Source organism: Notolabrus celidotus, chromosome 14 (genome assembly GCF_009762535.1).
Source record: "Notolabrus celidotus isolate fNotCel1 chromosome 14, fNotCel1.pri, whole genome shotgun sequence".
Classification (NCBI taxonomy): domain Eukaryota; kingdom Metazoa; phylum Chordata; class Actinopteri; order Labriformes; family Labridae; genus Notolabrus; species Notolabrus celidotus.
Window position 1 is genome coordinate 14904615 of NC_048285.1, and position 144179 is coordinate 15048793.

The 144179-nt window shown below is 40.0% G+C and overlaps 2 protein-coding genes across 2 annotated transcripts; both read left to right on the forward strand.

The window, feature by feature from the left end:
• Positions 1 to 5871: 5871 nt before the first annotated feature.
• Positions 5872 to 11595, forward strand: slitrk3a (SLIT and NTRK-like family, member 3a). The gene is made up of 2 exons (XM_034700504.1): positions 5872 to 5962; positions 7777 to 11595. Exon 2 carries the CDS (start codon positions 7835 to 7837, stop codon positions 10547 to 10549), a length of 2715 nt encoding a protein of 904 aa, XP_034556395.1. The 5' UTR covers positions 5872 to 5962; positions 7777 to 7834; the 3' UTR covers positions 10550 to 11595.
• A 29226-nt stretch (positions 11596 to 40821) lies between these two features.
• On the forward strand, positions 40822 to 114330 carry si (sucrase-isomaltase (alpha-glucosidase)). Its single transcript, XM_034700287.1, has 47 exons — positions 40822 to 40945; positions 41904 to 41986; positions 42102 to 42222; positions 44171 to 44280; positions 44589 to 44740; positions 47314 to 47485; positions 47828 to 47927; positions 48350 to 48462; positions 48599 to 48724; positions 50815 to 50946; positions 51104 to 51223; positions 55156 to 55269; positions 55770 to 55854; positions 56394 to 56511; positions 58712 to 58883; positions 60912 to 61028; positions 63994 to 64148; positions 67507 to 67591; positions 72122 to 72178; positions 75476 to 75600; positions 75758 to 75846; positions 76009 to 76058; positions 76561 to 76752; positions 79775 to 79921; positions 80038 to 80244; positions 80332 to 80486; positions 81883 to 82051; positions 85849 to 85945; positions 86455 to 86567; positions 86894 to 87019; positions 88584 to 88712; positions 88875 to 88988; positions 89090 to 89152; positions 89344 to 89460; positions 89556 to 89646; positions 89776 to 89914; positions 90646 to 90779; positions 90986 to 91020; positions 91604 to 91720; positions 99710 to 99858; positions 100644 to 100728; positions 101010 to 101066; positions 102299 to 102423; positions 102761 to 102849; positions 106763 to 106812; positions 109765 to 109935; positions 113887 to 114330. The coding sequence occupies exons 1-47, from the start codon at positions 40822 to 40824 to the stop codon at positions 113962 to 113964; spliced, it is 5469 nt and encodes a 1822-aa protein (XP_034556178.1). The 3' UTR covers positions 113965 to 114330.
• The last annotated feature ends 29849 nt before the right edge of the window (positions 114331 to 144179 follow it).

A 144179-nucleotide genomic window follows, 5' to 3' on the forward strand; every position in this document is an offset into this window, starting at 1 on the left:
AGCAGCCAAAAAGAAGCACTTCAGACTGAGGCTGAATAGTGTCGTTGTGGCTGCTGATACCCAAACAATGAAGGTAGGTGTTCAACATTTACAGATAAATATCATATTTTCAAATTCAAGAACAACTTGATTACAGTTTGTTTATAGACTCTCTGATGTGGCCTGAAGGGATGAGATTGTGTTCAAACTCTGAGGCCTTTCTCAATATGTTTTTGTCTTGTTCTCGTGTTGTCACAATACAAAAAACAAATTATAATTTTAGCAGTTATAATTGCAAGTATTCAATTTTGCAGCCCCCAATGTAATTGTAATTCAGCTTTAGTCATGCTCCACCAGACAAGCAGGAAGGTCTCAAGGGGGCAGACGCCTGATCACCAAGTCTGGGACAGATCTTGTCCCCTCAGAGCTCCCCGTCCCCCTGCTCATATTCATCCTCCTTGAGAGGTTCCTGCTGTATCTCCTCCATGCTATCCCTGGTCAACAGACAGAGGTTGTGAAGGATGCATCACACTGCTATAAGTCTTGGGGGGAGATAGAGGCAGAATCTCAAAAGCCCTGAGGAAAATTGCTCGCCAGCAGATCTTGAGCAGGCGGAAGACATGTTCAGCAGTGTTTCTTGCCTTTTCATGGTATTTGTTGAGGTGTGCTTCAGCTTGGCCAGACTAATAAAATATAGATAACATTAAATATTTGCAATCTTTTTAGTGCAAAGTAATAAACGTTTCCGAAATATGACCTCTTTAATATTCCCCCTCTACTAGCTGGCAGTACAGTTGATGATACTCCCTGTCCTCAATGAAAAGTAGACAGGTGGTGGGAATAAGAACTCCTTGTACGTTGGAGAGTACAAAGGCGTTGTGGACTGACCCTGCATTACCAATGAAAGTGTCCAGATTTTTACCCTACCTTCATACGTATTTCCACATATAAGTAATCTTCAAAAAGAACTAGAGAAGAATGCAAGCACAATGACGAATTTTCAAAGATTGTTGTGTACTCCACAGAGAGCAGCTAGCTGAGGCCATTCAGGTTTAGCAGCTGGGATTCATACATGGCATCAAATGTGCCACATTGGAATACCTCATTGCTGTCTCCTCTATACATGGACATTTGCTGTGACTCTTCAAGACATGCCACATGCCAGCTAGTAGAAAGCAATAGCTACCTCTATGTTGTTGCTTTCATTCACACACCTTTTCTCTTGGTAACATCTGAAAAAAAAAGCTGGCTCATCAGAAAAAAGTGGGCTTGTCAGGTGGGGCCCTGATAGGGGCAACGTCTGACATGAATGGTTGGATTGAGGGTTTTCACAGACACCAGTGTTAGTGTTTCTGAGCTTTCAATCATGTAAGGCTACTCCAGAAGTTATCAGAGTACAAATAAAAAGCTTGAATTAAGCACTATATTGCCACTTTAACATTTTAAAGGATCACTAGCTGGTAACTGTACAACATATTGTAAATTTAAGAGACAATGTCCACCCCCCTTCTTCAGCAGGGGTGCTGCGTATGTTTCTTTTCATCTCAGGGTGTTACTCTGGTTGAGCAGTATTCACAGCCACCTCTTTTGTTATGGCTCACAGTGCTGCCTGCTGTCCACTATGACAGAGTGTCACTGATGTCCGTCCATCAAGGAGCGATGACTTTCAAAGGTCAGCAATGTCTGCATTGACTCTAATGCCTGTTACAATGTCTAGACATATCAGTCAAACATTATGACTGTGCTTTTATTTTCCTCTTTGTTGTCCACATGACTGTTTTGTTTTCTTTAGGCTCTTGTTTATTTTGATGACCAGTTATTTCGTCATTCTTTGCTGCCTTTACTCAGTTTTAACTCCTTATCTCTCTTGAATCGTTACTATTGGATTTCTCATTAGACAGATGATGACGTTATTTCACCTGAATGACCAAAAAGATGGTTTGAATAGTTGCCCTCCAAGTATACTCATTAGACTTATCTGATCAGTATCTGTTATAACTTTGTGTTCAATAACAAATTGACAAAACTGATCCATAAATTGTGTTTCTGATAAGCCATTAGGATAATCTGGTTATGCAAAAACAGTTGGTTAAGGTTATAAAAAAACAAGAGTTTATTGGTAAGGACATCCTTATTTTAAAGTCACCTCAACTTGAAAATTAAAAGAGGTGCTGTAAATCTCTGGAAAAACGTCTTTCAGCTATGTAAATAAACTGCTCATGACTTTATCTATTTGTACACCAACGCTGTCATTGTCACTCACTGCCAAGATTTTCATTTTAGAGCTTTGGCTTTTGTTTTGGCATGGAACTTGTCAAACCCCAAACCCAAACAGATCAATGTCCAATTTTTGCTGTGTCACTCAAAGTGTAAAAGTCTAACTGATGATCTCATTAGCCCCGGTCTGTAATCTTAAGGTTTAGCACTGCTTCGTAGTGACAAACTGGCCTGTCCATGTCATGTGAGCCCTATGAAGGGTTTGTAGTGGCCTTATGTCATTCTGTCTGACATCAGCTGACAGGCTGAAGGAGTGAATGATGGCTTTTTATGAAGAAGAATGGCAGCTTTACAGACCACCAGCTGCTCCCAAACACTCATCTCTAATCTCACATGAACTGCTCGAGTATGTGAGGGTGTCCACTGAATGCTGGAGGAGATTGGTGTATATCCACTCAAATGCATGAGTTATGTCTCTTTCTTTCATTTGCTTTAAGACCATGGCTTGGTCAAACAAACTGCCAAAGGACATAATCATTATTGGAATGTAGTAAGCATTTTTACATTTCTTTAACTACTCATATTTCATATATTAAAAATATCAAAAATAAGGTTGTGGGACATCTGTGACAGGAAATGGAATGACAGCAACATGATGACAAACTGATGACAGTTTCCCAAAGGCCCACTCATGTTTGTTTTAATCCACCCTGACCATGTAATCTCCACAAGGGTTTCAAATGGGATAAAGGTTTACTCATCTAATCCTAATTTCAGGTATAATCCTACAGGTCAGTAGATTTTGTGGCTCATTGTTGAGCTGGGATGAACCGCTTCTGCTACTTGTTTTCAGGTAGCATCGATTTTACACCCACAGACAACTAAACAGAGTATCACTGATTTATCTGTCATAGCATGACGATAGATTTGACAAGTAAAACTTACACAAATGGTAGATTTGCAAACCCACCAGTTTATTCCTAGTTCCTCAGGAAAAGTTAGTAAAGTTTAAAGTGGACAGAACAATGCTTACACTGATTTACCAGACCTTCAGTCAGAGTTTATCGACTTTTCTACTCACATGGGGGAGAAATGTCTGTACAAACAAGGAAAAAAATGCACAGGGTTTCGTAAAATGGCCAGATTGCCAGGGAACCTGGTCATTACAGAGATAACACACCGTACCGAGTTTATCTGCCATGACACAGATGTAAGATGAAGATGCTCAGATTCTGCTCTCTTGCACTTGATGCTCTTTATTCCCAGTATTTTCAAAAGTCATGATATAGGATATCAGCGATGCTTACGTTTCATGTTACATATATGCTGTCATTTCTGGTTGTTTGTGTTTTATATGCTCTATGCACAAAGTGAACGCTCCAGGGAAGGTTTGTTCATTCATTTCATTACATGTATGGGGGTTTTTTTAGACCCTGGGGGACTTGAGCTGCCTCCATGTTTACCCCTATGGATGATTTATTTATTATATAAGGCCGCAAAAAGAAATACAAGGAATACCCTTTTATTTTTTTTTAAACCTTTTTGTGGATCAAAAACATTTGTATCAACATTGAGGTTTAGATAATTGCCATCTTTAGTTGTTATTTGTAACAGTTTAAAGCCCTTCTGGTATGGGAAGCAAGCTGTGATAGTTCAGCGGGTTGTTTTCACAAATACAGTGAACCCCAGTGCAAACATACACAGTACCTGCACTTGGACAGGTTGCATTTGGTGTTTTAGTTTGACTGTGCAACAAATGTGTGATTATTTTTCATAACAATAACTCTCAACGACGATCACCCCCCTCCTTGCAGAGCTGCGAGACCCGCAAATCGTGATGGAGTCTCAGTCGTGCTTGTGAGCTCTGGCTCTGCTCGATGCTCACTACACGGGCTTGTGTTGCCCGCTGGAGGCGAGGCGGGGGAAAGCACGCAAACGGTGGGGAAAGATGAAGCGCTCCGTATTTCCCTGCCTCTCCCCCCTTCTTGCTGTGGAAACCCATGGCCACCCTATCCGTCTCCACAGCAGACAGGAGAGGCACTGGTAGGGTGACGGCTGCCAAAACTACGTTTTGCCTAGAAAACTCCATTCAATAGAAAAATTGGGTGTTATTGTGATGATTTCAAGATTTATCTCAATTCTGGAAAATGAAGAGGGAGAGAGCCGTCTTGCTGTCATCCACAGGTCTAACAGTCTCACCCACCCCGCACCACGCGCTCCATGACTCGTATTTATTTATATATTTGTCTTGATGCGCGTCGCCGCTAAGAAAGCCAGAGCTCTCCTCACCCTCTCCTCTCTTCACTTCGCTTCCTCTCCTCCACTCGACAGCATCCAGAACTATAGCGCAACCGTCCCCATCACTCTTTCCCTCCTCTCCTCCTCTTTCTCTCACCGCCAGATCTCTCCACTGCGTCTCTCACCCCTTTACTCCCCTCCACCACCACCACCACCACCACCTCTCCGGCTCAGTCCCTCACTCCTCTCTGACGCACGACAGAGAGACGGACCCGCGGATTTAAAGAAAAAATAAAAAGCAGCAGCTGACCCACGCGTCAGTATGATCAACAGACTCCTGCTATCGCCGCGCCGGACAGAGGCACGGTCCTGAAACCGAGAGGAGAGCACTCTCACCCGGCTGCACAGTTGTTGAACGCTCGCCCGAGAGGGGGGTGCGGAGGCGACGGCGGCGGAGGAGAAAGAGGAGGAGGGGGATAGGGGAGGAAGAGGAAGCGGACTGGCACAAGTCGAGGGCTTGCATTTTAAGCAAACTGCTTAGGAAAAAAAGAGAAGACGAGAAATAAGGGGAGAGAGTCAGAGTCACCGGAGAGCAAGAGTGGGGCAGATTGCATTCCTATCACGTCTTCATTCCTCCTCTCTTTTGCCTCAGCTACTGAGTGAGAGAGGGTGAGAGAGAGAGAGAGAGAGAGAGAGAGAGAGAGAGAGAGAGAGAGACGAGCAGGAGAGATAGATCTAACAAGATTCAGTGCTCCTTTTTTTCCCCCGATGCTTTCCAATCGCCGTACCAAACTAAGGTGAGTGCTTTGCTATGTTTGTTCTGGAGTGTATCATAAGGGAAGTGTCTTATGCAGATGTGTGCATTGTATGTGTGTTTGTGTGTGCGTGCGTGCGTGTGTGTGTGTTTGTATGCTTATGTGTCTGCGTAGCCACGGACTTAAAAGGGAACATCAAGCACTCTCCGTAAGCAGGATAACGGATCGCAGGGATCCAGTCGACTGATCAATAGCCGTTTGTTCTTTATTCAACGTTTCCCTGCCAATGTCACGACAGAAGGCTACTGCATTATGCTTGGCATGTATTTCAATAAGCTATCTGCTCTCTCTGCTCTATTGACAGCAAGGTTGTTTTGTGTTAAATTCCATTAAACGTGAGCAGGATTTCTTTTTTAGCAGGACTACATGCGATTTTAGATTACACCGGTTCTTAATAACTTAGTTTCATCTGGATTTTTGTTTGGGATGTATTACTATAGGTCATATTGAATTTGCCACTTTTAATTCATGTAAGTGCTGTGGAGAATCTCTACAGATTGACTTTGAATCTGTGGTTTATTCACATGCGCATCTCTCCCCTCTCCCTGCTCTCTCCCCCATCTCTGTCCTTTCCATTCCTCTCTTTCTCTCCCGCTCCCCCATTTCTTGTCCTCTTCCTCGCAGCCCGGCTTCGGACGGTGAGCGGGACGCATCGGGCAACAGAAGAACACGCCGCAGGAGGATATGTGAAGTTGGAATCCCTCTGAAACTAAGTACGTAAATCGTCTGACTTGAGACACCTCAGGGGAATGCAGTGTGGCACGTATTATTCTTAATTGCTGTAAATCTCGTTATTACTTTTTTTCGACGTCGCATCTGCGCTTTTTGATCTCAACCGTGGAGGCGGAATCGATCAATCCTGGAGGATTACGCACGGAGAGGGGAATGAAAACAGTGAATTCTGCTTTCTGGAGATCATACAAGGATTGTTTCTCCTTTTTACATCTTTTTGGGGGGAATAACTCTCTATTTTGCTTTCTTCCCGTCCTATGTACCTTTTTTTTTTTTGCTGGGCTTTGGTTTCAGCCCCATGGAGAGCGGCTCTATAACAGACGGTCCCAGCGCTTGGAATTTCAGCATTGTCGTCTGAACGGGCAGCGCGCGTGCATGCTTGGATGTGTGTGTGTGTGTGTGTGTGTGTGTGTGTGTGTGTGTGTGTGTGTGTGTGTGTGTGTGTGTGTGTGTGTGTGCGAGTATGTGCGCGTGTGTGAAAAGTAACAGTCTACGGAGAAGATATTTGCTGTGTAAGTGTGTGTGTACATGTGTTTGCGTGTGAATGACTTTCTCATCTCAGAGATATTCGATAACCTCCTCATTGTCAATCAAAAGGGTCGTTTATATTAATATTATTATTTTATGATCATTATTATTTATATTATTAGTCCAAATCGCCTGTCGGATCTACTCAAATACAACCTCCTGACTGAGCGTCCTGAGCAGCAGCTTCGCCCACTGCGCTTTTCACTTGTGTCGTTACTCCTAAACCTCAAATGGAATCACCATTTGTGAATACGAGGAAAAGTTGTTCTGATTGTGTTTTTGACAAACGATCGACTCAATTCCAAAGCAAAAGTTCACAGGGTTTATATTTAAGGGTTTACACAGAAGAAAGGGCCAAGGGGGAATAGCACAGATTTTGCTGTTTTCTGCACAACAGGATCACTGGACCTACTGGACTATTTTTCCTTTCCCTCCTTCCTTCTTTGACATGATTGTGACGTCTTTTCATCGGTAAATAGAGCCGCTGTAGTGTTACAGCCCATAGGCATTTTCCCTATTTTTTAAAGCTTGTTTTTTTCGGATTTTTACAAGCTGAAGTGAGCGCATATTAATATGTTGAGGTTTCATCTAACGGGATGAATGTTTAGCAAGTCCTCCAACAGTCCTCATCTCGTCCGATAATGGTCGCCTGGCTGACACCTTTTCCAGTCCATCCTCTCCCTGCATAAGACCTCCGGTGCATCTTCTATATTTTCCACCGCGCTTTTCTGGACTCTCATTTATCGAAAGAGGGATTGAGGTCCCTATTATGTAATAAACACAGCCCGGGGACGGTGTCTCCTCACCACTAACCTCGCCCACTTGCTACTGCCTTCGTTTATTCACGGTGATAAGCATCTCTGAGCTGATTTATTATGACCTTACCAGCACATCTGCTGTATAATGAATGGCTTTTTCCCTAATACACTGACGTTAACTGTCTGAATGCAGAGATTTGTTTGCGTTGCTGAGTATCACATCACCCATCCAAGAGTGCTGGCTTATATTTTGTGTGATAGCCAGAAACATTGCAACATCTAAAGTAGTCTTCAATGTCATTCTATCATCCATTGATATTCATTTCAAAGCCCTCTTTTATTCCTCTGAAATGAATAACCCCCCTTCCTCTCCTTTCCACCTCTGTATCTCTCATTGTAAACTTCACTTTATGAATGTGTGAGTGTGTTCTTGTTTGTTCATTCGCATGCCACAATCCCGACCTTTTTTTTTTTCATTTGATTCATTGTACCTCTGTTTTGTGTTGCAGTGGTGTGAAGTGGCTCTGTCCCTGGAGCCGAGACTTCATCCCCTTGGTGTCAGCAAGGATGCTGTGGGTTACCTTGCTGAGCACCATAGCCTTAGGATGGACCACCCCAATCCCACTACTAGAGGACTCCGAAGAGATCGACGAGCCCTGCTTCGAGCCCTGCTACTGCGAGGTCAAAGAGGGCATTTTTCACGTCCACTGTGACAGTAAAGGATTTACAAATGTCAGCCAGATCTCTCAGATGTGGAGTCGGCCCTTCAAGCTCAACCTGCAGAGAAACTCAATGAGGAAGCTTTACTTTAATAGCTTCCTCCATCTAAACAATGCCATATCCATTAACCTGGGTAATAATGCCTTGCAAGATATCTATGCTGGAGCGTTCAACGGATTAGGAATACTCAAACGGCTGTTCCTACATGAAAACAAACTTGAGGTTTTCCGGAATGACACTTTTCTGGGGTTGGAGAGTTTAGAGTATCTCCAGGCGGACTACAATGTTATCAAACGGATTGAAAGTGGTGCATTCAGGCATCTGCACAAATTAAGAGTGCTCATATTGAATGACAATCTCATCCCTGTGCTCCCAAATTATCTTTTCAGGTCTGTGTCACTCACACATCTGGACCTAAGAGGAAACAGACTAAAGACATTGCCATACAAAGGCACACTGGAGTACATTGGGAGGAGCTTAATGGAAATCCAGCTGGAGGAGAACCCCTGGAACTGTGTGTGTGAGATTGTTCAGTTAAAAACATGGCTGGAGAGGATCCCTTATACAGCATTGGTTGGGGAGATCACATGTGAGTACCCGTTCCACTTGCATGGAAAAGACTTGAGGGAAATCAAGCGCAGCGAGCTTTGTCCGCTACTCTCTGATGCAGAGATTGAGGCCAAGCTGGGAATTCCCAGGGTCCCTTTCAGCAATGAGAACACATGGCCCACTAAACCTTCCTCCATGCTCTCCTCCTTCCATAACACAGCCTCTTCTGTGGAATACAAGGAAAGAGTTGTCAAGCCTACCAAACGACCTCGGCCCACGAAGAACCCACCAACCCCTCGTAGCATCTACCCAGGCATCAACCAGCCCCCCATTGCTGGCTACCAAACAAGGCCCCCCATCCCTATAATTTGTCCTACTGGATGCACTTGCAACCTTCACATCAATGATCTAGGACTAACAGTTAACTGTAAAGAGAAAGGCTTTCATAACATCTCTGAGCTCCTGCCTCGGCCTCTCAATGCCAAGAAATTATATCTCAGTGGGAACCTAATACAGAAAATCTACCGTTCTGATTTCTGGAACTTCTCAAGTTTGGATTTACTGCATTTAGGGAATAATCGGATATCATATGTCCAGGAGGGAGCTTTTATCAACCTGCCAAACCTAAAAAGTTTATATCTGAATGGGAATGACATTGAAAGACTAACTCCTGGGATGTTTCGGGGGCTGCAGATGTTGAGCTACCTTTACTTTGAGTATAACGTCATTCGTGAGATACAACCTAACTCCTTCTCCCTGATGCCAAACCTCCAGCTGGTTTTCCTCAATGACAACCTGCTTCGCTCCCTCCCCACCGATGCCTTTTCCGGCACTAACCTTGCACGCCTCAACCTCCGCAACAATTACTTCCTTTCCCTGCCTGTTCGAGGTGTTCTTGAGCATCTGACCTCCATCGTCCAGATCGATCTACACCAGAACCCTTGGGACTGCTCCTGTGACATCATACCCCTTAAACAGTGGTTAGAAAAGCTCTCCTCTGTCATCGTGGTTGGAGATGTCTTCTGCAAGACTCCTGACTTTGCTATCGGGAAGGACCTGCGTTCGCTGGAGGTTGAAGTCATCTGTCCTGAGCTGAAGTACTCTTCAGGCCCCTCACCGGCCCTACCTGGTGGGGATGACCTCACCACTGGGAGCTCTAACATGGGAGAGGCAGGTGGGAGGGGAGCTGTACCGCTGTCTGTACTCATCCTAAGCCTCCTCATCCTCTTCATTTCTGCCGTGTTTGTGGCTGCTGGTTTTTTTGCCTTTGTTCTGCGTCGCAGGAAGAAGCTGCCTTTCCGGAAACGTTCTGAGGTCGATCTGACAGGGATCCAAATGCAATGCAGGATTTTTGAGGACCCACCGAGACAGAGTAGTGCCGGTAACACTGGCACACCAGAAAAACCAACACCCAATATGCACACACACACTCATACTAGTCACACACATGCCCACGGTCACGTTTATGATTACATCCCTCACCCCGTGACTCAAATGTGTAACAACCCCATATATAAGCCGAGAGAGGGAGAGATAGCTGAGGAAGAAAGAGCGCAGTTTTCAGAGAAGAAAGACAATGGCACCAGTAGCAACAGCAACTACAGAACCTTATTAGAGAAAGAGAGAGAGTGGACCCTGGCAGTCTCCAACTCTCAACTCAACACCATTGTCACAGTCAACCATACAACGGCTGACATGGCAGGATTTCATGAAAATGGAGGGCTCTGCCCTACAGTCATTGACAGTCAGAGGCCCACGCCAACAGTGGGCTTTGTAGACTGTTTGTATGGGACAGTACCCAAACTAAAGGACATGCATGTGGCGCATGCGCACCCACCAGGCATGCAGTACCCAGATTTGCAGCAGGATGCACGGCTAAAGGAGACATTGCTTTTTACGGCAGGGAAAGGCTGCTACCCTGACCCGTCCCAAAGCGATTACCTCGAGTTAAGGGCCAAACTTCAAACCAAGCCGGATTACCTCGAAGTCTTGGAAAAATCTTACCGGTTTTAACATCTCTAGCCCTTGGGGAAAAAAAGCAAAACACAAAACCAACACTCACTTTTCCACCCTCAAAACAAAATCACCCAAAACCAATATCAAAAAAACAATAACTTGAAAAAGCAGCATGATAAAAAAGAAATATTACAATACAGTTACAACACAGATCCCCCCAAAATCACTTTGGAGGAGAGGCCATTCTCAGATATTACAATGAAGTGCCTTTTTTTCAGAGTAGCCAGCAATGTCAACAGCCGTTATTTTTATAATATATAAATATCTCTATATGCCCGAGAGAGCAAAAGGGGAATAAGAGGGGCACTGGGGAATAAAAACATACAAAACATCCTAACATGCATCTCTCACAAAAACCCCTTTGATGGAGTTACCATGGTGCGAAAGACACACGGGAGCTGGACGTCTCCCTGACTTGGGGTTTTCTTTCTGTCTCTTTTACCCCTGACTAGGATGTACAAACACCCGGAGACCGTGCACATAAAGTTTGTAGGCAATGACGGAGAGAGAGAGAAAAAAACTATATATTAAAATGAACTGCAGTTTGCTGCATGCACTCGCTTCAGTGCAGGAAGCGAGGGGATTTACTCATAACTACCACACCACATTATGAACAGAGATACTGCAACGCATTTACAGTTCAGTGTTCTATTTAATTTTTATATCTTATTAATATGGTTATTACTATTAATGAGGACTTCTGTCTATATCAGGGTGCTTCTCGTAAAAAGGACGCGCCAACGTACGGATGGTTAAACATTTGTGAATATTATTATAAGACAACGCTCAAGGTTTTCTGGATATTTCCATGCACTTTGTTGATCCCTCTTCCATTGCTTCTGGATTCCCCATTGTCACCCACTAACGGCTTTGTAGGAAGCACTTTTAATGTTTTCTCTCTCACAAAGATTTGAAGAAAAATGTGCATATATTTATTCTGTAATTTCAGTGAAGAATTTAATTGTAAAGGTAATGTTAAATCAATGTATAGTGATTATGCGTCTGGTATAGCCTTCTTAATAAAAACAAACTCTTCAATCAAATGATGAAAGGGTTGATGCCACGGGAACCTGTGTGTCCGGCGCTGTTGACAGGCTGTGTATTTGGTGTCTTGTTTCAATGGCATGTTGGAGCTGTGGCCAACCATCATGAGATAAAGCTGCTGGAAACGGGGGAATAGCTAGTGAACCAATAGAGTGCTAGACAGAAATGTAGTGGAGGGCAATAACATTTAATCTCAGTTCAGCTCATTATTTTTGGATTAGTATGAAAATAATTTATGTTTTAGGGCAAGGTAATTTTTTTTTTCTTCTGAGAAATAATCAATTTTTGTGTCTATTTGTAATCTACCCTATGATTTCCCCCTGCTGGTTATCATAGCACACAGTTTTTATTTGCCACTACATTACTGCTCCTAGTTGGATGTAAACTAAGGGTTAAAAGACATGTACAACTCAATGCCAGAACAAGTTAAGTTCCTGCTGCTGGTTTGAAAGTGGGTGATATCACAGGATATACCAAATCAGTGGGGCATGCTGCAATTTTAATTATCTTAACGGGTACTGCTGATGTAGGCTAATTAACAGTAATTGGGAGGCCGTGAAAAAGTGACTGGAAGTCACTCTTTGAATTTGCGCATCTAATTTTTCTGACTCCCTCTGAAGTAGCAATTTGGACTTAGTCCACCGGGGGGCGATAATAAGGTGTTCAGGTTCACTGGGTATTGAGTAGATTGGTTGCAGTTACAGTACAATGTAATGCACAACATGCTTATCCTAAGAGATCATCAAGTCTTGTATTTTTATGAAATGTTTTCAAAATATCTATATAAAACCTTAAAGTTGCAATAGTCACTTTTATTCATTTCAGCGCATTTTCATCTGTTTAATGCTTTTTCCCTTTTCACCTGATTTATTTCAACCAATTGTCTTGAAAATGGCAGAATAAAGCAGCTCTATCAACAGAATAAAACTTTATTTTTAAAGAAAGAACACTTTGACAGAGCTTTATAATACTTTTGCATACTGATATATTAAGTTTTGGATTGCTGATTGTCAACATTTCCAGTAGTTTTCATCTTGAGAGGTCTGTATTCCCCAGAAAACCTTAACCGCTCAACTCTTTTGGTGTCACATTTGTGGATATTTTGTGTTTCACTGACTCATATTTTGGGACCAAATAGTACAAGCAGACTCAAACCAAGTTAGGAGCAGCTGTGAAGTAATTACTGTATTAACTGTACACATAGTGCTATTCTTCTCTTTCATGGAGGGGACTTTTAACTTAGGGAAGATGTGATGCAAACTTGGTGCCTATAATTCGGGACAATGTCTGGAAAGGAGAGCAATTCTTTTTATTTTTGCTTCAAAATGGGCTGTTTGCTGTGACATTAATAGGTTTTCTTGAAGCAGTGTTCCTCAGTTAAAATTGGATGATATGGTTTCTCAAATGTGTCAGCTTACACTAAGTGGAAGATATGTAGCAAACCACATACTTCCAAGTTAAAAAAGTGGGGTCCTTAGCTAGACTAGTTGAATCCTCTTGAGTATTGATTATCAGTGACCCAGTCTTGACTAATAGGGAACATTTTACCTTGTGTTGTATTCAATGTTTGATTTCTACTGTTGCTCAAATGAGTGAAGGTCACCTTCATAACAGCCTTTGTAAGCATGGTAGCATTATGCCAAGGCTCTTTTTACTTTCACAATGCTGTACCCCCATATTCTGCTACCCTACCCAAGTTTCTGCTCCCCTTTTTTTTTTAAACTTAAACACTTAAATACGTACACAAACACACGCAGACACACATAAAGCCTTCCTTTCCCTGACCAAGAGGTTAGACTATATGGTCAGCATTTTCAGTGTGCACTCAGTTTGATTAAAAGTATAATGCATTACTCTGTTAACCCTGACCTTCCACATCAACCCCACCCCCAAATGAATAAATAAATAAAGTTTTTGGATCATTGATGGTTTTGCTATAGTCCCATATCTTGGTAACCTCCTATCCTCTCTGCCTGGCACCCACCCTCCATAATATTTCACAAATGAGTGCTGGGCTTTTGTCCCATTATACCATGCTGAGTGGTTTTATCCCAATAAATCCTCTTGTTATCCTGCACTAATATCTCCAAGTGATTTCATCCTTTGGTGGAGTATTAGATAGGGGCAACCAATGCGCTCTCAGGTTGACTAAATGTTTCTTTTATGTGTGAAATGTAAACATGCGCTGCTGGTTCGAATCGTCCTCTATTATCTCAGTGATATTTGAATTTCGCAGTGGAGTTAACCTTTCCTTCAACATTTCTCTTGAGGTTTGCACGTTGGCAAGACTTCGGCATGGTAAATGCAGTGTGTGCCTTTTCTTCTGTCCTTGTCTTTCACTGTGTCTCTGTCCCTGCAACTTTTTATCCCCATCTTTCTCTCTCTCTCCCTGTCATCCTTTGTGTCTCCTTTCCTCCTCTAATGTTGAATAAGTATCTGTTTTGTCTCTCCTATGGGGCGTTTGCAATCGCTGTGTCTTAACTGGTTTTGACCAGTTTAAGCAACTCTGAAAGCAAGTATGGTGAAGGATAAACTTTCTTTAAATATTTATTTTCTGTGTTTTTCATCCTTATTTGAAATGCTTTAGACTGCCATCTAATATCTGTGCAACTGAAATATCTGCTTTGACTCTCTTGCGCACTCTTGCCCTGATAAATTGCATCTCCTGCAACCTGGCTGAGTTTTAAGCCCTGCTTCTTTTATTCAGATAGACTTTTTCCTGGGAAAGTGGCTGAATTATTTCCTATGGACACAGTTAAGGGGATCAGGAGACATAAAATACAATAAAACACTGGCACTAATTTGCTGTGCAGTTAGTTTTTCTTTTCTTTTGTTTAGCTTTCCTCTTGAGTTGGTTTTGCTTTTCTTGTACTTGAGTTAAATTGTAAGAGTGCCTGGCACACTTCCCTTTCGGGGTGTATCTTAAAGTTTAATTAGAACATAATGCAGGATATAATGCAGCAGCACATTCTTCTAAACCAACACTGTGAGACAGTTGTTTCCTCCTCCTTTAAGAGATGTGAGGTATTATAAGCCTTTCGAGAGAAAGAGCTCCTGTAGGCCCTCACGCCATTTCGCTGAAGCCATTTGTTGTCTGTAAAAATAAGTGGATGTTTTTTTGTGTTGAGTGGGGGCAGAGACCTGGATGTGACTATGTGGATTACTGGTACACTCTTAAGGTGGTCTCCAGGGATGTAGTTTCATGTGTGGTGTGATGTAATTTGTCCTCCCTCTCATTTCCTCTGGCATTTTTACACTGGGTATTTTTGGGCCGTTATTGTTTGGTAGCAGAAAGGCGCTGTCAGTCCTCAGTCCCTCACAATACTTGTTTGCCTATGCACATGTTTGTATGAGAAAGATAACACATTCTTATGCGTTTCCGTGTTCTTGTTTTCCTGTACCCTAACAGTGTGTGAGTACTTGAGAGTCTTGATTAGCCCCGGCATGGTTTGGAAAGGCTGCACTGAATGAACAGTTCGAAGGGGAAAAAAGAGTGATGAGGGGATCAGTTTGAGAGCACGATAGAGGGGAGGGGGAGCACAGACAAGAGGCTTAGGGAAGGGTGAGAGAACATGGAGTTGTCAGGAGAGGATTGTGAAGGATGTGCCACTTAGAGAAAGTAGGAATTCTTTCTTTTTTTTTTGTTCTTTTGTCGCTGAAAGAAGCTGTAATTGTCCAATTAACCAAAAGAAGCAAGTCCAAAGAAGAGGGAAAGCACATTATACAGGAACTGATGGAAGGTTGCAAGCACTTAAATTTGGCATTAGTTGTGTGTGCATGTGTTTTGATATGCTTTCACCATTTGGGAAATGGGGAATTATCTCCAGTGTGCTGAAAAAGCCAATCTGTCTCTGACCGTGGTGCTGAAGTTGCAGTAAACTGCAGGTGCTGCACACAGAAACTCACGTTCCACTTTTTGTGCATGGGTGTTTGTTTGTGTGGTGGGAAATGTGGCTCCTGCCTGTGTGTACTTTAGTTCTATGTGATTATGCTGATAGCACAACTTATATTTTGTTTTTTAAAGTGCTGTGTATATCATTAGAGCTTTATTTACTTCAGCAAAGAGTGCATTTTTTCCCTGTTTTCTACATGTATTGCACAGTAATGCTCTATTATAATGCTCAACCAATATCATGTGGACGAAGACAGCTCCTCAATTTGAAAACAAGAAAAGAAAGCCAAATAAAACCTTCATTTTTCTATGACTATGTTAAAATGATTTGTAACGGAAACAAATGATTGAAGAAAACAGAGAAGAAGGAATAAGGAAAAAAAGAGAGAGAGCCACTCGCTTGGAAACTGTTTCCTTGGTCCTGAAATCATGAGAAAGCGTTAAACACATCACTTGACTCTGCTGCAGTGCAGGAGCTCGACTGACCCACTATGTTAAAAGGGGGGAGGAAAGAGAGAGGAGAAATGGGGCTGCAGAAAGAGAGGTAGAGTGTGAGTGTGCGTACGTGCGTGCGTGCGTGTGTGATAAAGAGAAAAAAAGAGGGTAATTCTCAACCCTCTGCTACTTCTGCTGCTGTGTGCACCATAAAAGTCATGAGTTGGTATTGTTTGCCTTGTGAATTTTGGGTCCTTTGGGATTGTGGCCCTCTCTCCTGTCTAAAAAAAAATCTGCAAGTTTGGGAAAGTTGCAGTCATTTGTGCTGCTCAGCACTGTGCTACAGTCTTAGCCTCAGTATGTAAGAGAGATTAGCAATCTGTGTTGTTATCACTCACTTCAGGGAAAGGGATGGGGGAGAGTGGGGGGAGGGAGGAGGGTGTGGAGGCATAATTTCATAAAGTAAAATGGAGCATGGTGTCCCTGGCTGGTGTTCTGAATAGCCCATCTCTGTCTTTGTTCCGCAGTGTGGGGCCTACTTTTTGCTGTAGACTGGCCTGTAGTTAAACTGACAGCACTTTTTCTGGATCTTGATTTATGCGTTGAGCTTTGGCAACTTTTTTCTCACATCACTGTTGCTAACGACCTGACAAAGTCTATCAACTGTATCCTCTCCTGTTTCCTGGTTTCATGAGAATTTTATACTTTCCTCTTAGTCCCCCCCCCCCCCCCCTTTCTTTATATAACTATCCCTCCTTTCACACTCATCTTTTTAATGTATTATTATTCCTTTACCTTTGTGCATACATCTATCCATAATTTAATTCTGAAGCACACAGATAAATCCAACAGCCAGCTGTTGAACTGTCGACCTTTTTGCTTGTCTGTGTTTTTAGGCTTTGTTCTATTCCACTGACACTACTTTAGTTCACTCATGTATCCTGTGCTTTGCTACAGCTGACTCATTGCAAATGCTTTTGTCTATGTGTGCGTGTGTGTGTGTGTGTGCATGTGTGTGTGTGCGTGCGTGTGTGTGTGTGTGTGATTATGTTAGTGTGTCTCCACTCTCTGGGTAATGGCCAGGTGTATATCTCTTTAGATGCTGCTCTTTCAAATCTACAAGTGACCTGTGAGAATGGGCCAAAGTGGTTGAAATAAATGTCTTCTTACTGTACAGCAGAATAAGCCAACTCTGTCTCTTTCTACTTAAGGGATATCAAGTCTCTGCTGTTTCAAGGCTGTCACATGCTGCTTTGCTTGCAAAGTGAAGCACGTTTTAAAAGGTTAGTTAGAATACCCATAGACAGTCTTATTGCTGATGTTCTGGTTTGTTTTGTAGGTCATATAGAGGCAATTTAAATTGGGACTGCATCATAAACCATTAGAGACTCTTCACAATAGTTTTTCATTTAAACACTTTAATAAGATCATTTATTTAGCCATGTAAAACTCTATTCACTGAGCTTTAATTAAGAGAGAATGTAGTAAAAGATAAAGAGGACTGCTGTCTTTTTTTGTGCCTGCATTAAAACGTCGACATTCAGCTGCTCCGCTCAGGTTGTGAATCATTCGGTTGGCCAAGGCCACCTGCTGGTGGCTGGTGTAGCTGATGCTTCTGGTTATTTAAAGTGCATAATGCCTCTGACGTAAAAGCAGGGGGTTTAGTTCTGTTGCAGATTTAGAAATTTGTGGTTTTCAGAGATTTAGCGAAAATCCAACCCGTTTTAAAAATAAAACTATCAGAGGTTGAGTTAAATTTAGGCCAGTTGTACAAGCCCTGAATATTGCAATACAGCCCTCTGTGCCAGAGCACACACTTCAAGTGACATCGAAGTTGTGAATGAAGAGGGAAGTGGAGGCAGAGGAAATGGAGAGAGAAAAAGAAGGGAAGTAGTGCAGGACGGTGAGGACCGAGTCTCTCACATTCTGCTCTTTGCTAGAACAGACTTGCAATTCCTTTTGCTGAACTCATCGGCTGTTTGTGTGATTGTGGATGGAATAACCTCACACTAGTGCTTCAAAAATGCTGCCAGGAGAGAGGGTACAGAGATGTACATTAGAATGTGGGATAAATGATTCATGTTTTTAGCAGGGTCAATGTGATGCAATGCTGGATTTATAAGGTCAAGTGGGATGTAATGTCGTATGGCACCTTGAACTAGATATGGCTGGTATTCATGGTTATGCATATATATATATATATATATATATAAAATATATGGGTATTAGCCTGCACACAAAAACATCTCTCTCCTCCACAGGAAAAACTGCTGGTTTGCTACAACGAGTAGAGCTGACTTACTCTTTCTTGTGGAAGTGTGGTTGTGTTGCGATGCAATCAGCCCACCTCTGTTAAGGTATGTGTGTATGTGTGTATGTTAGTGTGTGTGTGTGTGTGTGTGTGTGTGTGTGTGTGTGTGTGTGTGTGTGTCTGTGTGTGTGTGTGTGTGTGTGTGTGTGTGTGTGTGGGTGGGTGTGTGTGTGTGTGTGTGTGTATCTCTGTGTGTGTTACTGGCTCTGGCTTTACGATCAGCTTGCTGACATCCATTAGCCCCAGGCTATGGTAGAAGCAGGAGGAGAGGGGAAGTGGAGCAGGAGAAAGCAACAGAGGAGAAGAAGCAGGAGGGCGTAATTTAGGACATGAGGTGCACTTAACTCGGCTGCATTAGGAATAATAGATTTTGTGCTTTGTAATGATGGAATGATCGATTGCAAAATTATGGGACGGACTGTTGCTTAGGATTTAATTTGATATTCTTCAGGTTCCTCATTATTATTATTTTGCTTGGAGGCTACATTTGAACCTCTTTAAAGTCCATCTTTATAACATACAGTCAGGCTGGAGATTGAAATCAGCATTCTTAAGCATTAATCAATGAAAAACTGTGACATGTTTTGAGTTGTGCATACCTGACTGTTGTGAACAAGCCTATAAAAACATCAGGAAATATATATACAGACACTGCTGCTTGGTTTCAGCTGTCTATTAAAAAGACAGCACACTACATGGTTGTGTTTTAAATTTAAGCTTCAGCTAACATACCTTACTGTTGTGCTGTGTGTCACTATCTGTATGCATCTCTATGTATGTGTGTGTGACTTTGGGCCTACCGAGACAGACCCCTTGCATGTCCTTGCCCACTGACCTGATGTTAGCCAAACATTTCTGCTCTGTTAGTGAGCGTAATGATGCATAATGTTTCTCTACACTGTCTGTGTGTATGGTCGTTACTGGGATTTTTGTGTGTGAGAGCTCTGTAACTGCAACTACAGCAGAGTGTTGGAGAGATTTGTGGATATTTTTTTCCTAATGAGCAGGGATCACTTGCATTGTTAGCGTTAGCTCGACGGTACAGGAGTTGGCTTAATTAAGGCCTGAGCGCTTTGAGGGGATCAGCACTATCCCCCATAAACACACTCAAGCTTATACATTTCTATAGGTAATGAGGATCTTAATAGTCACAAATCCAAAGCTGCTCGAGGATTTCTGAGACAGTTTCGCTGAGCACTTATGAGATAAGTACATAGGGTACTCTTCTTTTTCTTTCATTTAATCATTTGTTATTGGGGGGGTGGGGGGGGTGTAGGGAAAAACTGTTCTGATGGGGATGTGTTGGAAGGTCCTTAAAGCAGTGTTTTAATTTCATTTGGAAGGAAGAAACCTTCAGTGTTGGAAAACGAAGCCCAAGTGGAAGTGCCAAAAACTGCAGTTCTTCAAGTGTCCACTTGAGGCTGGCTTCAAAGGCCCATGACGCCCAAGCGGCAAGAATTTAAGCCAATGCGGAATTGTTAAAAACTGCATTTTCTTGAGGGTGACTGCTTGAGGCTGGCTCCGGAAGTACAGAAAACCACATACAAACACATTTTAAAAAGACGATCATTACTGCAGAAATAAACATGTTTACAGTCTGGTATAAAAAACAAGTGTGGTTTGAATAGCTAATTTCTCGATGGGCACACACTGTATGGGGGGGGTTCATAACATGGCAATTTCAAAGACGAAGATTACAAGTTTTCCATTATGAGAGTCACAGCCGACTTGATTGCCGGCAGGAACACTGTAGCTGTTGGCTAGGAGGCTCAAAGCCTATGATAACGCCCCCTTGACACCCATAGTAAAATTCCCCTTTTTACAGCAAAATAAAAAATGATTACAGCCCTGGTACAAGTAAAAACAATTATATCCCTAATTTGATTTGAAGATATTAAGGCTACAAGTCTTCCATAGTTGGGCATAATTAGAGGCGTGATCTATGCTGAGATGTTGGTCATCACCATTATAACACAAGGGTTTTGGATTACATGCATAGCAAAAACCTACTTTTTGGTGTACTGCTAAGCACAAAACAATAGATGAGACTACAACTGTTGCCGGAATATACAGTATGTAATCACATTTCAAAACATGAATTCCCAAAGAGCAAAGACTGAGACTTAGAGAGTCTCTATAGAGTTTGTCCTTAAAGTGTGAACGTAGGAGGAGTATGTATAATTTCTGTGTTGGTGTTAAAACTGTCAAAAATGTGACAATAAGCTCTTGTTTTTGTTATTGACACATTCCACTGATGTCTCGGTCTACCAGCTGCTGCCGTATGTGTTTGTGTGCATGTGTTTGTTTCTCTGAACAATGTCTAGAGAGTATGTGGGTTGTGCAGAGAATCCATAATGCAGCCCTATAATTCAGCCAGAATGCTGATTCATGCTCACAGGCAGGACAAAAGCAGTGTCTTTGCTTTAGCACACTGCATAGCTGTACGGGTGCTGGTTTAGCAAATCAGCATGCGTGTCTAACATGCCTGCTTTGCTTGCAAGTGTGGAGTGTATTTTTGAAGATATTTCCTGTCAGTGTGTATTCCTGTGTCTCCCTGCAGGCTTATGTGAGTGTTTGTGTGCAGACAGGCAGGCATGCAAGGTGTGCGTATAGTTGTCAGGTGGTGAGGGCAGCACCAGGCAGATCTCAGCTGTGTGAGTGAAGCTGAGAACCCTTAAGGAAACACAACCAGACATAGAAGACCAGAGACCCCTGCTATGTGTGTATGCATGAGAGAGGAAGAGAAAGCACAAGGGAGAGAGAGAGTTGGAAAGCAAGATAGAAAAACAGGGGGGTAGCCCCCCCCTCCTTTCTTCCCCATAAGCTGCTGTCACTCTTCTCTGCACTATCTCCCCTTCCACCCTGCTCTTTTTTTCCGCTTCTTCTCTCCATCTCGCCTGGAGAGGAGAGGGCAGGGTGTGATAAGAAACCAGGGGGGAGAGGAGGTGGGAGGCCTCAGATGGAAAGGTGAGGAGGAGGAGAAGAGAGGTTGAGCAGATAAACAGTGTAGACACCGCAGACAAGTGAAATTATGGACACCTTTAGAGAGGACTAAGAATGAATCTGAGAAGAGACGGTGAAGTAAAGGGTAGGAACTATTTTTAAATGTCTGATGTATGAGCATGCTTAACTGCTTCAACTGAGTAATTTTCTGGGCCCCATGAATAATTTGCTCTGGTGAATGATTGAGCGTTGAAGAGAAAAGTGAGAGCAGGTGATGGACAGGTGGGCGAGGACGATGGAATGTAAAATGTAATGCTCAAATGTTGTACCTTTTATTCTTGAACAGAACGAGCACTTTAAAAAAAGCACAGGGAGATTTATCATAATGTTCTCTGGTCATTATATACCATTACTTTGTACTAAAAATAAAGAAAGGCATCACAGAGGATTTGCCCAGAGAGAGCTTCTTCATTTAATTGGGGCAGTTAGCATTTTTTGCTAGCGTCAGTTCTAAGTGTAAAACGCAATGCAATTGCAGATGCAATTAAAGGGGAGAAGAAGAAGTGGTTATAGTTAGGATGATGGGAAAGGAAAACCACCCCCTCTCCCTCAGCCAATCCATTGTGTAGTTGTATCTTGGAAGCTGCATAAAATCCCTGTTCATACTTTCTGACCAGTCTCTCTTTCACTCTAGTCTTTCTCTCCTTCACCTCACATTCTTATCCCTCCGTCCGACTCTTGCAGCTGCAGCCGCAGCAGTGGTTGATGGATCGTTCAGGTCGCAAAGGTTGGCAGGCAGGTTGATGTAAGAGACAGGGAGAAGGCAAGACACGGGGTGTATGTTTGCGTGTGTGTGTGTGAAAGACAGAAAAAAAGAGAGAGGTGGCTATCCTCGTTCTCTCTTTCACGCTCTTGTTTTTCTGTCTCTCTTTTCTCGGTGCCCTCATCCTTTGCACTTGTAAAATAATCTGGTGCTACCTTGACCCCGTCTATTTTCCCCCATCCCTCCCTCTCTTTCTGTATCGTGTGTCATGATTTCACAGAGGTGTTTGGAAGCAGCAGTAGCCTTGAGGCTGGAGAACCAGGTCAGTTATCAGGGTACTGCTTAGCCTACAAATCTGGGCTAACAGGAAGGGTTGTTGGGAAATGCAAATGACAGACATTTTACTTACTAATAAGATTAAGTAAGTACTAAGTTTGACATTGTGATTGGAGTCATATTGTAAAACTGATATCAATCCAGTGTCTGTATGCTAAATACAAAGCTTCAGCAAGAGACAGTTAGCCTAGCAAAACACCCTTAAACCAAGTGGCAACCTCCATTCCCAAAATATGAAGCCCATGGAGAAGTGTTATAAACTGCAGTTTATTGAGTGTCCACTTGAGACTGACTGCAGAAACAACGGAAACTACATACACACCAATTCAAAAAAGATGATCTTAGCAGCAATAATAAACATGTTTACAGCCTGGTTCAAAAGTAGTAGTACTTTACAAGTAGTTATGATGCAAGGCTACTTCTTTGTTATATGTAGTGATAGCTACCTTCCCTGGTTTGTAGCTTTCATGCCAAATTGAGCTAACTGCTGCTGGTGGTAGATTAACAGAAATATGATTTTTACAAAACTCTTGGGAAGGCAGTGAATCGGTGTACTTTCCCAAATGTTATTTGTGACTTAAGTTCTGGGAGGTAGGAGGTTTACTTGAAGGAAAGCATGAATATGGTATTGTATTTAAATGTGGTGAATTCTCTTTTTTCACAACAGATTGAATATCATGTTCTTTTATATTTTGTCTGACTGGGAGCTTTTGTACCACCACATGTGGGCATTTATGTTTACGGAGATTTGGTGAGTCAAACTGGGAGCCGAAAATTATTGATTTTCTCTGGGGTTATTTGAACTCATACAGTATTTCTTCCCGAAAGATGAAACTGATCTTTATCTGTATTAAATATTCCTCAACATCTTTATCAAAGCTTTCACCTTCCCTTTCCCTTGTCGTCTTCGGGGCCATGTTAACACACATGAGTGAAACCGCCCAGAGTGTTTACACAGTGTTCATCGTTGTGGAATGGGGTGGGCAGAAGTCGCAGGACCAACAAACATCCCCGGTTTTTACGGCATTTGGACTCTGAACTGAACGTATTAGCATGCAAGCATGGCTGAGTAAACAAAGCAAGGGTTATTGAGAGGTTGGAGAGCACTGACACTGAGGCTGTGGCCAAAAGCTACGGGCTATCTGAAGCAGGCAGAGGGAACTAGTGCAAAACATGCAACAGTGGGTAACAGGATGGGATCAAGGGCCTTGAGAGAGATACCCAGTAATGAAACCACTTTTGTTATTCTGAATATAACGGAAAAGGAAAGAAAAATGCTGCATCACAGAGTTCAAAGAGCAGCATATGCCTCTTTACATTTCTCATTTAAATCAACATGGAAACAACATGGAAATGCACACATTATGTTCTACATGGTTATCACACATTTTGCATTCTCTTCAGCATGTCTACATGACTGATTGCTTACATGTGCACAAATGTGGTCATGATTTCATTCTCAGTCATCTCTGAAAGGAGGCTATTTGAGCTTTGCAGTCCAGGACCTGCCTGCGAGTCACTTAGTCATGATGGTGCATGCTTCAGTGATTGGATGTGGCTGTTTTTGTTTATTTATTTTCTTCAGCTCTTTGTTCGTGATTTCTGTCTTAACTTGTCTGAATAACAGCACACATCCAGTCAGCTAAATTTGTGCCTGTACTTTCAAAGCTAGTATCAAATGTGAGAAGGCTGGGATTTCTCTCCTAATTCTAGACTTTCTCATCATCTTAATTGAAAGAACATCAAAGTCAAAGTCAGCACCTTTCATATTCTGGGTTTATCGTCCTGCAGGTTTTTCCAATTTTATTCACTTCTGATACTGCTCCAATACTTTTATGACATTGCATTTTTTGGAGCTTTGCTTTCATATTGAACTTTCATCTGCGGCTACCTGCATTAGTATTTGGCAAAATCAGATGAAATCTGAAAAACGACGCATCTCTTTTTGAGTCATTCGGTGGTGGATTAAACTTTAATTTGATTTGGATGATTCAGTGAGGTCAATTTGAACTTATCTTTTGAAATTTTGCCCAACAAGATAATTTGTTTGATAATTTCAAACAGATAATTTCATGTTTGTAAGAGAAGCTATATGTATTGGGTTTCTTTCTTTCATGTGTGTGTGTAACATGTTGTGTACAGCAGAATAGATTGGTGTTATGGGACCAGATTGAACCACTCCCCTGGAGTGAACTAGACATCAGTAAAGCCTGACATGGTAAAGGCTACTGCTGAGTTCGCATTGCTATATTTATCACCCCAAAGAGAGCATGTTCAATGAGTGTAGAGTGTGTGTGTGTGTGTGTGTGTGTGTGTGTGTGTGTGTGTGCGTGCATGTGAGTGTGTGTGTGTGTGCGTGCGTGCGTGCGTGCGTGCGTGTGTGTGTGTGTGTGTGTGTGTGTGTGTGTGTGTGTGTGTGTGTGTGTGTGTGTGTGTGTGTGTGTGTGTGCGCTCGCGTGCATGTTTATGTGTGTGGTTAAAGTAGCACATTTGCGTGGGTGTGTTATGACGTGTGTTCAAGAGAGGGAATCAAAAAGGGGCGAACACTTGTGCATACTTGTGTTTGGCACTCTGGACATGGTCCAAGAGCTGTGTTTTCTCCTTCTTTTTTTAATGTGTTATATTTATACCACAAGGACATCCGTGATGAAGTCAGGGACAAATTTGAGATGAGGTGTGCACGTTTATTTTCGTTTGTGTGTGTGAGTGTGTGTGTGGGTGTGGGTGTGTCTAAGTATTTATAACACAAGGACAGTGATGCAGAGAGGAGCTGCATACTGATCAAGTGAAGTCGAAGAGAGGGCTCTGTGTTGGCAGGCAGAGTCACACAGCAACAACAAGTCATTCACCTAATTTAGGACACACAAATACACACACGCACATGTTTCAATTCCTTTTTGATTAGTCTTCATGCAGTAGCAGCGCCACAAAATGTGGTAGAAGCATATTTTTTGTCTCCAGCTGCAGCGCTCTTTGCTGTGAAACTTTCACTTGAGAGTTCTTAATAATCGTCGTGACAGTCATGTTGAAATAAATATATGCAGCAACTCTTCATGGCATCTGAATCAGCAAAGAGGTCATTAGTGATGCATGCAGGAAGAGGAGAAAAGAGCAGAATGTAAGGAGGTTAATGGATAGAGAGAGCAGAGAAAGACACAAGCGTCTGAGAGAGGATGGGAGAGATCAATGCAGCGTGTTCTTTGAGAGCCAAGACTCAGCATATCATGGAACAAGGCGAGGGAGGAGAGTAGGTGTACAAAAACAGACAAAGTACACACAATAAGTTATCATGTTTGTGTTCAGCGCGGAAAGAGAGAGAAAAAAAGACATGGGAGCAGATCAGCACAGCAAGGGGTGTAGAGAGATGAGGAGTCCCTTTGAGTCATTTTCAGTGATAGGGAGAAATGTGCAACAGTGGAGTTTCTGAATGGACGATAATGGGAGATACAAAGAGAGAAGCTGGGGAAGACAAGGAACGGGAGAATCACGCTGCCTGAGAAGTGAGAGTGACAGACCTAAGGGGGATTTGCAGTCTTTCTCAAAGATAAGCTCCCTGTTTTCTTTCTATCCCACTAACCCTCACACCCGCAGAGGCACTGTGTGCAAGTTTCAACATACTCACACACACACACACACACACACACACACACACACACACACACACACACACACACACACACACACACACACACACACACACACACACACACACACACACACACACACAGGCAGACACACACACTACATAACTAACACCATTCTGTTGCAGCAAGCTCTTGGCACCTGACAAAAGTTCACCCAGCTCAGAGTTGCCATGGCAACGAGGAAATTCGTTGTTGCCATCCGAACAGCCCGACACCCATGAAGCTGTACGAGAGAGAGAGAGGGGGAGGAGAGAGGAGAGGAGAGAAGGGGAAAAATAGATAAAACAGCAAATTAAACTTTAAATGAGGATGTTAATTTGATTACAAAGTGCAGCTAATTGGAATCTCATGATACACAACTCGCTACTTTTGTTAAGTTGTTTTGAATTAAAGTTTGATCATCATTTTATTTCCCGACATTTACACTGCAGATTTTTATATTATTTGTTTGTTTAATGTCAGAAAAATGTATAATTTATCAGAGTCTGTTGTTGTGCTCTGTTTAGGAGATGAAAAACACTTGAAAACGACCATCTGTTTGATCAAAATAACACTTCAAATACAATTAGGGGTTTATTTAAGAATCCAATCCTCTCCCACTGTCCCCTTCAGTGTTTAACCTTGAATAAGTGGTACTGTCCTTTTGCATATTTTAAAAACAAACATTCATTTTAAATATTGGATGTCAATACTAAGCGTCAGCAAACTTTCAGATTGTGAGGTAAACTTGTGTCCGAGTTATGCCAGGAGGGGTCTGCAGGCTGCTCTGAACGGCTTGTCCAAAAAGTCACACAAGATTTGAGCAAGATCAACACGAGACTTGCTCAAACCGTGACTACACCAGTTGGGATAGCTCCTTACAAGGGCAAATGTGTCATTTTAAGAATATAAACATAACATTGTTGTATGGCTACAGTGGAAGAGGCTTCAAGAATGCTTGGCTCTGAAAGACAGGCAGAGACTTTCATGGTAAAGGTCAAGATTTTAGCAAGATCAACACAAGATTTGCTCAAACAGTAACAACAGCAGTTGGGGAAGTTCCTTACAAGGGCAAATTGGTAATTTTCAAAAAGAGAAACATTTAACTTTTATGTTTGGCAACAGTTAAGGAGGCTTCCAGAATACTGGGTTCTGGAAGGCTGGGAAGGCCTTAAACAGACAGTAGCTTTCAGACAGAGGAGGGCATTCAAAGACAGCAGCGTGAGACAAGCAAATAATGTTTTAAGTTGTAAATCATGTTAACAGCTTCAAAGCTAACACAGGAACAATATAAAGCCTGAAAAAATGAGCGTAACAGTCTTTTTGAAATAATTAATAATACTGCTTTAATTTGGACAAAAAATATACACATAATTCAATGAGCAAGATTTATTATGGTTTAGCATGCATTTCAAACTGTGCTCCACTATCAATGAACTGCATTACACCTACATGTATTTTATAACATGTGCTCTGTTTTTTGTTGCATAAAGATTCAGCAGGCAGTAACTAGGGTCATTTGGTAGGTTTAATATTTGGCAAAAGTTGGATCCATAATGGGTACGGTTACATGATGTTTTTTAATTCTGAATTAATAATTCCGAATTAAATAATTCGGAATTAAAGTATTCTCCTTCGTGTTTACATGGAAATAGTAATTCCGAATTGAGGTTTACATGGAAAACACGTGTAATTGTTTTTATTCAATTCCTCTTAACGTCTGGGGGTTAGGAAGGGTTCTGATTGAACAGGGGCGGGCGTGACGTATTTACGTTTACCGGAAGAAAACAGACTCCAGTTCCTGCTTCTTTCATTTTCGGTTACAACATGGAAGACCACACAATAAGTTCAAATGTCGCTTTGATTTTGACTATAGTTGTTAAAAAGCAGCTCGACACAAACGTATTGCTTCACTTTCGTCAGCTGAGGAGGAGAAGAGAGATAGAGGACCGGAGAAGGGAGGCGGAAGACCGGACTGTGGCGAATCAAAGCCGGTTAGTGCAACGGCTGCTCTACCTCATCCTGAAATATGAGCCCGCCAGCGCGGAGTATGTGCGTCATCGCGACAGGACAAGGGAACGAGCATGCGCAGAACGACCGGAATTAATTTAAAACAGAATGAACGTATACATGATAGAGGAATTATTCAATTTGGATTTAAAATCAGAATAAACCAGCTACTTACATCGGATTTAAGTTTAATTCGGAATTATCATTTTCATTCGGAATTAGGTGTTTACATGGTCATTTTAAATCTTTTTAAAGAGGATTTAATCTTGATTCGGAATTAAAGAGGAATTAAAAGTCTCATGTAAACGTAGCCACTGAGGGAGTAAAGATGTTCCAAATATCCCAAGATGTTTGGCTGCAGATTCTAACAATGAAACCAAAAATGTCAATGGAATGAAGGATGTGTAATATGTGTTCTGAGCTGCATAGATGTGGATTTGCATGAGTGTAAAGAAAAAGACATGATTATGTGCCACACAAGAGGAGCGATAAAACCACAACAAGCTCTATTTATCCCCCTGGGAGGGTCATTTTTTTTCAGGCATGCTGAGGAAAGGATCAGATACACAACAACGACTCAGGAGGGAGCCCTTCAGCAGGACAGCTGTTTGTCAAAGCAGGAACTAGACCAGGTTCATTTGGTGATGCCATACTGCTTAATGCATGCACATCAATCATTATGCAGAAAAAAATGCACAAAATGAATGTTTGACTGTGAGTTCACATGCACTCAGGACACACACTTTGCTGAAGCTCACTTTCTTCCTCTACGAAGCACACAAATATGAAATAATACAAAACAGATACCCCTCAGACCATGAATCAAAGCTGTAAATTTCTGACTTGTTCACATGAAAGTAGACCTTTGTATTCTTCTTTACTGCTTCTTTGCAATATTTTACACCTTGATTAACTCTAGGCCTTCGGGAGTTCACAAGGTCAGTGCCAGCAATCCACAACAGAGCTGATATCCAGACAGTCAGAAGTAGGATTGTAAGATATGTTCACTCTTTGAACTTCTTTGGACTGATAGTAGCAGTTAGTGAGCTTTGTACCGAACATAAATAACAACATGCATCCATGGCACAGATACAATAAAATGGTGGCTAATGATTACACTTGATCAGCTTGAGTGTTGAGGCCTGATTGCTGCTTCAAATAAATGCCAGCCATTAGCTACTACTGCCATTATTTTAAGTGTGTGTGCATGTGTGTGTGGGGGTGAGAGAGAGGGAGTCTAAACATGTCAAAACATGCAGACAGTAACAGCAGGGATGGAAGACATTTCCCTTAGAAATGACACAGCAAAAGCCTTGTTGTGTGTGTGTGTGTTAGTCCGTGCGTGCATGTTTATGTGTGCGTGTGTGCATGTGTGCGTGCGTGCGTGCGTGCGTGCGTGCGTGCGTGTGTGTTTATGTGTGTGGTTAAAGTAGCACATTTGCATTTTTCTCTTCATTCACTATGCTGTTTGTCCCCCATAGGGGTCTAACATCTGTGCCATGCTTATGGGCGAAGCTGCATAATGGGAACACTTAGATGGGCCACCTGCATATTATGCCTTGTGCAACCATTTGTGATATAACAGAGTGAGAGCCAGAGTGAGAGAGAGAGAGAGAACACAAGTGAAACACCACAGTATAATTGCTTGACGACTTTGTCTCCTAGGAGGTTGAATGACTGTATCAACATGGACCTTTCATTGTTATCTTGCCATTTGCCTTGGCTCCATTTCTTGGTGGAAAGGAAGCAAAGAAAATCAATTCCCCACCACCAAACTTTTGCCTGTGGCAGCAGTTTAACCATGCCAGGAAGGGGTTATCCTTTTCCCATCACTTGAAAAATCCCAGCACAGTGTGGGTAGATGTTGATGCAGTGGGAGATCAATCACACTTTAATGCAATTCAAATTCCATGAAGGGCCCAAATAGCACCGAATTCACATGCATATTACTTAGAACTGTGTGCTACATGGGTATCTTACTACTATTTCTTCCACTAGTCAAGAACTACATTTACAATTGGTACATTTTCAAAGACATATGGCTGGAACACTCAACAACAAGTTGAGAGGTGGTGTTGTTAAGTATCATGTGTTCATGTGCTGTATGCTGCCAACCTTATGTAGATGCTTGTTAAAAAGGTAACCATATTTAATGATGGGACATTAATGATAGCACATTCCTTGAGAGAGAGTTTTTATTATTGGGGTCAGGTTATGTGTGAATAAAGTGTAACAAATGTCTTTATCGTAAGTAGTAGGATGACATTGGAGAGTTGGAACGACCACCAGTGACTCAGAAGTTTCCTGTTTTGATGAAAGGAATAAAGAAACCAAAATACCACTGCAAGGTCTTTTAGAAAAGGCTTTTGTTGGTTTACAGTTCATTAACACACTTAAATGGCAAACATAAATTGTTAAGAATGTTAAAAAAAATCAGCAGTTTTTTAAAGGCGGCTTTACATCATAAGACTACTAACAATGTGAAGCTGAGAGCCAGCAAATGTGGGCTGGCGTGGAGACTGCATGCAGAAGGATGTGCATAAGAGGACAGCTGAAAACTCAGAACATTTAAAGGTATGGGGCAAAAACTACATGGTCCATATTAGGGAAGGGCATTTGAAGCCAAAATACTATTCAATAATCGCTGGCATCAATTCTGCGATTATTCCTAATGGAGCGGGATGAGGTGCTGCTCGTAGCGGGTACTGGCAGCGTCTGTCTCAACCTTGATGTCAGTGCTTCTGTGATGCAGCAGCGTGCTGTGTATGTTTACATTTTATGGCCATGCTCAGTCTCAGTAATCTCCGTTTCTGTATCTCACACCACTAAATATGTATTTCCAGCGAATGTCGCTAATATTTTAGACTTATTTTGAGATTGAACGCAGTAAGCATTCTTCTTCTTCTTCTGTTATTTAATTCAGTTAGCAAACAGCTTTAAGACGCTCTATAGCCACCATCTGGCAGGAGTGGGGGAGAACAGGGATGGTTGTCATACTTTTTAGTTCAATAGTCATTCCTACAGTAAATTGAAGCTTAAGGTGTTGGCTTGAAATGTGTATCCCTCTCATTTTCCAACTCATTGTAACAAAGAAGCAATTAACTATCAAAGACATTCTGACACATTGTTACAACCAACCCTATCACGGGGATGGTTGTCACACACTATGGAGTTGGTTGTCACACACTATGGGGTTGGATGTCACAATGGTATTTCAATGGGAAAAATCTTTTAAAAAAGGCAAGAAGGCAGAACTAAAGTTTAATTGCACTGACAAGTGATAGGCCTACATAACTTAATGCATTTTAACATAAAATGAGCAAGGAACATGAGGAAACACATCTTTAGGCCAGCCTATATAACAACATAAAGAACAAAACAAACAGGCCTAACAATAATGGCCTACTCAACTAGGCTACATGCAGTCACTGTCTGAGTTACAGTGATGGCAAATCTAGGGTCTGCGCATGCCAACTCATTCCACCATGCACGATTTGTCCAACATAGGGGTTGGTTGTTACATGTGACCAAACCCAACTGGAATTTTTTGCTAGCCTCAAGGCTAACAACCGTCTAGCAACTAGTTAGCTAGCTAATAAAAATCTAAACTATAGCTTTCCCCTCACACTTTGTAAGGGTAACACTTGTTTTGTTAAAAACCCATCGTTTAAAAGCCTAGAAGAAAAATACTGAGGAGATGAATATTTACAATTTGACATGAAAAACGCAAAAAGTCCTCTTACCTCAAATTCAGCTGTCTTACTCCAGAGTAGACTATGCAGGTGAGCTCTGATCCTAATTCTGGAAATGTCCATACCCCAATTTGAGAGACAGTGCCGTCTGGTGGCAAGATATAACGAGTGTGCCAACAACCCAGTGTGACAACCAACCCTGTTCTCCCCTACTGTGTTACAACTAGGCACCGGTAAAAGCGATGAAAATAGTACTTTCAAAATGACACAATATACACATTAACTATTTGATTTGTAATAATTGAACAAATATTCCAGCATTCAAAAATCATGTACCATGTCCCTTGTCCACACCTGAAGAACAGTGTTTTGCTCCATGGTATTTCACAGCAGGACTAAAACATTGCACCAGCTAAACAGAGAAAACAATTATGATTGCTTAAGAGGTGAAATCAAGTGTCATACAGAATACATTTCATTGTTTGTAACTATCAAACGATCAATTTTGAGAGCCCTGTAGACTCAACGTTATTAGCTATATACAAAACTTTTTTGAAGATACTTTGCCGATAAAACTTCAAGGGAAAATAATGTAGTGTGATTCAAGCACTCTTTCTTTCTCTTCCAAGGGTTAAAAATACCTCAATTGTTCCAACAAATTACTAAGTCAACCCTCAGACAAAACAGAACAGCAGGGAAGTTCTCAAATCCTGCAACAGCATGGTGATTATTTTGTCATAATATGTTGAGAGGTTTGTTTGGGTAAATGTAAATGTGGAAGCTTGAATTTACATGATTGATTTGGGGAATAAAAAAAGGCTCCCAACTCAAGCATTAGGTTGAGAGTGTGCATTAGAACACAGACTTCCTAAGTAGAAATTCACTATATACAGTACCTTTATACAATCAATTATTAATGGACCGGAGATTTATCAATGGAGGAAAAAATAGAAAGCAGACACATTGTCTAAGTCAAGGTTGGAAGAAGACGGTGGAACACATTATGATGACATCCTTATTGCTTATTGTTGTGCTTAATGGAAAATGAGTTTCATTGACCTGAAAACCATTAAGAACTGTATAGAAATAGTGATTGGCAGCACATGCAGTAAAACTCTAAATGCTAGTAAGCATTTTTGGTAAAGTTAAAGAAAATCATATTCAGTTTCTTCTTGGTTAAGCTTGTGTTGTGCAGATTTGCTCTCAGGTTAACAACTCAGGTACTTCTTCTCTAACTGGAGGTTCCCCATACCCTAAGGAAAAAACACACACACACACACACACAAACACACACACACACACACACACACACACACACACACACACACACACACACACACACACACACACACACACACACACACACACACACACACACACACACACAAATATAAAATTGGTTGGTTGGCAGCTTTCAATGTTGAGTGCCAGGTTTTGAAGTGACTGGATCGATACAGGGGAGTGAATTGCCAATTTCAGTTTGTTCTATTGAAATTGGCTGGCACTGCATTCTAGAGGGAGAGCACCTGAAATTGGCAGTGGCAGAGTGGAATTGGATTTGTAAGGAGAGAAAAGAGTGAGCACAATGATCAGGAAAGGACTTGGATGCCTACACACATGCACATGAGACGCTCTTATTTGACAGATTCACACATGGTGTCCACATTATAGAGTCAGCTATGAAACCCTGTCTTTAATCTGTCTCGCCTATCAAGACCCACTCACACATTCTCACCCCGAGCTCATCTTGGCTTCTTTGATTGTATCATCCATGGCAATCAAGCTCTGAGCTGTAAGAGTAGGTGATCCTGTCTCCAGATAGTGAAGAGCTTATTCAGCTGATCTTCTCCATTCTATTTGTTGGGATGACATGGACTGAAGCCATCACTGAACTGCAGCATGTATTGGCATGGATGGATGTCTGGCCAGAAGAAACTGTACACAGTTTAAGCAATAGATTTGCAGTCTTTTCTGGCCTGACAAACTAAATCAACAGAGAGGAGTTCAGCTGCTTCTGAAGGCAGCACGAGGGCCTGTGGCATTACACCACAGAGGACTGTTGCTCTTACTGGCACTTGGAATAAGGGGCCCAGGGAACTTTGTGTTCAGGGAAAGACACTTGTCAAACAAATGCGGGCTGCATCCTGTCATATCTCATCTCTGTTTAAGAAATCAAACATAAAAACTATTTGCAAAAAACAACTATTTTGAAAGACTGCCTTGGTTTTCTCTAATTCCAAGCAAGTCCAACATGTGTGGTGTTCTCTGCTGCTGACCTGCAATGTGATGATGATTGTGGCATTGTGTAGGTGTCACTGCAGAGGGTGCAGAAATCTGTACTCACCCCACAAAGCCTGCCGAGTATTGTTCCAAGACAAAGACAATGTAAAAAAAACAAGCCATAGTTACAGAGTAAATCTGGCTCTGTGAACTCAAGCAGGGTTACGTATTGACATACCTTATTTACATTTATCCTTATTAGATTCAACACCAAGGCAAACAAGGTTGTAAATTGTGTTGAAATTGTTTGTACAGGGCTCAACAGTTATGACTGCCAGGTTGGCTCTGACAACCATTTGGCCTTTGGTTGCCATCCATGGCAACTGCTCTCTCATGAGTTAGGGTCAATAAACAAGAAGCTTTTATAACAAGTTAGCTATTCATTAACTCATTCATTTATTAATTTGCATGCACAAATGTGTAAACTATAAGGTGTCAACTAAGGCTGCAACAATATCAGAATTTTGACTCATGTTTGTTGTGGGCAAAAAATCGTTTTACGATAATATCACAGTATTAAAATTTGGTGTGGGGTGTTCAGATGAATCTTCAACTGTTCTATTCATCTCATCTTTGGCAGAATACTCTGAACATGAGCAAAGACAGGTGAAGGGAGTCCTTTAACATAATTGTATAAAAGAAAATACAAGAAAGAATGACTGCTAATAATGAATGAATATATATATTTTTTTAAAAGTTAGATTTTTGTGCTTTTTGCCTTTATTCGATAGGACAGCTGAAGAGAGACAGGAAATGTGGGAAGAGAGCAGGGGGAGACATGCAGGAAATGGTTGCGGCCAGGAATCGAACCGGTAACCCCTGTGACAAGGACCTTAGCCTCTGTTTGTGGAGCGCTTAGACCGCTAGGCCACCAGTGCCCAAATGAATGAATATGTTAATAAAGAACAGTAAAAAAACTACCAGATAAATTGGTTACAAAACATCCACAATGGCAACAGCTCATAACAACACACAGACTAAATCAAAATCTCTGGAGCTTGTGTGTGAGACCTCAGACAACTAATCATACTGATATCTTTGGTGTCCACTGATCATGTCTTTAGCATTTCTCTGTCCATGCTTCACTTTCACCTTTTTGCAGTCAATGTTCTACATTTCCTGCTAACTATAGAGTCCACAAAAACCCAGTCTTTTTTTACCAAATCCAAAAGACTTCCGAACTGACAAGAAAACTTTTTGGGGTTCAGGTCGAGTACAGCGTTCCCATCTGTCATCTACTCTGACATGATTTTCGCTGCAGTAGACCCGACACAATGCGGTAAAGGTTAGCTAGCTACCTGACAACCATAAACCTGAGTATAAGCCAGCAACAGTCTTCTTCTTTTGCACCTGCTGCTTCTTCTTCATCTGTCCACTGTATGGCGATTGGCAACCAGCGTAAAGAACCATTACTGCCCCCTATTATAAGCCAATTAGTTACACAGTATGACCATGTGCTAATTGCGAGCATAATATCAACATATCTTATTTTTTTTAAACAGGGTTAGTCTACACAGGTTATTGTGACAGTTTAAGTGTCAACAACACAAATAAATATGCAAATGTATAGAATGTAAAAGAACCTGAGCCAAGTAATAGGAAATGTTTGAGCTGAGGGCCATGAAAGACCCCACCATTGCAAAGCAAAGAAAGTGCAATGTATACCTTGATGGGTTAATAGTTCAAACATAATTACTATAAATCACATTGAGCTGGTGTGTATCTCAATAGATATGAATTAAGGTGATTAAGAACTGCATTCAGTTTATAAGTTTTCTATTTGAAACTGTATATCCTTCAGTAGGAAGTATAACTGTTTAGGACAGTGCTGAGTGTAAACCTGGCAATCATGGATTCCATTTAAACACTTTTTTTTGTTTTTCAAGCATCTTGTATCCAGAGGGAATCAGGAGAAACTTTAATGATTTAATTTTACCACACAGAGTATTTGTCTCTGTTGAACAGTCTGGTTCAGGCTTCCCAAGGTGACATGCAAATCAGGGTCAGCCCTCCTGCATGCCTGTAAGAGGGGGTGATGCAGCTGAAGCAGTTTTTTAAATGCTAAAAAATGCCTGAAAAAGAATAACCCTTTGCACTTACGCATTTTAGTAGCACCAGCAACAGTTCAGCTGACATTAGCTAATAACTACCAGCCCAAATCTATGAATGAATCATATCTACCAGCCAGACACATGTATCATCTTCAGTGACTAACTCACGCTGCTCCCTCACTCACCCGAATAGATCAATGCTCTCTCAACCACACAGAACAGTCCCCCTGTTTGAACTATGGAAAACCATCCAGCAGCTCAGTGTGCCTTGTGTTTGATTTTATGTGTAGAACTCACAGGACTCATTTCCTTTGTTGTTTTGATGAAAGAAAAAAAGGCGTTTTAGTGTTTTTTCAGGGCACATTTGAGTGCTGACAGAGGAGACTGGACCTAGGATATATGAAAAACATTAGAATCAAATCTAAAACAACTTATTTTCTAACATGGTTATGTTGAATACTTAATTCTGACTGCAAGGTGTGTTTATTCAGTATAAGAAATCTATTCATAACAAGTTGCACAGAGAAGTCCATCACATTTAACTTCAACCTGTGTCACCCATATGACAATGAGAATGTTGAAACGAGAAGGAAAAAAAGAAGAATACACTGAAGAGCAAGACAACACTGATATCAACAAACACAGGGACGACATTTATGTGTGCTTAAAGGTGTGTTAACTGCAAAGCTCTGAGAGGGAGAGCTGAATGAGGACAGACATGTCAACATAAATATTCCTGCTAAAGTCATGTTCACCTTGTATAGCATTGCCTTCAGTGAAAATGCTGAAAAGTGTAATGTCATTTATGATAAATGTACAAGCTGGTGTTTGAACTTTACTATGAATGGAGAAGTTCAGTTTAATGTTGATTGCTCATGTAAAGAAGCTGATTAGAATCCAGTGTTATCAATTATGAAATTCAACTATTAGTAGTATTTATTACCCGCTTTCTTACTGACCTTCCGGTTGTGTAAGATGCTTGATTCTGATTGGTCAAAAACCCTTGACAACCCCTTGATGACGGTTATTAACTGTCACTAACATGAACTCCAGGGGAAAACTCATCGCACGTCATGTCAATCAATCCGCAGAAAACAGTTCCGGCATATTTTACTCCTGCTTGTTGACACCATAGACAGAGGTAAAACCTGATAGTTTCTGTTACCATCAAAACAATATGTCAAGAATGCTAGTTTTGGTTGGCAAGCTAATGTGGCAGGCAAACACAAAAAAACAACACTGAGATGTACATACTGGATACTGTCCAGCAATCCTAGCAACGGCAGTGGAGCAGGTAAGTGCAACTTTAAGTTATTGATCACTACTAAGAAACTTTAACTATGAGCAGTGGTGATGACAGCAGCAGTGTTCAAAGATGTTACATTTGCCTTGTTTATTTTTAATGTGAGTCAACCACTGAGCTCAGAGAAGAGGGAGAGCTGAATGAGGAAAGTTTAATGTTAAATCGGCCGAAACAGGCAGATAAGAATCCATCGCCATGGAATGCTAACTGTTGTGGAATTATTGGTAACATTTTTGGAAAACTGATTACATAAATTATTTTAAATCAATAAAATAATATTTTAATCAATGTTTTTTGCCAAAGTGTCTGCATTTTAAGTTGAACATTGTGTCCTCTGCCCTCTCGGGATTCTATTTCCCATAACCATCCACAAAATCATCGTTATCCCTGTCTTAAGCTGTATATGTTCATACATTCTTAATCAATAAAACCATTATAAAGCAATATTCTCTGTCATCTCATTTATGTCTTTAGTTGGTAGCTAAGTAGTTAGCAGGATAATGTATAGTGAATGGATGGTTATGCAAATTAGAATCAATTCATGATGAGAATGGATTCTAATTTGCATAACCACCTGTTCACTTTACATTACTCCTTATGTATTACATGGCTTTCTTACTGATCTTCCGGTTGTGTATAATTCTTGATTCTGATTGGTCAAAATCCCTTGATAACCTCTTGCCAATGGTGATTAAATTTCACTAACATGAGCAACACCAGAGGCAAACTGATTGCACGTCATGTCAAATCAATTCGCAGAAAATAGTTCTGGCAAATTTAGCTTCTGCTTGTTGACACCATACACTGTAAGGTGTAACCGTTAGCTTCCATTAGCATAATATTGGTAAACAGCACGGGCAGGTAGCATCACCACTGACCCCTCACACCATGGACACAAATTCTTCAAACTCCTCTCCTCCGGCAGGCGCTACAGATCACTGTGCGCCAAAACAACCTGCCATAAGAACAGTTTCTTCCCCCAGGCTGTCACTCTGATGAACACTAAACCATAACAGTGTCATACCTGTCAGATAAATACTCTCTGTAAATATACATGTAAATATACAATGCAACAATGCAACAATTCTCCAAGCAGAATTCCATATGTCAGTATACTTTTCAACAACCTGTATTATCCCTTACTTAACAGCAATGGGCTCCAGATTGAAAACCTCACCCAGGTGCTGCATTGAGTTATGCTGTTCCATTAATTTTATCCCATTTCATAATTACTGGAGCAGTCCAGATAATGTGAGTCATACAAGATAAGTTGGCTCATAGTAAAAAAAGACCCTCAATCATTTTTTTCTTTTTTCAGTGGGCTATTAAATAAGCGCAAAAATGTACAATGATCAGGTTGTTATAGCAGAACTCATCACTCTTGAGTTATATTCTGCTAAAACAACCTCCTCATACCTTACATGACCTCTTCATGCAACAAATAGATTCTGTAAAGCAATCCTTGTTTCCTCTGCAACAGGTCCGCCGTGGCTGCTTGGTGTGTGTGAGTGATTGTGCACAGACCTGTCAATGACTGGGAAGCATCGGGGTAAAGAATAATCGTGCTGAGTCATGCCTTATATAAACCAACAATAAACACACAATAATCTCTGGGTATATTATAAACATACAAGTTTTCTCTCTCACACACACTCCCCTCACCACACACACACACCCTCATAAGCCTTGTGGAATCAAACATGATAGCGGCGTTGATTGTAACTCCCTGATATAGGGATTAAGGATGCAGTTGTTTCCTCACACAGTTGATAGTTATCTGACATTTTATGGCTTTTCGGTCTGCATGCTGCAGTCTGCCGACTGTAAAAGAAACACACACACACACACACACACACACACACACACACACACACACACACGTTGACACACACACACACACACGTTGACACACACACACACACACACACACACACACACGTTGACACACACACACACACACACACACACACACACTGAGCAGTAAAGGAGTGGTGAGCCCCTATGACCACAATACATCCTGTGGATTATAAGAAGCTATCTTGCTTGAACTCAGAAGCACTTTGCCCCAAACATCAGAGAGAGCCAAGGTAAGACTGCAGCTGCAGGCTGTCTTGCTGTTCAACTCAAGGATGAATAATCTTTATTTTATATTGCAGATATTATGCTATCTGTAACTAAACACCCTTTATAAATAGATTATAGCATTTGCTGAACAACTTGATTTTCAAAAAAGAGGCTGTTTGAGTTTGTATCACTCGGAAAACTGTCAGATTAATGCATGACAATGATGAATAAATAAAAATATTTACCTTGAGAAATCCTACAGAACTGCTGTATTGCTTGCCTTTGAAACTTTGCATTGCTTGCAGATGTTTGTATTATGCAGTTCACTCCACTTGGAGTGGACGCCCTAAGTTTGTTAATGATAACGAAGGTTATGTACAGCTCTTTGCCAGTGGAGTAAATAATTCACTGTAACTTGCAACACAGCCTTGAAGAACAGATGTCTGTGGCTGGCTTTGAATACCGATGAGAAGTCAGATTGCAGTTTTTCTTTTCAATTATTTTGATTTTTTTTCCAGATGTACTCTGCACTGATACAGATTTTTGTTGCAGTCTTGAACATAATTACTGGTGACAAACCTCCACCTGTGCTGACATTAACCTTTAAAGATACGTCTCAAAGTAATCACTGAATTAAAGGTATCAAGTACAAGTTCAAATTAAATATCAGATAACACATTACACCTCCTGTACTGACGGGAAGCTCAGCCTTGAAGCCACAAAGTGTCCTCGTTTGTTGCCAATCATTGGTGCTTCTACATATATGAGACTGTCTGAGTAATGTGATATGGCAAATGATATGCTGTTATGGTTGGGAGCTATTTTAAGCAATTAGCTAAATGATGTATAGGAGTGTTAGAGTGTGTTCTTCCTCTGTCTGAGTGGCTTGGTGTTAGATTTCAAGTTTGCAGGCACTTTTCTGTTTTTCTGTATGATACGCATTTGGCTCTCTGTCTCTCTGTTTGCCCTCGCCTGCTCTTCACAGTACATTACACCAGGTGGCTATAAGCTTCTCATTCAACCAAATAGACACAAACCCACACACATAGAGACATTCACCTTGTTTTTGTCTTCGAGAGTACACTGGAGTGGAGCCTAATTGCTTGAGTGATATGATGGGTGTCTTGTGAAGACTACACCCGGTCTGTCTGGGGGATTTGTCAACTTCCAGTTTCATTTTTTCAAAGACATGTCCCTTTTCTTGTTTTCTTTAACTATATGTTTATTATCATATCTGTGCCTTTTTCACAACATCAACAAACTTTCCCTGAGTCCAAGGTTAATGCAAGAAAAATATGTGTGTGTTAGATGTGTGTTTACTATATTTTTTGTTGTTATTTCATGCATAAGTGTGAGTGTGTGTGTGTCCTGCCAATGGGCCTCATTAAGCAAGGGAAGTTTTTGAGACCTTAGAGACCTTGCCTTGAGTAAACTTGGTGTCATTATTGGGTGTTAATGATCTTGGCCTTGGTAATCATTCACTATTTGTGTATGTGTGTTTGTGTGTGTTTGTGTGTGATAGATGGGGAGAAGGCGGTTCTCCGGTTTGGAGGTGACCCTCATGGTCTTGTTCTTGTTGATGTCTGTGGCAGCTATCACCCTTATAGTTCTGTTTGTTACTGGAGAGCCTGGAGTCCGCGGAGATGGTAGGTGAACACCCTTGCAACTACACAAAGATGCAATCTTAACACAACTAAATGCAACTTGAACCATAACCTCTCTCTTGCTTTGGAAAAACTTTTCATGCTTGCTAGCCTGCGTCTAACAGAGGTGAAATAAGCTTCTTGGTAACATGCAAAATTACACATGGCTAGCAGGGCCAGAATTCCATTTCTGCTAAAGAGGTCATTTTGACTGCAAGATTCCGAAATTGCATTATCTGTTATGATAAATACCAAATATAGGGACTTATGTGTTTATTGTTTAGGAATGTACTATATATTTATGAAAATATACAAATATTTATATATTTCCTCGGGGAGTCACTTTTATCTGCTTCTTATTAAGATAGAACGCTGGTCTGCGCTGTCCAATTCCTGGAACAACTGTGAGGCTTCCTCAGCAGTCATCTGTCTCTCATTCTCAGTTTCAATTCAAAACTTTTTCAAAATACTATGTACACTACAATGATAGTTGTCAAGCAACCAAGAGGCATATGTCCATTGTGAAAATGCATCAATCTAATCGCAGCAGTCATTATGACTGCCTGTGGCCGCAGTAGGTAAAAATAATCATATAATTGTTGCCTTTTGTGCAATTTGTATAAATGACATTTTAAATATGTAAACACAACTTTAGGAAAAGTCAGGAAACGTCAGCACTGTAATCTTTAATTTAACAAAGTTACATTACATGTAAACGTGAACACAGTCAAAATGACCCCCTTAGCCTTTCTAGTGATAATTACGTCAAAATTAAGAGAGCAACTGAAGGCTTTGTTCAAATTACTGTGCATTTTGGTTTTCTTTGTTTAAGAGATCTTGCAATGTATTCCTAACATTTCCTCTAAACTACATCATACACTGTCTGCTATTGAATTATGGCAAGATTCCTGGGTTCTGGCTTTGAATTTTTATTTTCAGCAAATATTTCATCTTTTGGCAGAGACTACGGTATTCGTTCCTCAGTGCCCATCAATTGCTCTGGGAGAAAGAGTGGACTGTTTCCCTGATTCTGGAGCCACACAGGTATGAGTCAGTTCAAATGATTATAGAATATATTTGTAGTCAAGGTTTTTCTAAATTCTTTGAATAAAATGTGCCTTAAGATGGAGTTTTGACGCTAACCTTACTGTTTGAATAGCAACAATGTGAGCAACGTGGATGTTGCTGGAGCCCACGGGATGAGCGAAATGTTCCCTGGTGTTTCTTCCCAACCAACCATGGATACACAGCTGAATCAGTGAAGCGTCCCAATCCTAATGGTACAGTATATCCCTGTTTCCCCTTCCTCTACCCTGCTCATGCACTCACCAGCTGATGAAAGTATTTGGCTTACTGTGGAGTTTATTTTCTAATTCTAACTGCTCCACTTTCCTGCAATCTGTCAGTCTGTCTTCCTCCCATCATATTTCCTCTTTCACTTACTTTGCCTAAGGCGTTGGTTTCTGTGAAATATGACATGGATGGCATATCAGAAAACATGATTGACTTTGCGGCATGCAGGTTTTCCATTTTCTGCTTGATTTCACTGCCTTATGTGAACTCAGTCATTGTGTGTAGGCAAGAAACATTTGGCATTTTAAAAATAACTACATCATTTCAAGCCATTTTTTTAGATTTACAAGGAAAACATTATTTAAGAAAATAAATATCTGGAAAGCTGTTACATGTTTTTAAAATGGCTACATTGAAAAATGGTGAATCCACTGGCTTAGAGGACATTGTCAAACACAAATTACTTTGTATTCATCCTCTGTGTGACTCAATGGTATTAAACAATTACTAGAGCCAATATATCATAATGAATACACCTCCTCTTATATAAATGCAACAATGTTCAGGTGTTTTTACAAGCACTCTGCTATGGGATCACTCATAGCTGCTATGCAAATTCCTCACGTTTACCTGAGAAGCCGCTGAGTACTCTGGAAGCTCTCTAAGCATATTGCACCCTTTGATCATACTGGTAAATGAATAACCAGGGAATACATCTGTGTTCCAATAAATGTCTTTCCCTGCTCACCTGATACATTTTCAGTAGAGTGCTCCAACTGAGGACTGTTGTAGTGTTGTCCTTTTTTATATTCATTGATTTCATACAATTCTGACTAATTCTTATCATACAATTATTCTCAAGAGGTTTGATGTCAATGGGGTACACAGGAATAATTAAATACACCACTTAGCGTTAAGGCCTCTTGAATACTAAGACAAAATGTTAGTCAGGATTGTGTCAGGGAGCTGTAAGCAATATTTGAAGGAGAAGTTCAACAGTCGAAAGGTCCTGTTCTTCCTCCAATGTTCTCATGCAATCTATGGAAAACTAGTTCAACTAATATTCATCTGTAAAACCAAGTTCCTTTTTTGTTGTTTTGGGGTTTTTTTGCAGAAAAAAAATACATCCTGAGCTTCATAAAAGTGAGTGTCGGAACATTTAGTAACAGGATGGCATTTTCTTGCTGGGTCTTTTGCAGCTAAGCTTACCCACTACTTGCGTTGTCTTCCTACATTAAACATAATGTTGTACTAGCCTCTCAAGCGTCAAAACTAAGCTAAATAAAGCTTTGCCCACAATAAAGTCAGTGTTGTGAACAGTATTAATGAAGCAGCTGGAACACTACTAATGTAGCTTTTTTGTGTATTTCCATCTTAATTTAAGAGTGTCAGGGAACAACTAGTATCCATCTCATCCCTATCATCTGTCACTATCTCTTTCTCTTCATCTCCCTCTATCCCTCTTTCCAACCCTAACTCGGTCGAAGCAGATGGCTGTTTAACATGAGCCTGGTTCTGCTCGAGGTTTCTGCCTGTTACAAGGAACTTTTTCCTTGTAACTAAGGACAACAAGGAACTTTTTCCTTGTAACTAACTAAATACTGCAAGGTGCAATGCTCATGGTAGATTAAGATGAGATAAGACCGAGTCCTGTCTTAACAGGGGACTGGATCTTATCCTGTCTTAATGTTGAGTCTTTGTGACAGCGTCTGTCTTGATCTTTCTATCGGCATTTCTTTGACGATGAAAAATTGTAATTTTAAAATGAGAAAATATTTGCAGTAACTCTTCGATTTTTACTAAGTGAGCGAATATTTGAAAGTCATGTCTCATTCCTAGTCTCCATCTGCTATGTTTGTAAAAGCGTCTTGATATAACATTTGTTGTGATTTTTTTCTTCTGTTCTTTTTTTTTTGTGTGTGTTTAATGCTGCAGTGATCGAAGCTCAGCTACAGAGGATGAAGTCTCCTTCCTTATTTGGGGCTGATATACAGGAACTGCATTTTGTTGCGGAAATGCAGACAGACAAAAGATTACGATTTAAGGTACACACTATTGGAGTGTCTCTCTTTATCTGTCTTTCTTTGTCTCATTGTCAAACATATTTTACACACCCCTTCCTACACACACATGCAAGTACACGCATACATTTTCAGGGCAACAGAGGAACCTGTGAGACAAATATAGTCCACTTAAATGTATTCTAAAAGCAGTCTTCCAGGAAACATGTTTAACACTGATGCTGTGCAGAACAAAAGAGGGGGGGAATATTTACAGATATACTAAGTACAAACACGGCCGCAAGGTATGAGACCCTCTTCACACTGCCTGTCTGGTTGTTTCCTCTTGTCAGATCTCTGATGCCCAAAAGACGAGGTTCGAGGTCCCCCATGAGCACATCGAAAGCCTCAACAGTGGCCCAGCCAGCCCCATCGGCAACACACTACAGCTGACAGAGAAGCCCTTTGGCCTGACTGTGCGCCGGAAGGAGAACCAAAAAGTCCTGTGAGTATACTCTATGCTATTCCATGTAATGTTCTGCTGTGTGCCAGGAGTTCCTTTCTTTTATTTTTATTTTTCAAAAATAGCATGTTGTATGCAATGGGAAAAGCAAATTATTTACAAAAGACAGCACTAACTAATAACATTTTGTGCATTCATGCATGTATTGTACACGTGATGATTATGCATTAAAACACATGTTGCCATCTACGGGATATATACACTGTATCGGGTATATACATCTGTGTTTCACCTGTTCAGAGAATTGGATGCATTTTTTGGTGATACACTTTATAGCAACATATTGTCGTGGTGGAATATATAAAGATGATTCAGCAATCTATACCCCTGTTAGATTAGGTGGATGTCTATCTGCAGGAAAAAGACTGCCAGTGTCATAGTGCCTCAAAAATATTACAAGACTGGCTGAGCTGTTGAATATTTAATACGGTGTTTGACCCCCTGCTACTCTTATTCAGTTGTTATCTGCAGTATTCTCACCATCACATTGTAGGCTTGAGCTTTAGCAGCAGTCAATAGATTTACATTGATTCTTTGTATCATATTTGATGCAATTATGTCAGAAACCCTCTATGGTGGTGTGAGTGCACCACATAATCTCATTACCATGCATTATTCCACATAATGACATGTAGCACCTTCCCATGTTAGTTTCCCACAGCAACAAGTAATTATGCTAACGTCAATCCTGGCAAGTTTGTAAGCCCTGGGTGACACTGCAGTGATCAATTACCCTGATGTGTGTCTGTGTGTGTGGATGCACTGCTCACAAGCTTTGAGTTGAACACACACAAAATGGCATGGACACATTATTACCATCGATACCATATGCCACCATGTGATAAATAGGGTCTGTGAGGGCACAAACTCAATGGTGTTTACGGCTTGTCAGATGTGATACACGTGCTGTCATCATGACTTGTACACTCATGGTGTTTTTGCACATTGCTGACGTTTGTTGTTGTGAATCAGAGCTGACTGCCAATTACAGGGCATGACAGATTTTCTTGAAAGGCAAACACTTATCTCATATCTAGATGACTCAGATGTTTTTTAAGCAAAGGTGAAAGCCAAAGCTTCTCTTTTGACATTTAAGCAGAGATTGTGCAGCCATGATCAAACATTAAGCAACAAAATGACCAGACTTTTGCTTTTTTTAGGGGGGCTTATCTCCGCTAAATATCTCCTTTGTCCTCACTGAAAGAATCAATTTGCCTGTTGAAATGTCCCTACATATGACAACCTTTGGCTTGTCTCATGAACTTACATCACGATTGCAGCATTGTCTTTTTCCACTCTGCACACGACCTTCAGCCAGAAGTAAAGAAGCTGCTTGGTAGATCAGTTGTTGAAGATTAGCAGCTGTTTGGTAATAAAATTGCTCTAACTTCCCTTTGGCCCTATAACCCTGTCTTAATGAGGTCACCTGTTATATGAATCCCCATAATCCCTCAGGGCACTTGTGGTATATGCATGTAATAGGTCAGACTTGGCTTGCTCATACATTACCTATGACATATGCTGTGATTAACAGGCAGCAAAGGCTAAATGAGTATAATCCGTCGACATATGAACAATAAAAAATAAATCAAGTATTTGGGGTTTATTTTTAAGTTATTTGGTAGTAGTCATGTATGACAGGAAGTGCGAGTCAAAGCAAAACAATTAACAGAATAAACAAATCATACAAAAATCAAATTATAGAAAATACCTTTGGCCTTAATGTCACGTAACAACTTTGCTATCAGTCTTTTATGTTTTTGATACTTTAATATTTTATTATCACATTAGCAGCAATTTACCTCAAGTCCATCTGTGTGGTTGATAACAGGGTTCAGTGCTATTTATCTACTTTCCATATCTCAAAATTGCACCAGGTAATTGTACATTTTTGGCAAGGTAATATCTGTCACGGATGTACAAAGTTCTATTGATGGATAAAGATGATAAATAAATGGATTAATTATAATCATAAACAAGCTGCTCTTTGGCCTGTGAGGTCAGTCTGCTGCCACTCTACTCTGTAATGTCAGAAGAAGACACTATAGATTCAAAAATCTACCAACATTTTACTTCTAGCTTGTATGACTTGATGGTATTTATTTGGGGTGTTTCCATGTGTGCATCTATGTTTCACCATTAAATTTTTGACATATTAAACTTTGCTTATACTTTTTTTTCTTTCATATTTTTTGTTTCGTCCACTGTATACAGCTAGAGTTTAAGCTCAGTATTTCAACCAGCAGTGTATGTCCTGTTTTGAAGGCTGGAGAAAAGCTACCCAGAGGGCTTATTAGAGCTTGATGGGATGGTCTGTCTTTTCTCTGTTTTTTCTTTTTACAGCTCAACTCCTCCACACGTCCTTGTCTTGTTCCCACTCCCACTCTCTCCTCTCGCTGCATCTCACTTTCAATTTCTTCCTCCCTCCTTTGCCTCACACATTTTCTTTCTCCCCTGGTCTTCATTTTCCCACATCCCCTTGCTCTTTCTCACATCACTCCGTCTTCTCACCTTCCAGTGACGACTTCTTAATTTTTTATTTGGAATAATTGCAGGTTTGACACAAGAATGGGTCCACTGGTGTTTGCTGATCAGTATCTACAGCTGTCTGCTAAGCTTCCATCCCATAATATTTATGGCCTGGGAGAGCATGTGCACAGACAATATCGCCATGATACATACTGGAAAACCTGGCCCATCTTCACCAGAGATGCTTTCCCGAATGGGGTGAGAAGTGCACAAACAAACATACATTCATGTTTTCAGATACACGTGTGCATACACGTGTGAATCCTCATAATGCTGCACCAGACCTCGTGTGTGTTCAAAGGCTTTAAATTAAAAGGTCTAACTGTGGTATGTGTGCACCCATGAGTAAGATGCATGTTTACATGTGCTCACAACATGTGTAATTCTCCTTCCCAAAGGGCTTATAATTGAATGCCTTGTAAGCTGATTAGGTGGTGAAGTCAACCTCTTAGCCTCAATAAGTCTCCCACATCCCTCATGCGCCTCACACCTCTTCCATTTGTCCCTTCCTAACTCTGTCTCTGTTCATCTTCCCTGCAGGGCACCCACAACCTCTATGGACACTACCCTTTCTTCCTCTGTCTCGAAGATGAGAGTGGGAAGTCTTTCGGGGTCTTCCTCATGAACAGCAATGCTATGGGTAATGATGAACACACACATGCAAGCTTATTTGCTGACTCATTCAGAGACATAAATGCATGTTCCACTGGCAAACAATCACGCTGTCCTTAGAGAAGACAAAACACATGTTTCAATATATAAAATATACTGTATGTGGATGTCCTATGAATACTCATTTCCACACCTGGAAACTGAAGAATTCCATTCCATTTTTCCATTGTTTTATATGGCTTGACTCCAAGAGAGTATTGCATTCTGTTTTCTTTAAAAAGAGATGAATGGAAGTATACAGAGTCCTAAAATAATAGGAAGTTATATTCTCAGAAAAGAGGTGTTGCAGGTCCACGACTATTTGAGAGGGCTTTTAAGAGTTATGATTTATAGTTCAGAATACAGGGACTGAGTCGACGTTTTTTCCATCTCTGGTGTCTTTTTTTTCAGAGGTGACTCTGCAGCCTGCTCCTGCTGTGACCTACAGAACGATTGGAGGAGTCCTTGACTTCTACGTTTTCTTTGGAGACACTCCAGAAGAAGTGGTGCAGGAGTTCCTGGAGGTAATGCACAAATTGTTTCTTCTTTTTGTATAACTCAATTCAGGGGAGGTTTTCTGGAACTCTGTTGTGCATGTGGAATGGGAGTTGCATTGGCACTGTAATTCAATTTCATATTTTGTCCTATTGTGTTGTGCAGCTCATTGGCAGACCTGTCATTCCTCCCTACTGGTCATTGGGTTTCCAGCTGTCTCGATGGGACTACGGCAACCTGACGGAGGTCAAGCAGACTGTTGAGAGGAACCGTGCCATAGGCATTCCATATGTAAGTCTGTCTGCTGCATTTTCTTTATCTTTAGTTATCTGTATTCCTAACATCTGTTTATTTTTAACCCTGAGTTCATGCTCAAAACCTGCTCTTTAAGAAAGTGAATTCTTAAAGTTGTACCACTTAACTCACCATGAGACATAAGGTACTGCATGCAAAAATGACCTCACGTGTTTGGCACAATCACTTAATTATCTGCTGATTGTTGTGGAGCACATGAATTTGAGTCACATGTTGTTGATGCTGCACTTATACCCACAATAAAAAGCTACAATAAACTCATATCAGACTTGATGAAAGGTGGTTGCTGAGAAACAACACCACCTAACACATCAGGAGCACAAGATCTTTATCAAAAAACTAGTAAGGGGAATGAAAGAAGAAAACTGGTGTTTTTTTACACTTCTTTCATTACTATGCTATGCAAGGCAAGAAATAACAATGTGGGACGAAACAGAGCCAGATCTTTGAATTGAAAGTACAGTTTCCAAAACAAACTGACTGAAAGTATGTAGCAATAATGCATTGTATGTGTAAGGTATGGTGTATACATTCAACATCTGTATAGAGTGCGGCAGTGGGAAAGGCAAAAGGAATCAATACTTCACCTCGTGCACACCTTGTTAAATCTGAACCACTCATGCACTACTGTGTGGTTCCAGAGGCGAGAGCCTTAACCACTACACTATCTGCGCAGACGTGATATGAAGGCTGAAGCAGGACTTGGACAGACAGTCAGAGTGATAGGGATGGCCTTTAGCTTAGACGGGGTAATCCAGCTTTCTGTCAAATAATGGAGAGTCTGCTGGGCTCTACAGGTTCAATCCCAGGACAACTATTTTTCAAGCATTGCTGAATGTTAGCGCTGATCAAAGATCAATCGACCCAGTTCCTTTCATTATCTCATTCATCCTGATCTGAATGTTAAAACTACTTCAACACCTCTCCCCTTCTGAGACACTTGATAAATACCAGTTCTGGTTGACATTTTCTTGGGAATGAGACTCACTGCTTATCTATCCCTAAGCCTGCAACTAGTAACTATAAAAAGCCTATTCCACGCAGATCACTGATATTTGATGTACGTGCTATTCAATAATTGCTAAGGTAAACTCCTAGCTCTAATCTTTATGTGCTCCCATAAACCACTTTAACTCTATCACAACTCAGCAATGACGGCACTAACCAAGGACACGGTTTGAACTCTGTCTTATTTAAAGATCAAACACAAACAGATTTCAAACCCATCTCAATATTTTATTCTGATAATCTCCCTTCTTTCTTTCATGGCAAAAGACATTAGGATGCAGCTGCTTCCTCTCCTGCCGTACTCAGGGACATATTTGATAACCATTAGATAGACCACAGAGGGCATTATCACATTCTCCCTAATATGTCTGGAGCTGATTACCATTAGAGGAAGGATCTGGCAGAGCCGTCCAAACCATCTGCTCTATCGATATGAGGTAGACTTTGGCAGACAACAGACAGACAGAGAACAAGCATAAAATCACACCCTGACCGGAGAAAAAAAAAAAACAGGAGAGTGTGTTAACATTACCATTGTCCTCCCAAGGTTTAGCAGCACATTAACCTGGCTGTTTGCACTCACATCAGGTCTCCACAAGTCCAGCAAAGCAAGGTCAACAGACAAGCTAGCAGTTTAACACATTTGCTCAAAGTGCAGATGCTTAACAGTGCTTTTATTAGCCATGCTGAGACTGGAATATACTGTGTTAGGAGTCTTATTGGAGATGCTGCATTTTCAATGAATGCGTCCAAGTTATGCACAGCCATGGGAGCATGACTGGGTACATTTAAGGGGTATTAAAAGTCTTCTTTGCTTATTTTATTCATGCAACATGCAAATAAGGTTTTAATGCATGGAAGTCATGTCGGAATTCTTGAGTTTCAATTAACCTTTGAATATCAAAAAGCATCTCTCTGCAGGAGTAAACTCATTACGGTATTCATACAGCGTACTGTATTCTGAGAGATTGTCTGAAAACAAATCTGGTTAACTGATTTCTTAAATGCCAGGAGATTTGAGAATTTACAGTAATTGTTTTGTTTTTTTCTTCATACAGGACATTCAGTACACTGACATTGACTACATGGAGGACAAAAAAGATTTCACTTATGACAAAGTCAAGTTCACCGAACTGCCTCAGTTTGCTGAATACCTTCATGAGAAGGGACAGAGATACATCCTCATTCTGGTGAGAAACAGTTTGGAGCAATTTATGTTTCTGACAATGTTTCATGGTAGTTTCAATGTTGTTTGCTGGGAAAGCACTGTGACTGTTCTTCTTTGGCAGCTCATTTGAAGTAGAATTTCAGTTTCATGGTCTTATGAGTGATTTGCTTTGTCCCCAGGATCCTGCAGTAGCGACCAGTAAGAGAGTAGGAAATACTCCATATGAAGCCTACGACCGAGGGGAGGTGAAGAAAGCCTGGGTCACTGAATCTGATGGAAAAACTCCTCTGTTAGGAGAGGTGAGCTTCCTATTTGATTCGCTTGGGAAACCCTGTTTTATAATCATATGCATTTGTCAAAGGTTTCCCTCCCCAAGTCTCAGTAACACCAAGCCTTCATCTTTAATTTTGGTCCATGTCTGCATCTTGCTTACATGGCTTGTCACAGAGCAGGTGGGGTCATTAAGGTACCCTTCATTGGTTAAGAGTTGTAAATATTGTAATGTGTAAAGTACAAGCTCAAGCCAAAGTCCTTAGGGAGGGCTTTCAGATCCATAAAGATGAGACAGCCTGTGTCCTGAAAACAACTCCTGGATGGATGGATGGATGGATGGATGGATGGATGGATGGATGGATGGATGGATGGATGGATGGATGGATGGATGGATGGATGGATGGATGGATGGATGGATGGATGGATGGATGGATGGATGGACATCAAAACCACAGTAGACACAAACAATGCTGTTGAATGCATATTAGAGTCCCAAACAGTGTCTTGACTACCATCCATAAAAAACACTGTTGCATGATGTAGGAACAGGTACAGTTGATAAAAGAAACCCACTGCATTACTATCAGACTGAACATTTTAACATGATAAAAAGAGTTCTTAATTATGTACACTGGCATTTTTATAGCTCAGGCTCCCTACAACATAAATCAATGAATACAACAATAGATCACTAAAATGGGCCCTGGTAAATATCACAAGGGGTAGAGAGAACTCTTTCGAGTAAATACAGGAAAACCATTATCAGTCCATCCTTCCTTTCTCTCAGTTGATCCCTGTTTTTCCAGCACATGCTTGGCCTTTATTAACAATTCATGGCACTACCTTTAAAATACTATTGTATGTTGTTGCTGAGGTAAAAGGTTGGTTCTAGTGTTTGTAAAAGGTATATTCATGATCATTTCAGGAAGTTTGAGCCTGTTCAAAATGTAATGTGTTTGGGTGGATAGACACGTTTGGACCATCAATAAGTTACCCATAATCAGCATGAACTTTGAACAGACGCCTGTTCCACTTCTTTAGTGTTTTCTTTATTCCATGACTCATCAAAATCCAATTGCACTAAATGTCTGCACTGGGCGTTTTGGAGCCTTTGCATCATGACACATCATACAACATGAGCATACATACAGTGGGGCAAACAGGTATTTAGTCAGCCACTGATTTTGCAGTTGAAGTTCTTCCACTTAGAAAGATGAGAGAGGTCTGTAATTTTCATCAGAGGTACACTTCAACTATGAGAGACAAAATGAGAAAAAAAATCCAGGAAATCACATTGTAGGATTTTTAAAGAATTTATTTGTAAATTATGGTGGAAAATAAGTATTTGGTCAATAACAAAAGTTCAACTCAATACTTCGTAACATAACTTTTGTTGGCAATGACAGAGGTCAAACGTTTCCTGTACCAACCCCATAGAAAATTTGTGGAGGGAGTTGAAAGTCTGTGTTGCCCAGCGACAGCCCCAAAACATCACTGCTCTAGAGGAGATCTGCATGGAGGAGTGGGCCAAAATACCAGCTACAGTGTGTGCAAACCTGGTGAAGACTTACAGGAAACGTGATTTCCTGGAATTTTTTTTCTCATGGATTCCTGGATTCCTGGATTTTTTTTCTCATTTTGTCTCTCATAGTTGAAGTGTACCTCTGATGAAAATTACAGACCTCTCTCATCTTTCTAAGTGGGAGAACTTGCAAAATCAGTGGCTGACTAAATACTTTTTTGCCCCACTGTATTTGCATTCCCTGTGTGTATCAGAGTGAATGTGTGACTGGTTCACCACAGTTTCAAACCATATTATTCTCTAATGGAAGAGCAAGCCCGCGGTTTGTTACTTCTGATCCCTTTTCCCCACAGCGCACGTGTTCAAAAAGCTCTCCCCTGCAGAGAGGGCTGGAGGTGGGGGGTAAAAGTCTGTTGCTCCGATGCTTTTATAGTGTTGCCTTTGATTACGCACACGATTAGGCCCAGTCCCTCTGCTAATCGCTTTTTCATGCTGTTTATAACAGGTCAAACATATGCATTGATTCTGCATTAGTTTTTAATCTTAAAATGTTCTGCATCACCGCATCACGGATTAGGAGTGTGCACATATGCGTGTTTGTGGGACTAAGTCAAGGCGGGAATAGAAGTCAGTCTGTGTGTGCATCAATGTTTATCCGTGTCTCTAGATGAGGAGCTATTCTTGGTTGTTTGTGCTTTATGTCTGTGCACACGTGTGTGATTATGATTGATTCTAGGTTATTTCCATATGAATGTGTGATTGTGTGTGGGTGTGTGTGTGTGTGTGTGTGTGTGTGTGTGTGTGTGTGTGTGTGTGTGTGTGTGTGTGTGTGTGTGTGTTTTTGGTTATAAAAACAGTGAGGTCTTTGCAAAATGACCTTTATGGTAGCTGTTTCAGTGATAAAAGAGATATAGGGACAGATTGGTATTTATTTGCTTTTAAGGTGGCTAATTGCTCGCAAAGATATGGATGAAAGCTTTTCCTGGTGGCTCAATGTGATTCTGTTGTGCTGGTAAAAACGTAGCACGACCTCATGCATTTCTGTGTGGAATCACAGGAAAAGAAAAAGAAAGATGGCAGTAAACAAAGCAGCACAGAGAGAAAAGAGTCTGTGCAGGTAGAAATGACAGACAGAAACCCAGGCAGAGAAAAGGCAGGCACAGGTAGACCAGCAGTCACAAATAATAGATTACAGAGTAATGTACAGGGAGACAGACTGGCTGTCTTTCTGAGCAGGAGAGTGACATGGAGGTACACATGAGTCAGACACAGTGAGAGACAAGAGACAAAAAGACAGATTATCAGGTAAACACAAAAAAGGGACAGGCAGAAAGACCTGCCTCTGTTTCCGAGCAGAGATAGACACAGATAAAGGAAAAACCCATGGACAGACATGTAATGACAAAGACAGGCAGACTGACAGACAGGAGAGCATAAAAACAGACAGACGGGCGTAAAGATAGAGTGAGATACGCAGCTACAAATGCCAGCAGATTTGTTGAAAGTGTTTACTGGGGTGTCAGTGTTAGTAAGCAGCTGGAGATGCCAGAGAGACCAAATCTAGAGATAAAGGGGGGTGGAAATTACTGTAAAAAGAAAGATGGAAACCGAGGAGGACTATCAATAAGCTCTGACCTTGGAGTTCTGACCACCTGCCAAAAACATCTGCCTGTAAATCCATGTGTGTGTACGTACGTGGGTGTATGTGTGGGCACGTGAACTTACAGAGGTGTGATTCATGTCTTTGCTACAAACTGGGTTGTAAAGTTATTGGCAGTGGAAGTAAAAGGTAAAAGATAGCTAGCGAGTGCAACCTTGAGATTTAATATCTACTGTGTTCTGTCTACGGAAGGGAGCACACACACATACACATACGCAAAATCTCTGCCTTTCTCTGTGGATTAATCATTTTTTCTCAATACATGTCATTAAGGACGTCTCCTAACACACAGTCACGTCTAGAGATTTCTATTGCATTATCGATTTCTCCTCTCCTCTGTTCTCTTCCTCAACATCTCTCTCTTTCTCGTCTTTCTCCACCGCCATCACTCTCTCTCATCAATCCCGCCCCCTCCTTTACTTCATCTCTCATCCTCTGTTCTCTTCTCTTTGTCATTTTCACATCCCCTAAGCTGTTACCTTGACATTTCCATAGACCCAGTTTTAGTTCTGTTTGGCTCACTACGCCCACGCCCCTCTTAACTGATCATGCACCATCATGTTGTTTACATGTGGAGTATTGTGTGGTGGAAGATGTATTACAGATGCTTTAGCAACAGAGTGCATTTATAAAATAAAGCCTTGTTGAAACATTCTGCATAAAGGGAATCCAATCAACAGGGGGCTCTGTGTGAAGCCAAATGTTCTCTGAGTTTGATTCCAAAACTATCAAAAAGTACTTTTAAACGCATTCCTCTCACACACTCTCCCTCTCAGGTGTGGCCAGGAGAGACTGTATTTCCAGACTACACCAGCCAAAATTGCATCGACTGGTGGGTTGATGAGTATGTGCGCTTCTCCAGGGAGATCAAACACGATGCCCTCTGGATTGTAAGTCAATTTTAAAATACGGAAAATGGAGCATGTGTATTCACTTATAGTTTTCACAAACCCAGAATTCTGAAACTGACATTACACCGCAGCCAATTAAGTCAGGGGCAGTCAGCTTACATTGTTTTTGTAATTTTCAGCAGCAATTACTCTACCGTGGGTTTGAAAACCAGGGCCTGTAAAGAGCACCAAACACAGGCTGACATGAAAACAGGCTGAAATTCGTTTTTAAGTCATTAATGATCCCTCGGCGGAAATTTTGGAATTGCCTCACTTGTTACTCAAGCTGTTTGCTGCAGTGCAAACCATTCCACATTTTACTTTTGACTCCTTTTCTCTACCCAAGTCTGCTAATGTTAGCGTTATCACTTTGGAGCAGGAATCCTGCATTTGCAACAGTTTTCAACATGTTAAATATAATTGCAATTATGTGTAAATTATATGTTTATGTGTGTGTGTTATCACATTGTGCTAAACACTGCTCCCTGACACTCTTGCAGGACATGAATGAGGTGGCTAACTTCAAGAAAGGCTCGGTTAAAGGCTGTGTTGATAACAAACTCAACTACCCTCCCTATACTCCAAGTAAGAAATGTCTTAGTTTTTTTGTGAATATTTGGATATATTTAAAGAACAAGTCTTAGAAATGTATTACCCCAAGGTTAGCACACTGCAAATAAACAGATGATGTCATTGGTCTGCAGCTTGTAGCCAGTGTCCTGTGCACAAGTTGATAAATTCAACACAAAAACTCATAAAGTAAGTTCAGGTCCAGAGGAAAACTCATCTAACGTAGTGGGTCCCTGGTGAGGAATTTTGGAAATTACTAGTTTGCCGTGTCTTTTACTCGACTGTGTCCCTGACATGATGATCATAACTGGAAAAGGCATGCTCCCCTGATGCTACCGTTTTATTGGACTTCTCCTTAGTCATACTCCTCCTCCAATTCTCCCTCTGTGCCTCACTTCCTCATTCACCCCACTTCCTATTGCCATATATATCAATGTCTCTCTCTGTCTTTCTGCCCCCTTCTTTCTCGTCTTCTCTCACTGCATCCTGTATTTGGTATTCATGCCATATCTCACCTCACCCTCTTTACCTTCTTCATCTTTCTTCTTCCCCAGAGATCCTAGATGAGGTGATGTACAGTAAGACTCTGTGTATGGATGCCAAGCAGGCCTGGGGGAACCACTATGATGTCCACAGTCTCTATGGCTACTCTATGGTGCTAGCCACTGAGAAGTGAGTGCATTTACAATCACTTGTATCAGTTTGGCTGAATGTGCTACCAAGGCCGACTTGCAGCAGTCTCTTCAGTGCAATGTAACACTGGCAGATTTAAAATGCATGCTGTAACCTAAACAGTGGAATCTGCAGGATCAAGTATTGCTGAATAAGAGCTTATTGAGAAATAGCCGAAGAACAAAACTGTGGAGCTGACGTGCAAAAGTGCAACAGATAAATATGTCACTCTAGTGCAGATGGGACTTCTACCCTCTGGTAAATCATTGCATGTGAATCTTGTGAGTTGGATCTCATGTGACAAGTGAAGAAATGTGTTTGAATGAGCTGTGCTCCCAAGGTTAGTGAATTCATTTCTTATTGGTGCCTGGCATTGAATCAGTTTTAGGGCCCATTAGCTAAACAAACCAAAAGGGAGAAATCAATGGCAAGTGTAGGATACTATCACTGAGATATGGAGATTAATGAAGCATAAACCAAGTTTAAAGTTTATTTTGGCAAGGCAGAAAACTCTTGCGAGTAGAAGGTACATATGCTTGTTAATTTACCAGGATTTACCTTCTTGTACCTTTAAACCTGTTCAGTCTTAGTATAATTCTATGTGCATCGTGCATGCAGGTGGAACACCACTTCTATATGTATGTATATATATATATATATATATATATATATATATATATATATATATATATACTTGTCCCTGTTAGTCTCATGTTACTAAGTAGGTTATGAGGAGGTTTCAATAAAATAGTGACATTATTTCAAAACTAGTTTTAAACTGGCTGATGTGCAAATGCTGCCCAAAAATAATGAAATATGAGTATAAGTATAAATAAACTACAACACCACAGAGGCAGAAAACCTGCTGTCACATTTATCTTAGTACAGGAACATCCATAGTTTTAAAGCCCTCAGCTAGTAATTTCACACAGGGCTCAAAGTTGGCATCAGTTGCTTGAGTTGTAATTTGCTCTAATGGCGATGGTATGGGAAATTGCATCAATTAGAAGGAAGCACACACCTGCACTAATGGGTTTCCAGCTGATGGAAAATAACTTCCCATGAAACCAAACTAAACAACTGCACGTTCATAAATTGACAGATAGTGCCTCAGCTCGACATTTGGATTGTTTTACTTCAACAATAGGGCATATATCCAACGCCAGCATTACCTGGCTCATCTGAGATATACTTTCTTTTATTTTTGGGGATAATTGCACCTATCTTTGGATGATTCATCTTTGTCGTAAGCTTTCGGATGTACCTCAGATGCCTGTAGAAAGCATTGTATTAGAATAAAATGCCAATGTAACCTTTCAGGTATTCCTTTTATATATCAATTCCTTCCCCCCTGAATGAGGCTGCTTTGCTCTTGTGTCTGAAGACGTATTCCAGATTCTCCCATTACGGTACAATTTGAACAGTATTTACAGTCTTATCTTTTCTTTTTTTAAATTACTCGTATATAATTATAGACAAAACTGCCACTGAGCCTAACTTTTTATTGATGAAACATGTACGACAAAAAATTCTGTGCGGCTAGCGTCACTGAAAGCACATAACTGCGACCATATTTCCAAAAACCGCATGGTGTACACACGTATGATTTACGCAGGTGACACAAGGAGCAAAAAAGGATGTATGCACAAGAGAAGACATGATGCACTGCTTACACACACACACACACACACACACACACGCAAACACAGATATACACATATTCACTGGACACAGTACATGCCTGCTAAAGTCAATTTGCTGACTCATTCCTTTAAGGCTATCTCATCCTTTTACTGTCTCCTCCTTCACTCCCTCCTTTTCTTTTCCCTCTCTCTCTCCACTAATTAAAATGTATTATTGGCAGGAGACACATTTTGTAAACATCATTGGGGCTTTCTATTGTCATAGAAATCGATGCGACTTCGATTTTCTTCATCAAACAAAATAATAATGAACAATAGGGAAAGAAAAGTACTACTACTTCTGGCGTTGTCCCCATCCAATACCTCTCTATCTCGCTCCTCTCTGTGAGTTTGCACTGTATGTGCTTGTGTATGTGTTTGATATCTCTTACTCCCTTGTGCTGTTTGAGTCATCCTCTCTCACTGAGTCCCCATGTCCTTGTTATCTTATTGACCTCTTTATCTGCCCCTCTCTCTTGTTCTGCCTCTCCCCTTGCTGCTTCCACTCCATCCCACAGAGCTCTGCAGAGTGTCTTCGGAGAAAATCGTACCCTCATGCTGACCCGCTCCTCCTTCCCAGGTGTGGGAAAGTATTCGGGTCACTGGCTGGGGGACAATGCTGCCAACTGGAACGACATCAAATGGGCCATCCCTGGCATGCTAGAGTTTGGACTCTTTGGGATTCCCTATGTGAGTAAAACTTCACACAGGGGGTACAGCTTATGCTAAGAAAACTATACAGTGTGACAGGAACAAAATATTTGGACCTTGTCACTGTTAATGTTACAGACCAAAGAAGATACTTTTGTAGCTTCAGACATAGAGGAAAAAGCTATGTCTTCACACTTTAATTTTAAATTTATTAGGAGTTATTAACATTCTTGAAAATATATTTTGCGTTCAGTTTGAGATTCCTCCAAATTTGAAAAAGGTTAAATGTTAGCCATCCAAGAGCTGAACCCCCGATTTACACGTAAGCTGTCGCTTTATGTCAGCACCGTGCAGTACTCAGTCGCTATGTTCCTGTTCTAGCCAATGCCCATTTGAATGCTGTGGCACGTCTCAGCTCAGTAGCGTGCCCCCACGCCACTCACTACAGATGCGTTTCGAGTCTATTTTTCGACAGATCCCGCGCCAAGCATGCGTCAAGCTGAACAGAGAAAAATGACCAGAACAGGAAGTTAGGCACCAGGATCGTCTGCAACATTCGCTCAATTTTCAAAATAAAACTCCATATACGGAGTCCCGACCGTTTAAAAGATCATATAGAAGAGAAATGCTCATGGATTATGGATGTAATTGTTAACAGCTACAAAACAGCCACATATCCGTGATCCATGTCGACCACAACATGTCTTTAAGATGATAACTTGGTCAGAAGCTAACAGGTCAACAAAGTAGAGCAGAATTATTAATTTAAAACTCATCTAAACCTACAAAAACACAACTTTAAAGTTATGTAGCATACTCAGCAATGATAAAAGTACAAAAGTAATGGAATACTATCCAAATGAGAAGTAATTCAACCACAGACAGGCTCTGTGACCTGTTTGTATGTTGTTCTCTCTATACTTGACCCAGCTGATCCTGGCTGCACGGCCCACAGGCTCCCTGTATAAATTCCAGGCAAGTCTCAGTCTTGAACACAAGAGATAATCTAACAAATTTTAGGCAGTTAGATAGAAGTGTTCCTAGCTCTTGTTTTCCTATGTTTGGTTTAGTTAACAAGACTTTCTGGCATTCAGAAGTGTCTCTTGAGGATTCAGACGCTAATTGAGATCTATGTTCTAATATAAGCATGGAGACAGAGGGGCAGGCAAGAGCGTTTGGAAGAAGATCCATTAACATGTCTGGAAGCACACTGGCTCTTTGCAGCAATAGCAGCAAGTTAAAACATTTTGGAAATTGGGAAAAAAACAAAAACAAAAAAAATGCACTGCTAGTCAGTCCCCTAGAGCACTCTGTACTGTATACTTGTACATGTGCGCATCAGCAGTGCACAGAGTTCAAATTGTGGTACGAAAACAACAGGGAGTCAAAAACACACACAAACACACGCATTTGTCCAGCTGTGCACCTCAGGTGGTCTCACGGATGCCAACTACATCCTGGTGGGACTGTGTCAAGAAGATTTCAGGTTCTTCAGCACGAACGCACACACAAACACACACCCACAGGGACAGAAAGAGAGACAGCAGGAGAGATCGGATCTGGATCAATTCCCCTGCACCCCTTGAGTCCGTTGTAAAATGTGTCCAGTAGTAAACAATACAAGCAAGCAGTCTCTGTGGATTGGCCTTTGACTCAAGTATCTTTCTTAGACTGCATTCTGGGATTAATGTAAATAAAGATCACTGCTTTCATACTTCCTGCTAATAAGTCTCGACTGACTTGAATAGACGTTGAGAAAGACGTATATATGTGGCCAGCTATCACATTACCGCAGAGAATACTACTGCAAGAGAATTCAGTTGTCTGTTTTCCTTCTGGAGGCGCCTGGATTGACATTTATAATATACACAGAGCTACTTTATTCTATTATAGCTTCAGCAAACAATCTTAAACTCACAATCTACAACAACCCCCTTTACTCAAATAACTCAAATGACTCTCCATCTGAAGGAGTCCGATACATCCAGTTTAACATTTAAGACCTTAATAGAAATATACTGTACATTCAACCTAAATGTCAAGCTGTCGTCCGCTTATGTATTTCAGATCGGAGCTGACATCTGTGGTTTCTTTGATGACAGCAGTGAAGAGTTATGTCGCCGCTGGATGCAGGTGGGAGCTTTCTATCCCTTCAGCCGGAACCACAACGCTCAAGGCTACAAGGTACTGTAAAGCCACTTTGTTCTACATATCTTATATTACACTGTCAGGTCTAGATTTATGTATCACATGGTCATTGTCTGGTGTAAAGTGCTGCAGGGAATACCGCTGATTTCATAACATTGTATAGGTGCTATAGATACCAAGTCATTAAAATAGATATGTCCTTCAGTGTCCATGCGTATTATCATCATACAGGTGGGATGTTATAAAGTGGGAGCAGTTTGACTCCTAAATTGGGGTTTAATACTGATGTTAGCTGTTGAAGATTATTATAGCTGCTGTGGGTATTTGAACATCTGAGCCTGAAGTAAAATGTAGCTCAGGAGCCCTGTGCCAGACTGATACTCATCAAAGAGGTTAAGATCTTGTACTTTTAGTGAAAGATAATGCTAATGGAAAATTAGGCTAAATTGCCATAGTATGATGTGCCATATGGCGGAACAGGCAGCCAATGTATTGTAAAATATCAAAGCAGTGGGTTTTCCCCATAGGCATCAAGCTCTTAAACCTTTGAACAGGTATCCTTCTTACTCTCAGCCAATTCCACGCCAGGTTTGTCTGCTATAGCTCAATGCTTTAACAATTTTGAAAAAGTGCTTTTGTATTTGTATTGTTTGTTCCCTTATACTGCCAATTTACTACATCTGTCAAACGTTTCCTTTTCACACACAATTCATGTTCATTTCAGAGAAAGAGTCCTTGGATATCAGACAGAGGTAGACAAAAGCAGGCTTCACATTTATGGAGGCAACCAGGTGTCAGATGAAAATGAAACTGTGATAATCAGCCTCAACAAACTAGCTAATGTTAGCTTATGGGTTGGCTAAAAAGCTAATATTACATGACTATTCGACAACTTCTACAACTAGAACTCTGTAAGGGGATTGTAAAGACACACGAGAGATGATGTTTTCAACATTTTAAGATAAACCATTGTTACCTTATTTGTCAGTTTCCTTGATCTCCCATAGCAGCTATCAGAATAAGCTCCCACACAGAGGGGAAGTAGGCTACTACAAAATGGAAAACCGAGTCATGACAAGATCTATGTTTATTCAAAACTTTAGAACATATAGAACAATAGCTTGACAATAAATTAATAAATACACATTTTTTAATGTTTTTCTTTTCATAACAAAAAATGTTCATGGCTTCTTTCAGGTATAGTATTCATAAAATATCTCTTAACATAAAAAGTACAACGAAGGAAAAATAAAGAAGAAAAAAGTGTAAGTCAAATATAGGTTTTTTAACTCAAAAAGTTATTTTTAAACACATAAGATTTGTCATTTTATATTTAATTTCTTCAATTTTTTAGGGATAATAAAGCTAGCTAAACACAATGTATTTTACCGGTTTATGCCAGAGAAGTAGGATCTCTAAAAATATATATTATTAGAGTTGTTTTCAGTTTGCTATATAAAGTAGTGTCTAAAATGTCTAGTGGTTCATGTATGACTTGTAATATTTACCCCACTTACAGAGAGTGATGGTGTTGTCAATGGTTCCTATAAATCTTGATCTATTCAAACTCTTCAATAGCTGTAAAACTCCACAAAGATTATCTTTTATAATCATTAGATATTCTTGATATGTTACACAAAAGTTTTTATGAACTAAGAATTAACGTAGAAGTTTGGAATTTTCCTTTTGTAAGTCAGAAGCAAAGAGTGGCCAAAATGCTAACGCAGGCAGTTAGCATTAGCTCACATCCCTCAAAGAAAATGGATACTCTATTTAATTATGCTATACGCTTTTCTGGTAATTTAGGTTCTGAGAAAGTAATTCAGTTATATTAATGTTTCTTAAAAAGCATATAACAAATTCAAATGTCACATGTCAGATTAGAGAAATATAGGTAAGCACCTGCTTAGCCAACAACAGTGTTTACATTGATGTAACACACTATGCTATTATCCTAGATGAGTGTACATAACTTGCAGGAATAGGTCAGTATCCAGCATTGAATAGGCTCAGAATTGATGCTCTCACAACACTTGCCATGTGACATTTCCACGCTGAACACTTCTTAAGAAATAGCATGGCATCTCAGTGGCAAATTGGGGGCTGAGTAAGAAATGATGTGTGTTGCAAGGAAAGTGGTGGAGATGATGGTGGTGAGGGGATTGTATTTGCTTGAGGACAGGGACATGATGATGATGAATCTGAAGGAGAATTTCCTCTAAACGAGACAGCTAATGTGTGACCTTTGCTTTGCCCTAATCATGGCTCTCATCACACAGACATGCAGGCCAGTCGAAACATATACTCTCACACACATACCAAACACACACACACACACACACACACACACACACACACACACACACACACACACACACACACACACACACACACACACACACACACACACACACACACACACACACACACACAGTTCTCATCTCACTCTCAGAGGTGCCGAGGGCATAAATGATTAGCCAGATGAGAGAAGCACGGCCTGTTAGCAGCTAATCACCCTCTCACTCTCCACTATCATTGAAATTAAATCATACTTCTGTTTCTTTCTCACACACTTTCCCCTTTTTTTCTTTCTTCCAAGTTCTCTTTTGCTCATTTTCTTAGCAAACTTTGCTCTTAGATTAGTCCTATGTGAAGTTAATTTCCATTTTAATCATTAAAAATAAGGTTAATGTCCACTTTTTCCTCATGAATAAATTGGTGAGGCTGAAAAAAATAAGAGGACATGAATAGTTCCTTTGTTTTTCTTTCCCCTTCTTACCCCCAGCCTCTCAACTCTCCCATCATTCCTCTTCAATCTTTTCTTTCCTCTCACTTCAAGTCTCTCCATTTTTTCTCTTTTCACTTCCCTCATTTTAACAAGTTTTTCTTTCACCACATCATCCCTCTCTCTTTTTTGCCCCCTGTGGATAAAAGACAGATCATTACTTTCTCCTTTTACATTTATCAACACTAGCCCTTTAATATGTCTTTCTGTTCCCAGCCCCAGGATCCAGCTGCATATGGCGCTAATTCAACGCTGGTGGAGACTTCTAAACATTACCTGATGATTCGTTACACACTCCTGCCTTACCTCTACACACTCTTCTACAAAGCCCACACCACGGGGGAGACTGTTGTGCGTCCTGTCATGCATGAGTAAGTCACTGAATTTAAATTGTGAACACTGGTGTAGTGTCCACTATAACTTTGTGAATTTAATGATGATGATTGAACTGTGGGTTTTAACGGGATAACGAGAGATAATAATAGTACACACCCCAAGAATAATCATCAGTTAATCTACATGCCATCATTTCTCATTTATTTTGATTTGTTTGATTGCTCAAGGTTTGTGATTGCTAATTGTAATATGGGTGGTGTTTAAGGGTGTGAAGGTTAAACGTTCAGACTTAAGGTGAGTAGGGGTGGGACAAAATATCAATATGTCAATATATCGTGGTCCTGATCTCAGTGATACAAATATTGATATAAGGGGACGGAATATCGATGTATTAATTAGATAAATACAGTGCTAGATTTCCCTCGATTTGACTTGACGCCTCACAACTTAATAACTTGCAGTGGCGCTAATGGCATGGATGAGAGGAACCCGAACAGCAGTTTAATGACCGCAGAAGAAGTTGACAGTGGCTAAATAACAAGAAGATAGAAGGATGTCAGACAGCAGTGAAAAAAAGCTAGAAAGGCACTAATCACTCTTTAAACAAAAAAAGAGTACAGGCTGCTGCAGCTCTTGATGCTGAGACCGGCTGAGGAACGATGGCGGATGTATTCAATAGGGGTGCAACGATACACAAAATCCACGGTTCAGTTCGGTTTGATACAGAAAAAGAGAAATTTCCATGCTTTTCTTTACTTGTAGTTTATTGATATTACCAACATTTGATTCAGCTCAAAAGCACAGTTTTTAGATTAAATTAAATGTATCAGGGGCCGCTGTACCTGACACATGTTCTGTTGTGCATGGGGGTGTTGCGTGTGTGTGTGTGTGCGTTTGTGTGTGTGTGTGTGTGTGTCTGTCTGTCTGTCTGTCTGTCTGTCTGTCTGTCTGTCTGTCTGTCTGTCTGTCTGTCTGTCTGTGCATCTGCTGTGTGCGATAGAGAGCAGAGGAGAATTGTGAACGCGCAACCATGTAGAGACAGAAATGAGATCCCATCATGTAAATAAGGTAAATAACATATGGCTGTTAACGAAAAGAACAAGGTGTAATCATTTCTGCTTTGACTTCCAAGGGGGGCGGGACCCGGTGGGTGCCACCCCCGATATAACGGCAGGGAAACACTGTCCGGTACAGGCTGAAGTCTTACACAGCATGCAGTATAAGACCACAAGTAATGCATAAACGCACTTTAAAAACATATCACCCAGTCTAGCATCATTATCAACAAAGCTGCACACAGCTACAGGACCACGGAACAACTCTGCTCTGCAACCAAATAGGACATTCGTGCTTCCCTCTCATGCGGGCGCTCACACATACATACGTGAAAACATGAACCCAGCCGACCGCCGTATGGTGAAATATATATTTCCAGATAAAGCACAGTTAAAACAAACGTGACCAGCTTGGACTGAATGAATGTGGGAGGAGCGCGCAGTTCAGTGGACCTGCGCTCGACAATGCAGCCCGGAGGAGTCGAGCGCAGATCCACTGAACTTTCAGCACAGAGCGCCTCGTCAGAAGTTTATAAAATTAATATTAAATTGCGTATTGTTCAGTTCATAGGGCGTACCGAACCGTGACCACTGTAATGAACGATTCGATACAGATACACGTATTGTTGCACCCCTAGTATTCAAGTCTGCATCGAGAATTTCACTCAACTGCGACGGGTGGACTTAACATGCCACAAAGTGCTATGTGATATTGCTGCTCATTTTACTGAAAACAACAGGGAAATGCTCCTACGTGTGTAAACAAGCACGATGTACAAGACTTACAGTGCTTCTCACATGACAGAAGTTTTCCGGAGACTAAAGGAATGGGTGCTGCATGAAAAGATCCAGCTGTAGTTATTGACGTCACAGTGAATACCTGTTATAGGTACAGTCACACATGTTAACATTAAAACAGATGTGTTTTAAAGTTTGAACATAAAATGTGAACAGTTTACAGACCCGAGATGGTTGTGTTTGTTATAGCATTACAATGTATTTCATTTTTAAATGTGCCATTTTTTAAGGAATATGTCATTTTTGCACCAACAATATTTTTAAAGCTCTGGAAATTTACAAAATAAAAAAATGAAGATTGTTTCATGTCAGTGACACTAAACCAGAGTGCAATGAATACATACATAAATCCTTCCCTTTGCATTTTAGTAACCACTTTTTATTATTTGGGTAATTAGATATCGTAATTTATCATTACATCTCTCTTATGAAATATATTGATCATGGCAGTACTGTGATATTATCATTATCCTGGGCCAAGTATTGCATATCCTATCGTATCTTGAGTCACTCAGCGATTCCCACCCCTACCTGTGAGGTAGTCTTTGTAGACAGAGTTTTTTTTTGTTATGTGTGTAGATGCAAAAGTATACAGCTGTTGTATATTACTTTAAATCTAACCAGTCATCTTATTTTCTCAGCATTAAATGAATCAAAATAATTTATGGGCTGTAATCTACTATGAAAAATCCTAAAACCAATATTGAATAGTATATTTTCACTTTGTCTTTAGATATTAGCTAACATAGTATACATCAGTTAAAAGTACAATTAGCAACTTCAAACCAGGGGAGTCCAAAACCAATTTAATTGAAGGAGTATATAACTGATCATTCTGGACCATACCACCAAAGAAAGCTCTTGCCATTAAAAAAATGTCTGCATGATCTTTATTGTTTTTTATTACCAATGCAAAATTAAAACACAAACATTGCAAATTAATTTGAAGAGATTCAAAATTGATTGACTGGGATTAAGCAGCATGGAAAACCAAACACCCGTCAGTACAATTTCAAGCACAGCATAAGAGAGCCATCAATGCCATTTATGTTAAATCATATCAAACTAAATTCTGAGCAGCAATCAAGCAGAAGAGCTGACCTAAGACATAACCTGAGCTACAATAATTCAGCTGAAGCTATCCAACTGTCATTTACAAGCTCACACAGCCTGAAGCATCCAGCCCAAGGAAATCATTTGTGGAAATCTATCGAATGGTATCTTTCAAAATGGTCCAACAGTAAAGAAAAGATAAGGAGGCTTTAGTCTATAAACCAGATGTGATGACTGTATGACAACCAACTGACCATAGACATCCAGCAGCAGAAGAAGACATGCAGCAATTAGCAGCTTTAATAAAATGGTCTGTAATGAGAAGTGAAGATTATGTTAGGCAAGCTTTGGCAGCCAATAGTATTTAGACATCTTTATTTTTAATTGTGAACAATCTTGAAAGTATAAAAGTAAAAGAAGGTAGCTTTATATAACCAGTTTGTGTTTGGAATCAGCTAATTTGATACACTGCTTTGTTGTGCACTAGGTTCTACTCTGACAGTGCTACCTGGACGGTGGACCGCCAGTTCCTTTGGGGAAAACATTTCCTTATCACACCTGTGCTGGACCAGGTCAGCCAACACACACACACACACACACACACACACACACACACACACACACACACACACACACACACACACACACACACACACACACACACACACACACACACACACACACACACACACACACACACACACACACAATCTCACACAATCTCACACAGACACAAAACCCCACAACACTCCAGAACATGTGTACAGAATACCTGATCAGGCTTTGGTCTGTCAATTAAAATGTCCTCTCTAAGCATACTTATATGTACCATATGTGTACTGAAGACATCAGAACTTTATGATGCCTCACAGAAACATACATGTTGTACATGGAGAAATGTGTAGGAGATGTTGCAGATCAGTTACTCACACACAGTAACGCAGCCATACATACACACACCCCCTGACCTCCACTGGGAAAACATGACATGGGATTTTCTTTGTTGCTCTCTCCTCCTCTCATCCCTCTTTCTTCTCTCTTTCATAGTCTCCCTCTTTTCTCTCAGCTCTAATGAGAGCACTGACCTCATTACTAGCAGATTAGAAGTGTAGATAGAAGAGTGTATATGTGTGTTTGTGAATGTTTGTCTTGGTGTGCACGTGTAGTGTGTACATTTTCATGTGTGAGCCTACACTTGCATGTGTATGCGTGCATACACCGCGAACGGGGTCTTGTCAAAGTGGCCTGATTAATAAGCAATTTAGCTTGGCCTCTTGTGAATTACAGAATTGTGGAAAGCAAATTGGATTCATAGTGGGGCCAGGGATGAAGAAACTTCAATCAGAGTGATTGTGGAAAAGTTTCTCTTAAAGAAGTGGAGGGTTATGCTTGTGTTGCCTTGGGGCACGAGCTGTCTGCAAGGTGACTTTACAGGTTGTCAAGTTTGGGAATCAAAAGAAAAACAGCACTAATAGCAGACATGGGGGTAGGGATGTTGGGTCCTTTCAAAGCCAGGGTCACAACTCAATTGTACTTACCATTAGACACAGAGTAGGATAAAAAGAAACCCATTTTCAGCGGGTGTGTTATGGGCTGGCATCAATTATCACCAACCACTTATTTTTCCGTCTCTTTAAAAGCAATGTGCTCTGCATCAGAGTGCCCTGATAATTGAATTGAGGGTAATGACTGCAAAAGAAATAAACCTCTGCAGAGGACTAATATGACCTTGCTTGTGATGGTGCAAAAAAATGTTGTGCATGGAATTAAAGGTTGTTGGAAAAACGTATTTAGGAGTAAAAGTAAGTATTCTTGTAACAGATATTCAGATGTTGCATTAATTTCCTACAAATCTCACTTTCTGCATCATGGTACCATGTGACAGCTTTGTGTTAGAAACTAGTTATTCTTCATGACTCTGAGTTATGTGCAGTGCAGTTGAGTACAGTTTGGATGGAAAGTGCAAGACATGTTTCTCCACTTGATAAGAGTTAAAAATTAATTTGGCCAACAATTCAGACAAATATTCAAATAGAGTTTGTATGCTTTAGAGTAACGCCAGACTGCATTCTGCTGATTGGTCAATAGCAAGCTTCACAAAAGCTTACCTCTGACTTACACTGAAGTTCATAGCAGATAGAAAACTAACAGGTACAAGCTAGCAACATAAAATTAAAACATTGAGTGTCACACAGATAATAAGAGATGTAAAGTATCTTTGTCCCTGTGTGTCACATCCCTCAAACTCACTATCATCTCCCAAGATGAACTCAAGTGCATTCTGAAGAGTGTAGAGCTTATTCTTATTCATACTACAAATAAAATATAAATAAAAAGCAATGAGAATAAAATGATTACAATAAAATGGCACCAGAATAGGACAGTCAAATTATGTTTGTTATATTAACAGACATTTAAAAAAAAGTGTTGTTATCCATTTATATAATATATACATCATTAGACATTTTTAGTGTTCATTTTTGCACTAATGCACTTTGAATTCAACAACAGAATATATTTACATTCAAAATAATTAAAACAGCTAAATTAATAGAGTGGGTTATTACCATTTTTGCTATTGTGACATAGAGGTCACCAGATTTTTTCCTCCCTGTGACAAACTATGTCAGTGATTTTTCTTAACTTCTTTGATATTAATTTGTTGAAGAAATATGGTCAGAACTGGTTAACTGTAAAACAGGACTCACTGTTAAAGCATTATAATTGTTAAATGGGTTTAAACTTACCTATTGTATCAAAAAACAAGCTTTTTGAAATTAGCTACTTCCTTAACTATTGGTCAAAAGTCACCACCATTTGAGGAAGTCACATCCTGTCCCAGTCACATGACTATCACATGACAACCACACCAGGGTGTATAGTATATGTCACTTAGGCACTTAATGAGTTAAGTTGAAACATAAAGTTGTATAAGGAAGATTCCAGGTTATTTAAAGTCTATTTTAAAACCCGTGTCACCATGGGTTTTTATGGGTTAAATTGTCTGTGTTGGGTTTGAAAGTCATATATTTTTTAAGCTGTATCTTCATGGCCAGTAAGGAGTCGGGCATGAAAACTTAATCTGCTGCAAACAGGCTTTAGCAGCCCCAGTGTTGCACATTGACATTGGCTTTAAAGGCATCTCAGACCTCTGCTGCACCACTTGAAGATTCTTTCAAAATGAAAGATTGGAGGTGGCTGAATATTCATCTTGTGTGGCGACAGGTTACTGCTGAGCCATGGTGTTGTGGTGTAAACCAGGCTAAGTGCAGGCATTAAGAACAGAGTGCCCGCAGATGCATCAGGCTGTGAAGAGCCACATGAAGATAGTGTCAGCTACTCGAGTGAGGTCAGCGGCTGATCTTTAACAACCCTTCACAACCTACCTTCACATTCCTTTTTCATTATTCTCATGTGTTTCTCCCTCTCTGTCTCTTTCTATTTATCACTCTGCCTCTCCCTCTCTCTAATGATGCTCTAGCTCTCTCATTCAGATCAGTCAATGCTTTAACCTTGATCTCTGTGATAAACCAGGGAGATCTCCTGCACTCTCTCTCTGTCATCCCCTCTGGTCTTCATCCATGTTTCCACTCTCCCGCCTCTTGCCCATTACTCGCTTTTCTTTTTAGCTCATCCTTTCATCAAACGTTGGCTCCCTTATCTCATCTGCATTCTCTTAATCAGCTGCTGTCAACTCACCCTTGTGATCCAGCTTCATTTCATCCCATACATCCCCCCACTCCTCCATCCCTCTCTCTCTACCCCTGTATCCCTCTCTCGCCCTCTCATGTACCTTGGCTACCATCTGATCATTCTGCCAGCGTGAATCTTTGGCCCACCTGATCAAAAGTTACCTCATGGCTAACTGAGCCTCGGTGCTCTAAATGAGGATACAGGCCTCACGCCTTGTCCCTCTCAATCACAGTTAGCAGCCCTGCTAAGTCCTGCAGTCCCTTCCCATTTGTCAGCCAAGTGAGTGATTGGCGCCGCGAGCAAATCAGACACCAGAAAACGAGGTATAGGGGGAGCATCTATTTCCCTAGGCCGTAATACCGAAGGCTGTGCAGCGTTTGTGACAGGTGATCTGCCTCAAACTGCAAATTTGCCCTCCTAGGGGGACATTATGTCATTTAATTTACTTAGCAGGCCATTACAGAAATATGTCTCCATCATATTTCACTCTTTTTAGTGTACCTTTTGGCTGTTTTCGCTTTCAAACTCCCAATGCACCTGTTTGATTGCCCCCGTCCTCTGTTCTCATGCAGCTTATTTCCCTAGTTTTTTTTGTCATATTTCTTTTTACCCAACGGCCACAAAATTGCACATACTGCTGTAGTGAGAGAGAGAGAGAGAGAGAGAGAGAGAGAGAGAGAGAGAGAGAGAGAGAGAGAGAGAGAGAGAGAGAGAGAGAGAAGGAAAGGGAGCAGGATGTTGGTGCCATCAGTGCCTCTGACAGACAGCCATGGCCTACACAGCTGACATAGTGTATTTCACAATCCAGTCTGGTTTGAGAAGGACCTGTGGTTTGCTCTTTTCTTTCGCTGTGCCCTCTGTGTTTATCTTTCTCTCTCTCCCTCTGTCCGGCCTTGTCACAAAGAGCAGGGAAGTGACAACGCTATCAAAGGCTATGTGTTCTTCTATTGATTGCTCCTGTCTGTCCCCCACCTTAAGCCATCAAAGGTTGTCACATATCAGTCATAGCTTGATGCTGTCTTTTCCATCAGCTATTGCATCAGAGCACTGTAGTCTAAAATGTCACAAGGGCTCTGTGGGAACATTGTATCAGATAATGGGCTTTTTTTTTTTCTACATAACCCTGTTTGATGGAAACTTTTTATCTTCTTCTCTATTATCAAGTTGCACTGATGCACAATATCCTCTGTGATGTATGATAGCTTCTTTCAGTGTATTAAGCCCTGTACGATTAAAATGTCAGGGTTGTTTCTACCAGCTAAAGTGGAACTTATACTCGTAGCAAACATGGATCAAACACAGACTTCCACATTTTGATGTCTACACAACAAAATGAAGGCATGAAATTATTCATTTAAATATTGTTCTACATGTGATATTAGATAATGAACTGTTCTTGTTTTCTGCAGGGTGTGGACACTGTGCGCGCATACATACCAGATGCTGTATGGTACGACTATGAATCGGTGAGACCTTTTTGTTCCTTTTAAGAACATCAAGTTCCTGTTCAGATGTGTCATAAGAAAGTAAATTGCATCCATGATGAATGCTTTTAGTAGAAATAAAACTCAAAGCAAGAGAGATGCCAGGGACAAACAGATCACACACTTAATATTATTTCAATTTGTGGAAAGGACTCTGGCACATTTGAAAAGTTAATGATTTCACCTCTTTTTGCTGATGATGTGGCGATATGTGTTAGTTTCTGATAGCATACGAAAACAGCACAAAGTTATATTTTGGGCTTTTACACATTTATTCAGCGAGTGGATAGAGCAGGAAACTGGGAGAGAGTGGGGGAATGACATGCTGGAAAGGGGCAACAGTCTGGAATCAAACCCAGACTGCCTGCTATAGTGGTGCACAATTTAACCATTAGGCTACATCCACGCCCGTGAAGGCTATTTTCAATAGTATTCTCAATTTATTTGGAGGGTACAAAACTTGAGTTCTGCAATGTATGGCTTGCCAGTCCAGAGCAATGAAAATAAGTCAAGACGAGGGAAACAGCATGGAAACTAGCAAGGGGTGTTCAAACACACAAGGAGCTGAGTGAAAGTGACATCCACCAAATTGAAGAAAATGGACAAGGAGTCTTCGGACCTTAATCTCATCGCAGTAAACAACATCCCTGACAAACCTAAACACAACCCCAATTCCCCAAAAGTTGGGACACAGTGTGGATGTAAATGGTGAAAAACTGATATTTGATAGTATCATAATCTGGTTTAATCAAGGTTTTACACAACATCCAAACTTTTTTTAAATCATAGGTTGTATATAAATACAACTTTTGCTATCATAGCTGGTAATAAAAAAAAAAAAAAAACCAGCAACGGAGTGCAACTAAGATGCTGGTTAGCTCATTAATTCAGAAAAGTAGATCAAATTTTTATTTTATTCAGAAAAAAATATTTCATAATTCCAAGATAATCCTCTTTTTATTATTATTTCTAATTGTTATTATTATTTATTTTTTGTCATGTGAATGCAATATGCTTATGTTAAAAAAATGAAAACATGAAAAGATAAAAATCCTGCAAATAAATTTTTCATAAAACAAATATAATTATTTCTAATGTATGGGGCCCACAAAAATATCTATATAGTCAATGTGAGAATACTTTATGTCTTGCTTTATTAGAAAGAACAGTGTGGGTGTTCCTTTTTGCTATCCATTTTACATGCATGAGAGAGCCAGATTACACATACAAAAAAACACATCATGTTCATAAAAAAAAGGCATGAAAATGATGTAGGTTTGATTTAACATGCCTGTCAGTTTTTACACACTATGAGAAAAAAGGGATGACAAATAAGCAGAACAGGATTAATCGCAGGGTTATTGCACTTGAATATGACGATTGTACAGGTGTACCTAATTAATTAGTTACATCAGTATGCACTAGAAATATCGCAAACAGGCTTAAAAGCGCTGTGTTACATCAGGGGAATTAACACATACACAAAGGACCACATGTATCACATGAAAGTCTTTGCCTGGAGTTCTTTGTTTGAGTCTGAGAGCGATAAGACAGAGCGGGAGTTAGGACAAAGATAGAGTGAAAGAGGGGACAGGAAAGAGAGAAGAGAGACTATCTCCCTGACAGAGAGATAAAAGAGGTGTTGAGCTCCTCTGGGACCTTATTTGGGCGTCACAGTGGTGATGTAAAGCGCCCACTGATCAGATGAACGATTAGATTGGCTGTCTTGCCACCAGCCCCTTGTCCTGGTTGGTCCCTAGTGATTTTCTGGGTGGGAGGATGGAAGGGTAAGGGGGGCTGTATTGATGTTGTGAAAATGACCATGAAAAACAAGTTTTGGAGGGAGGAAGGAATGGGGAAAAAGTGGGATTAAAGAGCGAAAAAAATTAGGGGGGATAGGAAATGAAGGAAGTTAAAGTGGGAAAGGACAGTGTGTTGCGTACAGAGAGAGAAAAGAGAATATGAGAAAAGGAAAAGAGAAGAGGGATGGCGTATGCAGTATGTGGGGGAGTGGATAGATGGAAGGATAGGCCGGTAGATATAAAGAGAGGAGAGGAAGAGAAGACCTCCTTAAGGAAGACAATGAAGGCGTGATAAGATCTGAAATTGCTTGTAGACTCCACTAACTCCAACCCACACTCACCCATACTCTACTGTACTATATAAAACGGTACACACCACACACACACACACACACACACGCACACGCGCGCACACACACACACACACACACACACACACACACACACACACACACACACACACACACACACACACACACACACACACACACACACACACACACACAATCTCACACAGACACACTCACACACCTCCATGGGAGTGAAAGAAAATGGGATAAAAAAATAATTAGAGCACCACAAGAGAGAATAACAGGACGCAGAGAAGGAAGTAGGTAGACAGAGAACGAGAGGAGACGGAGAGGAGAGAGTTTAAAATTGTTTGAGGCTGGTCTGAGGAGTCTGTCCTCAGGGGTTCTGAAATTAACTGAGCTCTATCAGGGCCTTTAGAGAAATGAGTTGAGGGGCTAAAAGAGAGAGAGAGAGAGTGAGAGACAGAGAGATAGATAAAGAGAGAGAGAGAGTGAGAGAAAGAGAGAGAGAGAGAGAGAGAGAGATAGAGAGAGAGAGAGAGAGAGAGAGACGAAGAAGTTTGTTTTCTCAACTTAAATAAGTGCTGATTTGTAGAACAGCACAGCCTGACGTTTCAAACTTGTTATTTTGTCAAAAATCACACGTTTCAGAAACTCTTAAATGAGCTACTCTCTGTGATAGCATTTTAATGTTTTCAGAAATGTGTTGGGCAACTTTGAGCAGTGAAACGCAGAATTTTCCTTTAAATTACAGTTTAGATTTCAAGGGTTTTAGCACCCCAAAAACACAGAATTATATCGGTCCCTTAAAGCAATGTGAAAACTTGCAAATCTGAATGCCTGGATGCCAAAGGAAATTTAAAAAAAAGATCAAATTAAAATTAAATTAAATTAAAATTAAAACAATCCCAAGGGGCAGTTAGAATGCCCTGTGTAGAACTGTTTTAGATACCAAAGCACAATAGGTGGAGGCTAGAAAAAACCTGGCTGCATTTAGATGACAGTTTTATACGAGCATATTGCCAGTATTTCCAGTCCAGGCTTATACAAATTTGTGGCCCCTGTCCTAACCTTGAACTAGACAGCATGGGGATTAATGCTGACCTGCTCACACTGCATCACATGGAGGAACACACAGTTGAACTAATAGATTTCCTTGTTGTCAGATGCAACGTGTGACGAGCCGCAAAAAGTGGGTTGACATGAATCTACCTGCTGACAAGCTTGGTTTACACATCAGAGGCGGTGCAATCCTCCCCACACAAACACCTGATGTCACAACTACCTACAGGTACACACACATACACACACACTGTTGATGCTATCACATACAGAATTTACATGTGATGTATATTCTTGTTATGCCTGACCCCATGTGTACAGACATATGTAGCACTGGTGCGGTTCATTTAACATCGACATATGTGTTTGTTTACGTATGTCTGCAGTCGCCGTAACCCCATGGGTTTGATTGTTGCTCTTGATGACAAAGACCAGGCAGCTGGGGAGCTATTCTGGGATGATGGGGATTCTAGAGGTATTGTGTGTGCAAATGTATGAGTATGTGTGAGAAAGTCTTCTTTATGTTGTTATTAGCACTAATTAAAGAGTTTTTATAATGAGCTCTGATTTGAAACTATGTTATTAAGCTATAGACATTAACAAGTGAAGGCCGCATTTGCTCTTTTTCTTTCCACAGACACTGTTAAAACTGGCAACCACATCCACTACCAATTCTCTGCTGTATCTGTAAGTTTCCCAGTACAAATCCATGCCACCTTTTAACTCCAGCCCACATACTCCTTCTAATCCTAACTCAAGTTTATTGTCCAAAACCACAAGAGACTGTTAGACATTCCCTGTCCTGAACACAAGCCTGATTGATCCATGGTGTACGGCCAAGGCTTTGTTAGATCAAGTACTCCATGTTCCACAGCACCCAGGATTGCCTTGCATGTTTAAAACATGCTGATGATGTTCTTTCTGTGTGCTAGCATTGCACTGGGGTGATGGAAAATCTATTGGAACAGCTGTTTGACTGATGGACAAGAGCTTTGGGAGTTGATAAGCTAGTTGTTTTACCAGTATACCTGATAACAGCAAGATATGTAAGCTGTGATTGTTGTTCACTGCTAGAGATCCCATCTATCAATCTAGTTATCAATCATGTTGTAATATGTAAAATTATCCGTACCACTTAGGTTAGCATGGTTTCTGAAGTTTAACTTGTGCTTATGTGTGTCCGCGACAGGGAATGCTGACAATACAGGCGACACATGCTGGCTACGAGGACCCAGCCAACATTACGTTTGAGACCATCACTATCCTTGGATTCCCTCATCCACCCGCTTCAGTCACTCTGACTCATGTTGGCACTGGATCAGCAGGAAACAATACCACCCCTGTGCCAGACAGCAATATCCAACATAATCGATTCAATGAGGTAAAGTTACATGTTCATATATGATGACCTCGCCAAACTATAATAAAATTTTGAATTAAACAACCATGTGATGTAAAGGAATGGCTGTGGCTCAGTGGTAGAGTTGGTCATCTCTCAGTTGGAAGGTTCGATTTCAGCTCCCCATGCCAAAGGGTCTTAGGGCAAGACAATGAACCCCAAATTGCTGTCAGTGACATAGCCAACAGTGTGAATGCATGTGAATTGGATCAGTCAGGCACTTTTCATAGCACCCTCTGCCATTAGTGTATGAATGTAGTGTGAAGGACTGAATGTGACATGTATTATACATCACTATTTGCATGTTCCAGCACATTATCATGAGGATGTACAGTTTTCCTCAGCTATATCTTATCAGCTTTCAATTTTGGTTTCACTGATCAGAACTTTGTCAGACCACTTCAGTCTAAGCTTTCTCACAGCTCTGTTTCCAGCAGCACAGGGCAGGTCTTTAAGTAAGTAAAAGAAGCTGCGACAAACCCACTGCACACAAACTGCACAGCACCAAACAGCAGGGAGACAGATAACCAGTGGCACTTTCAACTGCTAGAGTCTCAGACGCTGCCTTGAGGAGTTTTTGAAGACCAGCTCAGAGCCAAGCAGGGAGTTAAAGTTGGACTCAAGTTTTACAGGTGACTTAGAACTAAACACAGAAAACAAAAACGCTAATACCACCTGTTTTCTGCCATTATTCATCAAGTATGTTGATGGTTTTTTTTTTAAATATTGGCTGTTTAGTCATCATAATTAAACTTAAATTAATCATATTGTAGGATACCAAGATAACTGGAAATAATCCCTTCTTAGGATTGGAACTGAGTATATAATACAGTGACAAGTAAGGGATAATGTCTGGTTAGCAGGTAGTTATGGGAGATAGAATTTCAATAGGGTGGACAAGACCCTGATGCGAATCAGAGGGGTCTTGTCCACCCACTTATTTCCCGGCTATTAACTTCAAATACAAACACGGTGGGTAAAAAAAACTTGATTAAAAGACAATTTTGTTGATTTACATTGATTTACTTATCTCCCTGTTGTGGGTGATTTAGCATTAAACTGTCTTCACTCAGTTCTCTCTCTTCTCTGAGCTCTGCGGTTCTCACACCTTTAGAAATAAACAAGGCAAAAATCACAACTTCTAAAATTGCTGCTATCATCACCACCGCTCATGGTTTAAGTTTCTTAGTAGCGATCAGTAACCTAAAGTTGCTCTCACCTGCTCCGCTAGTTGCTAGGAATGCTGGACAGGATCCAAGATTTAAATATCCATGTTGCTTAGCCAGCCGCATTAGAATGCTAACCAAAACTAGCGTTTTGATGGGAACGGAAACTAACGGTTTTAGCTCACCTATGGTGTCAATAAGCAGAAGCAAACTGTGCCAGAACGCTTTACCCTGGATTTATTTGACATGATGTGTGATCAAACTTAATGTTAGTGAAAGTTAATAGATGTTGTTAAGGGGTTTTCAAGGGGTTTTGACCAATCAGAATCAAACATCTTACACAACTGGAAGATCAGTAAGAAGGCAAGGTAATACATATTACATAACAGATGGCCTGACACTGTCTAGCTGAACAAAGTCATAATAAATGCCCCCCCAAACACACACACACACACACACACACACGCACACACACGCACACACGCACACACACACGCACGCACGCACGCATGCACACGCGTATATTTTCAGGCATTTCCAGGACAGCCTCGCTGCACTGATGCAGGACAGATGCAGGCTGGATCAGGTCTACACTACTTACTCCTGTAGGCGTCTGCCATTTGTTTCAATCAGACCAAATGTGGAACCATTACTGTACATTTCAAGGTTAGCCTCTAAGTGTAAGAAATGATAACAGTGTACATTTGCTGAGAACCATAAAAGCACTGAGTGAGTGTGTGTGTGTGTGCGTGTGTAGGTGTGCATGTGAGAGGAAGACAAAAAAAGAATGAGAAAGGATGACTAAGAGCAGCGATCCCACAGAAGGCATCCAGGGTTATGAGCAAGAGCCAAGAGTCTATACAGTGTCAAGAGGTTCAGTTAAGTAACAACATAAGGATTTACTTTGGGTGCACATGTGCTCATGTGTGTGTGTGGCGCTGGCTTATGCTTGTGTAGATTCTCAAGGTCTCACTGGTCAAACACACACAAGCATGCATTTATCAAATGAGTCTCCCAGTAATCATTTCCTGGGGTGAAGGGTAAATGTGCTGTTAAACCTAAACTTAGGCTTGTCATGTCCATCAGTCTTTGTAAGCCTTGTTGTTCTGGGCCTTGAATGTAGCTCCCAGCAGCCGAACATCATTAGTTCTGTATGGAACACATGCTGCTCCCTGCATCATCTTTTCTCTTGATAGTGTTGTGCTCTTTTTAGACCGTTCAAACCAATCCTTTCTTAATATGAAGCCTTTACTGCCTTCTGTGTTGTTAACTGAGGATGTGTAAAAGCTTGTATTTTTAATGTATTTTCTTCATTTGCCTGAACTCCATCTCTTCTCTTTCAGTGTCTGCAATTATTCCCCTGCCCATTCTTGCCTTTGCAATCTTCCTTTATTTTCCAAAGTACTCAGTCTTGGGAGTCCTACAAGATGCATTTTCCACAGCCGAATAATTGGAGCATAATTTCAAAGCAAAATAACACACACGCGAAAAAAAAAATGAATACTGACAAAAATCCCGGGAGCCTCCTCACCAGCTGAGGATGGTTCAGATGGTGACTGTAGTGTCTTGAGTGAAAGGGGCTCCCCGAGATTTGTTGTAAGAGTGAGTCATAATTCCCAACTGAGGCTGTTGAAACGGCAAGGGAAATTAACAGCTGTGTCTTAATTGATAGCACACGCAACGCCAAGCACGCACTCCGTCTCAAGGAAGTGTGTCTGGGCTTGGTTGCATAAGGAGGATGTTCGCTCAGAGGAAACTTTGGGGAGGATGTTCTCACAGTGGCATTGTTGGATTTATATATAATTAATTTTTTCCTGCTGTGTCTCAAACACACACAGGCTCTTTTCCTGACTGGCCTCTCATTGACACTGGGAGAGTCCTATATTGTGCGGTGGGGAGTGGCAGATGAGTACCAGCGCTTTGACTGCTATCCAGAGGAAAATGCTGATAAGGCAAAATGCGAGGCAAGAGGTTGCATTTGGCAGGTGAGAGTTTGACAAGCACACACTGTATATTATTTTGACATGACCAGACAACTAGAAAACAGTTGGCTTTTCTTTTAAAACTGTAAGATTTTGCTTTCTTCTCTTATTCCATTCAGCCAAGCACCCTTGATAAAGTTCCATGGTGCTTCTACCCAGAAGACTACGGATACACGGTTACAAAACACCATATCACAGACTCAGGCATGACAGTCGATATCACTCAGAACAGCAAGTACAGGAGCAGTGGTCGTGAAGGGTCACCACACATCAACACACTCCGTGTCCAGATCAATTACCACAGCAGTGACATGTTGCAGTTCAAGGTGTGTTTTTCCCTTTGTGTTAGCAGAATTTTTTTTTTCTTTTCTTAAGTATCAACACATGCAAACTAACACCTCTCCCTTGCCCAGATCTGGGACCCATCTACAGATCGTTATGAGGTTCCAGTGCCGCTGTCTGTTCCTGCTGAACTTGAGACTAACGAGAACAGAAGGAATTATAAGGTCAATATAACCATCGACCCGTTTGGCATCCAGGTCATTAGGAAAAGTACAGGAACCACAATGTGAGTACCCAATGTTCTTTATTTGGCGTTCTTCTGTTTCCGCCTGCTGATATTTTATTCTGTTTCTCCAGTGTTGGGCGTTGGTATGTTGTATTTGAGTGTCTTTCAAAAGTCTCTCCAGTTACATTCCATCTTGTAGAACACATTGGCTTCCTTTTAAACACTAGTTATTAAAGATTAAAACTCTCTTGATTTTTGCTTTGAATTTCATCCTTGTTCAGGTACATGCATCATCATAGAAGAAGTTCATGTGGGTTTGATTTTAGTTGTCATACTTTGAACAGAGTTTAGAAGTTGCCGTCTCAAGATCCCTGTGGCTCAGTCATGATTTTGTAAGATAAATGTAAGGGACAGGACATGATTTTCGAATGCTGGAATATCAGCTCACTTATTAAAAACCAAAGAGTTAAGGCGACTATTATCTCATTTTAAAAGTAAAATTTTTCATAATTTTCACCGGTTCCCTGTTGTTATACAGTATTCCCGCCTGAAGGCAGCTATAGAGTGTGTTAAAGCTGTTTGCTAACCGCATTAAGTAGTTAACAGGAGGAGAAGAAGAAAAACATTAGCGGCAGTAGCTGGTAATATGTCTGTAGTGCTCAAGCGACAACCTCTGGCGGGGGGTAGTATTATTGCTTGAAATGCCAATCCCTAACAAATATCTAAAGATAAAGAAAATGTGCATTGTACTTAAATTATGTGATCTGTTTAATGTTAGTTTGTGCTGTGTTACTATAGAAAATACTCTCTTAAAAAACACAACTTTAACTTAACCAAGGTTCTCATTAAACAAAGGTTTGATACATAATTAAAAGGTTTTACTGTCCTGATTATTACATTAAGTAAAAAAAGCATTTGTTATAATAAAGGGAAGGCAACCCTGTCTCGTCCCTTAAATAGCCCACTAGGGAAGTGATTCATAAGGCCATTTTAGGCAGAATAGATGCTCACATTAACAAACAATAAAGTAAGACACTGGATATATATTCTCTACAAGTTTTTCCAAGGCAAAATGTAGTAACAATGCTGAATCAACTCCTCTGTTGCCCAGTCAGATATACGCAGAAAAGTTACTCCATATATCAGCGCCTAAAGTAGTTTCCTCCCTTTAAGCAGCAGCCATAATGTCATACAAAGCAGCCAAGCATTGGGAAGTCTTTTCAAAGCACATCTTCAAGTGGGTGACATTATTTTGTAGTTTAGCCTCCCGTGTTATTTAGAAGAGTCAGTTGAAATGTTGCTAATTAAAATTTCTGAGGTATATGCCTGCAGTTCCTACTGGTTATTATGCTTATTCGTGTCAAACATGTTGTGACTAACTCCCTTTGACAATAACACCCTTTCCCCCTTCTCCTTCCATCGCTCGCTGATTTTAATCCTCTGCTACTTTTCACAGCTGGGACTCCAATGTGCCAGGTTTCACGTTCTCAGACATGTTCATCCAAGTGTCAACTCGACTGTCATCAGAGTTTGTCTACGGCTTTGGAGAGACGGAGCATTCCACATATAAACACAACCTGAACTATCACACCTGGGGCATGTTTTCCAAGGACCAGCCTCCTGGTGTAAGTATCACACTTCAGCACCTACTGTGACTTGACATGTTCACGCACACGAGAACACGACTGCAACACTTATGTTCATCTGAAGTACCTGTTACATCATGCTGCTTTAGAGGCATAGATTACTAATGTATCTTTTTTTTTGAGAGGATGTTGGAGTGGTGAGGATTTCAATGCTTAAGATTTAACTCAGAGCAAAATTATTGTTTACAGCGCAGGTTCTTTTCAAGCATTGGCATGTTTCATCCAAACCAATTTTTGAGCTTGTCATGCCATATATAACTATGCACCCTGCAGTGACTGCCTTTAACATTAAACCCTCAAGAGACTGCAGAGGTGACTTGTAAACAACAATCCCTGCACAGTATGTAAACTTGTCTCTCTGCCATTCGTGTCACTTTGATGTGTTGCTCTTGATGTGAACTGCAGTTATGGAGTGTCATCATGTTTTCCCTGCTGGTGTCAAGGCCAGACAGGCTGAGGTTTCCACCTGCATCAGCATCATCAAGCCTAATTGCTGAGCTGTCAAGACGGCTCCACGGGGTTCAGACAAGTGCTACGGGGCCCCTCAACGAGCAAGGGAATTAGAGTGAGGGTGAAAAGGGAAGAAAAGTGGAGAGAAATGAGGGAAAAAAATACAGAGCGGACAGCTGGAGCGACAGATGACATGGATTCTGTATTTACAGAGTATTTGATATACTTTTAATACTCCTAATAAAACAAAACGTGAAAGGGACATTAGTTGAGATGATAAATTAATCTAAACTTGATTGATAACAGAAATAACAGAATGTGTCATTTTTTATGTTAACTTCATGATATATTTTATTGATTAATCATAATCAAAGATTAATCATAAGAAACTTAGATGTTTCCATGTCAAAAACAATGCCAAATGCCTTTTTTCCCGTAAATAAAATTTTTCCTTAGCAACACAATGTATATTATTGACAGTATTGAATAGCTAGGGATCATATTGAGGCGTGCAAAAGGTCCTCCCTAAAAGCTGAATCAATTCATGTGATAGAAAATCGAAAATGTTTGAGTAAGTTCTTAACAAAACAATTGATCGATACTCGATTAATTGTTAACATCCCTAATTAGGCTATTCATTAATCCAAAAGTCCCATGACCACAATAGGGATAAGCTGTAAAATACAATGGATGGATCAAGTGGCAACCTTTGGCCACTAAAACTGACGCCAAGGTGGAAGTGTTAAAAAGTGCAGTTCTTTGAGTGTCCACTTGAGGCTGGCTCCAGAAGTACTGGAAACCACATACAAATCAATGCACAAGCTGATCTTTAAAGCACGTTTAATAATCACGTGTACAGCCTGGTACAAAAAAAAAGTGTAATCTGGATGGCTCATTTCTCAATCGGCACACACTGTATGGGAGGTGATTTTTCAGAACGCGGCAATTTCAAAGATATTAAGATTATGAGTTTTCCATTATGACAGGCACAGCTGACTTGATTGACAGGTGGGAACACTGTAGCTGTTGGCTAGGAGGCTCAAAGTCCACCTTTTTACCTCACACAAGCTCGACAGCAGTTAGTTTGACTTCAGCCTATCCGAATATGGCTCCCACCAATGTTTGGCTTCAAACATAGCTTCAGAAACAGATGGGTGACATCACAGATATTACGTCCATTATTTATACAGTCTATGGGACGGATTAATACCAAAATGGTCTCAAGTCTTACAACCAAAAATTAAAAACTACAGAAAATCTGGTGATTCTCTTGATTTGTATACCAGGAATCTTTAAACATTGATTATATATCCTACCACGCCACTTCAACCCTGATATAGAAATAGTGTGCAATTAAGGGCATTGGTAATGTAAGTACTACTCCTGCCATATCAATCTGTGTGAACATGATCAGCATATACATTCACACCCTGTAGGCAAGCTTACTGTAATGTCTGGAGTGATATTGTTTCCATTTGTAGATCTAGTATCCCATCAGTCATCGGTTGTGTACAGAGAAACAGTCAGTGTTCAGAGCTTAAGCGATGGAATATGCTGTCTTTTGCATTATCTGCTGTCATCTGTTCATGATTGATTTTTGTAATCTTACAAACAGACATTTGCACATTCAGCTAACAATTTCCTTTAGCTGTATCGTCATCAGATTATAGCTGATGGGCTCAGAGATTGCTCCTTTTTCAGCTCAAGTAGCAGTTCAAACACCTCTGAACTGTCTTGCCTGTCAGTGGGTGAAGGTGTAGTCTTGAGTATAGGCCTCTGTGCTTTCAATCATGTCTCATAAAGAAATTACTCTAAAGATGTGCAAGCAAATGATGATATTTGGAGTTTGTCAAAACATTAAACCAGAGTTGCACACAGATGAATGAATATGTGGAAAATTGGCATGGGTGTATGTTTAATTGGGAGCACACAGATGGAAGTAAGACATAGTTTGTTGTTGAATCAATCCTTCATTGCTGAGGAAAATGTTACTTTGTTGTTTAGTATGAAGGGGATAACTTTATCATTGACTCAGTATCGTGGTATGAAATGTGACTCCATAATAGACTGCTACAGTCAATAAGGGTCTATTGTAATTGTCAAAACAGACCTTTGGAGAGAGACCTAGAGAACACTGGCACTCACTGTCACTCTGTATTAGTAGACAAGTCAATGACCTTTCTTCTTCTCGAGTCAGGCCATAACACCATGCAGCAGAGCCACAAGGACATACGTGCTCACAAAGCAAGGAAGGCACGACGCTTCCAAACAAAACTGGTAACAGAGAGAGAAAGCAAGTCCTCAGAGCTATTGTATTACAGTTTAACCAGATCTCATGAACCAGAGGAGCAAGGCTGATGGAGTGTGACATGCCCGTGAGTTTTCTTTGCGGGACCTTGACATCTAAAAGTGGCAGGTCTCCTGTCCCCCGACACCTTTCTATGTGTTCCTCGTAGGCCCAGTCTGTCTGGTTCCATTCTCATCTAAACACTGAAGGACACAATGGGACCCACACAGTGCAGAAGGACAATCATGGAGTGCACACACTCAAGCTCAACTTATCACAACAGGACAATGTACAGTATCATAGGGAGTAGTTACTGAAGCTCACAAGTGAAGTGTGTATGAAGAAAATCACAGGGATCCAACTTTTTAACTCCTGATCTGATAGGGATACCTCAGCTTTTGGTATCATAGATATTGAATGCGAAAACCAATGTTAAATTCATAAAGTGTAGTCCTCCTTGTGAAGATGACAATGGGAATTGTTTATGTGTAAGTCAGCACCAGGCTACTCTAACTTTAGCTTGGTACCCACAATGCTAGAATTATGTCATTCACTTTATTAATCTGTATACTACATTAAGGACGTCCTTATTTAATCTTAGCATTTAAAAGGTGTTATATAAATTCAATAAGGGTGTTATATAAATAATATTATTATTATTATTATTATTATGCCCCAGCTCTTGATTGACATTTATGACCTCAAGCCATAATATATAGAGGAATATATTTGAATACTGTAGTTGTTTTGTCAGTGCACATTCATTTGCATAGAGGATGGCTGTGGAAAGAAAGAAAGAAAGAAACTTTGCCTTCCTTTGGAAAACTTTTTGTGAATGTTGACAGCATTCGGAGCAAGCCCATATTAGTAGCATTGTTGTCATACTGAAAAATACAATGAGAAATACCCTGTCAGGTGTACAGACAAAAACTCATGAATAAACAAAGTAATAAACAAACAAACATAAGAACAAATCACAGAACAGATGTGTTATTCAACCAACAGTCACACTTCCTCTTTCATTCCTGCCCTACTACAGTATAAGCAAAACTGCTATGGAGTGCATCCCTTCTATATGGGCCTTGAGACCACTTCTGATGCTCACGGTGTGCTCCTACTCAACAGCAATGCCATGGGTGAGAGAAACACACATACAAACACACTAACAATGAGGGGTCCCACATGCTGGGACATAAACATGCATTGCCAGTTCATGCACATTCCCTGTATGCTAATGAAACCAACCACCCTCACATGCACACAGCTTCACACTAATGTAAACAGTAAGTACTTATGTATTAATGAGCAGGGCCATTTTCTATGTTTATGGCACATGTCCTCTGACAGGCAGTCTTATATAAGACCAACACACTAACAAAAGAATGCTCTTCTCATCTTTATGTTTGTGTATGCATGATGAAAACAGATGAAGCCAGGTTAGAGGGTAAGCAGTTTGTTGAGCAAAGTCAGGGTTTTCATGTTTCTGTTCTAGTATCTTGTACTCCATTCCTGCACTGATTACTTACATGTTAAATACTAACACATATTTGTCCCGCACAAAGTTCATAAAAATGTAAACAAAGGCACACATACATAAAACGTTGGATAAAATAAAGAGTGACATAAGCATCTTATTTGTGTCCAGATGTGACCTTCCAGCCTACTCCATCCTTAACCTACCGAACTGTGGGAGGCATCCTGGATTTCTACATGGTCCTGGGACCTACGCCTGAAGAGGTGGTGCAACAGTACACTGCAGTAAGTTTCTGGGAGTTTTGGTCTGCTTGTGTGTGTAACTGCATGCATTCGTGTGTGCTATTTGTGTGTGTTTTTGTGTCTGGCCCTGGGCCGCTGTTGATGGACTGCAGCAGCTGGGAGTTCTTCGCTTCATTGCGCCCTCTCATTTAGCCTATCTAAACACAAGCATACACACACACACACACACACACACACACACACACTCTCACACACACGCACACCCCAAATCAAACAAACACTTTATGGATGCTGTCCTGTTTTCCGGCAAAACAACTTTTTCTATGCTGAACTGGTTTGACTTCCTTGTTTGTTTCTCCTCTTTACAGCTGATTGGACGACCTGTTCTACCTGCCTATTGGTCCCTTGGGTTCCAGCTTTGTCGATATGGTTACGCCAATGACAAAGAGATATCAGATCTTTACAGTGACATGAAAAAAGCTGGAATACCATATGTAAGTTCCAAGACTTTTTTATTTTAGGGTTTCAGGAATCAAGATGAGAACAATATTAAAAGTAGTGTTTCAATCATTAGGCACAGAAGAAGAAATTCAATATAAAAATTAATCTTTATCTCATATGTTTCTATACAATATGATGATTCAGACTAAGTCTAACCAGATAATCGGATAAATACCAAAACTATATATATGAAAAAAAGGAATTAGATAAATAAACATATTAATCTTTGATTGTTATCTGTCTCAGTTGCCAAACGGCTGGAAAAATATAACATTTAAGAGCAAATGGGACATTTGTATAACTTGTTTAATAATAATCCATAAGATACAAGGTGATCTATGATAAATGAACAACAAACCCATTCATAAATTTGATTAAAAGTAACAAAATATCACAAGATATAATGATGGATCCAGTACAAGTTTGTCAAAAGGGCGAATACCGGTCAATCTGTTCTTTTTGACCTCAACTCAACAAATGCATTTCAATAGCTTCCTCTTTTTTTAAGATAATAGAATATAGGGATCCACTTAGTGAAACGTACCGAGCTGTTTCCAGTATCTAGCCATATTTACGATGATATGATTTGTTGTATGCAGACAGTAGCGACATGAAACAAAGTCAGGCTAAATAAGTTACTGGGATGTAGTAAAAATTGGAGACATGAGTTCATGGACTACACTGGGTACATCCAGTTTAACCAAATCAAATATGACCCATAACTCCATTGGAAATCCATTCAATTGTAGGCTTAGCTTCCTCTTGACAATTTTTGTTTGTACAAAAACAATAATTCTCCCTGACAGTTAAATCTGAGGTACAATTTTGAGGCACAATTCTTGCCAGACAATACAAGGCATCAAATTGAAAACGTAATAAGAATATGTGAGTGCATTGTGTTTGGTCATGGCAAGGTGTCCATGAAGACCAAATCACATCCTCATCATTGTACAGAATAGAACATAAGAATTGACATCAATACCCATGTGAATGTAAGTGTCATGAAGCCTTGAACTACAAGGAGCGGATGCCAGCCAATCAGAGTCCAGCGTCTTTCACACAAATGACAGAAGCAGGAAATGCAGCTACTTATGAAGGCCATCAGCTGGCTTTACTGATTAACCAACCTGGCACTGCTGCTACAGACACACCTGGAAACTTAAGCACTTAAATGATGTCCCGGGGGTCTTAAAAGGAGTCATTTCTTCTCATAAGTAAGAGTCTAAATATTTTCTTATTGAGTGCAATTATTTTCTTACCCTTTAAAACTATATATGTCATCTTTTTCCAGAGTAGTCATTCATACAGGACAACTTTAATTACTTTCACATGGGGTATGAGTTCTAGGGGTTATCCAAGGGCTAACGTGAAATGTGTCACATTATTAACAGTTATGTCTCTTGTTATGATGGTGTTATAGGGATAGCACAATAGGACACACAAGGATACATATACTGGAGATATGTGTGGTTTTAATTCCTGTCTGTATTTCATGTTGTCAGCTGAACAAAGTCAGTTTAACTCCAGTTAATTCAAGGCTTAACATGTCTGCTGTAGGATGTGCAGTACGCAGACATTGACTATATGGACCGTCAACTGGACTTTGTCCTGGACCCTGAGTTTGATGGACTGCCTGCTCTGGTTGACACGATGAGAGGAGAGGGCATGAGGTTCATCTTCATTCTGGTAACGCTACTATATCTTGATGTGTTTATACATCACATGATTGAGAACTCAAAGATCAAGGACCATTGAGTATGTGTCATGTTAGATAGCGATGTTAGAATTCTAAATCACTACCTTCTGTGATACACATGATACTCAATAGTTGTCTGTTTATTATTCCAGGATCCAGCCATTTCAGGCAATGAGACAAATTACCCTGCCTTTGAAAGAGGTAAAGAAGCTGATGTCTTCATCAAATGGCCTGAAGAGCATGGTGGTGACATTGTGTGGGGGAAGGTAAGCTAGCACAACTAAGGTGAAAAAACATTAGCATGTATTGACACAAAGAGATAAGACACTGGCTTTTGCATGTATGATTCTTTTTTTGTCTGTTGTAGGTTTGGCCAGATCTTCCCAATGTCACAGTGAACGAGTCTCTGGACTGGGATACCCAAGTAGAGGTAAACTGATTTATTTTTTTCATGTCAACAACATATTGGAAAGTAGGTCTAAACACAGCTTCTAACAGACATGGTCCACACGTGCTCCTTATTTCAACTTTAATGTTTTAAATGTGTGACGTATCTTGTACTAGTTGGGTTGTTGAGTTTTCACACTTTGATTTTCCAATCATTTTACCATCCATTTACAGATATACAGGGCATACGCTGCATTCCCCGACTTTTTCCGCAACCAAACAGCAGACTGGTGGCACAAAGAGATTGAGGATTTCTACCATAATACCACAAAGTTTGACGGCATTTGGATTGTGAGTGAACAGGAAGGAAATCATGTCAATAAAGCAACCATCTTTCCTTATTCTGCCGGACTTTTTGGTTCACTATCCATTGTCTTCATCTGTAGGACATGAATGAGCCTGCCAGTTTTGTCCATGGCACAGTAGGAGGGCAGTGTCTTGGCAATCCTCTTCTTGATTTCCCTCCATATATGCCACGTATGAAACACACAATTCCACTGTTTCTTCTCCTCATCTTATAACAAGATTATAAAGCTTGAATGCCAGCAGTAGGAGAATGCTTTTAAAAAAATCAATCTGAAAGTGTATTGTGTTTGTGTCCAAAAGCCCTGGAGTCCAAACATCTTGGCTTAAAGCACAAGACACTGTGCATGAACAGCGAGCAGATCCTCAGTGATGGAAAGAGAGTCAGACACTATGATGTCCACAATCTCTATGGCTGGTCACACGCCAAGCCAACATATGAGTAAGTGATGACATGTTGAATATGTTTCCCTACTTAAGATGCAGATGGTGTTATTTAATGCTCAATGAAATTTAAAAAAATCACCAGTAAAATAGTACATATATTTACATATCCATTTGTTACACTTAGAACTGGGCACATTACCAAGCAGATGTGCCTAATCCTAAAGAAATGTGTTTGTATTGCTTCCTTAACCATACTTAACTTTGACATAGACTAATTAGCGTAATAATCCCAGCCCTACATAATCAGAAAACAGTCAGATTAGATGTAGGTAAAGAGAAAAGAGAACAGAGAGAAGATGAACTATTATTGCAAAGGCATTATGGGTGAAAATGTAGCCACAGGGAAAACATCACTGATATATTCCTATCCACAAAAATACAGTCTCATCAAATCTTTATGATAATAATCACCAATACTTGAGTACAGTGGTCCTTTTGGTGAAATGTCCTTTCCACCACAGGGAACACAGATTGCAGAGTGAGCTAACAGAAGAGCCTGGGAATGCTTAGCACCTTTGGGCCCAGAGCCCAAATGCTTTATCTTTGGAACTGTTTCATTTTAGCACCGTGTTGAATTTAACAATCACAATTAATTGGCTTGTCAGCTTCCATAATGAATGTACTTTAAGAGGAATCATATACTTTTATATTCCACTTGGTGTTAGTTTGTGTATGTCTTTGTGTTTCTTGATGCAACATAAGTCACTGAGACTTTCTTCTGTTCAGCGCACTACTGAGTGTGACGGGTAAAAGAGGCATCGTGGTGACCAGGTCCACCTACCCCTCCAGTGGAAAATGGGCCGGGCATTGGCTGGGAGACAACAACAGCAGCTGGGACCAGCTGTACAAATCCATTATTGGTAGATATAGCCATTTTCTACACGCATACCCTTTTAGTTCAGCTCAGTTCTTTTACTTTTAAAGCTGTCAGTTTGAACTGAGACCAGAAATCTGACCATACATGGGTCAGGCAAACTTAAAAGAAGAGAATGATGTGATTTACACAACATAGAAAAGTCAAAGGAATATTTAATTTGGCATAACAGTGCATCTTCTTGGACCACAGGCATGATGGAGTTCAGTCTGTTTGGCATCTCTTACGTAAGTATCATCATCTGATCTTGGTCGTATTGATGCGACCTTGTCCTCTCTAAGTAGATTACAGCAGTCTGACTGGTGTTATTTTGTTAGCAAGACCCTTTGATCAAAGGACATCTTATGAAGCATGTCATTACAAGCCCCGACCCAACCAAGAGGCGCAGCATAAGTCCACCATGCTCTATGAGAGATTCTTATTTTCTAGCCTCTAATGTAACTTCTGAAGTGCCTTTGCTTGTTTGCCTCTTGTCTTTTTGTGTTGATATCTGTCTCCTCCTCTTCATGGCACACTGTCCTTCTCTTGTCTCTCATCTCTTCAGAGTGTCTCATAATAATTAACCTGACACCTTATTGATTCTTTTTATTTTAAACCATTTGCATGCCCGGAGCAAAGCCACAGGGTCAGATACACAGCATCCCTCATTCTTGTGGTGTCACACTCAAGATCACTTTAGAAACACGACCCTTGCAATAAAAATCAAGTGACCTTGATTCCTGTACTTGAAGAAGCTTGTTTATAGCCAGCCATCTTTCTCTGTCTGCCTTTTTCTTGTCTTGACCCTTTTTGTCCGTCCCTCTCTCACAGACCGGGGCAGACATATGTGGATTCTTTAACAAGGCCCAGTATGAGATGTGTTTACGTTGGATGCAGCTGGGTGCCTTCTACCCATATTCACGCAACCACAACGGCAAGGGTAGCCCGGTGAGTGGATTCAAAACATGAGTCAAACACAGTGAGATTCACTGGAGTGTTAACTAATGAAAATTTGTTAAAATAAAAAAAAAAAGTTTTTTGGTTCATTCAAGCTCACTGATAGTTCCAGGAAATACTTGTAGGTACACTTTCCGGCCAGGGAACAATATTGCTTCTGTCATTACTCAAAATTGCTTTCAAATTTCAGATCAAAAAATGATGGACACATAGGCCTTACTTGATCTTGTCTACCAGTGCAAAAATGAGAGCTGTATTAAACAGTCATGATAGTGCCGAACTGTGCCTGTAATGACATCTGTGCTACCCATAGGTTCAGTTATTTGCATACTAAACTGCATCGTTATCTGTGATGGTTTATAGTTCATTCAAACTTATAAAATTATTATTAATTATTATACACATTATTAAATTTACTCACAAACATATCCCTGAACTCCGATAAATCCAGCCTTTGACTGAGCTATGTCAGTTAACTTTAGCAAGAATTGGCACATGTCAAATATCAAACTTGCATCACCCCAGCAGCTGGTTATGGCTTTGTTACGGACATGCATCAAGAAAATGTTATCGGTGAAAATGTAAAACATGCATGGAGGCAGTGTCAACTTGAACCTTCTGCACACTTGTTGCATAACAGTGACGAAATGATCACTGTGCCCCTCAACTTATTTAACCTGTTACAGGAATGTGATGCTTGTATTTTGACAGACGACACCGACGCACTGTGGTTATAGATTTTTAATGTCCGACAGTCCACCACTAATGTTATTGTCCCATCTCATTAACAAAAACAACTTGTCCTCAGAGTTTTTATAATATAAGATAACCTTTTTAGCTCATCAAGATCAATCAATACATCTTTATTTGCATAGCGCCAAATCACAACAAACATTATTTCAAGACGCTTTTACAAACATAGCAGGTCAAGACTGCACTCTACGTTAAATGATTAACTAAGATCCAACATCAAGACAGGATAAGATCCAGTCCCATCTTACAGACAGGAACCCTCTTAATCAACCATGGGCAGAGCACTTTGCAGCATTTAGCAAGTTACAGCAGCAAGGAAAACCTCAACCAAGTTGGGGTTGGAAAGAGGTTTAGAGGAGATGAAGAGAGAGAGAGATGATAATGATGGGATGGATAGTAATAGTTGTAGATGCTGGAGACTGGAAGCAGGCCACTATGGAAGATCTTGTCTTCTTATCAAAAGATTGTTGACAAACTTTTACTGTCATTTTTGTTCCCTAAATAGATAAACGCACCCTCTCCCTTTTAACTACATTTGAAGAAGAAAATAAGACAAGTATACAGGCAACAAAGGATTGAAGGATTCCACTGCATATGGATGGCATTGTGTTTTGTCGTAATACCAATGTGAGAGGTCCATACAAAAACATTAATCCATACTTAAGAAAGTCAGTAAAACCATAAAAATAGCTTTCTCTATTTTTTTTAAAACTACATTCTTTAATTGAATTTGATTCATTGGGAGAATTTCAAGCAACCCGATGAAAAGCCAAATAGAGCATGTTCTAGTATTTTATTCCTGTATTCAAATGTGTACCTTCTTCTTTATATCTGCCTAAATAGAAGAGGCCAATGCTTTACGAAAGCTTGAGAACAGATTATGCTAGCCTTAAATGACACCAACCTGGGTTACTGTATTGAAGAGATGACCAACTGTCTGCTCTAGCCAGCATCTTTTTACAAAACGTTTACTTTACTAAACACCCCCATTGTTTGCAAAAAAAATCAAGCTGCTTTCTCTCCAGCCCTCTTTCTCAATCTGTGTCTGACATACACAGACACACTAAAAGATAGACCTGTTTGCTGCTGTAGTGTTGGTGGCATTCATTCTAGTGGTGACCTTTTCGAGCGTTGGAACACATCTGAGAAATCCAATAACGCCCGTCCGCAGATCGATCCCACTGGACGAACTTTCGCTGCACTGGAGTCGGCAATACTAGACAGGACACAAATGTGTGTGTGTATGTTTGTGTATGTCTGTGTGTGTCAGTGCCATTGCTTTTTAAACGCATGGAGTGGGGATATAATTGAATTCTCAAGGTGATCTGGGCCCCAATGCACAGCACCTAACCTCAACTCTGTCACTTACACACACATGCGCGCACACACACACACACCATGATTCCAATTGTTTAATAATGGCTTGCAAATGGGTGTTTAAACATGGAGGAAATTGACAGAAAAAAACACACACAGGGCAGGAGAGGGCCGCTCAGAATGACAGTTTTAGAGGGAAAGACAAAGTCAGGGAAATGAAAAGTAAGAGGAAATCGGAGGGGAATTGGCGGGAGATATGTAAAGGTACTCATGCCAAATAGGAGAGGAATGGAACAGGGACTGACAAGTGAAATATTGACAAGAGAATACAGATAAAGAAACAGAGAGAGTGAGAGGAATTCATGAGCCCTGTGACTGAGAGAAAGAAGAATGTGTTCAGGGATATTATTGGTGCAGAATTACATAAGAAGGGAATTTAGTAAGTTAAATGCTGATGTCATGTGTAAATGATGAGGATATGAGAGCTGGTACAAGGCCGAATAAACAATTGATCTTCTTTGAAACACTCAGAAAAGTGATATGAGAGAGTTGGGGGAAAATATTACACAAACAAGGTCTGATGGATGGGAGAGAGGGGAATCAAGGTCAGCTATTTGTGTAGTCTACTGTAAAAGCTGTATTATTTTTCCAGTCAGCCATATAAAATTCCCCAATCATCTGACAGTTAGTGACTGTAACCTCCAGTCTGCTTAACAAGGCGTTTGACAACAAAGTATTAACACCACAAACCAGACCGAGGGGTGCACAAGGTCAGAGACAGTGAAGAGAGAGGGAGTGAGAGGAGTTTTGCAGAGTCATTCCCAGAGCGCCGTCACGCCTAGTGTCTCTTTGCCCTCACATAGCTCTCAGCGCTGACCTTGAGACAGTTCCTCTGCACCAGCAATATACTGCAGCGTCTACAGTCAAATCAGAACAATGCAAAATTAATTAACAAAAAGGATATTTCCTCCAACAATAGCCGCTTCAGCAGAGTAGTCATATTCGGTTCATGTATATTGTTCCTCACCCAAAGGGACAGATTTTTCATCCAAATACATTTCCTTTTTTATGATATTAGCTCTGCAATGCAAAACAGAAGCTCAAAGGTTTATGAGATTTGGCGAGGGAGTAGATTTCAGACAGATAAATGAAGAGAAAGACCAAGTTGAAGATGGAAAAGATGAGAATGGCTGACACAGGCAGATAACCTCATTTTTCCTGCAAGGCTGTGTGTGCCAGTATGCACGCACACACATATACATATCTGCCTGTAATCAGCGGGTGTCACAAGGCCTTTTTGCCACCATAAATGTGGCTATAAATTAGGTGGATTCATAAGATGGATTCTCTGTCTGCTTCTCACTCTTCAGCACTCCTTGCTCACACATCTTCATCAATCCCTCCTCTGGTTTTTCTCTGATGAAAAGTCTACCTAGAGGGCCTGACATACAGTGGTATAACTGTCAAGTCATGCAAGATTTGTTGGAATGAATGTTTCAAAGTATGTAGAGTAAGTTTTGGGGGGAGTTTATCCTGTTGGGAGTGTTACATTATGCATGACGACAGCAACAACAACAAAATAATTCATGTGTGCATGCTGGATTAGTATTAAAAACAGCATTTCAAGTAAGAATCCTTTGAAAGTCAAGTGACCTTCACCCATTTCATCTGTACACATAAAACAAAAGTGATATTCAGTCTTTTTAATTACGCAGATAAACTTTTATTCTCCACGTTAGCATCACAAAAATACATAAAAAATAAGTATGGTTATGGACAAAGAGGATGGCAGTAGCAATCGTTTTTGGTTGAAAAATCAGCTGGTCAGTGCGCTTCAGGCAGAGGAACTGATATGCGTTGTGTCCGAAAGTGATACAAAAAAAAATTGCGCTCCCTTAAGGCAGAGTAAAGCGCTGAAAAATGTCCGCACTGACGTTAGTTTTTTGGGTTGGGGTTTCTCAAAATTAGCTAAATTACATTGTAGAGCTCACCCCGTCTAAAGCAGTTGTTACATCGGACTTCCACCAGATCTGTCTCGGATCCGCTGCAGTCCGGCTATGTGCTCTCTTGTCCGTCAACACCTACCAGTTGTGTTTCCAGAACGCAGCACCGCCGGACAGCTGTAGACATTTGACCAAGGTTTTCCCGCAGTAATTACTGCATCAATGACTATCCAGCTTCTCTCCTTATCCATGTTGTCTTTATCGGCCTCTGACAACCTCTGACCTGTTGAATCCAAGCCTGGCTTCACTCATTAGGACGGTTTGTTGTCGTAGTTAAGTAAAAAACGTCCACGGAGTGTTATATTCTGAAAACAACTGGATGTTTTAATTTTGTTTTGGTGCCTGACTTCCCGTCCTGCTTAATCTTCTCTGTTGAGATTTATGCGTCGTGCTCCGGCATCCAGCAAAAATAGAAGTCCTGTGTAGCTGATGCAGAGGGTTCTGGCGTGCTGGATCAGAGACGCAGCTCGAACGCAACAGAGTGGATCCAGTGGGAGTTAACACACTGACTAGGATAGAAACCTATGAACTCCAGTGCTGTGACGGATCGGAGACGAACTGGACACAGATCCAGTGGAATTTGGCCGTTAGCTTGCTGGCCAGCTTGATAAAGGGGTTGAGCTGCCTGTGTAATTTGTATGCAACAATATAGCTATTGAAAATTATCTCATACAACTCCACTTCAAAAAACTCTAACCCCCTGCCCCTCCACAAAGTTAAATGTGACAAAAGTCCCTGCAGTCAAAGTTTCTTCAGTATCTGGTCAGTTAGTCAAACTTCAAAGTGTCCCATGACCTGTGGATATATCCTATTTGTACCAACTGTCCTCTCTCTTTCTCATTGTGAAAGCATAGCAAGCTCATACTTACTCATTCAGATTCATTTGATCACTCCCTCTCTATTTATATCTCCATCACTCAGATCAACTTTCACAGCATACCATGGTAATTACTTTCGGTGAACACATCTGATTGCAAGGCGGGAAGGTGCGAAAGGAGGGTAACTAAAAAGGGAGGCAGGTAGAAGAACTCCTGGGTTTCCAGATAATTACAATCTTGTAAATTTCCTCAGAAAATGAAATGATAATCTGGTAAACTCCTGAGGTCATAAGATAATAGAAATGTTCTGTATTAAATCATGTGCTGTTAAGCCTGCACTTAGTAACCACTGGGCTACAGTTAATAACTATTATCAAATCTGACCCAGCTAAATTGCAGCTGGGAAGAAAATGTCTGTCATTTTATTGCTCTCTGCGACAGTTTTATAATTCATCTTGTGATTTAGATTCTAAAATTAACAAAAGGGAGCAAAAAAACACAGACATGCGATAGCTGCATAACACATTTAGAGACCTCCCCAAAACACGCACTCACACGCGGACTCATTATATATAAGCAGTACACACAAAATGACACACACATGCGCACACACTCGGCATCATAGGGAGGAACATATGGTGATGACACGCTTCAAATCTTCATGATCCTCAGTGCCTGAGTGTGAGTTTTTGTGTGTCTGCACACGACCAAACTGATTACTGTTTTCTGCAGTTTCAGAAAATGAGCTAATTCATTTAGATTGGCCCACATCGACAGAATGACAGTACACCATGTCCTTTTTTTTCCTGCCCTTGTCTGTAAAAGGGATGCAACACTTGTTGCTAATTAAAATTAGGTAAATGTCATTGCAGAATGTGAAAAAATAGTTTTGGCTTCAGTAAAAATGCAGCACAGAAGCCATTTGAATACCTGGCATTCTCCAAACTACAGAGAGTTGCTGTCACTATTTCTTCATGCCTGGTTTCAATTTCAAAGTTATTCATTTTCAGCATGTTGTTGAAATCCAAATAGGAAAGAATCAACAGTGCAAACACACAGACAAGATAAGACAAACGCAGCTTTGTGTGAATGTACATTTATTTCACAGACAGGTCTAAATGTAATACATTCATACTCCACCGGATTCCTCTCCTGCATAGCTCGGCATGTCTGAATCTCTCTGAACTTGTAACAGAGGGAAATGAACCATAGACAGAGCTTTTGAAGTGTGCATCTTTTGAAACAGTGAATCTGTTCACTCAAACACTGAGCACTTGTCTTCTGCAACATGTAAACAATCTCAGCCAGTAGATACAGTGCAGGAGTTTATACTTTTTCAGCCTGTAAACCATATATTTTAAACCTGTGTCTACGAGGGGATGATCTCTGTCAAAAGATTCTACATAAAAATGAACACTCAGTCTGAACAAATCTGTGCACTGGGGTCTGGATTTTCAGCGTCGGAAGTGTGATGGTTTCTTTTTGCAGTACGTTTGTATTCTGACTAGAATTGACCACATTTCAGCCGGAAGAAAATGTCTGTGTGCAGAGCAAAAGCAGGCAGAACGCACAACACTGAAATTATTTCCTTGATCCCACTGGCTATAATCTGAGGATGATTTATTAACATCATTAAACATGCAGGAGAGGCTAACAATATTTTCTTAATCAACAATTTCATCTCAAGACCCAAATCTGCTTGACGATGTGTCACAAAAGCCAACTCAACAAACATTGAAAAGTTGTTTTCTTCTCCTCTTGAGGACAGCTATGCCAAAATTTGCTATTTTATCAAAGCGTTGTTATTTTGGCAATCTTTAGATCTGTAAATTAAGAATAAATCACAACAAATGGGGTTCTCTCAGGACTCACTGTTAAAGTAAGCCAGAGAAACAGATGAATGGGCACTATTCCAGAGGACGTGATGAAACAAGAGAAGACAGTGTTCATGTTACAGATGTAAAGGCAGCAAGGGAAAGACAGTCTTGAACAGAAGTCGTTTTCGTAAACGTTGGCTTAAACTGTAACTGTTAAAAAGGTGACACCAGTATAAAGCCTTTTAGTATAAGACTATGATACAATGGTTGCCAATGGGTTCAAAGTTTGGAAAAAAGCTAGATCCGATTGGCTCTGATAATATTGCTAAAAATGTCCAATTCTATAAAAAAGAGAGATATAGTTTCAAACAGAGCAAAGACTGTATGCTTAAAGCAACAGTCTTCATTTTCAGATGGTCGAAATAAAATACTTCTTAGTGTAAGTGTAAGGGATGGATTAAAGTATCTTTAATCTGAGTTTTCCAAGAGGCAAATGTTTGCTTGTCCTGTAACCAACTACAATTTACTCTGATTTACAGTCTTGGCTTTTTTAGAACGCTCCATTTAATACTGGCACATCTTATATGCATTTTCATCTTAGCTGTAAACAAAGCTCAAAATGGGGAAAAAATGCTTTATATCTGGGGTGGCGTTGGTGCATTGAACACCTGATGTGGTGCATATTTAAACACAGGATCCAGAAATATGTTCTTTGTACACCTGGAGTGGCTGAGGCCTAGATGGGGGAGTTATACAGACTTGGTGGGAGTGATCCAGGCAGAAGTGGCAGACTTGTGATTTAACAGAGTGAAAAGGATAACTGTAGTGACACTGTCATAAAATGTATTGGATGTCTGAACATTTGAACTACAGAAACCCATATATCAATTAGCTCTCAAGGCTTCTCTTGTCATGCTAAGAGCTAAACTCTCTGTCAGATTATACATATACTGATACTGACAGTAACTTTTACTGCTGGGGTTGCGAAACCCAATTCATTAGCAGCTTAACCTAAGTCTTCAAACAATATAATTTAGACAATATTTTATGCACATTATGTAGTCAGAGTGTACATTTAAACCTAGGACAGAGCCGAAATCATCAAAACCCACAAATGGCAGTACTTTCAACCAACTGTATCAGCTTAACCAAATTGAATGACCAAACCCACGATTGGTAAAATCTGTGAGTGCAAGTTGTTGATCAAGCCACAAAAATGTATGCTTGTTTTCATGGTATTAACCCGTCTGTGTTTCTCATTTCTTCCATCAGAGACAAGACCCTGTTGCTTGGGGTGAAACATTTGCAAACATTTCAAGGGATGCGCTGAACATCCGTTACACCCTCCTGCCCTACCTGTACACTCTGATGTTTGAGGCTCACACCAAGGGAAACACAGTAGTCAGACCACTCTTGCACGAGTAAGCGCATACACAGAAAACACACACACACAGCTGATCTTTCCTCATAACATCATGGACCAAGCTTTACATGTAATTGCTTAATCAAATCATGTAGTTATTACTGTGATGTTCTTTTTTCCCCCTCCTTCTGATTTGCCAGCATGATAAGATGATTCGTACCACACTGATTCTCATTAGTATGCAGAAAATTGCACATGGTGGTTTCTAGACTAAGAATCCAATTTAAGTAGAGCTTTCGTTTAATTGCACCAACACGTTTTCAGCATCACTCAGTTTTAAAGCCCCAGTAATTTTCAACAAGTTGTCGAATCTTACCATCAAAAGCCGCCCTTATTAGCCACAGATGTTACGTTTAATGGGAGGGGAAAAAAACACCTTTGAGGTCATTTGAATAACTTGACAGGCTATGAAAAATAAAGGTGTGTACCCTTGCAAAGCTGTTACATTAAATGAGAAAAAAGCCCTTGGGCAAGGCAATTTCTTTATCAAATTCTGAGACCTCTCAGAAGCTGACCACAGATGACTTTGGCCGAACTTGGCAGCTCCAAGATGTAAATGTGTGGAAGTGAATGCAAGAAAAGGCCATATTTATTCATTTTAAGAGAGTCTTATAAAGTCACAGATGGTGTTTAAGGAGCTGGCAGGGTGAGTCTGGCAGCATCTTTCAACCATTGAATTCTCAATGAGTACTTGAACAGTCGTCTGGGCTGAGGACACATGGGAGAGCGTTAGTAACTAATTTTTCAGCTTGGCCTAATGGTGTCTGTGTTGGTGTGTTGCAGGTTTGTGACTGATAAAGCTACATGGGATATCCACAAGCAATTCATGTGGGGACCGGCTCTGCTTATCAGCCCCGTCCTTGAAGAGGTAGGTACACACACACACACACACACACACACACACACACACACACACACACACACACACACACACACACACACACACACACACACACACACACACACACACACACACACACACACACCTTTGAAGAGGTACACACACACACACTTTTATTTTCTATCTTTTGTCTATTCTAAGCATATCGAAGACATAAATTACATTTATTCCAGTACAGTTATCAGCTTTTTTTTTATCAAGCATTTATTTTAAACCTTATTTTAATTGACTGATATTTCATATGACAGGGAGTCATTCATGTGGATGGCTACGTTCCTGATACTCGCTGGTATGACTACCACACGGTAAGTAACTACCTAATTGCAACAGGAAAAAAAAACTCTTCACAAATGTCCTCACCATAATCTGTATAATTAACAGACATAGTATCTGTGACATCACCTATCTGTTTCTGAAGCGCTGTTTTGAAGCCAATCGTCGGCGGGAGCCATATTGGAAATTCTGAACGCAACCTTACTTCTGTCGAGCTAGTATCATATAAAGAGGCGAGCTTTGAGCCTTCTCACAAACAGCTACAGTGTTCCTGCCTGTCAGCAAGTCAGTCATGTCCTCAAGGCCAAAACTCGTCATTTTAATAACTTCTGAACTGTTGCGTTAGTAAAAAAATTCAACCCCGTACAGTGTGTGCACAAACTTGTAAAAAGAACCATTTTTAGTTTGATTAAAAAGACTAAAGAGAATAAAAATGTACAAACATTCAATGGTTCGTAGACACTTTGACTTACTTTTGTTATTTACGATTGTACTCTTTTAATATCACCTGTTTTAGATCTTTAAAAATACTGATTCTACTACCAGTACAACAAAGCATTCGCAAGCACTGAAGAATTATTACATTATGTTTGAGAACAAAGCCACTAGATTAGAGTATGCATCGTGACATTGTTAATTCTCAACTGAATGAAACATCTGTGCACTATTTTTTATGTTAATAATGGGAAGCACTACATTTATAAGATGTGCTAACACAGGCCATTGAAAGATGATAATCTACAACAAAGAACCAGACGACAATAAATAACACAACATCTTTGAAAACATCATTAAGGAGCTGCAGCTCAAAAACTGTACAAGGCGTCCGGATGGCAAAAATAAACATCCATTCGTTCTCTCTCTTTCTAGCTAAGAGACTCCCCATCAGTCTGACAGCATCAGAAAGCCAAACAAAACGTGTATAAAGGTGGGCTTGGGAAGGTGCAGAGGAGTGGTTACTTCCATTAAACTTGTTCCTTCAGCACAGAGGTGCAGGCTGTAACAGGAATAGCCAAGGACAGAGTGGAGTATGCCTAAAAGAAAATACGTTTTCAAAAAAGTATTTTGGCGTGTAATAAATCACTGAAATGTTTCAGATGCAGCCTTTATAGATGTCACTTTCTTTGCTGCGTGCTTTGTGATTTAGTGGTGCACAAATGCCAGTATCCCACAAAGGAATTGTTGAATTAAATGAATCAAAGTGGAATTACCCTGTAGTATTTCTAGCACTTTAATAATATACAGTTGTTTCTGCTTTCATAAGGCAAAAGATATTGGCGTGCGTGGCGAAGTGTTAAAGATGCTGGCACCTATGGAATATATTAACCTTCACATCAGAGGAGGATACATCTTACCATGGCAGAAACCAGAGGCTAACACACATTTCAGGTAAGTCACACATTTGAGTGACACACCATGTCATCTACAGGTCAGCGTCTTGCCGTGTGTTTTCTGCCCTCTTGTGCCTTAGGAACGCTATAGGTTGCAAATTTGTGCCCAACTCCCATTCAACTGAATGTCACCCACGATCATGAATGTGTGTTAAAGAAAGACAAAGTGAGAATGAGAGAGAGAGACAGTTAGAGGGTGATGAGTGTTCCTGTAGCAGTGAGATCAGATGGATGCTCCCAGCAGGAATGTTAATGTATTTGTCCTCAGCAGCAGGTATAAATAGATGTTGTCCTTTAGCAATCAGCTATAACCCTCTTTACCCCTCCTGTTTCAGTCGGAGGAATCCTTTAGGACTGATTGTTGCCCTGAGCGACAATGGAACTGCTCAAGGATCATTCTTCTGGGACGATGGGGAAGGAATAGGTAAGTGTCAGGTCACACTTAAACATCTGCAGGCACATAAGTACACACACAGACACAGGAGGGAATCATTCATTGTTTTTACATGTGTGTTTAGTGATTAATTAACCATACAGTCACTATATGTGGAAATGGTAACTGTCATGACTGTCATACAGTATCTGTTAGCTGTCATAAGTTGTGGATAGTCATGTATCGACACTTTGCAAGACTGGTATTTTAGCCATGCTAGCAGCATCCTGTCTGATCTATGCATCCACCACTTTTAGTCCAAATTTGAAACATCTCAACTCCTAAAATAAAAATCACGATGATATTTAGAGTACTCATTTTTAATAACTTTGATTAACCTTGATATTTCATCTTGGGCCATCATCTGGTTGTTTTGAATATGTCCTGTAGTTGTTTGTGTCTAAATACCTGCTTAAATACCTGCTCTCCCTTGAAAAAGAGATATTTGTTCTCAATGGGACCAACCTGGTTAAATAAAAGTTAAATAAATTCAACTAATGATGTTCCCAGCAACGTCAGCAAATGATAACATATCCTCTGCAGCTTAGCATGCTTGCGTATGCTGTCCCTGTATAGGCATTTGTGGCTTGGTAAAGTTCCAGCAAGCTGCTAGCTTGGCTGTACACTCTTCTTTTCTTTATTATAAATATAGTCTTATATCTCGCAACACCTTAAGATAGGCTGGGCGATAATCAAATAACGAGTATTATTGTGATATAATTTTTCTCAATATAAATATAACAAATGTTAGATTCAAATTTGATATATTTAAACCTGTAATTACACCCCCAACCGATGGAAAGGGAGGGGGCGCTAATGTACCTTAAACGCTGGTTGCCACCCAACATTAGACAGAAGAAGAAGACAGCCTTGAATAGCCAATCGTGTCGCAGGGTTTGTGCTAGGCAGGCTTAAAGACGTTTTGAGCAGAATGTAAACAGCTGTAGCGAGCAACAGCAACACTGAAGAAAATACAAAACCTACCAGCTCAATGCAGAGTTGTTAGTCTAACACTGTGCTGACCCGGCAAATAAGCTTTCAGGATGTAGGTAAAGAAAGAGCAGAGACATCGCTGTGCATTTCGAACATGTTTGATGTCCACCGCGACCGTAGTTCAACTGAAAACTGAATAACAGTGATGCATTCACTGCATCAAGGGAAACATTATCACACTGCCTGTAAACCTCAGTAAATTTAAAGGGGTGTGCACTACTTAAAACAATACTCTATAAACTGATACACAGTAAACTATTTGATATAACTTTCTTGTGAATTTAAATCAAATCATGTAAATGGGGGCGCTGGTGGCCTAGCGGTCTAAGCGCCCCATGTGTAGAGGCTACAGTCCTTGTCGCAGAGGACGCGGGTTCGACTCCCTGCTGGTCTACCGTTTGCTGCATGTCTTCCCCTGCTCTCTGCTCCCTACATTTCCTGTCTGTCTTCAGCTGTCCTGTCATTAAAGGCAAAAATGCCCAAAAACATAATAAAAAAAAAAAAAAATGATAATCATGCAAATGATCTCAACCTGAGGAAAATAAGAATCTACAAACTAAAACTTCACAAATCCTAGACACAAGCTAATAAACAATCTGGTTCCTTCAACTCTCAGGAGCAAAAACCTGCTTTTAAAATTAAACGAAATAATGATTTGATATTTATCGTGACAATTATCGATATCAATATATATCGCCCAGCTCTACCTTAAGAGGAAAATACAAAAAAGCAGAGAAAGTAAGAATTTAAACAAAGATCCCAGGTCAAAGAGTAGGAATAGTTACTAAGACCAAGTTTAATTAACAGCAGCTGTAGGAACATCTTCAACCACACACACTGCACATCCTACAAAAGCCCATTGATAACTACATTTTTTTATTCCATGGGGCCCTAAACATTTTTTATGAACACTTTTTCTGATGCATCACTGTTGTTGAATTGGTGTGCAGACAAAATAGATACAAGGTTGTGTTTATATTGTATATATATATTGAGTTGTGCTTAAACTGCATCCATCAACATTTGCATAAAACGCTTATATTTTGGAGTTTTATTCATAAAGGATAAGACAGTGTGTAGAGCAGGAAACCTGGAGGGAGAGAGGAGAGTGACATGCAAGAAAGGGTCTGCCAGTTGGAATTGAACCCAGGCTGCCTGATTGAGGGCTACAGCCTCCATACATGGGTCATGCAACTTTAACCACTATTCAAACCAGTGCCCTAGAATTTTAGTTTATGTAGAATTCAGTTTTTAAAATTATGGAATGAGGACTCAAAAAAATGCCTTCACCCCAGAACATCCTAAACTTGTGTACATTACGAGAAAGCACTTCCTTATTCCTACTGAATATGAATTTCTTCAGTGATTTTATCAGATAGACACAGAAAACTACATCAAAGCCCCTCTCTCTTTCTGTCTCTCTCCTCTCTCCCTCTCTCTTGCACACTGATATACGAACAGAATCAGCTTCTGAAGTGCCTCTGAGAGAGATGCACTCTTCTGTGAAAGGCATGTTTGTGTTGGGACAAAGAGAGGAAGGGAGAGATAGAGAGAGAACGAGGGATGACAGAGAAGGGGAGTGACAGAAACTATTACAGTAATTCCCCGTGTCGCTGCCTGGAGATATGCTCTCCATCACTCCTCTTTTATCTGCTTGCTCGCCTCTCTCGTCTGCGTCTCCCTGCCTGTCTGCAGCCGAGCCTCCCTATGTCTTTCTTGTTTGCTTTGCCTCTCCTGCTTACCTGTATTATCTGCTTTTCTCCAGTTCTGCATGTTTGAGTTTCACTTCACAGGTTTTTCATCCCTGTCAGTCAGGGATGTGCATTAGTTGCTCATTCATCAGTTTTATTCTCTCATTCATTCAACATCATTCACCTCACCAGGTATTCGCTCAAACTGCCCTGGTCCTATTTGTTGCTCATTTATTAAACTGCTCTTAAGTTGAGGTTTTGCTGCTTGATGAGTCAATGTGTGGGTGAGCCTGACAGTCACTCATAAAACTTTTTTGTTGTTTGTTCATAAAACTATTCAGTGTCATTCATTTTGTCATGCAAGCCCTCATAACATGACTCATCCATTTATCAAACACATCAAGTGATTATCCATCTTATCATCTGATGAATATTAACATGCATGAATACTTTACAATCCACAAAGTCTCTCCTTTGTCTATTATCCATCTGTTAAACATTCAAGCAGTCCGATGGACTGTGTAAAACACGAATGTAGTCTCAGGCTTTATGAAGCCCAAAGATGGCCATGGCCATATCTTAAAATGCTGACTCAGCCTAACCTTGATCAATCTAGAAATATGCACAGAGGTTGAGCTTGAGGCAAGTCTTAGGAAGAAAAGCAACAACTGGCCCCCCTTGTCAGTCAACCATGCCACACCCCAAATTATGCAAATTAATTCATAACTTAGAAAGGACAATGTGAAGTGATGGAGGTTCATGCAAAACAGAGTCCTGACAGAGTAAGACAAGACCCAGACATGAGGCAGAGGTGATGTGACTTGCATGATCTGGATGTACCTGACGCAGCTCTTGCTATTTGGAATTCATTTTTATTTTTATGGGGCTTTGACCAATCAGAATCAAGTATTAAACACAGCTGAGTGATAAGTGAGAAAGCTGAGTAATAATTAACCTTGATATTATCAAAATAGATTAGCTATAAAACAAAGAAAAGAAAGAAAATATAATTTGTATGAAGAAAGAAATGGGGCCTCATGGGGATTCCTTCGCTCTTACAATTAGTCCTAAGCGGAAACTTGGAGAACTACTCTTTTTTTACACTTTCGCATTGGCTGCATTTCACATTTTAGGCAGTTAGACATCTGTTCTCCCTCTCTCTTTCTTCATCGTCTCATTTTCTTGCCCTGTATGTGATTCATGTCTTTTTCTCTCCACAGACACAGTTGCAAGAAATCAATATCTACTGGCAACATTTACAGCGGCAGAGGTGAGTTCAAGGGCCAATTATAAGTCTTGTCTCATTTTCTTGTTGTCTTTATTGATAATATTGCACTATTGCAATAATATGGAAACTGTAGTATGCAGATGTAACAGGCAGTGTTAGCCCAAGGATTGAGTCTAAATATGGTAGGTGAGTTATAAAAAGTTCTCAGTTTAAAGCTCCTAAGAACTCTGTTTGTGTCAATTTTGGCACCCCCTGTGAACAAAGCAGTACATATCTTGATTATTTCCTGAACATCTGTAAGTTGTGTTTTCTGTCAAAACACCATTCTCTTTTTAACAGTGAAATGTTGTGAATATTTCATAGGTAAACTAAATATTGGGTTATGCTACAAATCATCACATCTGGCACCCACACCCTCTTGTCTTGATGGTCTCCTTTGACCACAAAGATGCATCACTGTTCATTTCAGTCTGTTGCCTAACTGGCCAAAAACTCATCACACAATTCCTTTTTAAAGAGGATCAGGACACAAATATAATCAACTGAAAGTTGTTTTATTCAGCAATAACCACTATATACAAAATAATCAAAAGCTGTTATAATATTGACAAATATTTAATAGCTTTAAATGCATCCAAAATAGTGAAGTAGTATCTAGGACTTTCAATGTCTTAAGATGTAAGATAAGATAAGGTATACTTTTATTGATCCCCATTGGGGGAAATTATTTATTAGCAGCAGCTTACAACAAGGGACGGGATTATGACAATGCACTTTCAGTGTTAAAATATAATTATATTAAAAGATGAAAATGAAATATAAAAATATAACTATAACACATATATACACTATGTACAGACTCTGCATAGATAAGTTATTGCACAAAGAAAAAGGGACAAATTACAGAGTAAGCATAGCAACAAGAAAAAACAACAGTATGGCATTATTGCACAGCAATGATTAACATGTTTACAGTGTCTTCACAGTTTAATTATGAACTAGTTATAAATGAGTGCTGCTGTTAAACAGTTTGACTGCAGATAGTCAGTCCTGGTTATACTTTTTGATGAGGAATTTAGCTGTCACGTGCAAGCCATGGTCACATTAAACTTCTTTGTTAACCTGAAAAGTACATATAGGAAAAGTCTGTATGCAGAATTTTGAATCATCACCATTACTAAGCCACAGCCCTAATGAAGTCACAATGTCATCTTCACCAGGTGTGAAGCTTTTGTTGTACACACACCTGTTCAGTGTTTTTATGGTTCTGAAAGAACAAGCCCGCTTTGAGGCGATTGGAGTGGAGCAGCTGTGGATGTGTTTATGCAGATTAGAGTGCATTTCTGGTGCTTGTTTTGGCACAAAATTACACTTATATTTCTGACTACACCGACAACCCCTTATCACCAACACAAGCACAGAGAGCAATTTTGAAGGCACATACACTGATTCCCAGATGACACACCAAAGCAAGCTTATCTACAGATTCAAATGTGAATAAAAAATAAATAAATAAACTTTCAGTATGGTGACATCAATGAACAATTTAATGTAATGCTTCCCTTTAGCACTTCTGTTACTTTAGAGTGAATATAAATGTTCAATGTAGAGCCAAGATGGACACCAAAATTGCAATAAGCAGCTCAATCATACATATCCATGTGCTTCTGGGAAGTTGCCTTTTCATTAAAACAGATATAGAGAGATAATCAGAAAACATTGAATAGCATTGTGCAAGCAAATAAAAAACCCTGAGTGTTGTATATGCTTAAGCGTTTTTGCTAATTGAGAGCCATGTCTGTACGAGGCCACAGTTTGATCGCATTTTGAGTTGGCCATGACAGACACTTCCTAATCGCTGGCACTAATGGGACTAACCCAGCCCTATATGCATCATAGCCAAGCAAAAGCACACGCAGTCACACATTATTGATCACACAGTCAATCTCAAACATACATATATGCACCAATCAAAGAACACACAGACCCACATACAGCTACCATGGCCAAACATCTGTGGTTGTCCTCTGACTACCGTCAGGCTCATTCCAAAGCAATTTCACACAGCGATAAAACAGGCACACTGTCTGACAGCCAAAGGGGGAGAGAGCGAGAAAGAGAGCCTAAGTGTGAGCGTTAGTGTGTGTGCACACATTGAAGTGGGTGTATGTTTGAACAGACAGATGTGAGGAGATGAGGATAAGTTGGGCAATGAGGCTAGTGCTGCCTGGCAGATTAGCAGATCGTATGCCATTTTGGATGGATCTGAATGTAGGTGTGTGTGTGTGCGTGTGTGTGTGCGTGTGCGTGTGCGTGTGTGTGAGAGAGAGAGAGAGAGAGAGAGAGAGAGAGAGAGAGAGAGAGAGAGAGAGAGAGAGAGAGAGAGTTCTTGTAACTGCAACTAAGTGTAGGGTCTTTGGATTAAAGCCATTTTCACAGTGGATGTATAGTCTAGTCTTCCTCAGCCTTCCTTCTAAAATGTTCTAACTTGTTCCTTAAGCTAAAAGGATTTAAGTGGCTGTAAAACACAGTGAAATGAATGACGAAATTCCTGTATGACCCAGAGAAGCAAAAAACTCCATTAACAAGGAGAACAACTATTACCATACAGGTATTTTTAATGTTCGGAACCACCAGCAAGGGTTAGGTGTCAGACTGAGTGGTTTAAGTGGTTTTTAGTTTTCCACAACAAACATTATTGATGGGTGATACATTTGACCATCAAAAGAGAGCAGGATGAGATTTACTTTGTCGAGAAACAATATACAAATGTGTGCAGGACAAAATCAGCAAAGACCACTTTGTCCACAGGGGGCGCCAAAATTGACACAAACGAAAAGTTACTCACAGTAGCCTTATGTCATGTATAAGTTATAACTGTGGATATAAAGTGTGACAAAGCTACATGATCATTTTTTTGTATTTATTATTTTCCTTACGCACCTCTTCTTCCATTTTGTGTCACTCCCCTATCTGAATCATTTTCTCTTTCAGAACATTCTGACCAGTAAGATCGAACACAATGACCTGAATAATGCCGACTACCTGAAACTGGGTGTGGTGAAGGTCTGGGGTGCTGGCGCTGTTAACATCACACAGGTGACACTAACGGACATGGCAGGAACTGCACATTCACTGACTCCAATGCACAACCTGGACACTGAGGTGAGCAGAGTTTTGGGGAGGTTACAATGATAAATGGTGTTCTTATGTATTTAATGTCATTACTTAAATGTTAGTTTGTGTTAATAGCAAGTTACAACCTGCACTAGAGGTGGGACAAAATATCATTGATATGGTAAGATATCGTCGTCCTTACTTGTGGGATTCATTTATCAATATGATCAATATTTTAATTAGACAAATACGGTTACTACTTAATGACTCCACGTGGTGTTGTTAATTGCTTGAAGGAGGCAAACGTATACAGCAGTTTAATAACCGCAGAAGAAGCTGACAGCGGCTTGATACCAGAAGAAAACAGCGGGATGTCAGACAGCAGTGGAAAAGAGCTAGAAATGCAATAACTGCTCTTGAAACAGAAAAGAGAACATGCGGCTGCAGCTCTTGATGCTGAGGCCAGCTGGGACGAGAGGAAAGATGGCGAACGCACTCAAGTCTGCATCGAGAGTTTCACTCACCTGCGATGGTGGACAGATGGTGAACATGCCAAGAAGTCCTTCATGATAGTTAATTAAAATGTATTTAATTCATAAATGTGCCATTTTTTAAGAAATGTGTAATGTTTACACCGACACTTGCTTTATTAAAGCTTTGTAAATTTAATTTACAGACTGAAAACATGAACATTGTTTCATATAAGTGAAACCAAACCAGAGTGCAGTGAATAAATGAACATGCGCCAAGTATCGAATATTGTATTATACCTCGAGTCACCCAGCAATTCCAACCGCTTCCAAGCACAGTAAACTTTGGATCAATTATCATTCCCTGAATATTGTACTCCTACTCACCCTTTGTTTTTTTAATAGGTATGTGCAGTATGATGTTTTCTTAATGGTTTCGGGTGGACGTCAAAAGTTCTTTGCGTAAATGAAATGCTAGGATCTGACTGACAATATATTTTCCAACCAATTACTTGTGCTGAAAATTAAACCAACTATGTCAAAGGACATCTTTAAAGCAGCCAAAAAAAATTACAATATGCTGAAATTTTTTTCTTCAAAGTATTACCCACTGATTATTAAGACAAAATATGCTTGACTGATCCACTAGCAGGGAAACGACACAGTATAATCTGATGAGTATTCACATATTCCATTGAATCCCAAAGCTACACTCAGCTACAGTTTTGCTCTCATTAATTCAAAATAAACACATTAATCAATGTCTCACAAGCATGCAGTCAGTATCATTGCATGTGATGGTTCACTTTGCACATTAATATCATAGTTCAGTGAGCCTCTTTCTTTGCTGCATGCACACATTTCATAAACACACCACAGTGTTCAAGTTGATGGAGCATTTCCCTGCCTGTTAAAAACTGTCACTATGATGAAAAAATAAAAAGAGAACACCAGGTTCACAAGCCAACCCTTGCTGTGCCGCACTCTGACATCTAATAGCTGTAATCAACTCTGCATCCCCCCTGACACTGTTGTTTTGTAATAAAGACTTGACTCAGGACAGAGATTTGAAAGCTGCTTGTGTAAAATGATTGTCACTTCCTCTTGCTTGTTCTAAATTATCTGCTCCATTGGTTGAGGGGAAAAAAATTGTGACAGAAGAATTGCGAGGAATTGTGTAGACGTAACCAAGCCGTGTGGCCCGTTAGTGTAGTAGCTACATGGTGATCCATTCATCCAAAATGCCAAGCAGTGTCCACTTTTATTTTAATTTATTGTGTATCAAGGAGGACTAGTTCTATTTCCCATAACTTCCTGCTAATCATACATTATCCCACTTATTACCTGGCTACTAACTTAAAATACAAACACGTTGTTGAAAAAACATCGATTAAGAGATAATTATATTGATTTATTTACACAGTTCTTAAAAAATAGTCCCAGTGATTCGACGGGAGTTAGCATTCCATGGTGATGGATTCTTATATGCCTTGTGCGGTCGATTTAACATTAAACTATTCTCATTCAGCTCTCCTTCTTCTCTGTGTCAACCACAGCAGTCAAGTTTGTTTGTAGCGATCGGTAACTCAAAGTTGCCCTCACCTGCTCTGCTCGTTACTAGGAATCCTGGACAGATTAACCGGCTTAATGCTTAGCCAGCTGCATTGGCATGCTAACCGCCAAGTCGTCACACTAAATAAGAATTTGTTCTTAATGACCTACCTGGTTAAATAAAGGTTAATAAAAAAACGTAACTAGCGTTTTAGCCACATTGTTTTAATGCTAACAGAAACTAATATTTTTATCTCACCTTACGGTCTATGGTGTCAACAAGCAGAAGCAAAATGTGCCGGAACTCTATTCCACGGATTGATCTGAAATGACATGTGGTCAGTTTGCCCTCTGGTGTTGCTCGTATTAGTTAAAGTTAACAACTGTTGTTCAGCGGTTATCAAGCATCTTACAAAACTAGGTAATAAGGCCAATGAAATCATGCGTCTCTCACTCCTTACATTGAGAAACCCCTGCTTCATTTGTATTTGAATCTCCTTTGTTGGTCCCTGAGGAGACTCAATGTCAACCACATTATTCGGCTACAGTAAGATAGTCATTGAATTGCATCCAGGAAAGTGGATGTCGGGATGCTTGGCTGGCTTAAAATGTTGAGCAGTAAACATGGAGTCAGAGAGTTTAGGTCGCATGAGGATCAAGTGAAAAGACAGGGTATAAAAGAAGAGAACATTGAGGGTATGGAGTTGTCTTGCTGTGAAATTTACATTTGTTTGATATGGCGGATGGGCACAATGGAGGTTTGCCACAACAAGTGTACAGCAGAATGAAAGGCCAAGTTTAAGGAGATAGCATGTGTTCTCTTTCCTCATTTGGCCTGTGATAAAATATTCCTGTCTAGGTTGCGTAATGTAGTCAGCGCACTTATCGGTACCATGAAAATGATTGCAGCAGCAGCAGCAGCTCCATAAATAATCGCAGGTGAAAAAAAGCGAGGACGCTTTTGATTTATACTGTTCTTCGAGAATACCAACAGAGAGGGAAGCCAGCAGAGACAGTAAGAATTGCAGATGAAGAAAGTCAAAATGACTGAGGGATTTTGAGCGTGTATGTGTGCGAGTATGTGTTGGGCATGCACGAATGGGCAGGGAATAATGAAAAGACAGAAAGACAGTCCATCTTTGGGAAGGAGGGAAGGAAGGACACAGAAACAGATGGAGAGAGGAAAGAAAGGTGAAAGAGATAAACAGGAAGAATGAAAGCTGGGCAGAGAGAGGAAGAGGGAGGGGAATGGGGATGACACAGTATTCGCATAGTAATAAGTGGTGTTTCAGTGCGAGACAATCCATTCATCTCCTTAAGTATTGTCTGATAGGGTAACAACTTGAAAGGAGCAGTAAGCAGCTGCTGCTGTGTCATTTAAATACAGTGAGGTAGGAGAGCTATTTTTGCAGAGTACAGGACAAGATGTTTTATTCTGAACCTGCATAGGCCTCTCCATGCTGTCATTTACAATATCTCATCACATGGATAAGCCCAGACTTATTTAACTTTACTGGGGACCCATGCTGTTTATATGACAGGGGAGAAATGGAATTAGTCCATTTTAAATTTGATTCGAGGTACAGAGGATAGCAGGGGGAATGTTCTGTACATTTTCATATCTGTCACAGTTACTACACCTGACTCTGGAGGGAAGTTGCAAAACATGGAACAAGTTCAGTACATCCATTTCATGCATTTTTTATACCAAGGAAAGGTCGGGTACAAACATTACAAGCCATGAAATTATTACAGGCGTGCATTTGCATTATATAGGTATGATTCACACTCACAGTCACTCCTGTTAATTATTTATGGTTGACATTTTGACTTTACCGGCATTTCTCTGTATATTAAGCCTGTATAAAGTTAATATAACCTTAACAATTATCCTATATGGATTCTATATAACCCTTGAACTATAGTATGTAAATAAACCATGCCTAATTACAAGTATGTCTTTTTCTTATGTCATCAGGAGCTGATTGTAGATGCTACTTCAAAGTCTGTTAATGTGCATCAGACTTTTACAATGACATGGAGGACCAGCGCCTGATCAAATCAGCAACTCTTGTGTTGGTGACATAATGGTAATGGTAAATAATAAATGTACCTGTATAAAACTGCCTATTACAATAAAATATTGTCTGAAATAAATGCAAGGTACTTTTGAACATAGATTAATGAGCCAACATTTAAGTGCAAATTATTTTTAGGTTGTATGTTACAACCTTAAATTTAACTGAAACAGTTTATGTATATGTCATTTTACCTTAAGTAACATTCATTGGATTGATTAAAGGCAGAATAAACCCCAAAACACAGTTTGTTCTTCCAAACTAATGGAGCTGTATTTTTTTAAATAAAAATGTGTCATTTCAATATCATCATTGTGATCATTAAACTGCTCAATTGTGAGAAAAAAAAACCTTGACTGTCTTTTTTCTTTTTTAATGACAGACAGACAAAATGCTCTCTTTCCAATGGATTCGCACTTTTCAGTGATCTACAGTTGGTGGTAATTTGCCAAGAAAAACAGGATCAGGCCAACAAGTACAGGGAAGAATCACGTTAACACGGACAAGCAATAAAGTTTCATAAACATTTAGTTTTCTAATGCTTTTTGGGGGACAGGGAAAGTATTTGGCACCTTTGGGCATGTTACACTTAAAATGACGTCTGGTCAGGCATGCAGGTAGTGCGTTGCTATCTTAAGGACAAAGGAAGCGACCATGCAATAGAACAGCTAAAATCTGGTCTTATTTCTAAATTTTCCACAGTACACAGCTTTGTGATTAGGCAGCCTCAGTTGAGGCAGATGGTTTTCGAACATGAGTCTGGTTCTGCTCGAGGTTTCTGCCTGTTAAAAGGAAGTTTTTCCTTGCTGCTGAAACTAGCTAAATACTGCGAAGTGCAATGCTAATGGTGGATTAAGATTAGATAAAATGAGTCCTGTCAGTGAAAGGGGACTAGATCAATATTCTGTCTTGATGTTGCGTCTTTGTTAATATTTTAAAATGGAGTACTGTCTAGAACTGCTATGTTTGTAAAAGTGTCTTGAGATAACGTTTGTTGTGATTTGGCGCTATACAAATAAAGATTGATTGATTGATAGAATAAGTAAATCAATGTTGAAAGAAAACACATTGATGGGAAACCCTTATTTGCAATGGTGTTGAGGTACAGACAACAATAGAGCACATACAATCAAAATCAGGCAGTTAGTTACAAATAAACAATTATAGAATGGGGTAGCAGTGAGAAAAAACAAGAATAAAATAAGTAATTCATATATTAAATGGTGTAAGGGCAATCATTTTACAATAAAATACATTAAAGCAATCCCTCAAACAATAAAAACAGTAAGGGCAATTGAAGTATTAAAGCAAACAATTGATAGGTACACTGGCTACGTTTACATGAGACTTTTAATTCCTCTTTAATTCAGAATTAAAATTAAATCCTCTTTAAAAAGATTAAAAATGACCATGTAAACACCTAATTCCGAATGAAAATGACCATTCCGAATTGAAAACTTAAATCCGAAGCAAGTGGCTGGTTTGTTCTGCACAACAATGAAAAACCAAGGTATTTCATTCAACTGCTGCAAAAGGTGGTCAGACCAAGCGGCAACCTCCGGTCTCAAACGATGAAGCCCATGTGGAAGTGTTATAAACTGCAATACATCAAGAATCAGCTTGAGGCTGGCTGCAGAAACACTGGAAACCACATAGATATGAATGGGATAAAGACGATCTTTGCAGCATTAATAAACATGTTTACAGCCTGGTCTATGGGTCAGACACACCCAATTCACGTTGCACCATACACTCAATTTGGGTTATTTTGATATGACAGAAATGTATGTGACACCTATTTCTAGACACGTAGGCACAAATTGAAGCTACCTTTGAAAAGTAACAAGTAATGATTACATAAAAATGTCAGCTATTGTACAAAAATACATGTTGTGATTCTTATGATTTACCTTTCAACGGTCAGCACTTTTCAAGGAAAATGCTCAAAATACAACTATTTAGATACGAAATATTTATGTTGCAATCTATCTCATAGATTTTTTAAGATTTACCTTAACGAAGCTAGAAGTTGCCTTGACAGTTTCCGACTTTAGTTAATGTCCTATTTAGTACCACAAGAAAGAAATGCAAACCTAATTTATGTCTGCAAAACATTACCTGCAGAGAAATTTTATGAGATTGTTCTGCCGTTGTTCTGCTGCACAGAAGCAGCAGTGGGAAACCAACTGCTGTGCACAGATTGAACAGGTGTCCTGAATAAAATAACAAACAGCCAGTACTAATGACCAGTGGAAGGAACTGCGTGCAAAATCTCCAAAACTGTGTTTTTGATGATTGGGAATGCTTTGATTTAAAAGATGCATGATGCTATGATAGATTCCCTGCAGTCACACCAGTCCCAAACACAGAGAGGAGGAGTAATGTGGAAGTTGCTTAAACTGTTAAGCAAATTTAATAACATGTTTTCTTTTTCTTTTTCAATAATAAACCAAGGTATCCCAAAATTACACTTTTTATCTGTGTGCGTGTGTGTTCATCAATGATAGACACTAATAATAGCTCTCACCTGCGGCAGCCTGTCTACCTGTGCTTTATCTCATCACATTACTTCCCCATTATGATACAGTCATCCATTATTCAGCCTGCAGTAAATGTAATGATATCAATTTAGCCATGGGCACCTCAAATTGATTCCCACACTAATCACCACTCCATAGCTAAGAATGTGGAGGTAGTTACTGCTGAATGCCAGATGTGAATGTTTGTCCCTGAGCGTTACTGGGACTGTGTCCAAAAAGATGGAATTTGTGATGATTTATTCCCGTCCTATTGTTCAGGTAATACTTTATTTTGAAGAGAAAAGCTATGTTTTGACTTAGAAAAGAAAGCCAGCCACCCACGAGTGTCAGCAGGACTAATTGAGCTGGTGATCTGACAAAGCCTTCTTCCCAGAACCATATTGAAGTCACAACACTGCTGGTTGAAGATATTGAAGAGAGGAGAAAACAGTGAAACAATCAAGGCTTCAGTTTTTGTTCTTCCACACTTGTGGTTTCTGGTTTTATCACTTGTTATAAAAATAACATCACATCTCTGATCTTGCTGTAGAAATAAAATTGATACAGACTGCCCCCTGACATTACTGTCACTAGAATATGCTGTTGTAAATAAATGTTTTACATGTTTTCTGTCCTATCAAAAATTTGTTTGAACTACCTCAACACATTTCAGCAAGGGGCACTCAAATCTGGCTTTCTTCCTAGACAACGAGGATAACAAATCTATTTTGGATGGCATCTGTTTGGCTCAAACGTTTTTTTAAAGTAATATTACTTTATGCATGAATAAGTCAGTTCTATATATAATGTAGTAATCTGCAGCGTACAACAAAAATGCATCTGCCTTAGTCGAAGTGCAACTCCAACTCGGTCAAAGCAGGTGGCTGTCTAACATGAGTCTGGTTCTGCTCAAGGTTTCTGCCTGTCAAAAGGACGTTTTTCCTTGCCGCTGTAACTAGCTAAATACTGCAAGGTGCAATGCTCATTGTGGATTAAGATGAGAAAAGACTGAGTCCTGTCTTAAGAAGGGACTGGATCTTATCCTGTCTTGATGTTGTGTCTTTGTTAAGTATTCAAAAACACAGGACGAGATGTAAACCATCCTCTAAGTGCTGGTACCTACCAAGAGAGTTAGGTTGAACTGGCTTGGGACACATTGTCAGTAGTAATTTTTAAGCAATAATCTGTTAAAAAATTTAACAGAGAATGGTCTGGACCATGGCTTCCCAAACTTTTCATCCCACAACCCCCAAAATATAGATGCCAAAGACTTGCGACCCCCCCTGTTCTTCAAAGTGATTTAACGTGGCTTCATTTAGGTGGTCTGAAGAAAATGTGCCTACCTACATGAGCATGTGGCTGTGTTTCCTGTGCCGAAATGAGTCAACCTACTGCTACTGATGCTTTTGATAAGTAACTGTTCAATAACCCTAAACTTAGGGTGAAGAAAAAGAAAGAAAGGCAGAAAACTCATTACATTTTCTATTTTCAAGGTTTTATTTAGGTTTGATATTTTTTACTATAATGAGTAAAATGTACTAATTTTAGATCACTTTAAAAAGAAAAAAACATTCTGGAAGACATCTCACGACCCCCCATTTGTGTTTGGCGACCCCCCAGGGGGTCCCAATCCACACTTTGGGAACCCCTGGTCTAGACCTGCTATGTTTGTAAAGCGTTTTGAGATCATTTGAAGTGTTTTGGAGCCATACAAATAAAAATTGATAGATTGATCAATTGATCAAGTAAGGAAGAGCGATAAAAAAATGCAACGTATACATCTATCTGTAACATCAATGCTTTTCATACACAGCATCCAATCCAAGGGATATATCAATATATTGAAAAGGGATCACACACAAAAAGGAACACCCAGTGTCCAAAAAGTTCAGTAACCCCCCTCTTTCAAGCACAAGCTTTACATGATTTTAGAGTTGTTCAACATAATAACAATAATATACAAAACAAATCTGCTCCCTCCAAACAGTGAAAAGTGTTCCCCAACACACTTCACAGAAATCCTAATTTCTGTCTCTTCGTCAATACATCAATAAGTTTGTCTCTGACTTTCTGAAAGAAAAAACCCATCCTAACACACAACATGCTTTTCAAATGAGCTGAAGTAACAATGCGTCTTTGTTGCCGGCTTGACTGACAGGTGCAAGTGTGTCACAGATAGAGGGGAGAAAAGACAAAACAATGAGAGATGGAGCCTAAAACAATTTCAAAGACTGTCAGATGTGACTGATGCATTTTTGTGTGTGTGTGTGCGTGTGTGTGTATGCATGATCCCGTGTTTACTGTAGGTGTTACACTCTTCATGTGTGTGTGTGTGTGTGTGTGTGTGTGTGTGTGTGTGTGTGTGTGTGTGTGTGTGTGTGTGTGTGTGTGTGTGTTAATATGTGTGTGGAAGTTGTTACTTTTCATTGTGCCCTTGATATTAACTTGGAGCAGCCTTCCAAAATGAATTTCATATAAGCATTTCATGGTTAGTGGATTTGTGCATGTTTTTGCTGGCTTATGTAACAGTCATTTACTGTAAATATCTGTGCGAGATGCCACCTTAATAAATCCTACAGTCGTAGAGTAGTGCTTTGGAGAAGACAGGATGCATATTTAAACTGAGTCCCACAAGCAAAGACTCTTCACTCATGCATATTCATATTGTTTCCTATAATAATACTACCAATAATAACAACAACAACAATAATAATAATAATAATAATAGCAATTATGATATAAATAATGGCAATTAAAAATAATAGCAATAACAAAAAAGAACAACAACAACAACAACAACAATAATAATAATAATAATAATAATAATAATAATAAAAATTTAGTAATTTGGTTTCTATTTGTTGTACTGAAGATCGAGGCACACCTCAATCAATGGTTTTTAATCAGTCTATTATACCTGAATGAAGGAATGAGCATTTTACTGCATCCTGCTAGGAAACAATCAGAGCAGGTAACGCTCTGGTCTTGTCTTTTGTAAGGGTTCTATTTCATTCTTCCTGACCACCAGAGGCAGCAAGTAGAGTATTTAATATCAATAAAGTCACATGAAAGCCATCCCTTCTGTCTTCTCCCAGATGTTATGTAACAGGTTAATCAAGCATACTACAGAACAGAACGGTCAAAAACAATTAGCAGGGTTGCCGTACATATGGTTGGAACCGGTGCTCTCGCCAGAATTGGCTCCGAGGCTGACGCTCAGGTAAGTGCTAGCTGTGTTAGCTTTGTTAGCTGTGGGGTAGGTAAGTTGTAGGGAGAATTTCCAGGTCTCTGTGTTGTTTTCTGCTGTATTAAGTGATTGTGCTTTCAGAGGCTAGGTTTCTACATGTTACTCTGTATAGCTATAACTGGAGCTAGTTGATTATTGCTCCCTAATGAGAGCTTTCACCCGTCAAAGCAAGTCCCTTTACTGAGTTTCCCTTTGTCTGCTAATTTGATTATTGATGGATGTTGTAGCACCTATTTCACTCCCTTTTTGTTTAAAGCTAGGGTTGTTAGTCAAGGAAAACTAGCATGAAGTTGAATATAGCATTTCCTTGGGGTCTCTGTCTAACCCCTCCCCTCTTCCCATCGGAGCACTTCCAAAACGACACCCCTGCTCACATGCACGAGCGCCGCTGATTCGTGATCATACTGTATGATCGTGACTGATACAAAAACCGGTCCTCAGCACATCGTTTGTGTTTTGCAAACATTATCATAGTGAAAGTTACAAATCAAACAAAAACATGAAATCTACGCGCAGGAGGCGGGCAGAACGGTAGGACATGATTTGATTGGTTTCATATTTTGGCTCTTGATGGCAGGGATTGGTTGGTGTTTTCTCAGGTTTACTCCGGCTGTAGATAGCAGGGTTTTTTTCACTCTTTGTTTTAAACACACATTATGTATTGATTGCCATCGGAACATAAAGATCATTTTAACCAGTATAACAAAAAGTGTATCTAAAACTGACTACCGACCCCAGCTTTAATTAGCTTACTAAATCGGCCTTGGTTTATAGTGAAAGTTGCTTTTGGTTGGGTTTTACAGTCAGCACACACAATTTTCTGTGTGGGAATTAGTGTTTTAGCAAGTGGGTTTTTTTTGTTCCAGAGTGCTATAGTTTGGACCACCACTAACCCTGAACACAAACCAGAAATTGACCAAAACATCATATTAGTCCAAAAATTAGAAATATAGTACAAGACAATCATTCTAGTATCTTTCTTCAAATGTGAAATATAACACAGGCTTACAGAGATAAAGAAAGCAAAACTCTCTAAGCATTTTTAGCAGATGTTTTAGAAGTACCACTTTTAAGTGGGAAATAATTGTTCTTTGTGGCTATGAACTTCACCAGTTTGTTTCCACTTTTTTTCTTGCTGCTTAAAAGATTTATTCCACTCTCAAAAAAAAATTCAAATGATGTTATTTTTCTCATCAGCAAAGCTGAATTTAAAATATTAGTCTGGCTTCTATTTAAAAGACGAATCATGTAATTTCACTATTAAGCAGTTTGTAATAGATAATAGACTTCATACAGTGACCAGCTTGGAAAATTAACAGTGGGTTGTGTTGTCTATTGATTTTGCATCCAGCAGGTTCATATTATCGAGTGGTTGGAAAGTGCCCATTCTTTACTGAGGCACAACTTCAGCTATGTCGTCTGTTGGTGTGTTGCAAGCAATGTGCTCATACTGCAAAAGGACATGGGTTCAATTCTTCACACTAACTGTGTTTGTTCTGCATTTTGTGGCGTTGTCCTGGAAGCTGCACTGACTATCACCTGAAGTTACAGTAGGGGTCGACAGGTAATCCGATTCTTGCTATTCACTGTAGTTTTACTAACAGTTGTAGATATACCAGGTGTGCAATTTGTGATGAGTAAAATTAGAGAGCAAGGTACATTTAGAGCAATTCAATTGGACTTGCCCCTTTTTAAATGTTAAAAAAAGAGATCCAAATAGTTTACTTGTGCGCTCAGACATATAGCAGGTTGTGTCATTTGTCCCTTTGTGCAACACTATGCTTTTGATGGAGGTTGCGATTGAGGGCAGGGAAGAAATACATCAAGCATATGACTCATATAAAAGTGTCCTTGTCTCACTTTCTCCTTCTCTGCAATCTGAAATACCTCTCCACACACTAACTAACTCACATGAATACAGACGCTGTGTAAGAATGTCAGCTGTTTGTCGTCACCCACTTTATGTTTGACACCATGCCTCATGCAATTTTCCTTTCACCTTCACTAATCTGATGCTCATTTAGGTCAGTCATGCACACCAGCCTGCTGAGAGCCTATATGCTAAGTAGTGTTACTGCACTGCAATGAAGAAAAATCAGTTTCATCTGACCTAGACTAAGAAGAAAATTGCAATGCTGTTAATGAAAAAATAAATTATAAAAAGGAAGAATGAAAAAAAGAAAAAACCCAGAAAGTTCACTAAAAAGAAAAATGCTCTCCTGCCTACATCCAGCTGGGGTGTAACGAAAGGAAGCCATGGGCACTTTTTTTTTTGTACAGAGCTAAGCAATCTTCTGTGAAAATTTTAGGTCATTTTGAATCTTACACCCCCTTGGCTTATTCACAAGCACTTTTATTGTCATCCCATTCTGTCATTTCATCCTTATGTGTCACTGTACCCTGAAAGTATTTTTCCCCTGATCCTGCTTCAATTTACACATAAAACCTGGTTGTAAAATGCCACTTTTGTCCTTTGTTGGAAGGATGCAGATGAAGGTCTAGTACAGAAAGGATTGAGTGAATAAACTACATGTCCTGCATCACACTGTGCTTGCCTTGTACTTGATTGGAGCATAATTAAAACACACTGAGAACACTCATGTTTAGCATGGCTTGAACCAGGTTGTGATGCTATCATACAAACCCATCACATACATCCCTCAAAATAAAAGGGTTTTTGCTCTGTGATATAAGGCGGTGCAGAAGTCTGAAATACATTACTTGACTATGAATTATTAAAAATAAGTATATTACTTGATTCATGGTACTTATTCACTTTTCTCCTCTCTAGATTAGAATTTAAAATCCTAATTCTGACCTGCTGAGCGCTCTTAATGGTCAGGCACCTTCATATCTTAAAGAGCTCATAGTGCCTTATTACCCCTCTAGAATGCTATGCTCACAGCATGCAGGCCTGTTTGCAGTAACTAAACTCTCCCTGTCCCATTAAAAGTTACTAACCATAGACCTTTCTGGAGCCCCTGAGCTCCCTTGTCTTGTAGGTTCCTCTGAGTCGCTGCTGTAAAAGGACTGCTGCTGTGGGCGTGCCAGACTCCAGCTGCTACTGACGTGCCGGACTCCAGCTGCAACAGCTACTACTACAACTAATACTACTACTATCCATCTCATTTCTCTCTCTCTCTCTCTCTCTCTCTCTCTCTCTCTCTCTCTCTCTCTCTCTCTCTCTCTCTCTCTCCTCTCTCTCTCTCTCTCTCTCTCTCTCTCTCTCTCTCTCTCTCTCTCTCTCTCTCTCTCTCTCTCTCTCTCTCCTCTCTCTCTCTCTCTCTCTCTCTCTCCAACCCCAACTCAGTCGACGCCAATGGCTGTCTAATATGAGTCTGGTTCTGCTCAAGGTTTCTGCCTGTTAAAAGCAAGTTTTTTTATGCTAATGGTGGATTAAGATGAGATAAGATTGAGTCCTGTCAGTAAGAGGGGACTGGATATTATCCTGTCTTCATGTTGTGTCTTTGTTAATAATTTAACACAGAGTATGGTCTAGACCTGTTATGTTTGTAAAATTGTCTTGAGATAACATTTGTTGCGATTTTGCGCTATACTTTGATTGATCGATTGATTAAATGATTGATTGATTGATTGATTGATTGATTGATTGATTTTTCTCCCCCTAAAGTTGAGAGCAACAAAATGAACCAAAGTGAAGAGGTGTGCATCAAACACAGGTGATTAAAAACATGAAAGGGAACCAAGGGATCGTTTTACGATAAAGAAGCAGATTTTATGGTGCTCTAGCGGTTCAGATGGCAAGCTTTCTCACATCAAAAGATCAGGGCTAAAAAAAAAAAAATCATAAATCTGCAGACAGCCTGACAGCCTTTTTATTAAAGAGGGAATAATTAAAAAATGCCATTAACACACATCTGTCAGTACTCATGCTTCCCCTTCAGGTGGCATGGCAGTCATAATTGTCACCATCATAATCATCATTATGATCATCACTGCTATCACTCTTTAAGCGTCTCAGCAGAGAAGACACATCACTTCCCAGGGAAGAGATACAAGAAACAAAAGCAATGGAGGAAAAGAAAAGTTTTTTAAGAGCTGCGCTAGATTTTGATTCACAATGGGGTAAAAAGAAAGTGTGAATTGTGTAATAGTTTCATATTTTGTGATTTTGCCTCATTCTGTTTAGCTTTTTCAAAAATAATCACTTTGTTTTAATTTGCCGACTCTTTAGAAGTTAGTTATTTAAGATTTTTAAAAGACAGCTGTGTAGGGCCGGACTATTAACAAGGGTATTGTTTAGCTTCTACCATGCTGCTGCATGAACAAGAAACAAGCATCTTCAAAATAACTTACCAACCAATTACACACAAAGCTTACAACAAGGCGGACCTAGATGAGCAAAATCATACATTAGATCTTTTTACAGTGTGAAAGTTTACAACAAATAAAAGCTAATTGTGAGAGAATACTCCATTTCTTGAGAGAGCATTGGTGGAAAAAAAAAAAATCCTTTCTGGCAGACAGCAGATTGTGGATTAAACACCAAAGGATGGCCACACGCACACATCTTTCCAAATCACATCAAATGGCAAAGCGGCACACCCACGCACTCACACACTCGTCCAAACATTCCTTACAAATCAAATCAAACTGGGGCACGCACGGAGGAAGAGCGATTTGCCAATTGGCCAGACCATCCACGCAGAAAAGGATTTAAATATCACTGGAAATGGGGCCAGTGAGATTGCATCACTTCCGGTTCAGCAGAGCCAGTCAAATGCCTCTGGTGGCCAAGTAATTCAATACTCCAGATAGTGTGCATAATGTCACAAATCACACCGCACGTGACATCACAAAGAAAGGCAAGAGCTCGCCCAGTGGAGTCGTTAGTACATCCTGTTATGTAACTTCATTCTAACCTTGAATGTCTAGACTTAACTCTCTCCACTTATTATACACAACTTATAAGGAGGAGTTCAACTTACTGCCCTGGACTCCTGAATTACAGTTTTGCAACTGAGCTTGCCTCATCCAAAAAATGAGAGAGAACATGTGACAGCTTCTCCCTGTAGCTGTTAGTTGATAAAACAGAGAAAAGAAGAAGGTAAGAGGACACAGTAATGAATAATCCCTTCTAAATATGTCCACAGAGAGAGGTGAAGTCTGATTATTTTTGGTTTCTCCTCCACTTTCATTTTACAGCACCACAATAAAAAGTGGGGTTTTGGAGCAGTCACCTCTGGCTTCACTGAAGGTTACCATGACACGTACATGATTCATTCACACACTTAACACACTCGTGTATAGGCTTGAGGTAATGAATGTTTGTGTTCAAAGACGTGTAATGTCAGAAAAAGCAAAACTATGTGGCAAAGACTGAGTCATGATGCATGGTGGTGATTGCACGGCTAAAAAGGGAGAAGTGTTTTACTTAGTTTGTGGATATAATTATGTTGCTATGACAGCACACATTGCTACACACTGACCTTTATAAAAGGACATACTGGAATTGTTTCCCATTTTGAAGTCCATGCAACACACACATATACAGTATGTTCTGCTAAATACTAAATGTGCACTTATAGTACAATTAGAGACTAAATGTTGAAGTGTCAACATTGACTAACATTGGCTAAACATGCAGCGTAACCATCGACATCAGTTCAAAGGGGAACTAATTTTATCATTAGAGATTAGAAACTCTCAGATATTTCAGATAAGGGAATAAGGAAAGGTTTGAAATAACAGAAAGAGCCATAGCTGGAGTTAGAGCAACCGTTACAATAATTTGTCCAAATATTGAAAGTATGTTCTCTCCTTCAGACAGATAATTGAGTCCTGCAGGCAAAACCATGCTGCCAAAAATAAACAATGTTGAGTGCCTATACAGAATGCTTTAAAGAAAATCCCAGATAATTAACTGTTAGTTCCAACGCAGAGCTTCTCTCCACCCATTATGCAAAACACAACTTAAAAACAAAATGTTGGTCGAAATACAACAAAATTCAGACATGGCAGTTGGTGGACAGCAAAGAACCTCCCTGAAGCTGACATAATAACCAAAAGTACAACACACAATATCAAAAGACAACCTTGTATCTCTTTTGTCATGCAACTTCTGTTGATTCAACAACATGCTAGATAGAGGAAAGCCCACAGGATGCCAAACTCCTAATGCCAAAGAGAGCTCACAGTATGATCAGCCAACCTTGTGGTACACCAGTAGTCAAGCTCCATAGATGAAGTTTTGTTTTGACGTTGTGAGCTGAATGAAATAGTCATATTAATATATTAAGAAGTTGACCCACTCTGAACTGTACCAAAGGATTTTACTTTATCATGTTCTGTGACAGCCTCTTGTAAAACAGTTCTTCCCACAAGCAGGCAAATTATGCAGACTTTATAAACTACATTACATAATCATGGTGCTCACCCATGCTAGCCTGAATTAACTAAGCAACTGAAACCTCTAAACTGACCACAGATCATTGAACATCGTATGCAATTACTGGGTTACTCCTCTGTGATTTTATGTGGTGTAGTAATTTTGAACATCCCTGGGCCTGTAAGTTTCTACAACTGATTAAAACGACATAAAACAGATACAATAAAACAAATAAAAAATTCTGATAACAATTTCAAAATAAATTGTTGAAGCAGAGTAACAGTTTTTGTAATTCATGTAAAAAATCAATCAGTTAGTCCACATAGTTTGCAATTTGGTTACTTCTAATTGCAGAACTGAGAATGCCAAATGTGTAGCTTGCAGCTATTACAATTTTACATGATAAAGGCGGCCCTACTCTTAAAGGGGAACGAAACTAATGCATATTTTTATGTTGCAAAAATGTTGGAAACAGCTTGAAAAATGAAGGCTTTCAATGACCAATTAAATATGTTGATTAAACTTCAATACTTAAGGCCGATTATGTCACAAGACTCATCCCACATTCACACATACAGTACATATAATGTGTACGTCCCATCTTGTAAGTGGCGAAAATGATCAGTGCATGTTACTAACGAATTATTCAACCCCAGGTTTGGATCAATTCAATAGGGACTGTCCTCTGCTGTTCCATCAGTTAAGCCATCAATGAAGAAAGCCAGCGTCCAGAGGCTTCTTTTCCTCTGCAGCCTAAGTACCATCTGCATAATAGTTTTCTCTTTCAATTTTTCAGTGGGGTATGTTTAAAATGCTTTCTTCAATTTGTCTCAGAACGTTCTTGCTAATATCACAAAGCCCATAACTTGATTTTATTTGTCTGAAAAAAGAATGGTTGAAATCAGAAGTGGGCATAATTAATCAAATATTTAACTAAATTAACCTTTAATCCTTTAATATGGTTTTAACTTTGATAACAGTTAAACTGCTAATTCTGTTCAAAATTAATATAAGTTAACATCAACCTTAATGTTAACATGGAAACCTGTTGAAAAGTCTGACTGTATCCTCAGTAATCTACAAAATGCAGTATGCAAATTACTAAATGGCAGTCAGGGGTCCCCTCTATCAGGTGCTTCAGTGTATTGATGAAGTCTTACACAAATTTAAAAGAGAGCATAACAACTGCATATGCTTTGTTAACATATCACCAAATATTGTTAACAATAAGGCCCTTAAACGACAACACAACCCATCTGCTACAGCTCAAAATCCACTCAATGACGCATTTAGCGCGCACACACATACCAAATTACACACGCTAATATGTCTATGTGTAAATTTTCACTTCAAGCACAAGTGTATAACAATTCAGCAGGAGGAAACATCAGCTTAAGATCAAAATATGTCATCTTACCTTAAACAAGAAAGGACCTCATAGGCCTCAGTCCAGCTTCTTTTTGTTGCACAAGATGAGGGGAGAGATTCGTCCCGGTGTAATCCAGATTCTCACGAACGGGTACAGAATCAAATGTGTCCACAGAGAGTCCGTTTAGGTCCCCAAACAGAAGTGAGCGCATGCTCAACAACCTGTTGCTGGATTTGGCTGTACACGTCTGCAAATCTGTTTCTGTGGCCTCCTTGCATCAGAACCAGAATCTTTGCCATTAATACATTCTTCAGAAGGCATCTAACCGGTTATTTTTCGGAGAGTAGCAATTAACGCATTGCTTTCTTCTAAATTAAAAAACGTAACTTTCCATCCCTGAAGTCGAGCCAAACATTGCAGTCTTTCCAATCATCTACCGTCTTTTTCGTCCAACCAGCTGTTAGGCCGCATATGGTAGCAGCGGCCGAATCTCCGTCCCTGTTAACAGTTTCCGCGTTCCTGAACGCGGCCCCCAAATCACCTGTGCATATGCTGATTGCTGCGTTAATTCCGGTAGTCACTGCTCCGCTTTCATTGTTCCGATTCAGTTTTTTAGAAGTTCATCCAAAGCTGTAAATCAAATAATATTTTCCCATACTGTGTTCACTGTGTGCATGCACCGGGAAAAAAGGGGGTCCACTGGCTTCAGGCTGTATGGCGGGGTTACGTCAGGTCATGGTTTGCTGACAATTTGAAACAGCATCACACATGGAGAGAGGGAGCAATTGTTTTGTAGATTCTTTCTTGAGGGAAAACAAAGAAACAAAAATGTTTCCATTTGAGTAGAGGGAAAATAACAGTAAATAAAACAAATTAAATGGAAATATAAGTTATTTTTATTATTATTATTATTATTATTATTATTATTATTATTATTATTATTATTATTATCATTATTATTACTATTATTATTAATACTCATTATTCTAATTTTTAATTTTTTTTCATGAAATTGCGCATTGAAAATAAAACATTTTTAAAAAGCTGACTAAAGGTAGATTTTTACCAAGCTCTTGTTGAAATGCTCCCCCTGCAGCTAGGCTACTACTACTGAAAACTTTCACATAAATCATATCTGACCTACAGATAAACTTCAAAATCATAAGAAAAAAAATTGTTTTCTGACTCACTGATGCCAAAATTGTATTTCAGCTTGTTGAAACTGAATTGAAATGAGCTCCTGAATGATTAAACCTCATTTCACCCTGATGTATATTAAATTTCAACGCTTCAAATTTCAGCTTGTGCTCACTGGGAAAAGAGAGTATCCAAAGTTAACAGAATGCGTACTTAGCATTTGAAGTTTTACCTGGTATCCGACATTAGAGTAAGTCTTTGTTTAGCTGGCACGAGAGGATTTCAGGCATGTATCATTTAAAACAACGAAAAACCAAAAAACACACCTGCAGCTCCATCACATCAAGCACAGAGGATTAAAGGAAAAAATCAAAGTGCACCGGTCGACTGTTAGACTACAGGGTCCTCAATTTGCACTTATGTTTGATGATTCAAATAAGAGAAGGTTGATCTATCTTTAATGAAAGGCATTGAACTGTAAGCATGTGCTCAAATGCAAACTTTTCTTATATCAAAGGTTTCTGGCACGCAACCAGTGATAGCAAATTTAAGAGTTCCCCCAGAAAAAGAGATTACCATCACAGAACAATACAGCCCATGATGACAAATTGAGAGTGATCAGCAAGAGTGGATGGGAGAAGATGAGAAATGATAGTAGAAAGCTTGAGAGTGGAGATGAGAGATAGGGAGCACTGACATGGCGAGGGAGCAGGTCAGGGAGAATAAAGGATGGTGGATGAGAGTCAGGAATATACTGAGTAGGAGGGATGGATGGAGGGAAACAAGAGAGGAGGGGGGCGTCCTCTTGGTAGAATAGCTCTGATTGAGGTCAGTTTTCCCACCAGATGAGACTCCACTTTAATCACCCTCTGTCGGTCTCATCACCATGGAGGGGCTGGCCTCATCAGGCGAAGAGGAGAGACAGTGCTGGGAGAGAGACATATGGACAAGAGGAAGAAAAATTACGATGAGAGAGACACATTCAAAATGTAAGCAGGATGTGCTGAATGGGGGAGAAGGAAAGCATACTGAGAAAAATAGAAATGGAGAACAGAGGCTGCAAGAGGAAGAAACACCTATGCTGCCAGAGAAAGCATGTCAGAGTAAAACAGACAAGGACAGTGTGCAAGCAAGGTATCAAACTGAATATTACAAAAATATATATGAAGCCAGTGATACACAGTAATAAGAAAAGTTAAAGATTGATAGTCTGTGTACACAACAGGAAGAAGGCTTAGAGAAAAAGAAAAAAAACTGACCAGTGAGGAATACTGATTGAAAGAGGCTTAGAGAAAGTCTGTTAAAGTTGCAACACAAGTTCAGGAGTCTCTCTCTCTCTCTCTCTCTCTCTCTCTCTCTCTCTCTCTCTCTCTCTCTCTCTCTCTCTCTCTCTCTCTCTCTCTCTCTCTCTCTCTCTCTTCTGTAAAACCCTTTCAGCATGCTACTTGTTACTGTTCATCTGATTAATGATAATGAGAAAAAGAAAAAGAGAAAAAAGAAAAAAACTTTTTTTTCTTACTTAAACTTTGCTCCAAATTTGGCAGGAAGTGATGCTGGTACAAGAAAGCAGACCAGCTCAGGTAATGTCTCAGTGAAAACCAGGGGAGGGAAACTTTTAAAAGCTTGTTAAGACTCGGATCCTTTTTTTATATAGACAACCAGAAAAATTACAACGCCACGCGCCAATTTTGTTCCAAATATATCTAGACAGCAGAACAGTGTGACTGCAACATTTCCAGAAAGCTTTATTTGAATAGACAGTTTTGGTTATTGTTGTTGTAAAAAAAAAAAGTGCTGTAATTCCTTTTTTGTGTGTATTTCAGGGTAAGAGATACCCCACTGGATTCTAAATTGTCAATATAAAAGCCCTCCAAGTGAAACGCCAGCCTGTACTGATGCATGGATGAAAATGGAGAGACAGGCAAACAGAGACAGAGATCAGAGAGAAACAGATGAGACGATAGGATTCTGGTTTCAGCATGAGGTCTCCCATCTGTCTGGAGCCGGAGTGACACCTGCTTAGCTTTGATTCAAAATTGCACACTGAGCTTTAACAGGAGGCACATGTCATGAATGATAAGAGTGGTGGCACTGTGCACACATATGCTCTATCTCACATACGTCAACATAAAAAGCAGAAAAGTGAAGGCTCACAAATTTGAAGCTGAAAAACAGGATTGTGTGCATATTAAGATAGCATACAAAAGGGACCATGCAGGCACACAAATGTGATAATATCCAGGACATCAGGTTCTGGAATATAAATTCAGCTTCAAAAATTTTTAGAAATGATAACACTTTACCATTCGTTGCTACATTCAACTCTTCTGATTAACTTCAAGCATATGACTAACTCCCTCACTTTACTTAAAAAGATTCAATGATTTTCTTTCCCTTGACCAACACAAGTGTTCCAAACCAATCCAAATTGAACATATTTCTTGTATGAAGTCTCAAGAGTTTTACATAATCCTTTATTTTGATTTTATTATTTGAGTGAAGGCCAAAATCAAACCTTAACTCAAGGCAAGGCAAGGCAAGTTTATTTATAAAGCACCATTCATACAAAGAGCAATTCAAAGTGCTTTACAGAGTTAAAAACAAAAAACAGAACATTAACAATCAACAAAAACATACAGCAAACACTTCAAACATTAAAATGTTATATGCGGCCAGTTATGTTTGATCCTCTCTCTCTTAACTCTTAAAGGCCCTGTGAGGAGTTTTGAACTGGTTGAGAAACAGACTGAAAATGATACCGATGCCTCTTTATGATCTTCAATAGCAAACAAGACCATCAGCAGCAACACTGACACCTTCTCTGTTGTCATTTTTAAAGCCTGAAACCGCCCTGAGGGGGTAGGTTTCAGACCAGATGATGGACATCTCGCTTCAGAAACAGCCTTTATTTGACTGTTTTCATGGAAAATAATCACATTGCCTGATAAAGTTGACTGTTAAAAGACAACAGGATGAGTTTTTTGTTGAAAACACTACTTTCTCATGTGTTGGACAAGAGATTAGAGGTATCGCTTTGTCCACAAGGGGGCGCCAGAATCGATACAAAACAAAAGTTCCTCACAGCAGCTTTAACTCAGAAAAAATCTCATAAAAAGTCCTTCACATGGCGGGGGGGTTATTTGGAATTGGTAGTAAGAGGGTAGTTTAGCAGTTATATTGAAAAAAAATTAAGTGTGGAAGCCATTTCTGAGATTGTTTGATGAGACCTAACTGTACAACCCCCAATCTTTGCTGCTATGACAATGTTAACTTCAAAGAAACAAACTGTCCTTTATTCTGTCTTTTAACTAATGATCTGGCTGTGTCCCACCCAATTTTATATTTATTTTATTTCATTTCTTTACTATTAACGTATAGTGTCCGTACTCTTATTACATTTTATATGTTTTTTGTGTGAATCTGTTTGTGTTTTTTTATTTTGCTATTGTTAGCAACTGAGGACTATTTGTGGGTCTTTTAGATCTGCAACATCAAGCCTTTATTATTTTTGATGGTGTCTTGTGTATATTGTGTATGTGTGCGTATGTTTTTAAGAAATTCAAATAATAGATTCAATATATATATATATATATATATATATATATATATATATTTTTTTTTTGACAGCTTTCCTAGACATCTTTTTTTCAATGATGAAAAATAATTAGAATCTTGTCGTTAAAATGCAAGTTATTCATTGTTGTAACATGCATATTTGGTTTGGCAGTGTCAGAGATCTGCAAGTGTTCTGTAGTTAAAAATACTCACTGCCTCCATCCATACATCTTATTTTCACTGATAATTTCCCCAAATGCATGGTAGTGACAAAGACACAACCAGCTATCATTGCAAGATCGGTTTAATTGTATAAGTTTTCTATTCTTTAGCCACTGTTTGCTTTAATTGCTCAATGTCAAAGCCTTGCTTAAAGGGACTTTGAGGACTATCCGTCTGGCATTGTTTACAGTGACACCTTTGGACAGAATCGGTAGCGTTTTTCCGGGATAAAGACTCCATTTCCCATGAGCACCCTCATCCACTGTCGCAAAGACATGCCTCTTGCCAAGGCATGCATTTGTTTTTGGAGCAAAATAATGTAGAACAGGTCTTCCTTTTAACACATTTTGTTTCTTCGTTCAAGACAACTTTTTGAAAAATAAAATATAACATTGCAATTTTAAAACAGAAATGCAGCATTACATACCTGTCTCCAAGGAAGAGGGTCCACTCAGGATCTGTTTTCAGTCATTTTAACTCCATTAGTTCTCTCCATCTCTGAGAAGCTATCACAAGGTTTACCTGTGTTTCAGACCGGGCTCTATCACTGTCCTGTTTGCTTTCTTCTGCTCTTCTGTCCTTTTTCTGTTTGCTAGTCCAGCTCCAGTGTCCGCCATAATGTCAAAATAATTCCAAGAAATTGTCGGGTCGGACAGGGCGACTGAGGAATAGCATTTAGAAATGACCATTTTCTGTGCTGATAATCGCATCTTATATCGTGGATTATGAGCAGGAACATATATAAAAGGGAGACTATTTCAAGATCACTTATAATGTCATCATAGTGCCTTTAATCCTAGTTTTAGGTATATATTAGACAGCATATTTGGTCAAACGAATCACAGCTTTGATCAAGTCTAAATCATGAGAGTGCACAATGAAATCAATATCTGTCTAGCGTGCCTGTCACTGTACACAAAGTTAGGGACTGTTATCAAAGTGCAATACAGCCCTTTATTATAAGAACACGTGCGTATTTATTGCAACTGTATTTGAAGTCTAAGTAAAAAATACAGCTGTAGCTGCTGAAGAAATATATAAATTTATTACTTTAAAATGTGGATCATTCCTCTATATCACCACTTATACCTGTGTGTAACGCACTTTCATTAAACACAGATCAACAGTACAGCATGAATGTATTGTCGGGAGAGTCTCAGCTGAATTAGAAGATTAAAGTGTCAAGAGAGTGCAACACTTGCTACAACTTTGATAACAATTTCTAAGAGGCTAATTGAATATTTTTAAAAAAGACCTTGACTAAAATGTCTAAATCACTTTTTGTTGCCTAAGGCTAGACTAAAATTTTCTAAGTTTCAAAGAGTAGAACTATATCAAAATTATAGGTTAGGTTACTTCATTTTGTACCCGTAGGTAGATTATTTTGCAGAAATGATGACGTCCAGTTTGACATCCAGGGTGAACATGACTAAATGTGAATAAAATTACCAAGCATCACTGCGTAAGGACTAGGACTTAATCCAAACTAATTGCATTGTGACTCTTACCAGTTCACATCTACAAAGTGGGGGGCAATACACAGGGAAAATATGAAATGGAACTTTTTACTTTATGTTCTCCATGTGAGGCTCATTGCTGGATAAAAGCAGAAGGTGACGTCCCATGAGTCATGGAGGTATAGAGTAGTATGAGGCAAAATAGCAGCGACAAGAGGGCTCTTACATCACAACAATCATCAGTGCTAGCAGGCTGTAGTGGTGGCTCTTCCTGTCTTTATTACCTTTGCGTGTACGTTATATAAGACAGCTTTGCCTTCAGTACTATTATTGGAATTGAACCCCTGCAGGATCTGCTGTCCTACACCTCTATTCCCTCCAACGGGCAGTCTAATAACATCCACATCACATAAACCCCTTTGTCTCAGCTGCCGATAAAGAAAGAAGGGGCTGTGGTAGCAAGAGATAGGGATGATGACCAAATCCTTCCTCATTGCAGTCGTGACATCACACGGCCACAGAGTCTGAACAGGAGCTTAGTGCTTAGTTTAGTGCACAAACTTTGCTAACTTTCTACAAGAGGTCACACATTCAGCAAAGAAGCCTTTTTGTTTGGTTTCTCTCTTCCCCTTTAATGCAAGCCTTCAGTTTATAATGAGTTATTAATTGTTCGAAAGCTGGTGTTATCGCAAAGATACAGCAAGGAGCTAATTATAATAATAAAAATCTAACTCAGGACATAATTCTAACTTAATGTTGATGTTAGGCGATGAAGAGTGGTTTATGCTTGACTTCATGACAAAGGACATCCTCGAATGTTTATATACAGCTCTCTGCTTATGCATGTTCATTTAATTCCATGCATGGTTTATAATGCCAGTGGCACATGGCTGCATATCTATATATGGATATTCGGCTGTGTGTGTGCATGTGCTGGTCAATTGAAGACTTTATATGTATTTATATATATATATATATATATTTTAAAAAAAGCACATTTAATGATTGGTGTTCAACACATTTTATGAGCTGAGACAAAAGTTAACTTGCCAACTCCCAAAAAAGAAAACCCTTTAAACTTTGCACTATATGTGTGTGCAGATGTGATTATTGTGAGTGTGCTCTTGCATACAAATCAAAGTGTTTGTACAGCAAGTGTGTGACCCTGGTTTAACCTTGGGGCTTGTGTCATCCCAGAGATAGATCGGTTCGGGAAGAGTCTCAAGCCCTGCAGTCACATTAAGGGAGTGAAGCTTCACTGAAGGATTACTGTGCACAGCAGGAGCCTGCCTTTAAATGTGTTAGCATAATGCTAGAGACAGGCAGTGACAGAGACAGAGGAGGACAGACGTAAGGAGGAAGAAAAAACAACGAGAAGAGCAAAGAGAGCGTGAGACATTTGAAAGTGAATGTTAAAGGAACAATGCTCAAATGAAAAAATAAGCACTGGTACGTTCATGCGGTGTGCTGTTATGGAAAATACAATCTTCAAACGAAGGAAAGTAATTTGAGTGATAATTGCAAAAGATTTCTTCAGAGCTCTTGTCTAAACAATAATGCCTTGGACTGTAATTCTCCATGATTACCTTAAGAGACAAAATACAGTGTGTTTTGTTCATACGTTCCATTAAACAAATCATTGTGCTCTTTTGAGAAGAAAATAATTAACTTTTTTTCCAAGGGTCCCTTTCATAATATGATTAAATATGAAGACCTCACACCTTAACAACATTATAGTGGGTTTTAAACATGACTCATACAGGCATTTTCTGTCACTAATACAAAGGAATTGTTACACTTTGAAATATTAAGACTCACAGATTCAAGTAAAAACATTATATAGATTACAAAAAAATCATTAAATTGTAATACCTAGATAGCGCAATCAAAGATGAGCAATCAAACTTTTATCTATTCATTTTCTTTGTCCTTGTGTCTACTAACAGCATGGCACTGTGTTATGCATCTTTTGTCTCTATGTTCACAATTTGGAAAATCTGTCACATTTTCAACATCAAAGCCCATTTTCCTTTGTTTACTTGTCTGGTGTTAATATTACTCACCATGTTTTTACCATCTGCCCAATGTTCTTGATGTTTGTTGGTGTAAATGAAGCGTGGGAATCCAGTGAACTCCATTCATGTGTTCAAGACTGAGTGAATGGTGCGTGGCTATATTGAGCATTAATTAGCTACAGGGTGAAAAATCAGTTGCAAAGTGTTGTGTATTAAGGTTGATGTGACATGAAGTCTGAGCATATGTTACACCACTTTCAATCTAAATGAGACAGGCGTGTGTGTGTGTGTCTGTGTGACTAGTTGAACATGTTTGGTATTGAAACCAAAGGATGGCAAATTGATCAAGTGTGTTAAATACTGAAGGTGACACATCTTTGACAAGCATAATCTCGTTCATTTTATGCTTGAAACTGTGTTTTATGTGAGAGTGATGCTAATTTGTGAGTATGAATGTGTTTTCGTAATCAAGGTGAACAGCTACATAAAGTACTGTATATACAAGAGAAGTAAATGTCTGGGGCTGTGTTAGTCCCAAAGATCTCAGTATTGATTTGGTAAAGGATGGGGGACAGGATAGGGATGCTCCAAAGTGACCAATTTCCTACTGGTTTAAACATAGATATAAATTCCCACTAGCTGAGGTAAGAAAGCACTCAAAAAGAGTTACAATTGTACTCAATCTTTTTAACAAGGGTAAACATGGTATCACAGAGTTTGAGCGTAAAGGACGTCAAATTAATATAGCCAGCGTTAGCAGAGCGAGCAGGTTAACGTCCACATGCCTGTGCAGGTTGTGCTTTTCTCCAGTCGAGTCATTTTATGTCACTTTAACCAGACGATGGCTGTTTTCGAAACCGCCTGCTACATACTACCTACGAGTGTGGTATGCAGTAGGTACTGCATACTGTGTCTGAAGATAGAATGCAGTATGACTGCTCTGTTGGATCTGTTCTGCAGTATGCTGGGCCAGGCGTCGTTGTATTTCTGGTTTCGGAAAGCAGAAGTGAACAACTGCCAAGCTGACAGCGAAACTGCTTCTTTAGCATCACTTATGATTTAAAAAGTTAAGAAGTGGTTTATATTGAATTGAATAATTTTCACAACACATAAGCACTGAGTGCTCCCCTTCATATACTGAAAAAGGAAGAAGCGGAACGATAGCGCTGTGAATTGTGGGAAATAGTATGCAAGGGATACTGGTCCACTGCATACTGAGAAATTTTCCATCAGTACAACATCCGAGTAGTTTTAGCATACTGCAGATTTTCCTCTTGTTCCCATACTGCATACTGAATTGTGGCCAAATCCATACGTACTACTAGTATAGTAGGCGGTGTCGAAAACAGCCATGGTTCTAACTTCGTTTCCATTTCCTAGATCAAAACACTGCCAAACCTGTTCCTACAAGATGCCGTCTGTCATCTGTGATCAGGAGATTTTCATTTGGACCTCTGGTGTGGACAGTGTTAAACCTGTCAGCTGCTGATCTTCCTCCAACAAAACATTCTGTGAACCTTGTTCCTTTCTAACTTTCATGAAAAATGAAAATTACAGAAAATGATTGTCACATTGTTCCCAGTGACTACCATTCAGAATGGTTTGGCAATTATAGACTCATGTATGCTTCCTGCATATATGAAAAATATTTACAGCTCACCACCCACGTAATCCCATGCAACCTTTACATCCAGTGAACATTAAACAATACATCAACTAGAGTGCACTGAGACAAACCAGTCTTGGATGAGACACAGACCTCCACTTCTCCCTGACTGCCATCCAACTGACAATCACTTCCAATCATCTTCATACACATTTATAGTTTATAGCCATCTCACACAATATTTCCTGGAAAATTCCACCATTTTCCAAAGCATTCTTCTTTGTTGTATTTTGCTAGTGTGGCTGGAACTGTTAGCTACACTGCTTGTCACTGCCTTGTGATATCTGGAGGCATTGCCACATTTGGGTCATATCTGTAAGCTTCAAGAAAATGTGCAGAAATCCATCCCACGTAAGGAGTGTGCCGATCAAGAAATGAGCTATCCAGACTACACTTGTTTTTTGTACCAGGCTGTAAACATCTTAATTTCTGCTGTAAGGATCAGCTTTTTTGAAATTGTGTGTATGTGGTTTCTGATACTTCCGGAGCCAGCCTCAAGCTGACACTCGAGAAACTGCAGCTTTTAACACTTCCGCATTGGCTTCAATGCTCGCGGCCATAGGTTGCCACTTTGTCCATATTCATGTGACTATTGGACTAAAAGATAATTAGCCTGAGGACCTTCAATTTTAGTCAGTGGCTGTATGATGTTTGTTTCCCTTAGTAATAACTGAGCAAAAAGTAAATGTTGCTTCTGGCATGAATGAGGCCCTATAAGAGATCATTCATGAATGCAAACACGTTGAATGACCATTTCAGAAAATATGTAGACTAGAATAAATGTCAAAAATCATGTCTGGTTTCCATTAAATAACATTAATATGTACATATACAGTGGGGTAAAAAAGTATTTAGTCAGCAACTGATTTTGCAAGTTCTCCCACTTAGGAAGATGAAAGAGGTCTGTAATTTTCATCAGAGGTACACTACAAACTATGAGAGACAAAATGAGAAAAGAAATCCAGGAAATCACATTGTAGGATTTTTAAATAATTTATTTGTAAATTAGGGTGGAAAGTAAGTATTTGGTCAATAACAAAAGTTCAACTCAATACTTTGTAACATAACCTTTGTTGGCAATGACAGAGGTCAAACGTTTCCTGTAAGTCTTCACCAGGTTTGCACACACTGTAGCTGGTATTTTGGCCCATTCCTCCATGCAGATCTCCTCCAGAGCAGTGATGTTTTGGGGCTGGCGCTGGGCAACACAGACTTTCAACTCCCTCCACAAATTTCCTCCACAAAGGTCTGGAGATGGGCTAGGCCACTCCAGGACCTTGAAATGCTTTTTACGGAGCCACTTCTTCGTTGCCCGAGCGGTGTGTTTGGGATCATTGTCATGCTGGAAGTCCCAGCCACGTGCCATCTTCAATGCTCTCACTGATGGAAGGAGGTTTTGGCTTAAAATCTCACAATCTCATTCTTCCCTTAACATGGATCAGTCGTCCTGTCCCCTTTGCAGAAAAACAGCCCCAAAGCATGAGGTTTCCACCCCCATGCTTCACAGTAGGCATGGTGTTCATGGGATGCCACTCAGCATTCTTCTTCCTCCAAACACGACAAGTTGAGTTTTTAACAAAAAAGTTCTATTTTGGTTTCATCTGACCACATGATATTCTCCCAATCCTCTTCTGGATCATCCATATGCTCTCTGGCAAACTTCAGATGGGCCTGGACATGTACTGGCTTAAGCAGGGGGACACACCTGGCGCTGCAGGATTTGAGTCCCTCTCGGCGTAGTGTGTTACTGATGGTAGCCTTTGTTACTTTGGTCCCAGCTCTCTGCAGGTCATTCATCAGGTCCTCGGTGTAGTTCTGGGATTTTTGCTCACCGTTCTCATGATAATTTTGACCCCATGGGATGAGATCTTGCGTGGGGCCCCAGATCGAGGGAGATTATCAATGGTCTTGTATGTCTTCCATTTTCTTACTATTGCTCCCACAGTTGATTTATTCACACCAACCTGCTTGCTTATTGTAGATTCACTCTTCGCAGCCTGGTGCAGGTCCACAATTTTCTTCCTGGTGTCCTTCGACAGCTCTTTGGTCTTGGCCATGGTTGAGTTTGGAGTCTGACTGTTTGAGGCTATGGACAGGTGTCTTTTATACAGATAACGAGTTCAAACAGGTGCCATTAATACAGGTAACGAGTTCAAACAGGTGCCATTAATACAGGTAACGAGTGGAGGACAGAAGAGCTTCTTAAAGAAGAAGTTACAGGTCTGTGAGAGCCAGAAATCTTGCTTGTTTGTTGGTGACCAAATACTTATTTTCCACCATAATTTACAAATAAATTCTTTAAAAAACCTACAATGTGATTTCCTGGATTTTTTTTCTCATTTTGTCTCTCATAGTTGAAGTGTACCTCTGATGAAAATTACAGGCCTCTCTCATATTTCTAAGTAGGAGAACTTGCAAAATCAGTGGCTGACTAAATACTTTTTTGCTCCACTGTAAGTGGATGTTCTTTTTTCACTTCTCAGTGATATGAGTAAAAATAGAAGAGGTAATATAAATCCCTTATATAAATATATATGCATATAGGTCCCTTCTACATGCACTTAGAGTTCATCATTATATTGTACATTGTGATTACAATTATTAATTATTATTATCGCATGTGCATACTTATTCAGACCCTTTGCTCAATACTTTGTTGAAACACCTTTGGCAGTGATTACAGCCGCCAGTCTTCTCAGGTATGATGCTACAAGCTTAGTACACCTGGACTTGGGCTGTGTGCTTAGGATACACAGATAGGTAGACTGACGAAGAGAGAATGTTGTTTCTCATGGTCTGAGAGTCCTTTAGGTATTGGCAAACTTTCATGTGCTTTGTGCTGAGGAGTGGGTTCCGTCTGGCCACTCTATCATAAAGGACTGATTTGTGGAGTGCTGCAGAGATGGTTGTCCTTCTGGAAGGTTCTCCCATCTCCACAGAGGAACACTGGAGCTCTGTCAGAGTGACCGTTGGGTTCTTGGTCACCTCCCTGAACAAGGCCCTTCTCCCCCGATCACTCATTTTGGCCAGGCGGCCAGCACTAGGGAGAGTCCTGGTGATTTAAACTTCTTTCATTTACGTATGATGGACACCACTGTGCTCTCTGGGACATTCAATGCAGCAGCATTTTTTCTGTACCCTTCCGCAGATCTGTGCCTCGATACAATCCTGTCTCGGAGCTCTACAGACAATTCCTATCACTTTATGGCTTGGTTTATGCTCTGACATGCAATGTCAACTGTAGGATCTTATTTAGACAAGTGTGTGCCTTTCCAAATCACGTCCAATCAATTGAATTTACCACAGATGGACTCCAATCAAGTTGTAGAAATATTTCAAGGATTGTCAGAGGAAACAGGATGCACCTGAGCTCAAGTTTGAGTTTCAAAGCAAAGGGTCAGAATACTTATGGACATGCGATATTTGAGTGTTTTATTTTTAATTAATTTGCAAAAAATTCTACAAAACATTTTTTACTTTGTCATTATGGAGTATTGTGTGTAGAATGTTGAGGGAAAAAATAATTTAATCCATTTTGGAATAAGGCTGTAACATAACAAAATGTTAAAAAAAAGTGAAGGGGTCTGAATACTTTCCGTACCCACTGTATAACCAATAAAACACCTTGCAGGTGGCAAGAAAAGTTTTGTTTTTCCTTTATTCATCCAAATGATATGTGGATGAATAAAGGAATTGGTCTAGTATTCCATATATCTTTCAAATGCAGATTTAAAAGTAATAAAATACAAAGAATGAAAAGAAAGAAAGGAGACCTTTATTAGTATGCAGTTGCTAATGTCTTGAATGTGAACATCCAAATGTCATTTCACAGCAGGCAGCAGCATTAAAGAGCCATGCACAAAGCACTACCACTGTAGCATGTTTTGTTGGATAAAACCCTCTTTTTCCCAAAACATGCCTGTCACAGCAGCTTATAGGAAAATGGCTTGGTCTTTCTTTCTCACACGCATACACACACAAGCGTCCATACACACACACACACTCACATATGCACGCACACACAAGATGCACTTGCCCTGTAAGCTTTTGAGTGAGCGCTGTCCAAGGTGCTCAGAGTTAAGCTCCTCTCTTGGCATTTGCCGTATCACTGAGGCTGCCACTGGCCATGGTGCTGAAGTGGCAAGGTGTGCAAGTGTTCAAGTGTGTGTGTGTGTGTGTGTGTGTGTGTGTGTGTGTGTGTGTGTGTGTGTGTGTGTGTGTGTGTGTGTGTGTGTGTGTGTGTGTGTGTGTGTGTGCAGTCTGTAGCTTTTGTGACAGGTATGTGCCGATCCAATGAGGTGATGATTTCAGGTCACAACTGCCCCTTTTTCAACACTCCAAATCCCAAACAGTCAGACTAGAAAGAGAATAATCTTCCTGAGATGAGGACTTTTCCAACCTTTTCAACAGTCCTTTTTATATTTATATATAATTCCTGTCTCACACACACACACACACACACACACACACACACACACACACACACACACACACACACACACGCACGCATGCGCACACACACACACACACACACACACACACACACACACACACACACACACTCCTTTCAAGAGGCTTCGTGGCATTGCATATCATCTATTTGAAAGGCACACAAGCCAAAACACAGGCAACTGGTAGAGAGAGATAAAAACAACACATCTGACCTCCTAACCCTTTGCATCTCCTTCCCTTCCCAACCCCATCAACCCCACTCTGTCATCTTGAATAGACATCACTCAGATGTTTGACAGCACCAGGACAAATGGCAGCCTTCCACCGTCCATTCACTTTCCTAAGGGCTCCTATAGCAGTCTCAAGCTGGTGACGGGAGGGAAAAAAATGAAACATGCAGATCTGAATAATGCAACAGGCTAGATGGAGTGGGTAAGGAACAGTAGGGTGGAAAGAGAGAGGGATACGGAGATGATTGACAGAAGGTGGAGACAGATGGAATCAAAGTAGATGTAACTGGAGAACAGAGCAAGAGAGTGGGAGAGACAAATGCAAGGAAGAGCAGCCGGAAAGACAAAAGAAAGTAGGATAGAAATAGAGATGAGAAGGAAGGTGGAGGAGGACTGGAGAGGAAACACGGCAGAAAGGGGAAAGGCGGGATTACAGAGTTGAAAATGGTGCAAGCAGCAAGATAAATGAGAGAAATAAGGGCAAGAGGGAGAAAGCAATACTAATAGTGGAAGTGGAAGAGGGAAACACAGAGGGGTGGAGGCAGAGAATCTAGGAGGCGACAACTCTGTTCCACTTTTGGCAACAACACTGCAGCGTAGAGAACGAACAGAGGACAACATTGATGTTCCTTTCTTCTCACTGCCATGTCCTCGTCTCTTCTCAGTGTAGCTTCTTGTTATTCTTGATGTGTCTGGCTTTTTTGTGGTTTTTCAATTGTTTGTGGCTTTTCAGTCACACCTTTTTCAACACCCTGCTCTCCTTTTGCATCCCTTATGTTACAATGGCTGACACATGTCTGTGTTCTGTGTCCAAGTTCTGTCTTCATCCTGCAGTGCACTCCTACTACTCACTTGTACTGTTTATGTGTTTTCACCCAATGAATGGACCTCTTTTGGTTGATGCTGTCTACAGGCTGTTTAAGTGCAGCTTTGTTTAACTCTCTGTGTGTCAGAGGGGTAGAGGAAAAAATGGGAGTGAGACAGTGTCTGAGAGTTGCCCTTGTGTGAGAGTGTGTGAGTGTGTGTGAGTGTGTGTGTGTGTGTGTGTGTGTGTGTGTGAGTGTGTGTGTGTGTGTGTGTGTGTGTGTGTGTGTGTGTGTGAGTGTGTGTGTGTGTGTGTGTGAGAGAGAGAGAGTTTGTGTGCCTTCACATTGTATTGTTTGTTTTGAGCCATCTGTCACTTTTCAGAAGCCGTGGCAATATAACAAAGCAAACACAGTGTTGGGTAGGGGCCATTAAAGCATCAAAAGTTGTTGAATGAAAAATGGCAGTGTGATTCAGTCTGCAGCCTAACAGCCTTATTCATGTAAGGTGATATTTCAGTAAAGATGTATGTTGACTTTATGTATAATGATTACATAAGCAATGTTTGTAAATACTACCAGCAGTCTATTTTCATGCTGGCTAATAGTGGGAGTAGTGTAACATGAAATCTGGAATCTTTGGATGGATAACTCATTTGTTTTTTAAATGTGGTTGTATGAGGTACTTGCCATTTATATCTGTATTAGCCATAGGGAATCCTGGTCAGCTCAGCCCTGGGTTCAGAAGGTGGTGAGTAAACGGCAATGGAAGCAAGGTTTTCAACGGCTACACACTGGGGAAGCTCTGTTGCATAATTTAGTAAATGTCAATAAACTCCACAACAAAGCACTATCCTTGCCAAAAGTGTTGTGTGCTCCCTTGTAGGTAATTTTTCAGCACTTTGCCATCAGATAGCCTATTAATATTTTCGATATATGCATGCAGCACACTGATCAGTTAATTGGGTCTGTGACATATCGTTCATTTCGATATTTTGACATATTTTAAGTACCAAGTGCTATTTCAGCTAAGTCTCCGTCTTAACAAAGTGTATTTTGATAGGGAAAACCTATTATGCGCGCCATGGGTTGTGTCATTTTGCAATAAAAATAACAATGAGAGCTGAATGTACTTTGAAGACACACTTCCATCCTGCTTTTCTGTTTTTCTG

Bases quoted from the DNA above. Each gene is read 5' to 3' on its own strand.
- slitrk3a (XM_034700504.1), top strand. From the start codon at position 7,835: ATGCTGTGGGTTACCTTGCTGAGCACCATAGCCTTAGGATGGACCACC.
- si (XM_034700287.1), top strand. From the start codon at position 40,822: ATGGGGAGAAGGCGGTTCTCCGGTTTGGAGGTGACCCTCATGGTCTTG. The intron at 61,029-63,993 runs GTACTGTAAAGC...TTCTGTTCCCAG, and splicing joins ACAACGCTCAAGGCTACAAG to CCCCAGGATCCAGCTGCATA. The intron at 89,461-89,555 runs GTGAGTGAACAG...CTTCATCTGTAG, and splicing joins AGTTTGACGGCATTTGGATT to GACATGAATGAGCCTGCCAG.